Below are 109,907 nucleotides of genomic sequence, written 5' to 3'. Positions count from 1 at the left end.
ATTCATGGGGCAAATGCTTGTACGATATTTCTGCAGCCACGAGATAAGTTCTATTTGTTTTGCTGTCTCATGTGCGCTCTGATCCACCTCTGCTAGTGCTGCTTTTGCCATCCTGGTCCTATTTCAGATAACTGCACTTCTGATACCACAGAGAAGTTTCCTTCCCCACCAAATATTGAAATTCCCCCGCCCCCACAAGCACCCCCTATTCAGTGCAGGACCAGTGACTTTTAAAGGCTGATACGATAAAACCACCTGCTCTAGTCTTATGGAAAATGGGGCTTCCTGGGGGGGGGGGGCTGTGTTATTTGTAACTAGCAAAGCTCAATAGCAGACCTCACGTTCAAAACCATTCAGCCCACCTAAAATAGCTTCCCACATTGAGAAGTCTGTTTAAACATGTGTCCTCATGTTTCTGTATCTCCAGGACCTGTACATGTTATGGAGGGGATTTGACCTTTGGGGCAGAAGGAAATGAAAACTAGGAAGGACTAAAGTTTTTTAAAACTCAAAAATCCCCGTAACTTTTCTCTCTAATGTGACACAAACCAAATCCCTGCTGCTGTGAGGCAGGACAACGGGTTTATAGACGCCCTGTGAGGTGACTTGCATAATTCACAACTCACGGCTCGTGACTAATGTTGTCCCAAACTCCTGCCAATAAAACCTTTATTGCACCCTGTGCCATCGTGTAGGCTTTCCCTGTAAAACCCCCGGCTACTCACAGGCAGGAGACTGGGCTATTTGTTTGGCTCCACCTAAATATCTGTGATGATGGGATCTTTTCTATACGTGCTCAGGGAGGGGCTCTTGGACCAACAAGTCCTTTATCCTTGTGTCGCTCTCCCTGGGTACAGATTTCAAAGAACTTTATAGATGGCAGTGCATTTAGCCTCAGGGCTTCCCTCTGAGGTGAGGAATGTATTGTACCTATTTTACAGAAGGGGAAACTAAGGCGCACAAAGGCAAGGTAAGGCTATGGAAGAACCAGGAGTACAGCAAAGCTCTCCTGGTGCTTGGTTCTGTGCTGTTACTGTAGACTAGCCCAGGCTTCTGCTTAACCAGATTTAACCATATCAGTCTAGGGATAAAAAACCTACAGCCTAGATGGACCAGTTAAAACCAATTTTAACCAAAGGAAATTCACTGGAGAAGATGAGCTCTCTGTTCAGGAGCCAGCCAGCTACTCTGAGGCATGACCACCAGGGGTCATCCTAAGAGCTTTTAAGAAAAAACGTTCTTCAGCTAGTGTTCGCCACTTCTCAAAGAGGAGAGAACAAACTCTTCAGGGTGGCTGTGCCCTGAAAACCCCTGGAGAAGGGGCACTGTCAGCTTCCTGGGACACAGGACCAGGAGAGAGGAGTTTCCTTGGATGAAGGCCTTAGTTGGAGGGTTTTTGTTTTGTTTTGTTTTTTTCAAACTCCCAGACTTATGTAAGGCATTTGCTTTCATAATCAGAGCAATGGCGTCTGCTGTCTGGAGTCACCTGCTGTTCAGAGGCATATCTTTCTGATCTCCCTAGCTTGGAACCGAATGCAAGTCGAAACAAAAGCAAGCGGCACCAAGAATGATCATCCAAGCCAAGCAAGCGGATGAACCTGCCAGGGTTAAAGGCTGTACATCACTGTGTTAGCATGGGCCTGTCAGCACCCTTTCTGCTGTTTGGGGGAAGCTCCCTGTCCTCCCAAGAAAGCTTGACCCTCAGCAAACAAGGGGACAGGCAAAAGGAATTGGAATATTTTAAAATGCATTTCAGATCATCAAAACCTGCCAAATGATTTAATAAAGGTGGCTCCTGCTCCAAATTCCATGTGCTATTCCACCCCTGGTCATGAGGCCTGGATTGCCAATTAGCAGAGGATATCATCAATAGGAGATACGTACCTGCACCCACAGCAGCCTAGACCCCTTGGCTCAGCACTAGGATTCTCCACCTCCCTGCTCATGAGCAGTGCCAGCCTGTTTACCCCAGAGACTGGAAATTTCCCACGCTCAGTGCCTGGAAAAAGACCTAGCTGGGTGCTAGTGGGACTCCCTTCTAAGAGGGGGAGGGAATCCAGTCCCTGTGACCCATTTGATCCCTGACCTTTCATGCCAACCAGGGCAGTAGCTAATGGCAATGGTGATGTCTATGATATGGACATTTGTGCCACCTGGAAAAATATTTAAGAGCCACAGTCTCCATTCAGACCAGCCCCTTAACTGCTCCATCCAAGGGCAATGGCTTTGGGGAATTATCAGTCCAGTTAGATTAGAAGTAGTCCCCTAAACTCCTGATTCCTGTACTCCGCAGCTCAGGGAAGGCACGCTGTTGCTCTGGCAGGATGTGGGAATGAATGTCCATTGCTGGACAGAAGTGGGTGATAGCTTAAGCCATTGGCCATCCCCAGTTTGCTTAACAGATACATGTTTCTTCACATATGCGTAACAGTGAATATACCCCCCTGGCTTTCCATGAGCTGACTGGCAAAGAGAGCTATCCCAGCTAGTCATTTGGGGGTTAGAGGGAGATGGTGCTAAATGTCTGACAGTGACTTATTTCACAGGGCAAACACATTGTATAAGCAACTGGGCTGCATGGGAAATGCTATTGCAACCTCATCCGAGGATCTGGCTTTCTAAAACATGGGGTTTGGATGCAATACACCTTTAAAGGTCGCTCTTTTCTTCCCTGGCCCAGTGTGCTCTGATGATGCAAAGGGAGTGTTTGCTAGTGGTTAGCGCACAGAGGGTGGAGTCAGGAATCTTTGTATGATAGGAGCACTCTAAAGGCCCCATCACACAGAGCACAGCACAGCCACAGAAGGAGAGCCGGTCCCCGCCCCAAAGCTCTCACAGTCTAAATAGACCAGACAGACAAAGGAAGGAGTCACATAAAAATTATGTGACTTGCCAAAGGCCACACAGCAGTCCAGTGTCTGAGCCAGGGCTAGGATCCACATCTTCAAAAGACCATGCTGCCGACTATGGTCTATGGCAGCTTCTACCGGTGATTCGGTGACTGCCCTTAGGCAAGTCATGGCACTTTCTGCATCACTTTCTCCATCTGTAAAATGGGAAAGATAGCACCTGCTGCCTAGTGGTGGTTTGAGTCCTAACTCATTAATGCTGGCCAAGTGCTTTGAGGTCCCAGAATGGCAGGCGCGGGCATTGGTGTTATTTCTGATAACACATGCACAAAGTTGTGCGTTTATCTCACAATGTGTACTTGACACCAGTGCAGGCTCTGCAGGAGCGAGCAGACTTATCCCACGATCGTGTGGGTGGGATGGATAAGGTCTCAAGTGAGCTGATGCATATTTTGTTTTATGTTTATAGCTTAAGGTGCAGTGCCAGTTCTGCAGTAACATACGTTATCCGACAGTGCTTACTCATATCACATCATCTCACCCTAAAAGTACTGGTGATTAAACTAAATATTTCATAAGGTTGCTACTTGGTAGCTGCACTGCCTCAGAAATCATCCAGGGCATTTGTTCAAATGGCTTGCTGCAAAATGTGCTGAAGTTGGTTAGTCTTGCTAGGCGATGTGGTGCCAGGAGTTGCACTGATTCCAGCTCACCTCTAGGGGTAGCTCTCAGGTTAAGTGCCTCTCATCTGAACTCTTTTCAGTCCTCTCAAGCCCCATATGAACTTCGTCATTATGTAGCTTTGTTTGTTCTCTATATTTCTCTTAAATGGACACTGTGAATGATGGGAACAGTCCATGACTCACCCAAGTATTTGATGAGAGCTGGGACAGGATTCCTAATGGCAGAGAATCAATGTGGGGCTGAATCAGCTCATTGTTTTGTAGGAAAAGCCAAGTGACCATATAGTATTATATATGTGCCCCAACACCCCACTTCAGCCAGTTATTTTCACTGGTGATATGTCTAAACTTAGGCTGCAAAGGCCCTGTAGCAGAGACTGCATAAAGCACCACACACATGCATGGGGCTCTATAAATGGTGATACATGATCAAGGGGTAAACAGACCTGGCTGGGGATAAATTTCTGTCATCTCCACTAATTGACCAGTTTTTCAGGGATTGCTAATTTGGATGTCAATATTCACAAGTGAACAAGATTCCAGTTGACTTCAATGGGGCCAGGATTTCACCCTTGGTAAATGGTGGTCTGAGCAGAGGATGACACATTTTGTACTCATGTATCCAGTAATCCATTTGTACAGTGAATTTGGAACTGGTAGGATCAAAGTCCCAACTGGTTCAATGTATCACATTGTGCTCATTGCAGTTTTGTTTAATAGTGAACCCTTTGCTTATAGGGAAATTTTCCAATGCAAAAATGACTATAGGTCGGTTCTGTGTGTGTGTGCTCTTTGTGGCACACATGTGACTCTTTGTTGTGTAACTGAAATGTATACACCCACAGTTAGATTACACAGATATTGTAAATGATACTGTCCTATTGCTTTTGGCAGTTTGAACCAGTTATAAAATTAAGCATATTCAATTGTAATCTCATTCGGGCGAGCCCTGTGTTTCGATGTGTGTTTGTGCAGCACTCAGCACAATGGGGCCATAATCCTGATTGGGGTTTCTGGACTCCACAATAATATGAGTAATAAATAATAATCTCCAGCAACATTTGAAATCTGGCTGTTGCCTGTGGGGCAGCAAACTGTTTCTAAGGTTCGGTTTAAATGATGCACTTCAATAGCTGTTGGAAAATGCTCTAAATAAATTTGCAGTACTGATGGGCAGATGGGAAATCTTACAAGTCTTGCACGTTGTATTAGTTCTGTCTAACCTGCTCATAGTGACCTGGGATGTGGTGGAACTCCAGTTCAGCAAAGGACGTGCCTGGACAGTGCAGTAGGATGGAAGGGAAGGGAATGTGCAGCTTGCAATTCCAGTGATAGGGAAACTCCAGTCAGAGGGAGGTTGCACAGGGACAAAAGCATAAGAGGGTTCCCTGGTGCTTCCATATGCAGTGGCTTCTCAGAGGTGCCAGTGAGGGGCTGGACAAAGCCAGGTGAGCTGCTCACCTAGGCACAGCAGATGAGGAAGAGGTAACTCTGCATGTTCCTGCTTTGGCAGTCCTAACCTGGAAGAAAGGTGTGAATGAAATTATGTGTCCTGTCCCTTCATCTTGCATCTGTCTTGTCTAGTTAGACAATGCTGTCTCGTTGTTTCCTGGAACTCCCCATCTGGCTGTATCTCCTACTTAGATTGTAAGCTGGTTGGGGTGGGGACTGTCTTTTTGTTCTGTTTGTACAGCACCTAGCGCAGCGGGATCCTGGTCCATGACTGGAACTTGTAGGTGCTTGTGATAAAGCAAACTCTTAGATTGACCCTGATCACTGCAGCAAGGAACCAAGGGCCTCATCTTAGCCCTATCAAAGTCAATGGCAAAATTTCTCTTGGCTTCAATGGGAGCCGGCTTGGGTCCTGGTTATGAGGTGAGAACAAGCGAGGGAGAATTGAATACCCAGCAAAAGGGGGTTGGGGAGAGGAAGAACCCCTCATCTTAGAGAGCTGGGCCCTATAGTGGGAGACAATGGGTGGTGGGTTCCTACACTGAGGCAGACACACACAGTCTCACATACACACAAGCCCCAAAGCACCAACATACACTCACACTTTCAAAATGTATTGCACCTTCCTCTGAAGCAGCTGGTGCTGGCCACTGGCAGAGACAGGATCCTGTGCTGGACCCAGGGCCCATCCGTTCCGGCAATTCCTACCCTCCTACACCTCCATGCAGAGGAGAGCTGAGAGCCGCTCTGCTGCGACTCATTCTCCCAGGTGCCCAAAGGGATTTGTCACGAAACAAGTTCACCAGGACTATTTGGTAACAATGTGGTAGCTTTCTGCTTTTTTGTTTTGTTTTTCCCCCAGTGGAATCACAGCTTCCTCTTTGATGCTCCCAGCTTAGATCCCAGCCTCCCGCATTGTGCTGCGATCCTGTGGGCAAGCGAGTTAGCTGTGTTTACCACTAGCATTTTGCACAGTTGTGCCTCTTTCAGATGAATAAAGAATCAACATTAGAAGGACTAGATGGGCAAGGGGCTTTAAGAATGAACTGGAACATAACTGCAAAATACAGCGTGGCCAATCCAATTTTTCTTAGCAAATGAAACGAATCTGGTGGAAAATAAATACAGCCCCAAAGAACTTTCAGGGGCAGCATCCTTGAAAAGCATTTTTGGAAGGAGGGCGGGGAGAGGACTTGAAGAGCATCTACAGAGATCAGCTCTTTTCACCACTGCATATCCCTCCTCCCTCCCTTAAATGCCATCTTTAAGAGGAATAAATTAGAATAAATGATCAGCCTTTGCCTCCTAAAGACAGGTGGCAGAGTAATATTAAAAGAAAGGAATAAAAATTCACTTAATGAGCATTGTTAATTAAACCTGGAAATCAAAGAGGACTGAGTTGTGGGAATTCAGAGGGAAAATGAAAATGAAGGGAGCTGTAGCTCCGGGCGGGAAGAGTGGAATTAAATTAAATGTAATGTGGGATTCTGTTTGTTAATGTCTCTCACACATCACAGTGTATTACAGTTTAGGCTAAAGTGTTTCTTCTCTGCTCATGCACAAATTACACCCTGCCAGGAATGGAAACTTCCGCACAACAGTGGACAGTCTGGTCCTAGCAAAGACTTTGTTGCTGTTTATTATGCATATTACAGTCAGACCAAAGGAGATCAAAGCCCCATTGTGCCGGGTGCTGACCAAACACAGACCAGGAGACAGTCTGAAGCACTGACCATCTAAAAAGACAAAGGGTGGGAGAGGAAACTGAGGCACAGAGCAGGGAAGTGGCTTGCCCAAGGTCAGTGACAGAGCTGGGAATAGAACCCAGGTGTCCTGGGCCAGGGCTCTAACCACAGGCCTAGGGTGGCTTGGAGGGAAGGGAAATAAAAAGAGTCTTTAGTGTGGGGTGTGGGGAACAGGTTGCTCAGCTCCCAGACCGTTCAGCAGAGCAGGGGAAGGTTGACACCGAGCTGGAGGAGGGAGAGACCTGTACCTCCAACTGTCTGCCACTAAAGCCTTCCTCTGCTTCATCTTCCTCATTTCGGGGCGCAGGCTGGGCTCTGTAAGGCAGAAGGGAAATTGAAGACGGTGCTAACAAGCGAACAAATAGAAGACAGCGGGAGAAGGGGAAGGATTTGGTAAAGAAAGCGGCTGGGTGCGCCCCATCCACCCTGCTGCAGGGATGTCCACACGGGAAGGACCTCACACCTCTTTCTAGGGACTGGGTTGGTTTACATGATGCGCTGGCAGCATCTTAGAATTGAGTTCTCGCCTTACACCCCCCCCCCCCGACATACCCCAACACACACTCACGCCCCCGACATACCCCAACACACACTCACGCCCCCGACATACCCCAACACACACTCACGCCCCCTTCCCCCCAAAGAATGGAATGAAAGTTTTGTCAAACTAATTCTGCCCTCGCCTGGGTCCAGACCCGGTCGATTCCCGCTTCCCGAAGGCACCGGCCCATCCCAGGCGGGAGGGTCCCCTGCCTCCGCGGAGCGCGGATCTACCTGGCACACGAGTCAAGGCAGCAAGAAGCCCGAGAGGGGAGTATTCGCCTTTAGTTCGGTTCCTGACACGGCTCCTCCCGCTCCCTCAACCCGGGCGCGTCTCTGGAAAGTTTCAGAGGAACTCGGGATTCCGGATTCAATTATTCTAATGCGGAGCAGCGCGCCCTGCAGCGCAATATTCAAATCCACCCAACTGCGCCTGCCCCAGAATTGTGTTAGGGCTGGAAATTAAACGTGCGCCAGGCCAGGGGTCACGGGCTCCTCCGAGGGGCGGCGGGTTTCCTGGAACCTGCCCTTCGCTGGCCGGTTCCTAGAGCTTGGATCCCCCGGCCCCGAACGCGAGCCCAGCCGGCTGGGGTGGAAGGGGGGCCTCGGGAGAAGGGAGGGAGCCGGAGAAGAATTTGGCTCGTCCGATTTGATCGTTTGTTCCATCTCTTTACAAAGGCGCTTTTAGTTCCCTTCTGCCCCAAAATGCATTGGAAAGCCGAGAACGTGAAAGAAGAACATTTGTACCTGCAGGTAAGGAGCTGGGTGGGGTTGCTGGTGATTAGAATGATTATTGTCGGTGCTGGGGCTTGATGATGTATTAAGCTGATTTAAAACACAGCAGGATCCCCTTTGCTACAAGCTGGCCAGGCTCTGGTGTTCAAGCCTTTTTGCGCGATATCCTCGCAGCTGTAAAGGGTGGGGTGAAGCTCCTTTCTCCTCATTTTATTTCCTCTCTGGAAGGACGTGTGATTTGCCCCCGGTACAGGGAACCTGCTTTGGAAATGCCACATGGCTTTGTCCTAAGGCTGGGAAATGATTTATTGGACCGGTAGAATAAGGCTTTTTATTGTCGGACTAGCCCCAGCAGGGAGGGAGAAAGAACCCGAAATAGGCTGGTTTTCTGGATGTCCCTTCAAGTCTCTTGTGTAACAACAACACAGTCCTCATTCTTGTTCCTCCAAGGGGGAATAGTGTGTGTGTGTGGGTGGGTGGGTGGGTGTGTGTGAGAATCTCAGCATTTCAGAAGCGACTGGGGCGAGACATTTGCTAACGCGCAAACAGGAAAGTGAGGGATCAAACTTAGTTTAAAATCCGACTTTGCCCCCGGCTCTCTGCCCCTCTCTTGGGGGCGCACTGTGGTGGAGTGGGGCGCTGGGCCCTGCCTTTGGAGCACTCACAGAAAAGGGACGATCAGTCAGTCCGTTCCCTGCACTTAGTGGCTGTGAAGGGAGAAAAGTACCCGGCGCATCTGTATCTATAATCAATTCATTTCACCAGCAAGCTAAGGAACTTGATTTTCCCCTGCAGTGTTTAACTTTTTTTTTTTTTTAACAAATCCGTAATATCTTTATTGTCAGGGAAATACGTCGATTCCTTTAATATTATTATTTTCCACTCCGCAAGAAACAGCTTAATTCGCCACTTTCCGACTCGGTGCCTGAGGGACAATATTTGTACGTCTCCTGTGTGTTCTCTCGCCTGCTCGGACCAAGTCCCTGCATCTGCGATGTCCTGCAGGAGGTGGGAGAATTGCAAGTGTCGGCTTTGCTAAGGGAGCCCCGTAAAGCGGGTGACAGGGGAAGGGGGCCGGCTGTCTGGGGCTGGCTCAAGGGGGTTAAGCAAAGTTGATCCGGTTTCTCTAAACACAGTAAATTGGGAGCAATCTCCGCGGTGCCCAGTGTTGTGTTATTTCAGAGGGAGCACGCCCGGGTGTACCCCCAGATGTTTATTTCTCGGTGTTTGGTTGTGCACTCCCGGGAGATGTTTGTGTCTGTCTGTAGGTATTGATCGAGGCATGGCACTGTGTGTGTCTGTGATGCAGACAATATTTGCTTAGGGTAGCTATACAGCTAGCTGTGTGTGCGCAGCCAGTCATTGATAATGGCACATGGATCTAGATTTGTGTGTGTGTGATGCAGGTGTTAATACACGTCTGTGCATTGTTACAGTGGGTGTGTAATTATCTTTCGGTGGGTGGATAATTCTTAAGACAGAAGCGTACTTGTATGTCCGGCTACAGAGAGAGATTTGTGTGTCTATGGACAGTTAACGAGATCTTGGTGTGTGTCGCTATATAGACTTCTGAGTAGTTAAAAAGTCCGTGTGGAGCTATAGAGATCTATTTGTTCGTGTGTGTGACTGGTCATGTGTGTGCAGATCCGTTTGTGTGTGTGTGCAGATACTTTTGTGTGGTTTTGTACAGATACGTTTGTGCGTGTGTGTGCAGATCCGTTAGTGTGTTTGTGTGCAGATCCGTTTATGTGGTTTTGTACAGATACACGTGTGTGTGTATATCCGTGTGTGTGTGTGCAGATCCGTTTGTGTGTGTGTAGATACTTTTGTGTGTTTTTGTACAGATACGTTTGCGTGTGTGTGCAGATCCGTTAGTGTGTTTGTGTGCAGATCCGTTTTATGTGGTTTTGTACAGATATACGTGTGTGTGTAGATCCGTGTGTGTGTGTGCAGATCCGTTGGTGTGTTTTTGTACAGATGCGCTTGTGTGTGTGTGCGTGCATGCGGGTGCTGATACGTGTGTGTGCACATCGGTTGCTGTGGTTTTTGTTCAGATGCGCTTGTGGGGTGCCTGGGCTAAACTGGCACCTATCCGAGATTCAAACTCCAGTTCTCCTGGCTTTATCACTCAGGATTTGCTGACGGACTTTCGAGCGCAGGGGCCGCCAGCTCTGGGGGGGTGGGCTGGGGGGATCTCATCTTAGCGTTGGAGTTGCATCCGATGAAGTGAGCTGTAGCTCACGAAAGCTTATGCTCACATAAATTTGTTAGTCTCTAAGGTGCCACAAGTCCTCCTTTTCTTTTTGCATGTGTGTGTGTGTGGGGGGGGTTCCACACAGTTATTTCGTTGTTTTTAATTCACACAGACGCTCACCCCCGCCCCACCCCCACCTCCCCTCAGTCCCCTGAGGCTGGCCGGGGCTGCAAAAATACGGGCTCTGAACCACAAAACAAAACCTGCGGAACGGGCTGAGGGCAGGCGGCAGCGGGCCGGCCTCCACCCTCGCCCGGAGCCCCGGGCAGAGCCCCCGCTCACCTGGTGAAACCTGCCCCGGGCAGGCTCCTCCGCCTACCTGGACCCGGCCCGCCCGCTGGTCCATCCAGACGATCGGGATCCAGAGGGGCTGGGGGATTTACACACAAAAATGTATCGATGAGGCAGGAGATTACTGTCTAACATAATACCAGGGATTTGTTAGCGACCGGCGCCCCCCGGGCGGGGAGAGGCTGGGGGTGCTGGACAGTGGGCGGGTTTCAGCGGGGGGCGCAAGGAGCTGGAGTCTGGGGCTGCTGCTCTGAAGTTTCCTGCGTATTTTTATTCTTGCAATTTCGAGAGCGAATTCGTAAATTTCAGAAACCCCCCCCGCGGGTCCATGCTGGACGCAGAGGCAGCCGCTTTGCTCTGGGCGGGGGGTGGGGGTGGGGGGCAGAATAGATTGATTTCCGAGGCTGCTACTGGGAATTTCGCTTTTCTTACAAGAGAAAAATTAACACCTTGTTCAGGCTAATAAACTGAAACCTTAGAGCCACACAAACGTTTCCTTTAAACCGCGATCCACCTCCACGAGCATCTTCCCTCCCCCAGCCCCGCCAAGACTCAGCCATTTGAAATTGTTCTTTGCTCCAGCAACCGACCCCCCTCCCCCAGCGCCGACATCAGTGGACTCGAGGGACTGGGCGGGGGGGGGGGAGAACCGGAATTTCCAAAGATTTTTGCAGCCTGCTTGGAGGCTGCGATGGTTGGGATTTACCGGCTCCCGCCCAACGTGCCGGGGAGGGGGGGTGTTGGTGGAAGGGGAGGACTTTTCTTTTTAAATGAGTCCGTGCTCAACGCAAAAATGCAAGAATGAAACAAAAAAAAATGCAAGAAATGGACCCCCATGGAAAGCGGTGCACCCCCGGCAGAAAGGCGCAAACATCCAGCAAAGCAGAGCAGGACAAAACACAATTGTTCCAAATCCAGATTAGGCGAATAGTTAATGAGACCTCGCGAGTTAAAATTCCCTCTGAATTTTCCGTGGGAGCCGAATCAACCCCCCTCCCCTTTGATGCCTCATCCCTATTCAACGGAAAAGAGACAAATCTGGTCTTAAAAGAACCATTAAGAAAAATTCTAAGAACCAATTTGATTTTTGCTAAACGGTTTCTCTCTCTCTCAATATTTGTGTGGGTTTTTTTAAAAAATCCAGAGTCCTTTCAATGTAAACGGATTCACATGGATTTTTTTAAAAGATTCTTTCCCTGAATGTAGTGGTTGTTTAAAAAGAAAAAAAAAAGAAAAAGAAAGAAAAAGAACCCTCCCCAGAAAGAGACACAAACCTCCCCCCTGGCCATTAAATAATAATACAAAAAGGCGAGACTCAGGCTCTGTCTCTTTAACGCGCGCTCCCGGCGCTGCCTGCGCGCCCCCGGCTCTATAACTGGAGTGCATGGCGTTGGTTTGGGCTCAGAGGGAGGAGGAGTGGGAGATGGGAACCATCTGAAATACTTTGGAACTGAACTGTTTTGTAACTGAAGGGACAACGCCATCCGCGTAACTCCCCCCCACTGGATCTGGGATTTTTCCTGCATGGAGCTGCTGGGCCGTACCCGATTTTAAAGGATTGTTATTGGGGTTTCTTTTATTCCTCCACGTCTCTGCTTTGGCACCTTCCTCTAGGCCCTCCCCTCCTGCACAGATGCTAGTTCACACTTATTCAGCCATGGTAAGTTGGGGGGGGGAGACTCATAGGGGGTCACCCCAGAGATATTGAATAGAGGCAACCTCGTCCCTCCCAATGAGAAGGGATGTCAGCCCCTGATTCTGGCCAGATGTCAGAGCTCGGGGTGTCCCGAGAGGAGGCTTTGTTTTCTCCTGGGGAGGCCCGGGGGGATCCAAGCGGAGGAGGGAAGTGCAGATAGGAAGGTGTTTGCAGGCTGGAGCGGGGACCTGTCCCTGCAAAGGGGACGCGGAGCCAGGGGGCAAAGCGGATTCCTAGCCCCGTGGCGGGGGAGGTGGCCAGGCTGTGTCAGGCGCTGGAGCTGGGGGCTTTGCCCAGGGCTTGGTGACCTTCTCTGCACCGCTGGGAAGCCAGGTGGCCCTGGAGCCGGACGCCCGCAGGGGAGGCGAGGGAGCCGGGCCCCCAGCTCCGCCTGACCAGCGTCTTTCTTCTCTTCTCCCTGCAGGACCGTCCCGATGGGCTGAACGGGGCCTCGACCGGCGGCCGCCTCTCCCAGCTCTCCTCCCTGAACCAGGCGGCTTACTCCTCGGCTCCCCCGCTCTGCCACACGCCGGCCTCGGACTTCCAGCCCCCCTACTTCCCGCCGCCCTACCCGCAGCCCCCCATGCCCTACTCGCAGAGCCAGGAGGCCGGCTACCCGCACCTGGGGGATCCGTACAGCACCATCAACCCCATCCACCAGCACCAGCAGCCCGGCTGGCACTCGCAGCGGGCCCGGCAGGAGGAAGCTGGGCTGCTCTCACAGACCCACCGGGCGCTGAGCCTGGATCCCCGCCGGGAATATCCGGGGGTCCCCCGCTTGCTGCACGGGCTGGCCGATGCGGGCCACGGGCTTGGAGACGGGCCGCTGGGCCTCCATGGACTCGGACATCCCAGCCTCGAGGACATCCAGGTACATCCCGGGGCTGTGTAATGACCCAAGGCCCGCCAGGCGGGGGATGGAGGGGGCACCCCAAGAGTCCGGGCTGGCGGGGCGTGAGCAGCCTTTCTCCGGCCGAGGTGGCTCGGTTCCGCCGGAGCCCAGATCCCAGCTGGGTGCGCAAAGCCCGGAGCCCCTCGCCCGGTTTGCATTTCTGGAGGGATCCCCCGCGCTGCGTCCAGTCTTTTGGAACGGACTTTCCGGAGCAGCCTAAGGGGGAAAAGCGGGTGCAACAAAGCGATTCAAGGGGGAAGGGGGTTAATTTAAAGTGGGTGGGGGGGGAACTAAAGGGGGAGCCCCTTTGTTTGAGAGAAGCTGTTCAATGGGGTCAATTAATCATAACACGGCCCCTCGCTGCTCCATCAAATGCTCCATCCCGGGAGTGAAACCAAAAAGTGATCCCGAAAATGTCCGGCTGGTCTTTCCGAGCCGAAAAGACCCTCGGTTCTGCTGTAACAAGCAGGCTCTGCCCAGGCAGGGGGAGGTTTGGGACCTTCGCACTCAGGCTGTGGAGATGGCTCGTTTTCCAAAGGGAGGGTTCGCTTCTAAAAATGCCACTCTCCTTTTTCGCCTTCACCCCTGCGTTTTCGATGGTGCTTCGTAAAGGAAGAAAGAAAGAAAATGACCAGGAGCCGGGGGGGAAGGTTGCGCTTGAAACTGGTGTTTTGCTTTTGTTTGTTTTGGGGAGGCTCGAGGGGGACATTTCCATTTCAGAACGGTCCGGTAGATCTATTCGTTTTCTTGTTTTTACAATTTTATTGGTTGGATCTTTGCGGTAAATTCTGGATTTGCTGCAAATTCAAGACTCTCCTTCCCAATCGCTTTTCCCGAATTTGCGCCTCCGCTCAGATCCTTCCCTCTCTTGTCCAGTCAAGAAACTAGATTTCCTTTGCCATCCAAATCGCCCCGAATGCGAAATGTTTTATAACTTTCTAGCCACACGATGTCTCCTCTCCTGTTTTTATTTTATATCGTGATATTAGCCGCAGACGGACTCAGGGGAATGGCTGCGCCGAGATATTTACAAAACATCATTTCACTGTTTTAAAAGATGGAACAAAATACTATCCTCGTTCTAAAGGACAGAAATCGAGACGTTCCCTTTAGTTTGATTCAATTATTTTCCACCGATGCTTTTATCGGAGCCATCAAATACACAAACTGTTAACAAAGAGCCCAGGGAGAGAATTTGTGTCGGTGTTTTGTGCGCACTCCCAAGTGTATCGAAGTAATTTGAGTTCTATTTGTATTTTCGTATCATTTTATTTATTTACCACGTGAAGACAGTAGCTAGCAGAGGGGCAGGAGTTTTGTAGAGAACTTCAATTACTTTAACAAAACACGACACGGTTTGGTTTGGTTTTTTATATGCATGAGCTTTTTATTCCGGATTTGTCAACTCTCTAGCAAAGGAAATACGGAGAAAGAAACATTATGCGCAATAAATACAAAAGCACCCAGAACGATATTTAATCCCCAGCTCAGACTATCTTTTTTTTTTTTTTTTCCATTTTGAGGAAAAATCTATTCCATTAACAGAAGTTGGTCCAATAAAAAACATTTCCTCGCCTTTCTGGTCTCTCCCCATATCCTGGGACCAACGGCTAGAATCACACTGCGAACAACCTAGTCCTCTGTCCTCTCAAATCTCGGAATATTTTTGTTTGTCTGCCGCTTAGGGGCAATTGCAAACTATCTGCGTCCCCCCCTTAAACAGGAATTAGCTCCGGAGTTAACTGGAACGACTCGCCACTCAAGCGACTGAGGGTGTAAATTCGAACAGGGAAGTCTGAGCGTTGCTAACAAGAAAGAACAACTCTAGATTCTTGCTCCGTGTAAAAAATTAATCATAAAGTAGGTTTAAAAGTATCTGATGAAATAACCGGGGGTGACTGTTCTGAGGAGCAGCACGAATCCATTTGCAAGTCCAATATTTGTAGGGTCTAATTTATCTCATTCGATCTTTGAAGAAAAGCGCCGGGAAGCCTAGATCTCCGCTGTTCGCGTGTGTGTGTGTGTGTTGATGATGTGGCCCGTTTGAAAACGGAGAGATCTCCACTGCCCCCACCCCTCAGTTCTGCATTAGGAAAGCAGCACCCTAATATTTGTGCCTTGCGTGCTTTTCAGGCTGTGGATGATGCTGGGCTGAATTTACTGGATCAGTCGGTGATCAAGAAAGGTAAGGAGATCTCCTCTGAAAACCGGGGCTGCAAGGAAAGCCTTTCCCACTGGAAAGGGGGGAGAGCCCCCCAATCTCTGGCGCTGCCTAGGGTTTGAAGCGGCATGGTTTGCTCCGAACACCCGTTCTGGGTCCTTCTCCTCTTTATGGGGTCCGGCCCCCGCATTTCTTACTTTTAAATAATCCCTTAAACACATTTCACACCAGTTCAGAGACGAGCTGCCAATCCGGGCTGCCTGCTCCAATTTCCGGACTCAGGGCCTGATCCAATCTCCGGTTTCTCGCAGAGACCCTCGGTTTTTTCCCCTATTAAAAGTAATTACTTAGGGGCCTGCCCGGCGTTCAAATGCATCCTCCCTGCCTCTGGATATTTACTGCCTCATAAAGCACTAACAATGTCAGAGCTCAGAGGGGCCGGAGAAACACAGATGGGGGGGGGGCAAGGCACTGATTAACTGGAATCCCCCCCACCCCACCAAACCCATACGGCCCAAGGATGGACTCTACCGCTCAGACCTGGCGCTGGGGCTATTTCGCACCAGTCCGCAGCTGCTCCAGATCCGGAGGAAGCGGGTTAGCTGGGGCTTACATGTCGGGGGCGCCTGGGGACTACCTGGGTCTCTTGCTTCCTACGCAAGGGAGCTGGCGTGGGGTGGGGGGACTTCTCTATAGCCCTCTCCGAACAGGCCCCAAGCTAGAGGACACGGGGCCTGATCCAAAGTCGAAGGAAGCCAATGGAAAGACTTCCATGGATTTTAGTTGGCTTTGGATCGGCGCCTTCAGCAGTCTGGAACAGGAGTGGCACAATAAACCACTGTGGAGCAGGGATAGGTGGTGGTGGTGTTTTTTTAAACTATGCACCAATCCCAGCTCCTGGTAAGAGCAACCGCGATCCTGCAGAAAGCGGGAGAGTTCGGGGGTGATTATCTACTATTGATTATTTACTGTCCTGGCCGGCAGCTCCCGATCGATTGCAGTTCGCCCGATTGATTGGCTGAGTGAAATCGTTGCGAATTCCCGAAGCTGCGGGGGGGGGGGAGAGAAGGGGCGGGGTGTGTCTCTCCGGCCCCCTCCCCAGGAGAGTAAATATAATTAGGAAAATATTTTTAAAAATAGAATCTGACTTTGGTTGGGATCTCATCCGGGCTCGCTGCTCAGCATTGGAAAGTCCTTGGGTTCACGGCCGGGCTGGGGCTGGAACTCTTACAATCTGTGCTCATCGCAGACAAAATTACATTTTCCTTTTTGTTGTTTTTTTTTAAAGTCACCCATAGAATCAAAATGTCCCGTTTGAGTGAGTCAGTGAAATAACATTAGCAACGGTCAAATATAGTTTTTAAAAAACGAGACCTGCTGGCTTGAAATCGCCTGGGGAAAAAGGAGAGAGGAATAAGAAAGAAAGGCCCCCGCGGTTGTGTCGGATCTATTCCTCCAGCTCCATATGAGAACGGCCCGTGGGTCCTCTCGGCGGCTATAGCCAAGGCAGCCAGCTTACAGGGTGATACGCCTCGGTGCTGGTGCCCGGGAATGGTCCGGGAGCCAGAGCAGTAAAACTCCGGGGAGAGGCCGGCAAACCGCGCACAAACAGTCGGAGGAAGGAGAAACGCGTCTCCGGGGGCCAGAGGGCTTTGACCAGCGGCGTTATGTCCAATTGTCCGTCTCATGCCCCAAACCTTCTTCCACAATGCTGAATAACTCCCAGCGCGTGGCCAGCCCCACCCGCCACCCCCCCGGTGAATAGTGTCCCTGCCTTACAGGGGCCGATGGAAAGACTCGAGCTGCTGCCTCCAGTGCGCTGTGGGGCTTACCCTAAGCCAAGTAGCAGCTCATTGGCACAGCCAGGATGGGACCCAGACACCGGGGCAAGTCACTGAACCCCCGCCTCCCCCAGTAAATTACCCCCCCCCCACACAACTCCCCAGCTAACCCTCTGCAGAGGAATCTGGGCAGGCTGCGGCCCGTTGAAACTTGCCCGTTCAGACTTAGGGCAACACTCCCGGGCCAATCCCAGCCGGATACTGTGGATGGCAGGTCGGCTGCCGCTCGATCACGCTGGGGCTCAGGGATTCTGGGCAGGGTATGGCCCCATCCGAGTCGCCCACATGGGCTGAGGGCAGTACGGCCAATGTCACTACATCCCCCTCGCTGGGCTGGCTGGGGACGGAGGGGAAACCAGCCCTGAGCCTGGAATTCCAGCCCGGGGGTGGGTGGCGAAACCTCCTGGGTCTAAGAGACAGAAAATCAAAGCGGAGCCGTTTTGCAGGCCGGCTGGCTCTGCTATTGAACCTGCAGACCGGGGGCTCTCAATTAGACAATTTAAAACAAAGCCCGGCCTAGGAGAGCCTGCCTCAGGAGCAACCTGTGCAAAGGTGCTAGCCAATCCCGCCTTGCTCAGGCACCCCCGGGTTTGCGTGGCCAGGAAATGCAGGCTCAGGCCGGCCCGGTACAGACTTGCTCGCGTGGGTAAAGATATGCAGGAGGGGGCGCGTAGTTTGCAAACTCTTCCAGGAACTTGTCCCGTCTCTTGAGCCCCGACACGCGGCTGGAGCTGTCGAGAGCAGCCAAGCGGTGATCTCACAGGTTATTTATCCCTGGACTAGAATATCTCCGGAGCAGCATTTCTAAATAGGAGAGCTCGGAATGTTTGGAAACTGCATTTACCCAACGGACCGTAACAGCTCCCAGGGGTTATGGAGAAATGGGCAAGCCTGGTTAAGCACTTTTAAAAATAAAGTTCCGCGTCTACATCCCTCGCCCTCCTCCAAACAGCTACAATCTCCCCAAAAGTCACTGTGCAGTAATAGGCAGAAAATCGCTGGCTCCTTTCAGCAGCGACTTTGGGAACTTCAGGGGTTGGCTTCATAATCGCTGGGCAGGTTCCTAAAAAGTCCGTGCAAAGGTTCAACCCTTCACTGCGCGCTGATGGCGCTGCGCCGCCGGGGCGTCTCACAAAGTTTGCTGTTAAAAGTTACCGATTTCGAGACCACAGCATCTGGGTCACACTCCACAATCCGCCTCTCCCCCCGCGCCCCCCCCCATCAAGCCGATTAAAGTCCGGACAAAAGCGGGAGGAATTCCCGGGAAGCCATTTGAACACAAAACAAACAAACAAAGACCGGAGACAATTAATTACCGCGCCGTATTTTGGAACGAGACTTTCTCGACTAACGCAAAATAAAAGGCGTTTGCAACCGTGACTGCAAACTGCCCTGCTTTGAGTTCGGACTGCAGACTTCTTCGGTCGACGTCTAAAACTTGGATCCCTTCTGAACAAGCCAGTCCATTGGCTTTTCTTTTTTGTTTGTTGTTGTTGTAACCCTACTTTTTAAAAATCGGACCTAGGTATGCCAAGTCTCAGTCCGGACCAAAACAATGTTATGGGCGAGTTTATATTGATTTCGGACTAAAAAGAGGTTTAGACTAGAAAAGCGTCTGGGGTCGCATTAATGCGGAGAGAGAAAGTGGTCCCTGGCCCCGGAGAATGAATGTGTTACAGGAAGACCCGCATGGGTTTTTTTTTCAAGACTAGTTTCTCTTGTTCATGAAATGATCCAGGCATGTGCTTTGCACCAGATCAAGGCAACACAAAGAGAGGTTCTTTGGACTGTTTGCAGCAACATTGCTTTGGATAAGACTGGGTCATTCAAAAGAAAGAAAAAAGAAAGCGAGAGAAACTCAAACAGGTTAACAGGCGGAGAACACCACAGCAAAAAGGGCTCCTAGTGAAATGTGACGAATAGTGCTAATATCAGGGGGCAGAAAAGGGTGGGATTTCATCTCGGTGTGAAGGATCAGCCCTCCCAGCTGCGTTGGAGTCGCTTTCCGTCCTCCCTCTCGACGAGTCCCTGCAGATGGGGGGGGTGTAGAACCCGGGGAGTTCCCGCTAGTTCATCCCCTTGAACGCGAAGTGGGGGCGCAGCCCGTCGCAGGACTTGATCAGCCGTAAGCCAAGCCCGTGCCGTGGCCGGCGCAGGTCTCCCCGGGCCCGGGAGCCAAGCAGAGAAGATTTCCGAGGAAGTTCCCCGGGCGGGCAGGAGCCGCCGGTCCCACTCGGCCGGGCCGGCTGTTTTGAGGACTTCCCAGCCATTGCATGGTGCGCCTCCCACGGCTCAGGCCACGTTTCAAGTTGTGCTTCGCTTTGCTTTGCGGCCCCCCGCCCCCCACAACGTTCAGCAGAAGAAGATAGTGAGGAATAGACGTGTCGACTGGATGTTCTTCTCCCAGGGGGATGGGGAGGGGCGGGGCGGGGAGGGGAGGGATGCCCCCCGTAAAGGGCTCTAATAAAATGCAGCTTCGAGACTATTTTCTCATCTTGTTTTGCAAAACAACAAAGTCCAAGAGGCCGCGCAAGGCTGTGGTGCCTCTGGCCGGCCGGGGAAGAGCTCGCCAGGCAAGTTAAAACTCCCGAGAACAGTTCAAAGGAAAAACAAACCCGCCCTAATGGGGTGACTGGTGTCGTTTAGCTCATCTGCGAATTAACTGCACTTCTGTAAATCTAGCCAGACTGCCAGCTTTTCTGGAAAGAGAGAAGGCCCCGAAACGCGGTGGGGAAGGTTTCAAATAGAAACCCCACGGATCTTGATGGGCCCAGAGATATTTACCCATTGACACTCTTACGTTAGACTTGATTTTTAAACGATTTAAAGGCGCTTTGTAAACTCCGGGTTATTTCCAGAGCCTGGGATTAAAGATCAGGTCGGGGAAACTGAGTCTTGTAGGGGTGTCACTGCTGCTCCCCTCGGCGGGGACTCCTAGGCGCTTACAATCCATTCCCACTGCTTTATCGCAGGGGCTCTAGTTTCTGTTCTCAGCCATTTCGCATGGGTTGATTCGGATCCTGACCTCGTTTCCCCGCCATCGGTTCCCACTGATTCGAATGCTGCTTTCCCATGACAGAGCACATTTATTTCTAACCTTACAAAAGCCAAGGGCCAGATTCTGCCCTGATTTCAATTTTGTTTTGTTTTTAATTCGACAAAGGGTTGGGGATCTGACCCGACATCCGAATGAATACTAATCAGAGAAAACAAATGCAGAATTTGCCTCCCTGTCCCAGACTCCAGTCGTTCCCTGACCGTGTAAAACAAAATCCTTGTTGGGGAGAAATCGGAAAAGCGAAGGGAGCTGATGTCAGGGAAATGGAGTTGACTTCAGCTGAGCGCAGTTGATCCTAACGCCGGTTGAAGTTAATTTGGGAGCCCCACCTGAGCAGATTATTTTTAACCTTCCCAAATTAAATTCGACTCCAAATCAAACAGGCCGAGCATTCAGGGGGAGGTTAATAGCAGGCTGTTTCAAATGTTAAACAGTCACTTTGTGAAATGTGCCCCGAGACCCGGAGATAAAACAGCGTCTGAACGCTTTGGAGGTTTTGCTGAGAACTCAGTGTATTTACTGATCATGCCGGGGTCTCTTTCTCGCTCTCTCTGAAAACACTTTTTTCTGAAACAGTGGAAGTCGCCTTCATCTCATTCTGTGCAAAATATTTCTACTGCACCTATTTAGCCCGCTTCTACTCAAGATCCCTCTATTCCCCTAAACTTGTAAAGATAAGCCTTGACTACCTTCTCCCAGTTAAAGCAAAAAATCGAAACCAGCCTCCTACCTGAACCCCAAACGCTTCCTCCCTGTCCAAAAATACAACCAAACTGCGCTCTTCCTTGCACCAGTGAAAATCAAGGCCACTGATTTTCAACACTGTTTCACCAGCGTGAACCCTAATGACCGACAGCAGAATGTAACCCGCAGATTAATAACGCCTGCCATGTTAACGCTATATTTTTTCTTTAGGTTATTCCCTATTTTTGATGCTCAGGAAAACGGATTGCAATAATAAGAAAAGGAGGACTTGTGACACCTTAGAGACTAACAAATTTATTTGAGCCTAAGCTTTCGTGAGCCACTGAGCTACAGCTCACTTCATCGGATGCTGTAGCTGTGGCTCACGAAAGCTTAGGCTCAAATAAATGTGTTAGTCTCTAAGGTGCCACAAGTCCTCCTTTTCTTTTTGCGAATACTGACTAACACGGCTGCTACTCTGAAACCGGATTGCAATAATGACAGTCAAAGAAACTTGAGCCATAAATACAGCCCAGCACAAAGTGGACACGCACAGGTAGCTGACGGTCTCTGGTGTCACTGAGAGTGTCTTTCGTAATTTACGACTGATTCGCCTCTACCTGTTAAACGCCCCCATCTGCTTGAAAACAAAACCCCGTGGTTAAAATAGCTCAACTCTGTGAAATATTTTTCTAATAAAAACTTCATCGGAGTATTGTTGAGAGCGTTAAGACCATGATTGATTTATGCGGCTCCCTGGGATAATAACTTGTATGAAATAGTCAAACCCTGCTCTTGGCTTCCCTTAACATTTTGAAGAGAGCAAACATGTAGATAGAAAGCTCTGTTTAACCACTGATAAGTGTAGCCATTAAACACAAGCACGGGGACAAAACCACAGCCCTCTTTAAAGGTTTAGTGGTGACAGTTAATATGGGCAGTTTCAGGTTTCTAAAGTTCAGAGGGATGCAAAGGTTTCTGAGATAACTATATCTGATAACACCTGAGTGACACCTGAACTAGGTTAATAATGAGAGACCTGGTGCTGCTGTCTTCCTGCTCAAGCAAAACACCAGTAAAGTCAATGGGAGTTTTGCCTGAGTAAAGATTGCAGAATTGGTGCCTGCTTCACTATTGCCCTCCACTTTGTATAATCATTTGCACTAGTACAAAGTGGTTGTGTAAACCCTATGAAATCAGAGTGGTAGTATCTTACACTAACTTTGCACTGGTGTAAATGATTATGTTATACAAAGTATAGAGCAATTGAGAAATCAGGCCTCTCTATTATTTATACTGTGTTTTAAGAAAAAAGGGTGTGAGGGATGGGGGTAAACCTTTTGAACCCAACTTCTGATCTTAATTTCACCAGTTGGAACCTAGAGTAAATCACTGAGATTAGCAGAGATCAGAATCCTTTCTTACTGGGTCTAATCTTGCAAATCTTTATTCAGGCAAAGCTCCAATCAACATTAATGGTGCACTGATGGTAGTCATTACATAGTAAAAAAAAAAAGAAAAGAAAAAAACATAGTACATTACAGTACCCTTTACAGGAAAATTGTTATTCCAAGAATAAAATTTCATTACAGAAGGCATTTCAGTGAAGCATTAACAACCATAATTATTTTAGCTTTAATTAGAACATATAAGAGGCATTTCATTAAATACCATTGCATGAGAAATCGGTACAACAGGCTCCAGTGTGTGTTTGCGCTCTCATTACACATAAGTGTTTGCTGTACATGTGCTTTTTTGTATGTGCCAAAAGCATCAGAGATAACAGTTTTAAAATATGCTTCAATGCGAATACAAGTCTGGAAAGTTTGGGTGTAATTACAGTGTGTGAAGGGAGGGTGTTCCCCTCTTCCCTTGTCAAAATTTATGATTATTTAGAAAATCTCTGTCTCCCAAATTGGAATTAACATTATTGTTACAAAGCCAGGCTTGCATCCTGAAGATTTTGCAGTGTCTCAAGGGGAAAAAAAAAGTCTGAAAAGAAGAGGCAAGTAGATACTAGTCTTCTGCAACTTCAGTGCCCATAGACAATTTCCAATAAGGTTTCTCTTCGAGCAAACTGCTACATTTAGAATAAAGAGGTACCATATGTTTTGGAGAGTAATCAGATTTTTTTTTTGTTTTCCCCAGTATAGTGTCTTTAAAGCCTTGCACACAATTTCCAGATCTCTCCGTATGTGCACGCAGAAACTGATAGTGTTGGATAAACTTGTGAAGTTCGTAAATGAGAGTGCAGTGTGCAAACGAAACAGATAATCTCTAATCATGTATTCCAAAACATTTTGGTAACTCAGCAATAACACAGTCCGAATTTTTGTGTTATGATGCAAGGAGGCAGTTGGGGAAACTTTTACATGAGCAATAGCTGCAAATGTGTATCTGAAAAAGATCTACTTTGCAGAAACAAAAAACCAAAAGAATCCCCAGCTCTCTTCCATGTCCCTAATGTAATAGGGAGCTTTACTTCTGCCCAGGAACCATATATTTCTGCAGAGAAAGAAAGACAACCAGCCTTCTAAACCTGGGGCCCAATCCTGCCTTCCTTAGCAAAACAGAGTTCTGCCAGAATAATAGCCCCAGGATTGGGCCTATGGCATGTTTCATGGGCAAGTTTTTAAACTACAGAAAGGTGTCCCTCATTTTTAAGGTAGTGAGAGTGGAATTCCCTCTGGTGCAGATGGCCAGCAAGAGGCTAATGGGCCTTAAATGGTGCCCATGCACCCTGCTCTGGGGTGGAGGTGACTGTATGGGCCAGATCTTGAAAACCCTTACTATAGAGTGCAGTACTTTACCATGACTAGCCAGTGGGGTTTCTGACAGTCCTACACTTTATGCTCCCTAGTTAATGTTTGCAGGATCAGACCCTATACTTTTCTCTTGGTACTCAGTCCCTTTACATTTGGCAGTTTGGGCTCAGTAACTCCTAGTTGGTCACAGGAGGCCTGTGAGTCATATATACATAATGTCTGTTTCCCCTTTTTGATTAACAACTCCGCAACACCTACAAGAGTGGGCATATTTGGACTTGAAAAGAAACGGGGGCCTGATCCTTTTCTGACTGAAGTCAGTGGCCAAGATCTCATTCTCATCAGTGGGAGCCGATCAGGCCCTTAAAGTTGTCCAGAGTTTATATCTATAGCCATGGTTAATGGTATGTTAATCCTCAAATAACTGCCCATTCTGCTTTGCATGTTTGAAGGGAAGGTATGTTTTTGCATTGTAAGCCAGGAGTTGCTAGTCAATAGTAAATAAACAGTGGAGCCGTTAACTGGAAGTAGGCAGAATTAATTACCTTGCAGCTTTATTTATTTTGATGTGATATTGCATTGTTCTTTCTTCACTCACCTCTGCTTACTTCAGGGTCAAATCTGGAAGCCCTTGCTCCAGGTAACTGGGAATTGTTACCTACATAAACACTAAGGGAGAAGCGAATAAGGACCCTCAGGATTTGCTCCAGACTGGAGCTGCTATTTTTGTTCATTAGACACCAAAGCACATATTGTTGCATTTTCTCTGCGGGATCCACCCTTCCCTGCCCTGGCATCCCTGAAAGAATTAATTTCAATTTTTTTTTATTTTAAAAAACCTGCATAGACAAATTCTAAGCAATTTACAGTCAGGGAGTAAAAGTTATGAGATGAACACATTTATAGTGGGGATTTCTGAGAATATTTCTCTCTACTAGATGTTATGGGTAAATGTAAAGAGCACCCAGTATTGCAAGAATTGCACTTTAATCTTAATGCATCAGGCAAGTTTAATCCATAACTTCCTCACAATGTTGTCTCCCTGACACAAATCTAATATAAATCTTTGCAGGTGAAAAGGGGGAAAAACTCCTCTCTAAGTGCTGAGATATGGCTAACTCACTTGGTCAACAAAACTTCCATCATCCACTCCATAAACTTTAAACTGACCTTTTCCCATCTTTATCTGAAAGATTCTCATGTCCCAAGCTATGAAATCATTTTACAGAAAACTTGAGCTGAAAAATGGCAGCAAAATATTAAGAGACCTCTCTAACTTTCCCAACAAAGACCTCTGATGCCTGTAAACAGCAGCTCTGCCTGTATAGTCTGTCACCTTGGGAGTCCCTAGGGTGCATTATGCCTCGTCTCTTTAGTACAGCGACCATAATTATAGATCTGGCTGGAGCAGATCCATATTCCCTTTGCACAAATTGATACTAACCTTGAGTGACTGAGATTTAATGCAATCTGTTTGGCAATGGAGTAAAGCTACAGCAGAGGGCGGTTATTCAATATTGCAGACATCTCGTTCAGATACCTGCAACAGCAGGTAGGGTCACAACCGAGGAGATTTCATTTAGTCTGAGGGTTTATTGCCAAAATATTTGGTTGGGTTTTTTTAACGTCAGTAGTTTTGGTAGCTAGTGTCATCATAGACCATTTCTATGTAGCTTTAAGAGATGAAGTAAGTGGTTTGATATGGATCTGTTGTGTTTTTCCAGACTCGCAGAGCTAAACATGGCTCTTTCTGTCTAAGTTGCTTTTATTTAAGATTGAGAAAAGCAGCAAAGAATGAACAAATATTAAGTATCGGAGGGAATGTGAGCCTGAGTTCCAATAGCCCTGCACCTTGTGTAGTCATTTACCCCTGTGCATGGCAGGTATAAAACACTGCTGGTTGATTTGGTGGCATTTCCTACACCCAGTTGCACACACTTTGCACAGATTTAATGGATTGCACAGAGTGGAAGGTGGGGGGATCAGTCCAGAGCGTGTGACTCACTCCCAACGTTCTGCATCTGAAAGGAAACACAAAATGACAGCTGCCAAGCAGCAGACAGGGAGACTCCTTTACATTTAAAGGTGCAGTATGCATAAAGCATAACAACACTCTTTCTTTCAATGATATATCCATGTGCACCACAGTTTGTAGCACAGACAGTCAGGGCTAGAGAATTTAGGGCCAGATTTTGTTCTTATCTAGCTCCTTAAGCATGGCAGCAGGCTGGGGATTTGGGCCAGCAAGAAGGTTCCACTGTTTGTGGAGATATCACTGCAGAATGAACAATTTATTCAGTGAATGGAGGAGCCTCTTTGTTTTTCACAAATCATCTCTGAGCAAATTTACAATGTTCTCAGATTTATCCTTTATTTGTTATTATTTCCTGGGTAATTTCAATGGATAATTCTTGGTCTGTAGATCGTTCAAGAGCACTTTGTTGTTTTGACTATTCAGAAGTTGCTGTGTAGGTTAGTTTTGATGGGTCCTATAAGATCATGTAGGATTGCTTCTATTCCCTGATTGGATGTGCATACCTTTTAGCCAGATTTTGGTTGCAAATATGCATTCATAATTCATTTTTCACAAATATTCTTATAATTGCCTTACATTCACTGTTTCCATGAACATTTGTCCCAGTAAACACATTTGCTAGAATCTTTGTGGGATGGAGGACGAAGATAGGCTAACAAAACCCTGTGTTTTAGTCAAGTGAATATCCTCCGGAGAACATTGTGAGGCATTTGCTGAATCCTAATATAGGTGCTGGCATAGCCTGACTTCAATGGGCTTTAGCTCAGACACAGAGAGATTACAGGTACATCAACACTGCAGTCAAAGGTGTCATTACAGCATACCCACTCTAGTTTTAATCTAGTTAGCACGGGTAACAATATCAATGAGGATATAGCAGCACAGACCCCGATGTGGGCCCGCAACCTGGGTACGTACCCACAGTCCCCAGCAGGCTTGTACTGTGTTGGCTAGCCTGTGCCAAAGCTGCATCCACCACTGTTCCCTACCCCAGCTAGATTGAAGTATGTCAACCTGAGTTGCAGTCACACCTTGAGTTGCAGTGTAGACATAACCTAAGTGACTTGCCCAAGGTCACATATGGATCCTGTGATGGGAAGTAAAGCTGGGTCTTCTGAGTCGCAGGCTAGTGACCTAACCACTGGACCATCCATCCCCCTATTACTAACATGGTAAGTGATAAGAAATTTTTAGTTTCAGAAGAAAATATGTAAAATCTCAAATAGCTAAAGCAGGGGGATACAGATATTATGACTATCCCACATGTGCACACACCCACCCACCCACCACACAAACCTGTTTATTCATTCTCTTGTTGGACAGTGCTTTAGAACTGCCTCTTTTCCACAACCATTTTTCAGATCAAGCCTTAACTGAGAAGGGGAATATATTTTTCTCAACACCATAATTTACCAGAACAGTCAAACAATGCCTCTGAGCTCACAGTGCAAATTCAGTTTAGGGCTTGGCTGTCCTGATAGATTCAGCTAAATGGCATTTTCTGCTCTCTTTCACCTGGTGTCATCGTGTCTTTGAGGCGTGAGACAGCTGCTCACACTCTGACATTAAAAAGCATCTTCAGACAAACAGCTATATGGGAGGCACAACACATTTCCAAAAACAATCAGCTGGAGCTCAAAATGGGGTAGCTTAAAGAGTCCTCACTTTGCTGGCTTTTAGAAGGTGGAGAGAAATTTTCTTCTGTATGTCAAATTGAGCATGGTGTCATTGAGTTTTACATTGAACGGCCGCAGTTTGATCTAAGAAATAAGGAGGTTTATTTGGTTGTCGCATTCACGCCCTTTTTGGAATGTTTGAAACTTTCTGATAAAGCCTTTTTATTCAAAAGAAAACAAAAATCTCTTAGGTACCTTAGTGCCTTTAAGACACATATTCATTGTGAGAGCAGCAGAGGGCATGTCTGCCCAAAAAACTCCTGCATAGTCATGATGGTATGGCGATGGGTGCTTAGATGCAACAGTCAGGAGGATCAGATGAGTACCTAGAAAGAGAGTGATGGATTAGATGTCTACAATGAAGCCCTATAAATAAATAAATGGCTTCGGTGCTTCATAATTCTTAATGACAGGTTTCAGAGTAGCAGCCGTGTTAGTCTGTATTCGCAAAAAGAAAAGGAGTACTTGTGGCACCTTAGAGACTAACAAATTTATTAGAGCATAAGCTTTCGTGAGCTAGTGAGCTGTAGCTCACGAAAGCTTATGCTCTAATAAATTTGTTAGTCTCTAAGGTGCCACAAGTACTCCTTTTCTTTTTGCATAATTTTTAAGTATCAGCAAATAAAACATGCACCAAACGTAAATAGCTATTTGCATCCAATGCATTTGCAGGTTTAGGGCCCAATCCTGCTTGCCCTGAAGGAAGTGGCAAATCTTCCTTTGATTTCAGAGGCAGCAGTATCAGGCTTTTGCTGTCTTTATTCATGTATTTTGATTTGTCAGCTGAGGATATTTTGCTGTGGATAGTGGAAGTGTCATAGCTCCAATCAGGATCAGGACCCATTGCGCTGTGCAGACCCATAGTAACAAAGAGTTCCTACCCCAGAGAGTTTAGAGTCTAAATGTAACAAGTGATGTATCAAACTAATGGATGGAATGAAGGAGAGAGAATGAGAAATAGGTAGTTACACAGACTAGTCCTGCGCACAATTTTCAGGTTTCAAGATAAAAAATAATTCTACTTCAAAATTAAAAGCCCTGATTCACATGTAGACTTTTCAGGGGGAGCTTCCTGCATAGGACAGTGGTAGGATGGGCCTTGGTAGAGTTTGATGTTGGTGGTCGTAGGGGAGTGATTTTATTTTTTGTTAATTTCAGTATGTGTTGTAGAATTCAGATTAATTAATACAACATGAAATCTGATAAGGCAAGGGGAAAAAACAGTTAATGAATCAAGTATATTCATAAGAGATTAGTGTAACATCATATCCTGCAATGAAAAAGGGAAGATGTGGTGTCATTCTGAAAATACAAGGCCACAAAGATCTGTAGTTGTAAGACTGTATCCAGTATTTGGGTGAGCTGTTGTTTCCCTCCAGTGTATACATCCCCCCCCCATAATCACAGACAAAAAGATTAAAAGAAAGTTTTTTACTCTGACCCGTGCCTGCATAGACACCCCTTCATTAAAATGATATTTTTAATGTCTTATAACTGCAGCAGGATACAACAAGGTGTGTGTTAATGTGAGATAACATACGGCAGGCACGGTGGAAGGCCTTGTTTTTTGTCTCAGCCTTCAGAATGCCTCCCAGGCATGTGTTATCTCTGAGTTTCACGAACCTTGTCATGACTTACTGCTTAATTAGATGTTTTAAAATGAATTCTTTCCCCTTTGTTGGAAGTGGAAAAGCTTTTTTTAAAAGCCAGGTTCACAGAAGGTGGCTGGGCTGCTCCTAGGATGTGTTCTTTAAAAGTTACACTGACATAGCCTTTCCTTCGGGGAGATGTGAATTTGGAACGTGGATTGTTCCTCATGAGTTGATGCCTCGAGGGCGTGTGCGTGACCCACTGGCAGTGTATGTTAGATGTGCCCCCCTGAGCCCAACCTGCAGCCACAGCTTTTTAGTTTGAACTTTTTAGTTCAAGCTGTTGGGATTCATGCTTTTAGCTCTGGAAGTCTCCAGTTCTGTCTCTGGTATTGGCCAAGACAGCGGCCATCACACATGATCTCAGGATTAGAGTAGATCTGGCATCAGGTCCCCTCGGTTTTTGTTTCAGGTTCCGTCACTGTCTACTGCCTTGGTCAAGTCACTGAACTTTCTGGAGCTGTAACTCAAGCTACTACATAACAGATCACATACAAATGCTCTTTAAAGGAGAGGAGATGTGTGTGGGAGACTCTATAGGACAGGAGTGTGAAACAGGGCTTGAGAGGAGGATGGGAGGCTGTTTCAAGGATGACAGAAGGCACCAACCCAGGAACAGGATATGGAGAGAGGATAAAGTGGTAGATAAGATCAGGGGCAGGGGAGGTCAGGCCCAATTCATAGATTCTAAAGGAACCTCCAATTTCCCTTCTTTTGCTCTGAGTTGTCCCATTGCACACAGCTTAGCCAGAGCACTGGCTGCCAGAGCCCAGGGTGCCACTCTCCTGCATATCTTGATAGATGCCCTTTTTTTCTACACTGGTTTGTTGCAAAGCTGGGTGATTTGAGCTTTTGCATGGCCAAGCTGGCTGCTGCTGAATTCTATTGAATTATGCTGTTGCCCCAGTGTTCTGTTTGGGCATTTGTGATGTCGGATTGGAGTTATTCCTAGAGCTGGTCCAAAAAGACTAATTATGCTTTGCAAATATTTAAAAAAATTTCATTTTCTTGAAAATTCTTGTGACAATGTTCAGATTTTAACACCCCCGTCAACTCCGAAAACCTGAAAATGTTTGGATTTTGGTTTTCCTTCCTCCTCTTCTCCTTTTTATCATTTTGTCCCTGAAGAGGGATATGTGCGTGTGTGTGTGTGTGTGTGTGCGGGGGGGGGGGCAGGAGCGGAAGAGACTGGAAATTGAAGCAAAAGGAGGGACAACTGAAAACTCAAAAGTTTTCTGATTTAGTTTTTTCCATCCAAAAATTGGAAAATAATAATAATAAAAAAACCTAAACAATTTTTCGGGTTTTTTTTTAAACAAAGGCCATTTTTCATCAAAAACAATTTTTGACTTAAAGATTGCAGTTCTAGTTACATCAAGGGGCTCCCACAGCCCATGGAGCAGGGACTGTATATGTGCATGTGTATGAATAAATCTAAACAAATCAATAAAGCCACCAGGCAAGCTCAGTTCACAGCAGCAACATGAACCTGACACCAGCTTTTAAAAAAATTAATTAACATATTTATGCTGTTAATTGACTATTCTTACTAATGACAAACTCTTCTTTAAGTGCCTTGCATGGAGCTAACAAGCTTAGTGGGCAAAACTTCATTGCTTGTGGGGCACAGATCCTCCTTCTGAGTAACTGAGCTTGGTAAGGATAAGATAGGGTACAGAATGTATCTGATGCGGTCAGTGGGGGCTACTGCCCCTTATTCTTGCACTAGCTTCCAGTGCAGATGCACATCCCTTTGTCAAGGGAGAATGGTTGACAGATCTTTACAGCCAAGAGTCCACAACCTTTTCCTCTGACCACAAGATCCCCGCTATGGTCCCGCAGTGGTGGTTGGGAAGGTGCCCCAAGGAGCTGGGTTTGGTGGCATGCAGGAGCTGCCTGCCTCCCCCCAGTCCTGCCTCTGCTCCTGGTGCAGTTCAGCCAGACAAGTCCTACAGTGTCCAAGACCCTCTCTGGTCATGGAGGAGAGGGCAGGATTTAAAGTTAGTTTATTAGAGTTGCCTGAACATGCTGCCAGTCTGCACCCAGCCCATCTGTTGACTCCACTGTGAATTCTGCCTGTGAAGTGCTGGCAGCAGTGGGATCTGCTTAGACGGGTTTAAATTAAGTGCAGTTTTAGTAACAGACTCATTGATAAACCGCATCCCCCCTCCACAAATGTATCCACATGCCAATGGGACAAGGGCAAGAACAAAAACCTGAAATTACTTGAGTGGTGTCATGGGCAACTCCATGGAAACCTCTATGAACAGCACAGCAGCAGCCCCCAAAGCAAGCCAGATATTTTGATGCACAAGGAATGGGGTGGAGCATAGAGCCGCGAACATTTTGACACCTTTCTGGGACTCAGCTGGACGTTTTTACCTGGAGTCCAGGCCTGGTTGCTCCATCTCCAAAAAAGGATACAGCCAAAATAGAGGGGGGTGCAGAGATGGGTCGGGAAAATTATTAGAGACATGGAAAGACTCCCTTATGAGGAGAGAGTGAAAAGACTGGAACTGGTCAGAGAGAAGACAAATGAGAGCAGATGTGAGAGAAGTTTACAAAATAATTGATGGTATAGAGAACATAAATCAGGCTGTATTTACCCTTTCTCAAGAGGAACAATTAGTAAGCAAATTTTAAACCAGTTAAAAGCTTTTTTTTTTTAAACATAGCACACAATCAACCTGTGGTTTTCATTGCTATTAGATAGCTTTGATTCCAAGAGTTTATCAGGATTCAAAAAAGGAATAGATGCTTACATGGCTAATGAGAGCACCAGAGAGTTACATTAGACAGGATAGAAACAGGTTATAAATGCTCTTACACTTCAGGGCATAAACCAACTGTTACCTGCCTGGGTTTAGGAGGAAACTTCCCCTATAGGCAGTTTATTTTATTGTGAGGTGTCTTGCACTTTCTTCTGAAATAACCAGTTTTGGTCACTGCTGGAGACAGGATACTGGACTACCAAGAGCACTGATCTGATCCAGTCTGGCAATTCCTATATTCTTATTAATGAGTAAGACACACAAAATAAACATAAGCAGGGGACTCTCAAGTAGGAGCAAGGAGGTTATTTTCCCTCTATATTTAGCACTGGTGCAACCACTGCTGGAATCCTGTGTCCAGTTCTGGTGCCCACAATTCAAGAAGAATGCTGATAAATTGGATTCAGAGTAGCAGCCGTGTTAGTCTGTATTCGCAAAAAAGAAAAGGAGGACTTGTGGCACCTTAGAGACTAACAAATTTATTTGAGCATAAGCTTTCGTGAGCTGCATCCGACGAAGTGAGCTGTAGCTCACGAAAGCTTATGCTCAAATAAATTTGTTAGTCTTTAAGGTGCCACAAGTACTCCTTTTCTTTTTTGATAAATTGGAGACGGTTCAGAGAAGAGCCACAGAATGATTACAGGATTAGAAAATCTGCTTTATAGTGATAGACTTAAGGAGCTCAATCTATTTACCTTAATAAAGAGAAGGTTAAGGGATGATATGAGTACAATGTATATGTATCCACATGGAGAACAAATACAGTATTTAATAAAGGACTCTTCAGTTTAGCAGAGAAAGGCACAACAGGATCCAATGGCTGCAAGTTGAAGCTAGACAAATTCAGAGTGGAAATAAGGCCCACATTTTTAACAGAGAGAGTAATTACCAATTGGAACAATTTACCAAAGTTCCTGGTGGATTCTCCATCACTGACAATTTTTAAATCAATATTGGCTGTTTTTTCTAAAAGATCTGCTCTGGGAATTAATTTGGGAAGTTCTCTGGCCTGTGTGGTACAGGAGAGCTAACTAGATGATCACAGTGGTCCCTTGGAATCTATGAAAATACTTACGTACAGCCATTCAAACCCACACGCTCTGCAGAACCAACTTCTGCATTACAGTTTTCTGTATGTATGTCTCACCCTCCATACACGCCCAGAGGCTAAATGCAGGAGAGCTCCCCACGCTGCTGGCTTGGAAAGTACTTGGAGTGCCCATGAGCCCAGCCCAGCGCTTGCAGCCTGTTTCCAGCAGAGCTCAGACTCCATCAGCCGGGAACTGGCAGAGTGTGCTGAGTACTGAAATGCCGTTTAACAAACCCCAACATCCCATGTCGTGCCAGAATTTTGCTGCGTGGTGTTGCAGGCAGCAGGCTGGGTGCTCTCAGGTCAGGCATGTCCTCACTGCCAGGAGCACTTGTTTTACTTAGCAAACGCTCTCGTCACGGTATATTTCTGGTGTAATATCCCCTTGCTATGAAGCTGCCGCCCCAACTGGAACATAATGAGATTAGCTGCATATCGGCACAGTCATAAACCTGGGGAGTTCAGCAGCATCCTTGTGCTGTGAACCCAGGACGCTGGCACTCAGCTCAGAAATGATATTCATCCGGAAACACACATGCCTGGGAAACGTCCTCCGCTGCAACAGGCCGGATTTGCCTCCTCCAAGCGTCACCTTGCTCTGCATGCTTGGTTTTGATTCACAACGAGTCATTTAACCTCCCCAAACTGCCCAGCTCTACTGACATTAGCACTCAGAGCTGGGAAGCAAAAGGTTGCTCTTTGTTCTGCCTCAGCAGACAGGCAGCTACGTCTCACAGAGGGAGCCAGGAAATCCCGGGTTCTATTCCTGGCTCAGCTACTGACTCGCTTTCGATCTAGGTACTGAGCTGGCCCCCTTGCTGTAGTATCTGAGCACCTCACGATGTTTAATGTCTTTTCTTCATACTGCCCAGGTATTGCTGTTATCCTCATTGTACAGGTGGAGAACTGAGGCACAGTGAGGGTACGTGACTTACCTAAGGCCACACAGGACGTCTTTGGCAGAGCTGGGAATCAAACCCAGGTCTTCACAGCCCAAATCTCCCTAATTACTAGACCATCTTTCCTCCTTCATTGCTTGCTTGCTAAGTGATAATCCAAGATCCCTAGTCTCAGATGAAAATGTACAAAACCTTAATTACCTAAAGATCCCAGGTCTCTGAGTCACAGATTGTTCCCTAACCGCTGGCCCATCCCTCCTCTTCCACTGCGACCTTTGGCGGGTCACTTAGGCCCAGATCCTCAAAGGTATTTAGACTCCTAACTCCCACTGAAATCAATGGACATCAATGGAAGTTAGGAGCCTAAATGCCTTTGAGGACATGGGCCTTGATCTCTCTGTGCTTCAGGGGTTTTTTTCTCTTTAAAATAGGGATTAATTAGCCAAAGTGGGTAAAATGCTTTGGAGATGCTCTGTGCTAAATTCTACTCTAGTCAGATTATTTTACCACCCCAATCCCTGCGGCATCTGGTTACCATTGTTGGCTCAAATGGATCAAATAGAGGCTCTGAGTCACAGAGAGAGTTCCTGCTGGAAAAAGAATCCACATGCTTGAGTAGATTTGCAAAGGTTCTTTCCTCTCAGCATCCAGCTTCATGCCCTGCTGTGCAGAGCAGACCAAACCAATGCCCTGATGCCAGACACTCTTGATCTTTGGGGACAGGAAGCCGTCTCTAATACCTAATGATTTGAATAGGACCAGGTCTACATTTGCCCATAAGGTTCAGTTCAGTGAAACTCCAAAAAGTCAGGATACTCCTCTGCATTGCCAGGACCTGCACAGCTGGGCTGGAGGGCTCTTGAGAAAACATCTGGGCTCAGCTGGACATATTTTAAAGAGCCTCTCCCAGGCTTTTTGGGCTTTGCAGCCCCAAGACAAAACCAGCACATGTAGGCAGAGCTGACATTTGCAGGGTCCTGGACTCAGGCAGAGGCTTGGGAACCGGCAAAGCAAGGGAGAAGTTGGCAGCTGGGCAGGTTTAGGGGTGTGTGGGGAGAGGGATCAGTCACTGGAGGTCTGGGGTGGTTTGAGCCCTAGGTTCACTCTCCATGGTGGACGTATGAGGGGGTCACACATGCCCACTGGGAAGAGGCTTTGACCAAGCAGCTGCCAGTTGACATGTCCCAGTTGCTAGAGATGAATCCAAATGAAATCCCTGTAACTGACGGCAAGTCTAGAGCAGGATGTCGGAGTTCCTGAGGGGTCAGGTCTCTTGCTGGATGGCGGGGTGCCTGGGGAGTCAGCCCGGGAGCTAAACTCTGCAGCTTCAGTTCATTGCCAGACATATCCAACATCCAACATGCTTGAAATTTTGGCTTAGGTTGAATCCTCCCTGCTCTGTCTCAGCTATTTATCTAGCCTGAGTCACCAAAGTACTTCGGGGCTGGGTTGTGAAGGATCTGGTCAGTCCTTGTTCCATCTGGACAAGTCCTGAGCTGCATGAGCTCCATCTTTACATGGGAGATAACTAGATGGAGACACAACCTCCCAGGCAATTCTCATCTCTCTGGTGCTTCATGTTCCACAGTCTCCACTAGCTGTGATCAGACACTCCGACACAACTCAGATACATTTTCTCTTGGCTTGTTCTGGACCTCTTCAGTATTGGGCTGAATTGATTTCCTTTCTGAGCATTGACCAGAGGGATCTTTTCATGTCTGGCTAAAAATTCACACTGGCTTTATTTAGCACAATATCCTCTAAAAACAAAAGCAAAAATTGCTTATGATGAACTGCGTATAACTGAGAACAACACATGACAGCCAAAGATCTTGTCTCATCCAGTGAGCTCCATCAGGTTTGCAAAAGATCAGAAAGTCCCAACTTTACTGATGGGAAAACAAGGCACAGAGAGGACAGGTTAGGGACTAGCCTGGGACTTGGGAGACTGGGACTTGGGAGATGCGCATTTAATTCACAGCTCTGCCACCTATTTACTCTCTGACCTTGAGCAAGCCACTTAGGGCCAGATCTTCCAGGGCATTTAGGTCTCTAACTCCCACTGAAATCAAAGGAAACTAAGGGCCTAAATACCTTTGTGGATCCAGCCCCTAGTCTCTCTGTGCCTCAGTTTCCCATCTGTGCAATGGGAATAATAACACTTCCCGGCCTTAGAGGAGTGTTGTGAGGATAAATCCATTAAAGACTGGGAGGCTCTCAGATACTGTGTTGATGGGGCCACATAAGTAGCATAGATGGAGAGTAAAGTAACTGGTTAAGAGAATTGCTCAAAGCCGTTCAGTGAGCCAATGACAGCTGGCAACAGAACCCAGGCCTCCTGATATGCAGTCCCCTCCTCTAACCATGAGACATCATTGACTCCGTGCAGGCTCATTACAGATAGACAGTAATCAGATGCATAAAAATCCCTGCTAAACTTTCTGTGCTTGGCAGATACCAAGGGCAGAGATTTTGACAATGCTGCATGCAAAAGTGAGAGAAAGTGTAACTTTCTTTGTTTGATGTGGTATTAGCAGGAGACACTGCCCGTCTTTTCCCAAAAATATTCAGGATTGCTCTAAGCACACAACTTGTCGCCACAAACAGGAAGGGCCGTTCAAATCAAGAAGTGATCAGAACAATTATAAAAGTAACAAGAATGTATAGATACATTAACAGCTGCAATTAAAATAATTCTTTCATAATGATTACTCCCTGTTCCATGCAGATTATTGGACTCAATTTGACACTTATTATTAGAGCTGGTTGGGATTTTGTTTCTCCTGTAAAAAATGTTGATGAAAATGAATTTTTTCTATGAACATTCCTGTTTTGCTGAAAAGCCATTTTATATTGAAAAAACACGTGGATGAACATTTTTCAACCAGCTCTAATTGATTAATAATTTCCACCAAAAATACAAGGAGGAATCAATTTCTTGAGATTGGTTGTTTGGCAAAACAATTTATCTTAACTCATGTTGGTATTACACACAGATCTGCCAACTCCCCCCTTGTCTGGAGCAAGACCCCAGTCCAACAAGGACCCATGCGGGCAAATCTCCTGCATTTGTGCAGAGCCCCAGTGATGTTAACGGGGAGGTCTGCATGGGCGCACAAGTTCCAGAATTAGGATTTTATAAAGGATTCATCTTAAAGCAGTTTCTAAAGCATGGTGGGCCTGTGATGAAAGATTTTTGCAGTGTGTACATTTCCATGAGATGTCTAGAATCCCACCATGAAAATGGTGTCAGCTTCACAGCCCTGTAGAGAATGCTCCCATTGCTCTTTTAAGTAAGGTTTCAATTATACTGAAAAATGCCTGGCATCCCATGTGATTTTGCCCATGTGCAGGCTTTTGAACTAGAAAAAAAACAGGGCTCTTTCCTCTGTGACACTGGTGTCTGATGGAGATCAGTGGTACTGGTGTCTTTTCCCTAGAGCAATCTCCAAGCTACCCACCAACTCCAAAATGGCAGGTGGACTGTGGTTTGAAGCTCAAATTAAAGCCCTCCCCAAATGTTCTGTGGATTGGCAGCAAGTTCTACATGAAGAGAAGTCTTTCTTTTGTATTACTATTCCAGTCTAATCTTTGCTGAAGGGTCTTTCGCCCTTCTATAATCTAAATACATTTTAACAAATTGATAGCAACATTAACATGGCTTATATAGGATCCATAGCCATTTCTAAAAGACACTGCATTTTTGTTCTCCCCTTTTAGATTATGTAGATCCAAGCCACACAAATTCAGGCGCTTCTGTAGGAAATACAGTGAAAACCTCTCAAGCATATTACTGTAAAATGGATTATACTGTTTAAACACATAAAGATCCCATATACCCGTTGCCAAAAAGTAATGGGAGTTTGTGCTGCTAAATGAATAAACCTGTGATGCTTAATGCTACAGAGCAGAATGGTGGCGTGTGTGTGTGTGTGTGTGTGTGTGAGAGTTTGCTACTGTGTTACACATCTGAAACTGGGCTGATCTAGTTTGACATTAAGAAACTTTCTTTGTCATCAGCACCAAACTCCAGTTTCAAATTCCTTTCATTTAAACTTTAGAAAACTCTCAAACCTTCTTTTATCTTTTCATTCTTTTCCACTCTCCATTTTATTTTCCTTTGCACACCCTTCCAAATATCTATATATTTTTCTAAATTAATGTGAAGCAAAAACATTATTTATGAAAAGACGCAGTAGCTATTGAATTATAGCGAGCTGGTAATAATTGAATTAAGGATTTTATTATTGTTATACTTTATTTTATTTTTGCTAATATAGGCATGAAGAAGGGGTTCAGTTTCATGACTTAAAGGAAGTTTATATTTAATTAGGAAGGAAAAATTGAAGGAGCTAAATTGTAGTAAACCCTACCTTTTCAACAGAGATATAAAGGTGAAAATAAAAATTGAACCATTGTTCACTATAGACAGCAGACAGCATTGTGGAAAGCATCCGATGAAGTGAGCTGTAGCTCACGAAAGCTTATGCTCAAATAAATTTGTTAGTCTCTAAGGTGCCACAAGTCCTCCTTTTCTTTTTGCAAATACAGACTAACATGGCTGCTACTCTGAAACCTGTCATTACTTGGATAGTTATTTCTAGAGCTGAGTGAATGGTGGAAAAAATTATCGGAAATATTAATTGAAATTCGAAAGCACATTTCTAAGGGACTGTGTCTGTGACCCTTTTATATTCACTTTCTGTGATCATTTGAGTTTCAATAGCAAAGAGTGAATTTTAACCTTGAATATTTGCTAATTTTGAATTGCAAAATTTGCAATTCAGGCTGTTAACTAAGTCATCCAATCAGAGAACTGAAACAATTCCATGTGACTTATGAAACTAACCATGACTTTGCATACTGTGAATATTCACAATGAATTGTTTGTGAATTAGCTGCAGAAATGCATGAATGATTCTGAATAACAAATACATTTGAGCATTTTGTAATCCTTTTGTAGACAATTCATGAACATTAAAGAAGGCAAAATTAATTAAATACAATTATTAGTTGCAAATTACTTGCTCACCTCTATTTCCCAAACCTGAAGATGAAAGGACTTTATGCTCATGTGTTTGAATAGTTTTTGTTATCCGATTGATTGTCTGTTTCCTTAAGGAGATAATACAGTATTCAGGTTTCATCTTTAACTTAACTAGCACCTTTCAGTACAAAGAATACTCAGCTGCTCTCATAAATGTTACAAGCTGATCATGAAACCCACCACAGACATTCAGCTGCCTCTGGGATTAAACACAGGATATGTTTAACAGTGCACAGCAACAGTAAACAACAGTTTGAGCGGGAAGTAAAGAATCTGTATTCAACTGAAATCACAGGGGAAATTTAAGTAGGTTGAATGTAGAATTGCATAGAAATATAGGGCTGGCAGGGTCTTTGCAAGGTCATGTAGTCCAGCCCCCTGGGCTGAGGCAAGACTAAGTATACCTACACCATCTGTGACAGGTGTTGTCTAACCTGTTCTTAAAAACCTCCAGTGAGAGGGATTCCACAACTCCCTTCAAAGTACTCCAATATGACTTTGGTCAAATATATTTACCTGGTCAGCTTTGGGGGCATAATCTACTGTATTGATTTGCATTTGGAAAGAAAATGTTAGTATAAAGATCTTGCCTAAGCACAGGGTCTCTTCGTGTTAGCGATCTCGTGGGAACAGTTTGGAGGCTTCTGCCCTGTACTCCATTTTCCCTTTGAGATTCTAAGTTCCATTTACCGATCAGCACCCAGGAATCTTGAAAGCTGAAAGATAAAAAACAAGATTCTTTCGATCCTTCCATTTGAAAAGGCCTGCAAGCAGATTGCGGCATTTCCTAGAGAGGGTCTTTGACATGGGGACTTGGTTCAGGTCGTGCATTCAAGATAAAGAAAATACCTGTATAATCCCCTCTGGGAAGAAAGGATAATTACAGACTGCAGGTTTGAAATATAGCTGATGGCACTGACCTTCTTCTCAGGACCATCAATAAATACCTCCCTGCTGAAACACCAGGAAATTGAACAATCTGAACTCTGAAGTACCGTCTGATTGAAAATAAGAGCTTTCAAAGATACAATAGGAACCACTCTCATTCACACCCACACGCAGACACTTCTTGTATATCTGTGTATCTACAGTATATAATTTACAACTGGAGACATTCAAACTGAGGTTAGATTAGTCCTTCTTGATGGATGCTGATAATCCTTTACCCTTCTTAATGTTTACAAACATTAATTAACTAAAGCCTCTCAACCCTGTCTACATAAATACATCTTACCAGTGGGCAAAATGAGGTAGAGAGAGCTTAAGTGACATACACAACATCACACTTTGTGCCAAGGAATGGAATCCAGGAATCTTGATTCCCTGTCTGCTGCTCTAATCGCTAGGCATTGCTGTTTCTGATGCAAGGGGCTGGACTAGCTTACACAAAAGGTTCCTTTGTGCTAGCATCTAGAATTCTGTCACACACAGTGAAACTTGTCTTAAGCAACCTCTCAAAGGACTGATAAAAATAGATTACTCAGTGCAGGTGTCCTTTTAAAGGTTGAGCAGAACTTTACTCTCACGGTTGTAAATCTACAGTAACTCCATTAAACTCAGTGGAGTTGACACCAGTGTGTAACCAGTGAGAGGAGAAAGAACCAGGACCAATGTGTCTAAGGATATTTCTGGGGGCTGCGTCTAAAGACTAGAGGCTGTTTTGTAGGGTTGGTCTCCTATACAGGTTTCACTGAATACCTCTTTAAAACACCCATCCAAGAGTTAACATTCCGACTTTCTGAAGAGATGTGGCTATAACAGCTGCATTACACAGAGGTTTGATGTAGCTGGGGTCTAGGGTTTGATAGGCATGTGTCAGAGAGAAGGCTGGTAGGAAGGGTGATGTTTATTGATCTACTTACTCCCTGTAGAGTTGTTTCTTCTTCACCATGCCCAGTGACTGAGTTGGAAATCAAACTGAACAAGTAATTTGCAATAAACAATTTAGTTGTCAAATGTTGCCACTTTTTCTGCCCACAAATTGTTTTCAAGAAGGACAAACATTTCTCAAATGAAAAAGCACGTGCACATTTTTGTTGTAAAATATTTTCTCCTGTAAGAACAATTTGCTGTGAAGAGCCAATATCTGAACTTCAAACTGTGTCCATCCTGGTGTCTGAGTGGTTGGTGGCCAGCTACAGAAATCACGTGGTACTTTCCCTGTAATTTGATTGGATGCCATATGTACACTACCTGACCACTACTGTGCACACTGCTAATTTGTCAATTAAATAGAAGCTTCAAAATTTGCTTGTGGTGAATATTCCTGGTTAAAAATTGCTGTTTACAAGTCGCCTACTGAAGCTTGAGGGCTCAGATGTTTGTGGAAAGTAAATGTGAGCGTACTGCAAACACAGCAGAATTGAAACTCACTTTTGAATTCAAATGAAGATTTGCAGAAGGCTCTTTCCTGATTTACATCCAGCTCTTGTTTGAAACTTCTTCGAGCAAAATTCAGTGATTCTTAACCCCTCCTCATCAGGATGGCATGTCAGTGGGAATACAGCCAGCTATAGGGAACAAGATGAAAAATTTAAACCTAAGAAATACCAAAGCCAAGGCTGCAAGACTCCCTCCACCCAGTCCAATTTCCTTGTAAAGCTCTCTTTGCTACACACGGGTGTGTGCCAGGGGCTAAGAATGCAATTTTCTAATGAAAGAACAGGGAAGAGAGCCATTTTCAAATGTACATCAGGAATCAATTGACTAATCTCTAAGGACAGTATCTGGTCCAACAACAGAGTTTTGAGATCCCAGCACTGCGAGGAGTTTTTATACATTCACTAGCTCAGATATCCACTTGTTAGGAATCTTAAGCACGAGGTTTCTTGCACATTTGCTCCTGGTCCCACTTGTTGCAAAGACAGACAGCGCCATGGATGCCTGGAGGTGGAATGTCATTGCCACCAAAGCACCATGCACTCAGGACAAAGGATGGAGGGTATCTCCAGAGGCAACAACACCACAGGGTTACAGATCTGTCATTGCTGCAATCCTAACCCATCCCTGACAGATGAAAGCTTATTCTGCTTGATGTACAATGGGAGCTGGGGATAGAGAGATGTCTGCTTTCTAACAGACACTGAGGTTGGCGTGGGATGGGACAAACCAGACAGGGAAAATAGGAAACTTCCCAAGCCCTTTCTCACTTTTTGAGAGGAACCTCTTGGATACATTTCCCTTTCCCTTTCTGGTTTCTCTCTGCACCTGGAACCTGAATCCAAAACAAAGGCTTCTGTGCGTAGGGGACTCTTAACTGGGACCAGGAGCAAATGTGCAAGAAACCTCGTGCTTAAGATTCCTATTCTTGGAAGCTCTCCAGCCCAATTCTACAGAAACAAGCCTTACTCTGTTCTCCCTGGCACTGGTTTTACACCCATCTAGTTCCATTGGCTCAGTAGAGTGACTCCTGATTTACACTGGTGTCAATTGTCAGTGGGAACCAGTCCCAAGACATTCAGATAAATGACCAGGAGCTTGGATGCTTCCCCAAACCAGAACCAAACCCAAACTCCAAGCTTCCTTTCTTTCTGCTACATTTTGTAAACACCAATCTGTACATTTTACAAACCTTGGCTCTGCTCTCATGCACTCTGAACACATCAGAGGGGACTGCAGTGAAGCCCATGGAGTTCCCTGTATAAGCGAGATCAGAATCAGGGCCATTGTTAGCAGCCAACACATTATTCTTCCAATGGAGCAGAAGAGAAACCCTCCTTTAACCACGCTCCCGGTGCTGCAGGGAATGATCAGTTTACAGATTGTAAGGTGACAATTAAAGCTCTCAGTTGCAAGGAGTGTGATGTACCATTTATTGCGGGGTGCTGAGGCAGCTGCTTGGGGAAAGTCAAGGGCTGGGTCCAGATGCTTTGTAAGGAAGGATTCTGATACCGGAGTAAATGTGTAAAGATTTTTTTTCCCCCAGCAAACTGTAGGCAAAAGTTGATCTAGTGTAGCTCTCACTTCCCTCTGCTCTTGCTGGGGCTGTGTTTGTGATATGAGCCCTGTGTCCCTCGCATCCCCTGGCCCATCTTCACCCTGCAGTGGGCCCAGCCAGGCACAGGTCACAAAGAGACCCTCACCTGAGTCTCCATTACAAGCCACTCAGCAATAGAAGGGACTAGGTAGCAGGCAAAGATGGCCTTGGGTGAATGCCCTCAGAGCAGAGCTGGCAAAAGGACTCTGTGCAGCCCCTGGCACCACGGCATCCTGATGGGAGGAGGGGATGTGGCCAGGGAGCTCTGCACTCCAGTAATTCTGGGCTGTAGAATGGCCACAAGTTAGAACAGCCCCTCGGACCTAACTTCAACAGGGGGCTATGCAGACCCCCCTGAACCCAGAATCCAGGAGGTACAGAGATGGCTTAAAGCCACCTTTCTCCTCACCACCCTGTGCTATATCACCTGAGGTACAGCACAGAATCCAGGCTCCTGGCCTCCCATTACATTTTGAGAAAACTGCAGCATCCCACTGGAGATACCAGGTCCTTCACAGGTTGGTCTTTCAGCTCCTTTCTGTCTATCTACAAAGCATCAACCAGTCTCGTATCTTGGCACTGTATCTACTCCCCCGGCTACATCTACCATCCCAGCACTTTCACCGACGGGATCTTTCACCCAAGGATCTCAAAGCACTTGACAAGTTTTAATTAAACAGCACAACATTCCTCCAAGGTATCTTTATCCTCATTTTGCAGATGGTGAAACCCAGGCACATAGAGAAGAAATGACACAATGCATGTCCAGGGCAGAGCTGGAATAGCGCTCAGAGTCCTGACTTCCAGTCTCTCAGCTCTTACCACCAGGCCACCCTGCAGCATTTGTGGGTTTATAGCAGCTCCATGGCATGATCCAGCACGATGAACATGGGGTGATAAAACCCTGTTGAAAGCAGTGAGGGAAGGTACACAGGACGGCCACGTGGCTGTCTGTTCTTAGAAACTGGGCCACATTTCGAAATCTCTCTCTGCCCTTGTGTGAAAGGCCCTGTCTCAGATTAATTGAGTTCTGTCTCAGCGTATGAGTTTCACCATCTCAGACAGCTATGCCCAAGGTGTGTGCAGAGGACAAAAGAGATGCAAATCAGCGTGCACACACACACACGACATTTCTGGTTGGAAATCACAAGTTTCTCTCATTCAAAGGGAAGACAAAATGGCATGTACCCTCTAGAACCATGACTAGACGCTCACATAGGATTTTAGGTCACCATTTACACTGCTGTTCGGCACACACAAAATGTGTAACATGTAGCAACCAGTGCCTCCTCTGGGAGAGTAAACCAGACAGTGAGATCCTGAGCTCTGCCTGATGGAAACGCACCTGGCAACACGATATTGCAGAAACAAGAGACAAATTTCCTTCCAATATCTGCCCACTACTTGCACGTTTATTACTGACACTGCAGTATTTTTAATGGCTAAATTTATTATACAAGACTATGAGACTATGTGAGAAAATCCCCCCTGATATTTCAGGACAACGTCATTTAAAAGCAAGTTCAAAACCTTTCAAACCTTGGGCAAGTCTGTAGGTCTAGATTCACCTAACTCCCATTTATTTCAATAAGAGCTAGATGTCTAAGTACCTTTGTGAATCTGGGCCTCGGTTCTCCATCTATAAAATGGAAATGATAATACTCCTTGTCTATTTATGCTGTAAGTTTCTTGGGGCAGGGACTGCTTCTCGCTATGTGTCTGTTCAGCACTCAGTACTATGGGCCCCTTTTCTGAACCGGGGCCTTTTGGCACAACCAGAATACACTGGTTGTGCCAAATAAATGCTATTCATTAATGACATGCTGCCATTTATAGTCGTAAAGCCCCAGGTTTAACTTGGGATTTCCAAAGGGACACAGCTAAAGATAGGTGGCCCCAAAACACAATCTATCCATCTGCCTAAAACTGTCTGCAGACTCCATGAGTTTTCCCCCCAGAATGGGAACTTAATGTTTCTTGCTTAAAAATAAATCTGTGCTGGTCACCTAGCACACAAGCCACATCTTTTAAATCCCTCCTTAAACCCCACCTTTGCTTTGCAAAACACTGTCTTCTAGCACTGCCTGGGTTGTAGTCTCCCTGCAACTGCAGACCTCTGGGAACATGCCCCCAGCTCCATCTCTAATGCTACCAAGTCCTCTCTTGTATGAGCTCGTTATTCAGCTGTTGCATAGTCTGTAAGCTCTCTGGGGCAGGGGCTGTCTTTCGACATTGGAGCTAAATGGGGCACTAATCTGGGTAACTGTTTCTATAGAAATAATTAAATAATAATAATTGTTGTAATGAAGCAGAAAGCATCAGGAAAGAAAACAGGTTTCAAGTTTTCCAGGCAGTTACTAAAAATACACAATAAAAGTATCACTTTCAACATGACTGGGGAGGGACAGGTAAGTCAAGAGGACAAGAGCTTAAATCCATAGAAGCTAAACTATGCAGACAGTGCCACCTAGCCATATTTTATCAACTTTCCCATTCTCCCTATCCGATTGATTTCTGTAGCTTTGAAAGCTCTAGCAGGTAGAGGTGATGCTTACTAACTTAAATCAGATCCATTGCCAGTCCCCTAGCCCAGCTCAACACAGAGAGAGAGAGAGAAACCCACCACTGCTGCATCCCTTTGTCCTCCTGGAGTAATTCCCTCCAGCTGAGCCCTATCCAATTACCTCTCCTTCCCAGCCTGGCTGTCTGGCAATCCCTGCAGTGAGGAGAGAAACACCTGTGGTGAGTTCTGTGTCCAGGAGAGCATTTTAACTCCTTCATTGCCACCCAGTGGCTGGGTTTATGTTCACCCTGCACACAGATGAGCAGAGCCTTGGGCGTGTCCCTGTAACATTCATGGTGGAAATACAGGTGGCTCAGTTCACCAAAGTTCCTAACTTGGGTCCTATATTTCTAGGGTTATCCATCTGCAGTGGGGACAAATTCCTCCCTTGATATACACACCTATTTCTCATGGAGTCTAATGGAAGAATCAGCCTACTGATGGGAAGGCAATACCCTCAGTGTTCCAAGGTGGATCAAACCCGAGACAGGACATCTCAGGTGGTCTAAATCATGCAGATTTTAAAGGAGAAAGCCCAGTACAATGCAGCCTGCTTAATTTGTATATCACAGCCTTAAGGCTGGAGGCAAACACCCCTGAACACTGGGAATGTTCCGATTTAGATTTGTATCCAAACCATGCAACACAGTGCCACTTCTGCTTAGCACACAGAGTAGTAGAACCCTTCCTGGGGAGAACCATCCAATGGCCTGAAGCCTAGCTATTTTGCCATGAAAACCTTGTCCCCGTAATGTAATTTTAAATCTTGCTACAGTGGTTCCTCCTGCTGCACTGTGGCCCAGGTCTAGATCTCAGAAATGTTCTTTGCTTAGACCAACACAGCACTTCCCAGAGGGTCAGTCATCTGGAAGCACCAACATGGTTTGGAAAGTGAGATTCTGCTCTTTCAAACTGCATCAGAAACAAAGCAAACCCAGAGCTAGCACAGGCAGGGTTTCGTGTTGCCTGCTGAGTATTGGGCAAACCTCCGATAGTCTTGTGCTTCCTTCTTGTCTGCAGGCTGACTCAGGTGTTCTGATCACCTGAGTCTTGAGGCAACAGGAAAGCAGCTTTCTGCAGATCAGGGGGACATTTTGGTTTGCTTGTGACAAGAGCCAGTTTTGGTTCCAAAAAGGCCAAGGAAACCAAACTCCCAGTCTCTGATGGTAGTTTTGTCTCTCATCTGCAGCAGGTTTATTGGTAAAAAAAGCTGCAGATCGGACCAGGCAAACAGAAAGTGACACCAAAACAAAAATAGTTCATGTAGTTACGTTTGATTGTCTGATTGGATTAAGGAAGCCTGGTCTAGTGGATAGGGTAGTGATCTTGTAGTCAGGAGATTTGGAGCCTATTCCCAGCGCTACCTACTTTGTGACCTTGGACAAGTTACTTCCCCTCTTTTTGCCTCTGTTTCCCCTTCCACCTTTTTGTCTGTCTTGTCTATTTAGAGTGCAAACACTTTGGGACAGGACTCTCTCCTTCTGTGTATGTACAGTACCTAGCACAATGGGGCCTTGGTCTCAGTTGGGGTTTCTAGGCACTGCTGAAATACAGATCATTATTCAAATTAATTGTCTGCTATGGGTTCTTCTTGTCATAGCGCCTATAACATTCAGAAAGTCATTGCATGTAACAGAGACTGCCTAACTGGTTCTGGACTGTGGCTCTGGGAGTGGCAGGGACTAGTTTAGTCTTCTCTAGGTGGATTGGTTTTCTGCAGTGTGCATATTCCTAAGAAAAAGTCAGCACGTTTTAAAACTGTCATAGTTACACACCATTTGTCAGTGCCTCATCATGCCCCGTTCATCCGCCCATCACCGTGCTGCCATGGACCGTAGCGCCTGGCCTTGCTGCCCAGCACTCTGTCACGGCATGGAATGCCTTCCAAACACATGTCTGCATTTTACCTTTTTGCTCTGCAAGGTGAGCTTTCCAATAGCTTCCAGCATTATACCGCACCAAATCCAAATGGATTCGCTCTCTCATCCAGGACCAGGGAAAACAAATGCTGTGACATGTGGATGAGTGGTGTTGCATGGTTGTTCCGTCCTGCATGGATATGTAGTCAGACACACAGATACGTAGGTGCCCAGTGGCGCACGGAAGCATGAATACACATTGATGCATGAATCAACAGGGATGAAGTATGAACCTACAAGTAATGCACAACTCTTCACTGACACATGAATGCATGGAAACACATGGATACACTGTGATGCACAAAACACATGAAATCACAAGACATACACAGCTCTCCAGGGATGCATGGAGCTGCATGGATGCACGTTGATGCATGTTGATGCATGTCTCAATGAAGTCCAAAAACTTAGGAATGCATGGACCTGCAGTGAGACACATCTTTGCAGTGATACGTGGACATTTTTAAAACATGCTCTGGCTTTTTATTTTAGGAATGTGCCAAGGGATAAATATTAACCATCCGGGGAATGTGAAAGAAAGCCCTGACGTCGCTGCTGTCTGGAAGCAGCTCTGCTTTCCTAGCCCATACGGTGATGTTCTTGAATCTTTTAGCCTCTGTTCTTCCCTTAGAACCTCTCAATCAGCCACAATCCCAAGTGTCACAACTGTCAGAACTTTACCCATTGCTAGTCAGTTCCGAAGGGAAACCCATGCAACCTGTCCTTCAGTCCCCCGACGTTGTCAGAGTTTCACACTGAGAGGGAACTTAATAGACCTTAGCTTATTTCCATTCATCTTTTAGCCCTAAAACATTAGCCATTTTTATGTAACATGTGCTGCTCTTTTATTGCCATGCTAACAAGTTGTTGAGCTGTATTTACAATATGCTGATTGTAAGGCCCCCTTAATGGGCTCAGTATACTTGCCCTTTCCGATTAAATTTCAGGTTTGCTGTTTCATTTTGGGCATGTGTATTTCCTTTATAAAACCTGGATCTCACCCTGTTATTTGTTGCTCTAAGTATTAGGCATGTGTACAGTTTGAATGTACATCATGGAGTGACCATTACTCAGTAACCACAAAGAATGCCAGGGTTTCAACAATCTGGAGTGATTGCATTTGCAGTTAGCTATGGCGTCTTTGAAAACTGTGGATTCAGAGTTAAATTGGGTGTTAATTTCAAAATATAAAACCCAAAGTCACTTGGCACAAGCTTCTGCCATGGCTCTAACCAAGAAACCTTTATTGTGTCTAAAGAGGTTTCATACTGTAGTGATGTCTGGGGAAAATAGGCCAGTTTCACTCTCAGTGTAAGGCCATGGGCCCTGTGTGGTGCCTGCTGTTCACCATCATCCGTCTGCCTTTCTGCTTTTAATTGGCATTTTCCCCATTAAGTATAAGGCAGTTTGTTCTGGGTTGTTTGGTGAACTGATCTTTTCAGTTAACTTTAGACCAGGGTGACCCAAGTGTGGGGCTCCAGCTTGCTGTATGCCTGATCCAAAGCCAGATGAAGTCAATATGAGTCTTCCCATATCCACACACATAGCCCTTAGCTCCCCTGGGGTTTGCTGAGTCTCAGAAAACGGAGGCGCTAGAGACAGAGTCCAGGTCTGTTGTTCCTCCCTAATGGTGCTGTGTGAACATGGGCCCCAATGAAAATCCCAAATCCAAAACCCCTCCAAAAATCAGAAGTGCTGGAAATCTTGAAACAGGATCCAGATCTGAGTTTTGCAAATGGCCCCTTTCTCTGTGACAGACCAAACCAAAATCTTGGATCCTAAGCACCCCTAAGGCAGACAGGGGAAGGCAGGATTGGGGATCTGGTCAAAATTATGCACCTGGTCCTTTCCTAAAGGCCAAACAAGAACTCCGGATCCTAGCACCCCTGAATTTGGAGGGATAAGTTACAGATCTGCATTTTGCCTGGTTTTCAAACCCTCCCCTCAGGCAGTTTCTCTTTCTCCATTAAGAAACATACAAGACCAAGGAAAACACCATGGTCATGTCTGTTTACTTCTTACGATGGAAATGCCTGTACATTGAGCTCCTGGAATGCTGCCAGAGTGGCCCCAAGCATCACCAAGTTTGTGTTTCCTCTGCTTTAGAACTTTTCCAGTGACATTCTTTCTCTCTTGCTGCTTTTCCTTCCAGTGCCCATCCCCTCGAAGGCAAACGGCACTACCATCTCTGCCCTGTCGATGAACAAAGACAGTTTGATTGGAGGGGTGACAAATCCCAACGAGGTCTTCTGCTCCGTGCCTGGCCGGCTCTCCCTTCTCAGTTCCACCTCTAAGTACAAGGTGACTGTCGGGGAGGTGCAGAGAAGGCTCTCCCCACCAGAGTGTCTCAATGCCTCTCTTCTCGGGGGAGTCCTAAGGAGGTAAGTACCACACCTTACTTATCTTCCTCTCATTTTGTCTCTCCTCTGCTTCCTTCAGGTCAAAGCGTCTGAGCTATTTCCAGTGATGAACCCTTGCCGGTCATTTTTAATTATTTGCATTGCAGTAGAGCCTAGGAGCCCCAGTCAAACACAGAATAAAAAGATAAACCCTGCCCCAAAGAGCTTACAGTCTAGGGAATGCCCTTGAGACTGTCCCACTGACTTCAGATGGCATCTGCGAGTCCTTCCGATTTGGTGTGATGTACAGGTCTGGTTACAATTTCAAACCCCGAGATCTGAATCTGGGAAAGTTCACATTCTGATCCAAATTGTGCAGCTGCCCCCTAGGTCTATAACAGGCCAAGCCAAAGCCCCATCCCAAACACCTTGCCAAACTTCAGGGGTGTTCAATATCTGAATCCAAGTACGAATTTTGCAGCTTGTGCCCTAGTTCTGGGATCCATTGCAAGTGCTTTGTTCAGCTCTACCACGTGGTTATTCTTATACCTTGCCATCGGATAGAGAAGTCCCAGTCCAGGGCTCTTTTCATCTCAGAACAGCAAAGGCTGTAGAGATGTTGAATTAAATTATTCCAGTAACAGGCCACATGTTTTGCTGCTGCTTTGGGTGATAGTCAATTTTATTGCCTTTTGCAGAGATGCAGCCCCAAACCTGCAATGAGCTCACTGGTTGGCTGTTGCTGTTGTCATGCCAGTAAGACCCACCTTTTGGAACAACATTAAAGCCCAGCAGGTCTCTGTGCACTTCTAGGCACATGGGTATTTTTGCAATACAGCGCATCGCCTTGCAAGTTCCTACAAGTTTGCAGCCCAAATGCTTCTTTGTTAATGAATCTGTGAGTCTCCTGCACAAACTTAGATGAGCTGCTGTTTGTTGGAACAAAGGCATCACTGAGGATTGCTATTGTTGAGAATTTGAACCAATAAAACTAGTGAATGGATGAAGGTTCTTTTTATTCTCATATCTGTTTCATTCTCTCCATGGCTATAAAAGAATCCAGGACTACCTTGCCATTTGGAATATAGAAATTGATTTTAACAAACTTTATATTCTGTTATCAGTAGTTCTTACAATTGAGATTCATGAAGCTTATTGTATATTTTATGCCAGATCAAGAGACTACTCAGTTACAACAGGCTGGGAAACAGCAATTTGTGTGTTGCTTTTTCTTGCCTTTCAACTAAAATCTTTTCCCTCCTTGTTTCCCTCTTGCAGGGCAAAATCAAAAAATGGTGGAAGGTGTTTAAGGGAAAGATTAGAGAAAATAGGCTTAAATCTACCTGCAGGAAGGCGTAAAGCTGCCAATGTCACTTTGCTGACATCGTTGGTGGAAGGTAAGAGTCATTCTGTGGTTTAACATCAGACTGGGGTGCCCAACCTTTGCCCATTCTAAGTCCTCCATTTGCAATTTGCCAGAAGGCCTATAACAGAACAGATTATGCAGCAGCCATCATTAAGCCATAGTGGTGTCTGCATGTAATTCTCCATCTTGACCCAAGCACGTCTTCTGAACTAACAGATTTCTGCTGGGCTAACAAGAGCACAGTTTGGAGAAAGCACTCACAATCGGAACGAGGTAGGACTCTGCAGACCTGTCAGGGCAAATGTTGCAGCGCTTACATGTGGCAACCAATGCTTTTTGGGGTCCTTTAAAACATCATGGGATCTAGAATTTAGAACCACTGAAATCTGAAACCCAACCTGTTGCTTAGCTATGACTGGTTCACATAAGTCACATATTATTCTTTCTGTTCCCTCATTGCATGAGCTTAACTCTTCAAATCAAATTTTCAGCACGAGTTTGAAATGTGCTATCAATGACTATTGGAGCTTAAAATTCACTTTTGTGAATTACTACAAGTAAAACTCAGTCGCCTGAAGAGTCACAGAAAGCAAACACAAAAGGAGCAGGAATGCGGCCAAAGCAAACTCATTAAGAAATTATCACGAATATTCACCAACCTATTCACAAATATGCCCTCACTTCTATTGCGAAGTTACTGCACTACTGAAAATGTTGTGTCCTTGGCCCAAACAGACCTGTTTGTTGGGACTCAGACTTGTGTAGATCTTCACATGTTCCCTTGTCTTGCCTTTGAAATAGGTCAAATGCACTTCCAATCCTAGCTGCCCCCATGTCTGGATTCATGATACACTACTGCTCCACACACTCCTTAAAAATATGCTTGAGGTTGGCTCAATGGCACTACTGTGTGAGACAGCAGGGTTCAATTCCCAAAAGAGAAACAGTGGGGGAACCACAGCCTTCTTGGGTGAGTAGAGGGAGATAGTCTGTAGTGGCTGATCTGTGAGCACGGGGTGGGTGCTGAGTGAGGCTACGGGAAACACGCTATGTAGGGCCTCCATAGTCAACATATAACTTGCCCTTTAAACATGAAGTCCCCTTGCTTAAAGCTGCATGTTTAGTAGTTCTCCTCCCAGCCTTCACACTATGGAAATGATGATGTTGCTACCGCATCTATGGACCAAAGGACACAGGAAGGAGACAAATGAAATGGTAGCTCCAACTCCCTTCCAGCTTCGGAATCCATTGTATTTGTGCCCAGCGTGTTGGAGGCAGCTGCCTGCAGTTTTTGAATAGAAAATTGTCTCCATTGTTGCCAGCAAATTAAATGACCCGCTTCATTAGGCGGAGGTTGTTACCAAGGGCAATCGGTGCATGCTGAATGACAGGCTGATTTCCATTAAAAGAAAAGAAAGAAAAGAACGGAAAGAAAGGAAGAAATATACATTTTGATTTCATGAGGCTGCTGACTTTTTGGTTACTGCTTAACAGCTCATAGTAAATAAAAGAGTGGCGCCATGTGTGCTTGATGGATATGATTTCCTCTTGCAACTCAGTGTTATGGTATTGGAAGATGGTTCACCCAGGGGAAGGTGCTAATGCTTTGCCATTTTTCAGCAGACAGAAACTAGGTTGCCCTGCTATGCCCCAGGCTCCTTTCTTCTGGGACATTTGTTCTCTTATTTTCATCTGTTTGCTCCCCTCTGCCTCTTCAACCTCTGTACTTTTTATTTATTCATTTTTTATTTATTACTGGGTGTTTCTGAGCATTAATTATATTTTTATATCGATGCAGAGCTGTTCATAAATATAGATGGAGGGAGAATTGGTGGTCATGGGTAAATGAGACAGGGGAATAAAAATCATCACCTAAAATAGCAAAAGAAGAACATTAGACACATAAGGCTGTACTAGCGGGATGTGCTTAGTGGACAGTTTGCTAGCTTCCAGAGCTTTGCTTCAAGTAGAACTCACACGCTGTTTCTCCTGTGCTAAGGTTCAGCCAGTTTGGAGTCTAAGATTTGTCTCTTTTGATTCTCATGTGCCAATCTCATCATCTTATAAAAAGGAAGCAAGGCATGCTAGAACCAGGGGGAAGGAAAGAGCAGAAGTCACCGTGATGTCCTCCATGAATGTACTATGCAAATCTCAAGGACAGTATTTAGCACTTAGATACTGCAATGCTAGACACGTTAGAAATATCTAAGAGAGCCACATGTACAAATCAGTAGAAATAGAAATGTGTGTTTGGAATTTTTCATGGGATTTTTGGTGGTCTGCTCTCTGGCATTTTGGGTGTAGGTTTCACTGGAGTTACACCAGGGATGAATTTGGCCTTAATTCTACACAAGATACCAGGTTACATTCCAACTTTCAAAACACTCTCAAACACTCCAGAAAAGAGTATGAAAAGAACGTGGCTAACGTAGGCATCTGGCCCGAAAACTTTACTGGGACAGCTCAGGCACTGAAAGAAACACGTGGGATGAAATGTTGGCTGAATTAGGGCATTACCTGTGTAAAATCACTTGACAACTCTCCTTCATGGCCATCTCTGCCATGTGCCCTCCTGCGCCACACTGGCCTGAAGGTGCCCCAATCTATTTCATTACAGCAGGTAAGGAAGCCCCTGTTCTACCAGGCCCTGATTCAGCAAAGCACTTTAAGAACATGTACTGACCTTCGGATCAAGCCCCTTTACAGTGTCTCAAGTTGGGCTCCCAAATCATTAGTCACCTTCAAAACACTTAGCTTTAGCCACTAGCACATGCTTCCACCAAGCACCAAGGACAGAGCCAAGAAGTCCCAACTTCCAGTGCTTTGCTTTAACCACTCTTCTATAGCTTCTGTTCCACAGAAGTGACTGTATTTTCAGACATATTGTGCACACGCACATGTGCCCACACACACAAAATTGCCCCAACTCTAATTTTCTAGTATTTCATTATATAGTTATGGCTGAGGGAGTGAGGAGGGAAAGGAAATTGAGACGCTTCAGACGGGAAGCCCAAACACTCTGCCCAAACTAGGCTTCACACACAATTCTCAGAGCTGGGGTGGCAGCGATGGGAACTAGGTTAATGCTCTTAGGATGGATGGCCTAATACGTGTGAGCAGCAGGGGGCAAGTCAAATTAGCTCTGTCCGCCTAACCGGGAGTTTGGGCATGATCAATTGCCATCAGCTCTGATTATTTCCATGGGGATGCCTGAAGATGGATCAATTTCATCAATGAGAGGGCAGTTCCATGGAATGATGGATACCCAGGCTGAGCACTCTCCCCTTAGGCCTTTCTGTTCAGTGAGGAAGGATACAAACAAGAACCTATCTTCCTTCTATTCCTCTTGTGTTTCCCCCCTTCCCCTCTTCTTGAGTAATCACAATATTAGGGTGTCCCCCCCACAAAAAGGAGTCCCCTTTGATAGTCCGGGTTTGTGGTAAGGCAGCATGGTTGCCTAATGCAAAGGGATCATACTCTGATTCTGAAATAGGAGGGCCAGTAGGAAAAGATAGAAGGAGAAAACAGGTGAGAGAAAGAGAGAGATGATGCGGGAGGTGGGAGGGACAGAGATGTCTCTGTTACGCTACCTCCTGCAAGATAACAGCACAATGGGCCAAATTCCACCCAAATGTAACTTCAGCCACATTGACTTTGGTGTGTTATTTTATCAGCCAGCAAAGGAGGGAGGGAGGGATTTTGTTTTTAGAGCCAGCGACTGTCAATCAGGACTCCAGGGGCATGATTCTCCCACAGCAAGGTACAAGAAACTCCCATTGCCTTCGGTGGGAGCTTGACATAGTGCAGCACCTCCAGAAGGGCCCCCCTGTGGCAGGTACAACATGACAGGCCTGTCTGCCTCAGTTTCCCTCCTGGAGCATCTCCAGAAAGAGTCCAAAGCATCTTCCCAAGTATAAATATAGCCCTTGTGGGTTCCATTTATTACAGAAGTCCCATGCATGTAAACTTTAACAAAGTGCCACAACCTTAGTCTAGATCTTCCCCAGCATAATCCAAAACAATATGCACAGCATACCATCCTAAGATCCCTCCTCATGCCCCAGCTATCCAGCCCAGTCCTCTCCTGTCCTTGTACCAAGGCAGCCAGCCAGCCCTTCCACATCCAGAGAACAGCTCCACTCTTCCCAGAAGGAACCCCACAGCCTCTCTGCTGGGAGATCATAGAATATCAGGGTTGAAAGGGATCTCAGAAGGTCATCAAGTCCAACCCCCTGCTAAAAGCAGGACCGGTCCCCAATTTTTGCCCCAGATCCCTAAATGGCCCCCTCAAGGATTGAACTCACAACCCTGGGTTTAGCAGGCCAATGCTCAAACCACAGAGCTATCCCTTTACCAGGGGAGCATCCTTCACTCTACTCCCTGTCTCTGATCCTCCCTGGTTCTTTATAGCCTCCAGTGGTGCCCTGCCCTCTTAATTGGCCAAATGGGAGTACTTGTCCTGGCACAGGAGAGCTGGACCTACTTCTTCACAGGGGCTAGCCACCCTGTGACTCAGCTAGTCCCAGAATGCTAGAGCCAATCATGGAGAGTCCAGAGTTTTTCTCCCCTTGGCTAGAGATCTGAGAAAAAGGGCATCCAGCCCCAACAGAAATGAGCAAGGCATCCCAATAAGATATGTGGAGACTTCTGCAGAAAATGCTCCCTCGTTGTTACACAAGTACAGACCCAGCTCATTAATTTGTCCTTCTTTTAGGCGAAGCGGTTCACCTTGCCCGGGATTTTGGATACGTGTGTGAAACAGAGTTCCCAGCGAAGGCAGCCGCGGAATACCTATGCCGTCAGCACTCCGATCCCAGCGAACTCCATACCCGGAAAAACATGCTCCTGGCTACCAAGTGAGTATGCATCCCCAGCAGCATCAAGGCCCCCTTGTGCTAGGCATTATATATACATATCACGGAAAGACAGTCCTTGCCCCAAGGAGGACACATTCACGGGAATGGGCTGCACACACTCATATCCAACGGATACACAACACAGTGAAATGCATCATGCACTCACATCGGAAGGACGAACATGAACATTCAAAGGACATGCTCATTGACACTGCAGGCATTTGGCTTATGTTTGCCTTTCATGACATCTCCCCTGGGGATAACACATCACTTCACCAAACACTTTCCTCTTATTTTTTGTTGTTGGATTGTTTTAAGCTAACTGTTTTCAAGTGGTGTTCTGCTCCGAACTGTGACTCATTACAAATAGCTTCATGGGGTTCCTTGCTTTTTGGGCCTCAGAGATTTTCAAATCATTTCACTTAGTTTACAAGTAAAAGAGGGTTTTATTTAACTGCCAGTCCTGCAAACTCATCCTGGGACCTGAACTTCAAGCCAGGTTCTTTCCTTCTCGGATATCTTCACCAATCATAAAGATTCTGCAAGCTAAATCATGCCCTAAGTAATACCTGTGCAACCCCACTGCCTTCAAATCATGCCCTCAGTGACAACTGTGCAAACATGATTCTTACGGGGCTTCATAATGATGCACAGGGAATCGAATTGGAGACCCATTAAACTCATCTCGTCCAGGCTAGCAAACAGGTAGCCAATGGAAATGACCTTCAATCCCTACCAGCTCAGGGCTGAATTCAGACCAGTGTCCTGGAAGGGAGACACTTGGAGTCTCTTGGCTCAACCAGTCCCCCCAGTGATAACAGATTAAATGAATTACAGAAACAGAGCACAAACAGAAATTTAGGACCATAGATTTCCAGCCTCTTTAAAAACGTAATGGCTTCTTTTCTCTTGTAGGCAAATTTGTAAAGAGTTTGCAGACTTGATGGCCCAGGATCGTTCTCCGCTTGGGAACAGCCGCCCGTCTCTCATCTTAGAGCCAGGTGTCCAAAGCTGCTTGACTCACTTCAGCCTGATAACCCACGGCTTCGGGGGCCCAGCTATCTGTGCAGCACTCACAGCTTTCCAGAACTACCTGGTGGAGTCCCTCAAGGGTTTGGATAAAATGTTCATGAACAGCACAGGGAATGGGCATGCAGCTGGAGACTCTAAAGCATCAGAGAAAGAAGTGAAACATCGGAAATAACATGCTGTCTCCCTCCCCCTCCCCACTGCGGGGAGCTCTTCCCAGCTCATGATAGGAGGTCTGATCTTATTGGTGTTAGAAAAAAGATATGTTTTCCGAACTACGATGTTTGAACTTGAGACACAACTCTTAAAGCAAACAAATAAACAAGACGATTTAAAGAATTTAAGAAGAAAAGAAGAAGAAGAAAAGAACCTTAATGGACATCACTGAGATCGAGAGAATAAGACAGGTTGATGGCTTTTGTTTATTTTAATTGTGGATGCAGGAAGCCAAGTCATGTGCAATTTTATTTTGTTTTGTTTTTTAACCCACAACGAAATACTGAAGTGCCCCAGGAGTCTGTTCAAACTGAAACACCGAAAAATCAATAGAGAGGAAAGGCCTCAGCCACTCAAGATGCTTTTGAAACTGAGACAGAAATAAGTCAGGTGGGATTTTTTTGTACTGCAGGCAGATCTGGATGTATAACCTCCTACAACAGGCAGACAGGGAATTTTCCAATGATGCCACCTACACAATCGTCCTATGCCCAAGACAAGAGGAAAATCACCAGCGTTGCTGCCTTGATTTTCAAGTGGTTTTAAGACTTTGTTTACAGTTTGCAACAAACTGACACTCACTACAGATTTTCTCCAGGGCCTATGGAACTCTGAGCCATTCAGGAGAACAATCTTACACTCAGACTTCTTTCCAAGATGGGAATTGATCAACGAGAACCTTCTGGAATGTTACATGCAAGCCAATGGGATCAAGCAGGTTAAGTTACACCTGGGACTAAATAAAACTCCACAATCTACAAATAACAGCACACAGGTTTCTAAAATGATAATAATAATAATAATTAATAAAGCACAAGGAGCAGAACTTGAACCAGGCCAAATTGAACTGAACTGTTCTAAATCTGTACATATTTATTTATGTGTAATTAAATCTGAAAGTTTTAAAATGTCCAGTGCAAGTTATTTATATCTAATTGAGTTGGGATTTTTTTTTTTTGGAAAGAGGAAAGTCTTTGGATTTTCTGCCATTAGAAATGGGAATGAAGTTTTGGAGTCACAAAACTGTAGCATGGACAGCAGGCTGTGATGATAATGGCTATAGAAGTTCTGCAGGGTTTTGTACTTGCTGTTGTTTCTCTGAAAGCTGCAATCGATGTACAACACACCACAGTGTCATTCTCATTATCTTAATAAACCTCTTTTTATTTGAAGAAAACACCTTCATGTTCTCTGTGACACTTGGTTTCTTCTGTTTCTGTGGCTGCCAGAAGGAAAAGTTTTACAAATCCAAGGGAGGGGAAGTCTCCCACCCCCTTTTGTTTTGTTTGTGTAGCTGACATTTGACTGAAATAAACTATGGATTAATAGAAATGAGCTGAGAGTTACTGGAGCTAGGATTTACACCCTGATCCTGCAAATAGCTGTACTTTGGGCAGGCCCCCTGCAAGAGCACAGAGCCAGTGGCAGGATTGAAGTCTTTGATTTTACTGAAGACAATAGAGCAGAGATGGGTTTACAAAATGAGGATCTGGATCCCCTCAAAGTTCTGGGGTGTTTGGAGCCATGTTTTGGATTCAGGAGACAAAGACCATTGTGAAATTCAGACTGGAATTGGGGTTCAGATTTTATGCACACAATTGCCAAGTTCTAGGGTGTTCAGATCTGGAGTTTTGGCTCAGGTGTCTTGGTCCCAGGCCTTTGTCTGCTTTGTAGATATAGTTTTCCCTTAGGAATATAGCAGAAGCTGATGGAAAGTGTAGAGAAACCCTCAAATGATCACAACATAAACATCCTTTAAAGAGAGATGTTTGGCAATTTAAAAGGAAATGTGATTTTTTTTATATTGAAATCCTCTAGAGATGGGCCCAAACTGGAGGCATTTTTCCAAATCATCATCCCTCCAAAACATTCAGCATTCACATCAAATGGAAACCGGTGGAGAAACAGCACTGAGTCTGTAGTTTGCAAAACTAATCCCTAAACGACAATGCTCTGCAAAACCAAAAGAATCCTGACTTTGCCCCATTGTTGGCATTGTCTTGCGTACGTTAAGACAGAGACTTCAGAACAGGAAATATACAAGAACTGGTTGGGGGTATGGGAGGCACATCTGCTACATGGCATCAGAACAATATGACATGGATGCTGATATATAATTATAATCTATAAACATGCAAAGGTGAGTATAGGGGGAGTGAGAAGTCATTTCACAGTCATAGTCATACAGGTGTTGCTTGCGTGAATAGGCCACTCTGCATATACCAACTAATTCTGGTGAGTGTTCTTGAAATGCAACAGAGAGAGACATTAGACAGCATGAACATCAGGTTATAATGTACGGTAATTATTCAATTTGTCAGGGAGAAAAACTACCTCCCCTACTGTTTTCCCCTTTGGGCTGCTGCTAAGTCCCTTGAAAGTTTCATGAGCCAAAGCCAAAGTAATAATGTCTCGGGTGGGAACTGCTTCTTTGTAAAGTGGGTGGGAGATTGTGGGCTCTGCCCCAGACTTCCTGGCTGCTTTTGCGTAAATCATATAAAGTCTGGTTTTCAGAAGCACCCAGACCTACATTTTCAAAAGGGACTAGTGATTTTGGGTGCCCAGCTTGACACCTAAAAAGAGCCTAGTTTATATAAGGCAGGTGTAGGCACAGTCTTCAAATTGGGCCCCTAAGATGGCCTCAAGTTGGGAACCCAGAAATGGAGGCACCTAAAATCAGTAACCACTTGTGAAAAGTCAGGCCTGAGTCCCACAACTGCAGCAGAAATCAATGGGAGAGGCGGGTGCTCAACGCCTCTGAAAAATCCAATTTCTAATATTTCTGTGCTTCAGTGGCACATCAGGAAACTGCGTGTAATAATACCTCTCAGACTCTTTGGGGGTGAAGATAAGCCCATAAATACTTGGTGATGGGGCCATATAAATATCTAGATATACAGAAAATACTGTTTTAACTCATTGATCTCCACAGAACAGAGAAAGATTTAGTCACATGCCTCTCCCTTATGCTATTAAACCTTGCTAACAAAATCAACGTGTTCACCCCAAAACATGTGATAGTTAGGTGCTTATTGTTGGCTTCTCTCTTTTTGCTTCACACCATCTGCATGTCTTTCCCAGCCAAGTGCAGCAAATCAGAGCAATCCAAAAGATAAGTGTTTGTCAGGAGGATGCTTTTTATTCAGAATCTCATTAGTGCTAGAATTTACCTGCCAGGATCCATGTCCTGTAGGGACCCCCAGTTATTTTCTCCACCTTCCCATCCTCAGAAGCCATGAGCGTCCTTTCCACAATCCAGGACCTCCCCTTGTATAAATTCCCACACTGACTACATATATCATCGTGAGAAAACATGTGACATTACTGTTGGCAAAGTGTATTTCAAAACAGATTGTCTCATGATTTCTAACCGTTATGGGACACTTTGGAATTTCAATCTAAAATGTTGTTTGAATTAATTTTGTACAAACAACAAATCTAGGAAACCACAAGACAGTCCCTGACATGAAACGTGAAAGTGACGTGTAGCTTAAGACTCTAAATTCTCTAATACTGAGATATCTCATGGGTTAACTATGGTTAATATTGAACTGCAACTATGTATTTTATCATTAACATAAAGAAGAGGCTGTAGTTATGTGTTGCTATTCTGCATGGCTTTGAATAGAATGAATAATTCACCTTAATAGGATACCTTAAAAATGACAGGATGGTAATCTCTCTCTGTAGTACACCAACACAATAAATAGACTTTTGCAAGTTGCTGACTTGTGCCTGGTGTGTCCTTTCATTTATGACAGTCTTTAAAGTTCCAATTTAACAGATAGAGCATAAAGGAGTCAGACAGTCAATAATCGATGAGAGTATTTCTGTTGACTTTAATGGGATTTGAATCAGACGAGGGGGAGGGGAAGGGAATCCATGTAGTGAAATTGCAGGACCAAAATCTCCTTCCAGTGGTAATAAAATAATCAAATATAACCAATATGCTCAGGGGAAAAGTAATTGGAGGAAGTGGCCTAAACAGCATAATGTCCTAGACAGAGTCCCACCCCAATTTTATTTGTTCCTGACCCAGACTTTCGGAGAACCACACTTGAAGAATTCAGCCTTTACTACACAGGATCAGAACTCTTTGCAGGAATTTAGTTAGATTTAATAGATTTTAAGGCCAGGACATACCATTATGATCATCTAGTTTGACTTCCTACATAACACAAACATTATCACTTGGGCCACCAGGGACTCTTGGTGCTGTAAGTGAGAATATCTTTAAACCAACCCTTAGACTTTATCCCTCACTACTAGGACATCCCCCACATTTGAACCGACAATCTCTGGCACTGAAAGAGCCAGTGAGCCACTTAGTGGTACATAGTCATCCAACCAGAGTGGAGGTGTTCAATGAAGCTAATAGCTCCTACCGTAAACTGAGTCTAAGCATATTTATTCTGATGCCCTCCAGGATATGTTTCTGCTGATCTTTCCTAGCAAGCAGGAGTCTGAAGACATATCCTGGAATACAGAAGTGTTCCCTTAAAAATGACATTCAGTTTAGCAGCATAGGGCATAGCAGATATCATATAAAAAGGCCTGTTTGAATGCAGATAACTATCCAATCCCTTTTGATGGTAGGGCTGAGGTCAGATGAGATCAAAGTATTGCTCCAAATCAAACACTGGAGTGTGCCAAGATGTGTTTTGATCTTATGTCCCTCTTACTAGAACCCCATAGGATGGATCTATGTAGATGGGATTTTCTTGGGTATCTAGTTCTATTTTGTTAGCATACCGTCTATCGCACAGTCTGAAACTGACTTGGGAATCTTCAAGAGGCAAAGTTTTCTTGTCATAACTCAGTGGTCTAGTGACCCATATTCTGCAAACTAATAGAATGGCTTCTCTGCCAATTTTGTCCATGTCCAAAATTCCAGCTGTTGTGTGTGCTCCTGCTCATTATTCCATGCATGTTAGATTAGACCAGCCAATTCTATTGCAGCACCTCAACTTAATTTAAAACTTCCCCTTCTCAAATTTATGCCTTAAAGGGTGAATCACCCCCACTGCTAACAGCCTGCCAATGACCAAATTCCTCACCTAAGTCCCATGTTATGGACATCATTAAGGTTCAGTGACGCATTATGCCTTCTGCTGGTTCTCTGCATAGGGGTGAATTTCAGCCTAACTCAGGAAGAAGCATTTCTAAAAAGTTGCAGTGGACTTTCATCATGTTGAGAAGTAGTCAGCTTTAGTTTCTTTATGGGTTGCTTTGTGCCAAGTGTCTCAAGCAACATTGATAGATGTCAATACAGCTATGCTGATTTACACCATGTGAGAAAATGGCCCACTGTATCTTCATGTTTTCTTGACCAAAATGCAAAAATCATGCATGGATCTCCATAGGGTCAGGAAGCAAAAGTTTCCACAAGATTCATTAATATTTTTAAATGGCTTTTGTAGGAGATTACACTCAGAGAAGACTGTCAGGTGAAAACTGATGGCTTCCAGTACTTAACTCTCTCTTGGAGGTGTCCAGATAAAATAGTCTTGGTTTCTATGAGGATGCTTTCTCTATTCCAGCTGGTGCTGGAAACTGAATCTGGGCTCTGAAAAATCCTGTTATCCCATCTATCTCCATCCTCTGAGGCAAAGAAAATTCTGCAGCCAGAACTCAGCTCGCAACTTGATGATGGACAAGAAGGACCAAGATCCAGCTCATGCTCAAGTAGTCACGTGAATGTTTCCAGGGCTAGCAATACTACTACTAGGCCAGTCTGAGCTAGAGGCACAGGGAGCAGATTCTGTACGTTGAATAAGAAAATGTCTATTATGGCCATATCAGCCCTTCAAAATGCTTAGTGGTGGTGGTGCAGGAGCAGACTAGCCATGGTATAAGCCACACCCTGCTATCCCCTTTAAATAGAAGTTTTATGTGAGGTATTCCACAAACACTTTTTTGAGATGCCTACGACATTTTTGGCTGTACTTTCTTGTTTTTGCATGGTGGAAGGTGCCAGGCTGCTTAACAGAAAGAGCTGCCACTAGAAATCTTGGAGGCCTTATTAATTCTGAAAGCTAAGTGGAACTGCAAACAGAAGCCATTGCTGTATTTCCTGGGCAGATTATATCATCCTCAGATGACTTCTCTCTTTTTATTTATTTGGCTATGTTTACATCTGAGCATGCAGAAAATATCTAATATAGATACATAAAACACACAAAAGGAGCATTTCCTTTTTGCATTTGGAATATTTTCAGCTAAGCTATCAATATTGTCAATTTCTCTGCAGAGCTACTTATTTTTTAGTGATTATTTATTCATATTCCAGTAGTACCTAGAGGTTTCAGCTGAGATTGGGGCCCCATTGTGTTAGGTGCTGTACAAGTACACAATAAGAGATAGTCCCTCCCTGAAAACTCGTAGTCTAAATAGACAACACAAAGGAAGGATTATTATCTACATATTACAGCTGGAAGCTCTAGTTCCTGTTAAGATAGAATGTTTCAATTCATTGCTGATCCCTAATCATCAAAGACATATTTATGCTTTTAAAACATCTCATTCTGATAATCTGTACATGGGCAAATGACGAGTCTGATGAGTTGGCTGACAGCAGAGGCTATTTCAGGAGAATGAGTTACACCCCTGTGTAACTGAACTTGGAACCTTTGTGTTCCAATAAAATACTTGCTAACAGATATTATTTATTCACAGGAAATATTTTAATTTCGGCTGATTTTCACCTTCACTGTCAGTATAAAACTCAAAAACAAATGTGATAAATGTGACAAATAACAATGTAGATCAGAGATTCTCAAACTGTGATGCACAGATCACTAGTGAAACAGGCTTCAAGCAGGTGATAAATAGTATCAAAATAATAAGAATAGTATCAAAATAAGAATCTGTTGTAATGAAACTGACTCAAATTATGAAGGTGATACACTCAGTCCTTCTGAGCTGCAGGTGTAGTATGGTAGGCCTTAAATATGAGAAACACTTAAATATGATTCAAGTGGAAGGGATAGTTACACATCTCATTTAATTTTCTTGGCTTTTTTTGTATTTTGGACAATGAACACAGACTGGGCACTTTTATTTCCCATTTCTGATCAGTATCATTGTTTTGGTTCTCCCAGGGCTGCTGCTGTGTTGGAGTTTCCAGCAGCACAAGGGAATGTTTTAATTCAAGCCTACCCCTCCAGCCAGGTTTCCATTTCATTCCCCCTCCACACCTCCCAAAAAAACACCCCCATAACAAACACATACCTCACTGCTTCTTGCGAACTCTTCCATCATAGGTTGCCTTTAGCAGGACATAGGAATTGCCAGACTGGATCAAACCAGCCATCCATCTAGCTTAGTATCCTCTCTCTGACCAATGCTACCCGAGTTTCTTAAGCCAGAAGCCCATCTGAGATTTACAGTACCCTCCCTGACTCCAGGGCAGCATCTGGACAGTGGGGCTAGCCCCATTATGTTTGTAGTTCGAACCCTTTTGTGAGAGTAGGGTGGGTATGTTCCAAATCACAGAATAAGCAGCCAGCTTCCCTTGCAGGTACGTGGGGTGGGGGTGGCGGTGGGGGAAGAGGAGGCATTGAAAGGGGAAAATGTCACAAGAATTGCAATCCATCTGCTACCCCCACAGCTGGAATCCCATGTATATTACTCCTGATAGATCTTCTATAATGCATTGGGGATGAAGAAAAAAAAAAAGAAAAATGTTTCCTGTGCGGGCATGGAGATGTCCATTTTTATTTAAGAGAAGTCACCAATCACACCCTCTTTGAATCTGCTGAACTACAGAAGCATTTGAGCTTCGGATCAGCAAGAAAAATAGTGCAGTTCAGTTTTGTCCAATTTTTCCCCCTATTAACACCATGCACCTTGTTTAATAAGTGAGTACTGCTCTGGGATAGAAGAAAGCCATCTTTTTCACAATTTTTGAACATAAAGGCCCTTTTGGTTTTGCTCTCTGAAGTGTTTAGAACCAACCTAGAAACCAAAAAAGAAAACCTTACAGCTTTATAGTTCCTAAATACATGAGCAGAGGTTAAACTCAAGTCTTTAGCCAGCTTACATAAACATTTCAGAGCTGAAGCCAACCTGACCCTTGACAGCATTCTCACAGCCAGCTTTCTTGGTGTTCCATTGATGTGTGGACAACAAATACAAAGGTAAATACTAACAGAAAAATGTAAGTATCAGATGCACTCAGACCAAAACTCTAAGTGAGATGGTTTGGATAAACTTATTTATGTTTTTCTTGCATGGATAGTGTAAAACACATGTGATTTACAAAGAAAACAATTGTAACTGGATTTTTAAAGGGGCAAAATCAGATTTTTTCTTTTTTAAAAAGGATGAATTGTAAAGCAAAATTTAAGAAAATAGATTTTGAACTTTATTAATTCTTTGAGGAACAAATAAATGGATCAGACTCCTGGTCCAACTTGTCCGGTATCCTAACTTTGACTGTGCTCACTACCAGAAGCTTCAGAAAATGGTGCAAGAAACCCCACCATTGACAAGTGTGGAATTATTTGCCATATGGGAAGTTTCTTCCTAACATCCAGGAGTTAGAGGTTCATTTATGCCCCAGAGCAGGAGAGTTTATAGCCCTTCCAAATTTGGTTTCTTAAAAACGCTATGTAAGCTAACCGGGGATAGTCTCATTACACATATAAATGTCCAATCCTTTTTTTGACAAAACTTTGTTATAATGATTTTTTCTCAAAAGGACCTTCATAGAGGTGCTAGATCTTCTTAATGAAGCCATTGCAAAACATTTGTTAATATTAGCAAGACACTGTTTTTCCTAACCAGGTTCTCAGAAAGAGCCGAACCATTTTAGCTGAAAGTTTCCGCCCCCATCTCCCACCTTCCTCCCCCCAAAATTTAGCCTGAGGCAGATACCCAGGATGGAAAATTTCAGCCCAAACCCTTAAAGCCCGGCAAAGTTGCAAGCAACTGAAAACAAGGTTTTAGAACAAAAAGCAGGGGATAGCACTGCCTAGCATTATGGTTACCAGCTCCACCTATAATTACGGTCCTACCAAATTCACGGTCCATTTTGGTCAATTTCACAGTCATAGCATTTTAAAAATCATAAATTTCATGATTTCAGCTCTTTAAATCTGAAATTTCACGGTGTTGTAATTGTCGCTTCCTGACACAAAAAAGAGTTGTGGGGCGGGGGGGGGGTGAGTGTGTCCACAAGCTTATTGTAGGAGGGTTGGAGTACTGCTACCCTTACTTCTGTGCTGCTGCTAGCGGGACACGGCCTTCAGCGCTGCGCACCCGCCCAACCCAGCTCTTAAGGCATCGCAGAAGAACGGCAATACCACAACCCTCCTAAAATAACCCTGCGACCCCCCCTGCAACTGCCTTTTGGGTCCTCCAATTTGAGAAACGCTGGTCTCCCCCATGAAGTCTGTATTATATAGGGTAAAAGCACACCAGAGACCAGCTTTCACAGGGGGAGACCAGATTTCACGGTCAGTGACATGTTTTTCACAGCCGTGAATTTGGTAGGGCCCTATCTCTAATCATCACCAACTTGGCTCAGTAATTTTTCACTGTGGCTGAGCTAGCTGGCACAGAAGCTGCCACTGAGTACATGAGACACATCATGATGGAATTCTTGATTCAGAAATCCTTTTACCATTCATCTTTGCCAGAGTGGTTACATTTGATGCCTGCCAATGCCACCCAGCCTTCTCTGAGATCGTTAAGGTTGGCTCCATTTCTATTGCTTTGCTGCCAACGTTTGTATATTAATTTTGAATTTTCCAATTAGGTCACTAATTCTTCAACAGTTCCTGGGGTTTCTTGCCATACGCTGCTGCTCACTTACCTCCTGTTCAGCACATGGGCCCTGCAACCCTCTCCCTGAAATCCATAGCAAGGGAGTGATTATTGCAGCAACTGACCCAGGCCACAGGGCTACAGACCAACTCTAGAATCTCTATCCTAGACAGATCCATAGAACGACGTCAGCATTCCCCCATGGCCTTGTCCCTTTGTTTGCAACGTGGAGTACATCCTTAAAAAACAAACTCTTCTCCTTTCTGTCTTCATCTCAAACCTTAATGCTGTCATTTCTGAGATGCTTCCAGATACACTGTGTAAAACTGTACGAGCAGCCTTACCTGGAATAACATAAATCACCATGTTCCACACTTTCCGTAGCACCAAAAACTCCACCCGCTTGTTTTACATCCACAAGACAAAAAGAAAAGGCGTACTTGTGGCACCTTAGAGACTAACAAATTTATTTGAGCATAAGCTTTTGTGAGCTACAGCTCACTTCATCGGATGCATGCAGTGGAAAATACAGTAGGGGTATTTTATATACACAGAGAACATGAAACAATGGATGTTAGCATACACACTGTAATGAAAGCACTATCACACATTCACATAGGAGTTCTCTGCTTGGTCAAATGAAGGCTTTAATTTGGTTATGAAACAGAGCTGAGGTCCAGTTTACAGCACAAACTGTAGCTATGGTCCTGCTCCTGCAATGGGACTCCATAAGGTTCTGCTTATGTGGATCCACCAGCATTTGTAACCAAGTTGCAATCAGGTTCCCTGATATGGTTGAATTTGCTGTGTAGGCAGGGCTACATCAAAGGTTCAGTTCCAGAAGTGACCAAGTTCTAGACGTCTTCCTTTCCTCATGCCTCTTTCAACTGCCACAATTTAGGGACAATGTAAACCCCCCCATCCGCAACTCTATTACGCACAAAATCTGTAGGTTTGGCATCATCTGAGATATTTTAGGATTAAGGCCATTCTTCACTGCTGTTTGGCCATTACTTCTATATAATAGCCTGATGCTGTTCAGAGGTTCCGTTCCAGTAGCTTTATGGCACTGTAACAGGGTGGGGCATGGATCCTCAATCTCTTCTGTTTGGAATACAAGAGATCTGTTCGTAATCGTGACATTGTACTTAAGATAATTCTACTAGCTGTTCCTGCTTTCAGAGGCTTGGGTTAGGGGCTTTGTTTTGAGCCAGTTGCATCTGTGTAATGAGATGACCATTTTGGTCCAGTGGTCTAAGAACAGGCCTGGTAGCCAGGAACTCCTGATCCCAGCTCTGAAAATGACTCCCTTTGTTGAGTCACTTAGGGAAACTGAGGCTGAGAAACTCTCTGTAAAATGGGGATAATTCTTACCCACCTCACGGGCCAACTTCATATTTGCAAAAAATCAAGAGAATTACTTGAGAATTACTCACGAGAAAAAACATTAATTCCCAATTATTATTTGGCAATGGATTACTACAGACCTTGGATTATTACAGGGCCTTGGATGTCAGACTGAATTCCTGTGAACCACAGATCATCTGTGCAAGCTCTTCTATAGATAGAGTGGCAAGTGCAAGTGTAATAGGCTAGGTGGGGCATGTGTTCGATATCACCACCCCCCGTGGAACACAACAGGCTTGCTTGCACACAGGTTCTTCCTGCAGGCTGAGCTAGTGAAGCCAAAGTCAAAAGCTCTTACAGAATGGAAGTGGCATATGTTAAATTTCAAGTGAAACACCTTTAGCAACAGGAGACCAAAGCATCAGTCAAGCCCACCAGTGCTTAATGCTGCTGTGATATCATACTGTCAATATCCCTGTTAAAACCCTAATAAGAGATGGCAGATGACAAACTTGATAGGGCAGAATTTTTTTTTAAATTTAACTTGTTATAGAAATAATATCCAGATATCTTATATACATGAGACCATTACATAGTTACAACTGATATTCAACTTGTATGTTAATCATGGACAGCTGATTTTACTTCTATTTGAAAGTCTCTGCTCTATTTGTCAATCAGAATAGCAAAGTGCACACTGTAAGAATCCTGATTGTGATCTTCCTTGCACTTGTTTTACAACAGTGTAATGCTACTGCCTGCAACAAGTTACTCCTGTTAGATACCAGAGGGACAGCAGAATCAGGACTTAAATTCCGTAACATAAATCAGATCTCACATTTTATTTCTATTTAATAAAGTGCACCAGCTACAGAGGAAGGTTCTTTGCTCAATATTTACTACCATTGAGGCTGCTTTGGGAAGGCTGCTACAGGATCGCCAATCAGCAATCTAAAAGGTTTTATCTCGTTTCACTGACCTTTCTAGAAAGCATCTCTGCATCCTCCCCCAAAACATCATTTTATTACTGTACTTTTTGCAGCAGTAATCCAGTGATTCATAGGGAATATCCGACTACCTCCCACAGCAAACACGCAGTAGGAGAGGAGCTGTTTTTCTTCTCAGACCACCGCTGTCACAAAAGTCTACGCTACATCAAGATGCCACCCCTCCCACAACTGATTACTCGCTGGAGACCTCAAGACCAGCACAGAACTAATGCTTCCCCCAAGTGACTCTCCCTGCCTCCCCTAGCAAGAGTCTGGAGATGCCACCTCTGCCATCGGACTCAAGCCTGCCACATGGCAGCCTGTTCTGTGCTCCGGTTCAGGGAGAAATCTGACTGAAAAAAATAACGCAAAGAAAATTTTCAAAGTACAAAACTGCATTTTTCTATTTAAATTAAAATTTAAAACCAATTAACAGGCAAACCTGAATCACTTCCATTTGTAACTTTTCATTTTCCATTCCAATAGGATAGTGTCTGTGCTTTCTCCAGGAATCCATGCTGCCTATGCCTTTCCTTCTTTATCAAAGTGTCCAATCCTGCAAAATGCTATGAATCCCTAACACTGGCTGGGTACTCATCAGAATCAAACCCTAACCTATTCCTAACCATTTAATTATGCACCCATCATTATGGTGTCCATGTGCCAGATTTATAATACAAAACTACATCTGATCAAAGGGAACATTAGGACAGCAGCAGTTTGGCAATGGCCAAATGAGGTCTTTAAACTACAGATTTTTGCTGATATGAGTTGTTTAGTTGGGCTGCAAAATGGAAGAGGAGGAAGATACAGGACCCAAACAAATGAACCTACAACAGCCTTCATCCAGATAATAAGAGGAGTTTTTTCCAGACCACCTCATAGATGGACCCAAGTTGTAATGTTCAGTATGTCTGGATCATCCCATTATAGTTAAGAATCAGCCCAATCTTCCACCATGTTTAGGGGTGCTCAAACTCAGGGTGTATTTTAGTTGCACCGCTATGCAGAAATAGATTTAGCACAGTGTGTTTTTTTAAACTGATGCTAATCTTTAATGGTATAATACTTTACTGAAGCAAAAGTACCTACTAATAATTCCAAAACAGATCCTTCTAAAACACTCCTTTCCCCTCACCCTTCTTAAACAGAAAAGGGTTTTCTATGCTACTTCCACAGCTGTCTTGAGTTAGACTACATGAATAAGCTTATTGGATAACTACCTAATGGCACATTAGCACGGAACCAAAACCCTTAAAATGTCACTTTACATTTTCAAGATGACTAACTGTTTTAATTGTTAACACAGTCCACAGAGGGTCATTGGGATGCAGTGGTTCAAACCCAAACTAGTCAGAGAACAGAGCAGAAAGAGGAATAGGATTTTTTTTATTTCATCATTCATATTTCTGTTAAAAAAAAAAAGTCTGCTGAAGTGACTAAAGCCTCAGTTTAGTTTGACTGGTGCTCATATGTGAATTTCCTGAGCTTAGTTACTGTTGATTGCATTGACTGATAAGGAAACATGGAACCTAAGTATATGGTTAAACCCTTGTAGAAAGGGGGAATTAAGGATGACATTTTGAAAGATTAAACTTATTTTTAATGACTAGATTGAAATGTACTCCCCAGCCACACACCAGACATCACATGTGTAATAATACAACTGTACTGAAGTAGCATTTTTCACTCCCTACATCTCAAAACATTTTACAAAGGGGAGATTTATCTAGGGAAACTGATGCACAGAGAGCTGGAGCAAGTCACAAGTCACAAAGTCTGTGGCAAAACAAGCAGCAGAACACACCTGCCCTAGCTCCAGATCCTACCTAAAAGCATATTACACTGCCTTCTGTTAGCACTTTACCGAAAGTAGTCTTCATTTTGATTTCAAGAAACTGAAGTGACCGAACAAACCTAGCTGTGTGCATTTGAGAGATGCTATTGCCGTTCTTTACCCGTTTTCTACACCTTTGAAGCTAATTGCTGATGGTTCCATTGTGTACCAGACATTTTGGGATCTCTCAGTATACATCCAGTGTTTTACTAGGGACAGAAGTTGGACAGTAATTACCAGGATCACTCTTTTTCTTTCATGAGGACTGGCACCAAAATCACTTTATTACAATACCTCCCAAATTCTCTTTGACTTTGATCAGATTGTTCCAGATTCCCTTATACAGGCCAGCTGATTTGTATACAATAAACCTCAGAGTTACTAACAGAATTACAAGCTGACCGGTCAACTACACACCTCATCTGGAACTGGAAGTACACAATCAGGCAGCAGCAGAGACAAAAAAAGCAAATACAGTACAGTGCTGTGTTAAATGTAAACTACTAAAAAATAAAGGGAAAGTTTAAAAAAGAAAATGTGACAAGATAAGGAAACTGTTTGTGTACTTGTTTCATTTAAAATTACGATGGTTAAAAGCAGCATTTTTCTTCTGCATAGTGAAGTTTCAAAGCTGTATTAAGTCAATGTTCAGTTGTAAACTTTAAAAAAAAAAGTTTAGTTCAGAGTTCTGAACATTTCAGAGTTGCAAACAACCTCCATTCCTGAGGTGTTCGGAACTCTGAGGTTCTATTGTATATGCTGCTGTTGACAGTGGATCCTTGTCTACTCTTAATGTGCAGCTAAAAAGCATGTTCTCACTACCTGCAGGCACAGGTGTTTGAACTGTGAACCCACCGTATTTAACAAGCTAGACAGAGTAAACACTTGGATAGGACAGGCTGACAGAAAACTTGCATGAAGTGCCTTGGTGATGCCTTTAGTGGTACTCTCGCCTCAGCATCAGTAATCAGCTTGATGGCTGTGCACAGAAAACCGAGCAGCTATATTATTTTCAGTGATAATGTACAACTAGCTCTATTATTTACCCAAGTTTCGCTTAGGTAAGAATCTTCATTGCACGTCCTAAGCTGTTGTGTGTTCACTGGGCACTGAGCAACTGCTATACCCCATTCCAGGTTCTAGGGCATTCCACATGCACAAATCTATTACCCAAGAAGGGCTCCGAATGATTTTCCAGCCAGTAAAATGGTCCTAAGGCCATGTCGACACTACAAACTTCCACTACATGGGTCAGGGTGTAATCTCTGACTCACATAACTGTGCTAGAAGCAGCTCCTAGAGTGGATACAGTTTACAGTGGCAAAGCTACACTTTTGCAAGTACATCTTATTCCCATCCCCTTGAAATAAACTATATGATCAAAAGCAGATTTGGTAGTATAATCTGTATCCACACTAGGAACGCTCTGCTGGAATAGCATATCTGTATACATATCCCAAGCACTCAGTGTAGACATGGCCTAAGGCATAGATTCAGTTCCCTTGAAAACTGATCTTAAGGCAAACTCTAGCCCCACAAAGAGATGAGCTGGTGCACTGATCTGTTACATGCACACAGTCCTCAGGAAAAGACCATCTTTAAACAGGAAATCTAAAATGAGAAGAGTGCCTTGTTAACTCTTTAGGCCCTGAGGCTTTGGTAATAAAACATATGGTCAGGATTATTAGCCAAAGCAAAGCAAACAGCTCAATGTAGATGTTGCAATAACTTAGAAATACTTTAACCTGGGTCACAGCATTATAATTTCTCTTTATATCAAGCTTTTTTTTTTTTTAAATGGAAACCATTTTATTCTGCAATAGTTTAATTCCTTCAAAGAATATATCTGATGAAAATTAGACCTGTGATGTTAGATTTAGATCTCTCAGCAGGATTTCTGAAGTTTAGGATCGAGGATATTTTTTATAAATGAAGTTTCATGGGCTTTGGAGTAAAGTTGACAATATTTATATGTAAAAGTCCCCACCCCCCTTTTCAGCACACAACTGGGGTGGGAAATCTTTGTCTTCCATCTACTCTGACCAATTTGCAACTTGAAATTTGCTAAGACCATCAAGAGATTTACAGCTGCAGCATTCATATAAATCTAAAAACAACCCAACAAATCTTTAAAAAGACCTTTGGACACATTTTAATGAAAGAAATTTCAATTTGCTTTAGAAATCAAGTCATACATATGGAAACTGGAAATAAGTGTATGAAAAATCAGCTGCTTAAATTTACGTGGTGCAATTCTCCTTGGGACATGGAACACAGGGCTTGTTCAATGAGAGGTTTATTATAATAGGACTTGATTATCACTTGGTTCTAGGAGATTAAATATTAGGGCTGGCCTTCAGTTAGGTGGCAATCACTTGTTAAATGCTACATAACTGTATGAAAAATATCCAGCAAAAAGTATGACTCTCCCTCTCCTTCAAAGTACGAGTCCTTATAAAATGTAAAACTAAGATCCCCCAAGAAGGACGAAGTGCTTCATTACAGAGTCGAAGAAGCATTTTAAAAATATTTGAAGATTCTTTGTTCAATTGCTTTGTGGGTAATGGAAGTCCGTATTTATTCCTGGAGGTTGCTGCTCTGTTGGCTCTTGATGCAACTCCTTGTATCCCTCAGTCAGTGGGGATTCAAAGCTTGGTCCCTGCCCTCAGGCGAAACATATGTTCCACTCTAACCTGACTCCACCAAGGCTGTTTGGAATGGAATAACTGTTTTATGTTTATCACCTGCATGCAGATGGGTGCCAGTAATAAAATAAATAAATAAATAAATAAACAAACAAACAAACAAACCCCCAACAAAACCCAAGGCAGATCCTTTGCTAGGACATAACTGGGCTTTAATGGCACAACCACCACACACATTTTGGTGTCTGTTAAAATAGTGAGCCTCCTATCAGGGGATAGTTAAACACTTTTTCTATTTGGTATGCAGCGAAGAAAACATCATACCAGCTCAGCCAATATGTAATGATGTCTTCTAAAACAAACAGGAAACATGCAAAAACATTCAAGATTGGTGGTAAAATAAATTAGAGATGCTGCTTACTAAAAGCTAAAAAAGACATTAATGCAACACAGTAAGGGTGAGATTTCAATCACCAAAAAGTCAGGACATTCCAAGTTAAGGTTCCTCCTATCATGTTAAATGTGACCTGCCAAGAGAAAATAATTTTGTTCAAATCTTGTTTCTTTACAACATACAAAGTCTGAAAAGTTTTTTAAAAATCCGAGTTAAGTTCAGCCCAAGGTTGTCTCAGAAAGGTTTAAAAATAAAAGCTGCTGTTGCCACAACTATAATAAAAACAGCTGATAAATAAATGCAGACTAGCAAAGCCTGATGGTAACAGAGGTCAAAATTAGATACAACTAAGGATGGCCTAGAAAGAAAGAATTGTTTCCTAGTTCAGGCACTGAACTGGGAACCACGCTCTGCAAGAGACTTCCTGTATACCTTGGGCAAGTATCTCTTTTTGTAAGATGGGGATTTAATGCTCTTTGTTATTTATTTAGACTGAACTCTTTGAATCCTCACCCCAATGTGAAATCTTAGCCCCACTGAAGTCAACGGGAGTTTTGCCACTGACTTCAATAGAGTCAGAATTTCACCCAAAGCGTATGTGGAGCACCCACAATGAGGCCCCCGTCTCAGGTAGGACCTCTGGGTCATAATGGAAATACAAATATGTTCATAAAAGGACGTTTGTGTAGGGGATCAAGAATGCTTTGGAAGTTAAGGTTGCCAAGTCTAAGCCACTCATCTTCCTATCTGTCAGAAGGATCAAATATCTGTACTTTGGAATTAGACCATGATGGGTACAGTACTGAAAATACTATCCACTGTAAATAGTTTTTCACATGTCCACCTTTACTTCTGAACAAAAAAACACGTCACATGTACCATCTGAATATTTTAATCAAATGTTTAATTATCCAAGCACAAAACAAGCATCTGAACAGAACATTTGAAATAGTTGAAAACCGCTTCAGCCGCAGATTCAGGTAACTCACATTTCTGTGTGAAGTTTGAGCCTTTATAAATGTTCAATTCTAGGCCAAGATTAAACAAATGTCAGCCACTATATGGCAATTATTTGAGGAAGTTACATAACAGGTAATAGAATGGATAATTTAGAATGGAAGCACCATCTTAACCCTGGACAGGTTAGTGACTGTTCTCATGGAATGAAAAAGGCTCTTTATTTAGCGTGGAATAGTTCACAGAAGATTCATGAGAGGCACAAGTAACATTTAAAAGTTTCCTACTGTGCATATTATATTTAAGCCCAATTCAAAACAAGTGTTAAAAATGGATGCAGCTTAGCACACATTTTTTTGGACATGCTGACTTGTGGTGCTTTCCTAATTCACATGATTCATACTAAAATAATTATACTGTTAAATTTAGGGTGGCTAAGATCCAACTGGCAAGCAAAACATTACTTTTCAGAAACTGGATTTCTTCCCCAACCACTAAGCCATAAAGGGTACTAGTTTCTCCGGACACTCATTTTCTACCCCTACATATACTCTTTCCCAGAAAAACCTCTTCCCTCAACTTCAAGTTGGTCTAAATAACAAAAACTAAGAGACCAAGAGAACTCTATTAAGATGTTCTGATAGTTGACCCCTTTACTATAAAATAAAATTGGATAAATTCTTGCAATTATTCTCCAGATCAAGTTAAGCTGTTTAAGACAAGTGGAACGTTATACCAGCTGCTTGCTGGACTGCAGCACATACTGAGAGGATGGATGATGGATACTTAACTGCTAAAAGGGAAAATTAATATTTGAACAAGAATTTAAGAGGGAAGACATTTGGAGCAGCAAAACTGGAACAAGCTGAGAAAGTAGAGAGACCCACTGATAAGAGCGCAGAACAGCAAGGAAGGAAGTTGCTATCTGCACAGTCAAGGATTGGCAATCCCAGAACCCATCTGCAGAGCGATGATGATTTAATTTACTTTGGGAGAAAAGGGTTAATGGAATAAAGTGATAAGATTGATATAGCCAATGTTAATCTTTATTTGAAGTCCCCAAGTGCAGTACATTAATTGTGTAGTACATCAAACAAGTAGAAAAAAAAACCCAAAAATGAACTGAAAGACTGCTCAGGAAAGATCCCCTGGGTTAGGATGACACTTTCGGAAAGGGTATGTTGTCCACTTCGTGGATGCCGTCTTTGTCAATGAACCGGACGCTGAAAGAAGGCAGGTTCAGGATGAAGCGTTTCTGAAGCTGTTTAATAGACAGAGAAAGGGGAAAAAGATTTGTTCAAGGCTTAAATAAAAAACATTTATTTGAGAGACACACTGTTGCATGTCCTAAAAGCATTAGTTTCTCTCCTCCAATTTCTGTCCTGCTTCCACTTTGTTTCTGCAACATCTCTGGACACCAAAACTGAGAAGCTGCCTTTCATATTCAGAAATCCTGGAGAGCTAGAATTGACTGTGATCTCTGTGGAAGTCAGTTTGGAAATTAAATAGAAATCGGAGGGTTTGCATAGTCACCTTAAAGAATTACAGGGATTTTACAAGTGGAAAAAAGCCACAAGCAGCAACATTTTAAGCCTACAAACTTGCATAAGCAAATAAATATATTTTAATTCTGCTCTAATGAGTTTTTAGTATTTACCATTTACCTAAAATTCCTTTTGAACAAATCTGAAGCAGGAGTTGAGATCCGAATAAGGAGCTTGCACACCCAGTGATGTAATATGTTAGACTTGATGAGAATAAATTTGTCATGCCCAAATTTATCTTGATGTACATCTTAAAGAATGCCTCAAACTAGTACCTAACAAGAGAACAACTCTGTTGAAAAAATTCACTTGACTGTGTGCCAGGGCTAAGTATTTAACAGGTCCCCACTGTACACACTGCTTGGGATATAAACTTCAGTCAATCGTGCATGAGACGTTAGCAGCATGAGCTCCCTCTCCCACATGCCTGTTATTTCAGCATGAATTATCTCAGTTCTCTAACAAGATTTTTCATTCAAGTGAAAGTAGAGAAGATTACAATAATTTTCTACCATTACACTTAGATACAAACAGGCAAACATTTTAGAGAGGCCCTAGCTCCTCTGCTTGTGATGTATTTACATTTTTAAACTTCCCCACTCAATAACCAACACATACGAGTTAAGGTCAAACCCTTTCTTAGGCAAATGCTGAAGTCACCTTTAGGGTAAGACACTTAATAAATGGTCAGTTTGATATATGGAGGATAACGCCACTTCTTGCCTTGCTTGAGAGCAGGATGCCTTGATTATATAAAATACAATGTGGTATTGTTTATTCCTTTATTAGGATAAACTGCATTGAGTAAAGAGGTTCTGCTGTCACATTATTTTCTTTTGTAGCTTATTTGTATGTTTTGAATTTTTGGGTTAGGGTGCATTGATTACTGAGGGTGCACCAATATAGTGAGCATTTGTGACATTCTTGGTTTTAATTTTTTTTAGCAGTAGTGATAATTGGGGGTACCACGGTAAGCACAGATACGAACTAGACTGCTGAGGCAAGACATGGAGGGCAAAATGTCAGCAGGTCCTGCTGCATGTAGCACTGTATGGTAATATACTAGCCTTCTTTTAAGATGATTCTTCACATGCCCCAAGTGTGTTCTTGGTTTACATATAGTTACCTAGTAGGCCAACTTCTAGAAGAACTGGTCCTGCAGTTCTTGAGGCATATTCAAGGTAGGATCCCTAGATTTATGCACATTTCTAAAGTACATTTACAATGGCATCCAAAGTTAAGCAAAATTAGTTGAACTTGGTAGTTTTTGCTGTGTCCCAGAAACCGTGAGCTCAGCAGCATACGACAATAGCAAAGCTATCATGTATTTATCTAGGTACTGAGTTACCATGCAAGACTATCCTTTCAACTCACTAGCTGTAAGACATGTAATGGTCAGAGAACTATACAACACAACTTCTTTCAGGATAGGGTTGGGCAGCACACACTAAAGTAATTTGTAAAGTACTTTGCTAACTATCAGACACCGTCATTGACAGGAAAGCTAATCTACTAAAAACCTTACACATCACCAAAATGCTTGTAAGGCCCTTTGCAGCAGACTTCTTCCCAGTAACACCAGTTCACCTCTTTAACCTCCAAGAGGTGATGACACCGAGTACTGCTCTTATAAAGATTTATGGTGTGAAAAGATATTTTTGCTAAAGCTGCTGAGCAACTGCTTCAGTGCCTGAGGTCAAGTCATTATTGGAGTTAGATTTGGTTATTCAACATATGAACTAAGGGGAGAAAGCAGTTTAAAAATGTCTAGTAGAAAAATAAAAACTTACCACAAGCACAGGGAGGATAAGTATCAAAAGGATAAAAACATTTTAGGCAGAAACAACATAAAAAGACAAAGTCAAGGGCTGTCTACATCAATATTATGTTAAGTATGGAAGGACCAGAAGTAAAGAAAAGCAATTAATCTTAAAGTTTACATTCTGGAGGACATGAACCATGCTAAGACAACGTAAGTACCCACAAATCCTTTTCCTCAGTAGCTGGTTCCACATCTGGCCAATGTATATTTATTACCCCTTCTAGCAAAGCCAGGGAAAAAATGTGACAGAGGAACAGGAAAAATATCAGCAAATGAAGGCAAACAAACATTCCTTTCTCAAGATCACACAGGCCCAAGTCTTTGGTGACTCACCTCCTCTAGACATTTCTTTAGGAGCTCCATTGCCTCCTCGCGTGTGATACCTGAAGGAGAAAACACCCACAGATTGCTTTAGTTATAGGCCATCTCTCTCAAGTCAATCTTTTTATTAAATTTAAACAACTTTTCAGCTGAGCACCAAAAAAAAAACCCTCCTTCCCAGTTCACAGAAAACACATTCCATATGTACTGAGGATGCCCTGCACTGAAGCACTCGCACTGCAACAAGCCATTGAGAATCGATTTGTTATACCAATGGGAAGCATGACGGAATTTTGCCTCCCATGGCCAGGGACTGGGCTTCGGAAAAGTCCAGCCGTCTCTCTCTCCTTGAGTTTATTACAGTTTTAAATCAGCTCCATCTGTCCACAGCCGGCTGCAAGTAAGTGAACGTGGGCGGGGATTGGTTTTAGTGCTACATTCCCTGCTGGGTATGAGCTTTAATAATGAGAAAGGCACGTGTGTGATGCCCCTGCTAGTCTCACACATTAGGATAAAAAAAAAAAAAAAAATCAGCATTCAGTGGGGATGGCCAACTGTGACAACATATTGTACTTAATTTTTTTCCTTTTGGAAGGGGGGGGGGAGAAGAGAAGAAAGGCAGCATCGCTTCCAAGAGACACAAGTAATGAAAAAATTACAGAGATGCATGCTTAGCATGCAGCCTACTTGGTTCAAGAGCTTTTGTTCCCATTCACACCTGCTGCTCAGGTGGAATAAGCTCCAATTAGAAGAGAACTGCCAGATTCCTGCTGTACTGGTTGCAGGAGGCAGATAGAAATACTGCTAAAGGAAGGTCTCTGCTATGAGTCAGTAAATTAAACTTTGCCATAAAATATTGTGGTCAATGGGTAAGGTGCTTTTGTGGCTAAAATACAAGGGAGTCAGAAAAAGCTTAACTCTATTCCCAGCTCTGAAGATTTCCAATGTGGACAAGTCATTTCAGTTGTGTTTCAAGTTTCCTCATCTGTAAAATGGGGATAATGCTGCCCTGTCTCCTGGCAATCAGAGAGGTGAAGTTTGAATGCTTTAAAAACATTGAGAGCTACAGATGTGCAAAGAATTATTCTGATGTAAACACTAAACAGTAGGAAAAGGTTGCAAAGCAGCCAAAACAAAGCATCCCCATGCACCAGATCTGCAAAAGGATGAGATAAACATATTAGAAAAGAGTGCAGTTTTATTTGTTTTTTTAATATGCTATGAATTGAGCTGATGCAGTTATGGACAAATAGGAAATTAGACTGCACTCTGAAGCGGGACACTTCGGGAGATAATTGTATGCACATCATAGCCAGCAAACTAGGTAACATACAGCAGCAGCAGCGGTATTTAAACTATAGCTTGTAGAGGCAGATGCTAGCTGAAGACATCTTCCCGCCTCACTGTTTACTTTTGGTTTCAGAGTAGCAGCCGTGTTAGTCTGTATTCGCAAAAAGAAAAGGAGTACTTGTGGCACCTTAGAGACTAACAAATTTATTAGAGCATAAGCTTTCGTGAGCTACAGCTCACTTCATCGGATGCATTTGGTGGAAAAAACAGAGGAGAGATTTATATACACACACAGAGAACATGAAACAATGGGTTTATCATACACACTGTAAGGAGAGTGATCACTTAAGATAAGCCATCACCAACAGCGGGGGGGGGGGGGGGGGGGGGGGAGGAGGAAAACCTTTCATGGTGACAAGCAGGTAGGCTAATTCCAGCAGTTAACAAGAATATCAGAGGAACAGTGGGGGGTGGGGTGGGAGGGAGAAATACCATGGGGAAATAGTTTTTCTTTGTGTAATGACTCATCCATTCCCAGTCTCTATTCAAGCCTAGTTAATTGTATCCAGTTTGCAAATTAATTCCAATTCAGCAGTCTCTCGTTGGAGTCTGTTTTTGAAGCTTTTTTGTTGAAGGATAGCCACTCTTAGGTCTGTGATCGAGTGACCAGAGAGATTGAAGTGTTCTCCAACTGGTTTTGAATGTTATAATTCTTGACGTCTGATTTGTGTCCATTCATTCTTTTACGTAGAGACTGTCCAGTTTGGCCAATGTACATGGCAGAGGGGCATTGCTGGCACATGATGGCATCTATCACATTGGTAGATGCGCAGGTGAACGAGCCTCTGATAGTGTGGCTGATGTGATTAGGCCCTATGATGGTATCCCCTGAATAGATATGTGGACAGAGTTGGCAACGGGCTTTGTTGCAAGGATAGGTTCCTGGGTTAGTGGTTCTGTTGTGTGGTGTGTGGTTGCTGGTGAGTATTTGCTTCAGATTGGGGGGCTGTCTGTAAGCAAGGACTGGTCTGTCTCCCAAGATCTGAGAGAGCGATGGCTCGTCCTTCAGGATAGGTTGTAGATCCTTGATGATGCGTTGGAGGGGTTTTAGTTGGGGGCTGAAGGTGATGGCTAGTGGCGTTCTGTTATTTTCTTTGTTGGGCCTGTCCTGTAGTAGGTGACTTCTGGGTACTCTTCTGGCTCTGTCAATCTGTTCTCACTTCAGCAGGTGGGTACTGTAGTTGTGGAATGCATGATAGAGATCTTGTAGGTGTTTGTCTCTGTCTGAGGGGTTGGAGCAAATGCGGTTATATCGTAGCGCTTGGCTGTAGACAATGGATCGAGTGGTATGATCTGGATGAAAGCTAGAGGCATGTAGGTAGGAATAAGCGGTCAGTAGGTTTCCGATATAGGGTGGTGTTTATGTGACCATCGCTTATTAGTACCGTAGTGTCCAGGAAGTGGATCTCTTGTGTGGACTGGTCCAGGCTGAGGTTGATGGTGGGATGGAAATTGTTGAAATCATGGGGGAATTCCTCAAGAGCTTCTTTTCCATGGGTCCAGATGATGAAGATGTCATCAATGTAGCGCAAGTAGAGTAGGGGCATTAGGGAACGAGAGCTGAGGAAGCGTTGTTCTATGTCAGCCATAAAAATGTTGGCATACTGTGGGGCCATGCGGGTACCCATCGCAGTGCCGCTGATTTGAAGGTATACATTGTCACCAAAATGTGAAATAGTTATGGGTCAGGACAAAGTCACAAAGTTCGCCACCAGGTTAGCCGTGACAGTATCGGGGATACTGTTCCTGACGGCTTGTAGTCCATCTTTGTGTGGAATGTTGGTGTAGAGGGCTTCTACATCCATAGTGGCTAGGATGGTGTTTTTAGGAAGATACTTCAACAAAAAAGCTTCAAAAACAGACTCCAACGAGAGACTGCTGAATTGGAATTAATTTGCAAACTGGATACAATTAACTTAGGCTTGAATAGAGACTGGGAATGGATGAGTCATTACACAAAGTAAAACTATTTCCCCATGGTATTCCTCCCTCCCACCCCACCCCCCACTGTTCCGCTGATATTCTTGTTAACTGCTGGAATTAGCCTACCTGCTTGTCACCATGAAAGGTTTTCCTCCTTCCCCCCCCGCTGTTGGTGATGGCTTATCTTAAGTGATCACTCTCCGTACAGTGTGTATGATAAACCCATTGTTTCATGTTCTCTGTGTGTGTGTGTGTATATAAATCTCTCCTCTGTTTTTTCCACCAAATGCATCCGATGAAGTGAGCTGTAGCTCACGAAAGCTTATGCTCTAATAAATTTGTTAGTCTCTAAGGTGCCACAAGTACTCCTTTTCTTTTTGTTTACTTTTGGACACCATGATTTAACTACCATTTGTTAGTCTCTTGGTACAGGATGATAGAAATGCTAAGTAGTAAATGATCAGTGCAACACCTGGGGCAAAGAGTCAGTAGTACCCAAAATACTACAGTAAAGCCATCAACACACTATTTATGAGATGAAGATGGCCAGGAGCTAACAGGTCAGTAATTCAGTTAAAAAAAAAAAAAAATCTACCTTCCTAACTTGAAAACAGGAACAGCAAGCACTTGGAAAAAGTCTAGTTTCACTGCAGCCTCCATTTCTGCTGAAAAGCTAGTCTATAGATTTTTAGATATTTACTCCTCAATGAATATCTAATCTCTGTGCCTACTACAGCAACAGAACCAGATAGAGTGACTCAACAGGATTCACAAGTGCGAGATCCCACTTTATTAAGCCTTTGATTTATTAGTCAGTAGAAAGAGAATTGTTTCTTTGCCACAGGCTTCATACTTACTTGGCTTGTAATAGCGGTCAAGAATGCTCAGGGTTAGGAACGCACCATACCCATGTGCTGCAAAGGGAGCTTTAGCCAGGGCTGCAAGGTAATCCATATAATATAGAGCAGGGCCTTCGTGTTCATCGTAGCCGGCCAAAAGAAGATTGACATGGTAAGGGGTCTGCAAGCAGAAACATAGAATTTTGATTAATGCAGCAATACTAACCAGCCTCCCCTCTACTGTCCCCCATAACATGTAGAGACTGGTAATCCAGCCCGTTTCAACATGCGCCTTTGGACACAAAGTGTCTCTAGCAACTGTGCAAATTGCTTCTGAGGAACACAATTGAATTCAAAACCCCAGAGTGGCTGAAATTTTTTTGTTGTTGGGAAGCAAACTTCTTTGCCCACTGCATTCCTTTAAACCATGTAAGACTTTTACTTTCCCTTCAATCTGCTAGTTAGGACCCTTTCAATCTTATGGGGACAAATCATAATTAAAATACTTTCACACCACTGTCCATCAAGAAAATGTTTAGATTTTTGACTGTCAGCATGCAAGCAAAATGTGGATTTTTTTGGGCAGTACAAAGTTTGTTAATTTAATATGCTGTTTATTTAGTTACGCTGAGTTAACCACACAGCATTTTAAACCAGTATAAAAACAGAACACAGTGTGAACAGTTTTATATATAATGTTGCATTGTAACATTAATTGCCAATTAGATTAAATCTGGTAGATGGAATAAAAGTCTAAAAAAAAAAAATCACTAAATTTACCTGAATAAATTTGCTTCCATACAAGACTGCAGACTCTGGCCCATTTTCTCGTTATCATAAAATTAAGATAATACAAGTCCCCCCCACATCACAAACATTTAAGAAGTAAATATTTTCACGTGTGTCTTAAATTTCAGAAATGGTTTGACAGATGTAGAGAATTAAGTGTTAGTCTGCTCCAGTTTAATTCTTTCCTCCCTATTCTTGTTTAAGATTTTAAATGCAACCCATTAAATAGAGATGTTTTCATGTTTATTCTTTAGCCAAGACAGACCACCATTTCCACTAATACAACCATGCCTTTTACTGGGTTATAAATACAGATTTAGTAATTCTGCAAAGCCCCAGGAGTTTGCATTGTGTTTTATATGGGTTATCATTTGCTTTAAAAACCCATGTATTCTTATTGCATTTTCCACAGTGGGAAAGTGGTTCTGTAAGCACATAGCTTTAGATATTCCAAACATATGTGAACACATTATATGTGATTCTATACTACACCACACACACACGATTACCAATTTGTGAAGCATAGGCTCATATAAGGAGTACATGGAATCACCATATGCCTGCTCAACACTCTTAGTAGTTCCATACTGATTTTAGTACTTGGGATTAATAAGAAACGGTCATTGAAAACTGTGTGTTCATTAGATTTTCAGAAAATGTAGATCAACAAACCAGCCAGCCAGAGTAGGGAAGAATGACACCAACTACTAGTGCCAGAGCAGAGGGCAAACTCATTTTGAAAATCTGGAATATGTGCAATTGGTCGGAGCTTGTTTCTTATATACTTGAGAATGTAAGGAAGTGATTAAATCCTTAGGAGCAAAACTGATTCCTTCCTTCCCAGAGTGCTATCTGTAGTTATTCTGACACTGATTCCTTCAATGAGAAGTTATTAAAATCTTTAACAAAATAATAGATTGGTATTACATGGTTGGGATAACATTAAGTTGAGACCACAAAACCATGACAGTAAAGGACATCATTGGATACAAGTGTTACAAAGAACCTTGAGTTGAAATAGTTTTTAAAATGAAATTACAGTGCTATAGTTTGAATGCCCTTCTCACAAAAGGAACTGAACAGGTTGCTGATCTTTCCCACTTCATGAATCAACATATCCTTATAAAACAGGTTAGCAAATTAATTCACACAATGGTTTTGGATATTCTATTTCACTACACTGCTTTTATTATATACATTTTAAGGGTTCATCAAACTTTTAAGAAGTGTTATTGAAAGATATTCCATGAAAGGTTGTTTCAGTCATTCCAGAATCAAGTTGCTACACAAATGTATTAGTTTAATTAGTCTGTGTATCATCATTTATTTATGCTTAAACATCTCACATGCACACCAAAGTTGTCATTTAAAAGCCATGACGCGCACAGAAGACAACTCACAAATTATTGTGCTACTTCGAATTACCAACTTTTGTATGTGTGAGAAGCTTAAGCATAAATAAGTGGTGTCACAGACTAATTAAATCAATACAGCTGGGTAACAACTTGCAGTTTCTGAAATTCTTCTGCAGAAGCTCCATGAAACATCTTTTGTTTGTGCTTTTTAAAAAATTTCAAATGTAAATAAATTATCTTACACTATTTTACTACTAGAGGAAGGCGGGACTCAACCACTAGATAATTATTTTCACATTTTATTTACTATTTCTACATCTTTTCTAACTGATTAACACCGTTTGGGATGCACATAGATCCTGATCTGTTTCAGAGTCTATGCTTACAAAGAAATGCAGTATTAAAAGGGCATTTTCATACATCATTTTGGAGAGCAAAATTCATGTCTTCCATGGAAGAATTCTCTTTTCAACGTACATGTTTTCTTGATATCTAAAGTCATCTTCGCTTCCTGCTGCAGCGTCCACAACACTTACCTACTGCTAGAATTTTAAAGTATGCCAAGATTTGTTTCAAATCTAGCAGTTCAGGACTTGAACCCAAGGTCCCAGCAAGGCTACATTTTGGAATGTGGCACTCTAATGGGGAATTGTTTTGGGTTTACCATGCCAAAAATGCCAAAACATTTTACTGGTTTTAAAAAAATATGTATTTTCATATGTGAAAGTTAAAATGGTTTAACTTGATTAACCTTAAAACATTTAAACTGCAATGGTATTTGGAGCAAAAGATAAAACACTAACCCAAGTGTTGTGTCCTTAATGCCAGGTGCTGCAATTTTTCCTGTTGTGAGGCTTAAGGAACCAACTTCTAAAAAACACTGGACCACAAGGAAATATCAAACTCCACATTTGTTGAATTATGTGCTCCTGACCCATCAACCCCACAATACTAAAATCAAAATTTGTCCTACTTTGCTTTTTTCAGTTTTGCTGCAAATATCATGCAAAATATGAGCCTTCCAGTATCCAATGATCTGACACTCCCATTTACCAGACACACCAGCCAAACAAACAAAATCAAATCTTGCAAATGAACCACCTCAAATAATTTTTACACCCAAAAGGGAGGAGGATCCAGAGGCTCCAAAAGTCCACTAGGAACTTTGCACTTTCTACGTAAAAATTAAGACCACAGATACCATGGTGATGGGCAGCATTACAAAATCCAAAGAAAACCTTCATATGAGCATTAATGTTACACTTTTTAAAGTGCCTGGTTCTAATCTTTCATAGCATGGGTAGGCATGGTGGAAGTTTCCCCTACAACAGATCACTGCACCTTAACATGGACCGGCAAGAACCCTGCTAGTCTAGTACCGGGGTCCTCTTGCACCCTCAATTTTTCTATGCCTAGTCTTCCAACTCTGAGGTTTTGAGCAGAAAAGCACCAAGTCAGACATTTGTTAAATACCCTCTCTCTCTACGCTGAACTTTAGTTTAGTAGCAGGATGTTTATCCATTTCAAACTAGGCATGGAATTTTGTTGCTAATTAATATGAGCAAGAGCTTTGAACTTTTTAGAATGTTACTGTGATTACAAAGGTGTAACATGAGAGATGATGGGCTAACACTTTGGGACTGAGTCAAAACAATGCATTTTTCGTCTCTCAAGAAATGCAAGCTTTCCCTTCAGTTAAAGGAAATATTTTCCATCCCCATCTAGCTTTGCACTCTATGCCATTGGATTTAAAATAACTGCAGTGATTAAGAAGAGCGTGAAATTCTTCAGAATTTACAGCTGAAGAGAACAGTTGTGAGAAATACATTGAAACAACAAGATCAGCGATGGGAGGCTGGGCGGCGACAAGCAGCGGTGTGACATCTGGCGGAAGCCAAAGTCACAGCAAGGGGGAGAGAGGTGGGCGTGAGGAAGCATCCTGCCAAGCGTGGACAGCAAGGGAGGAATTGACAGTCTTCCTTTGGACTCCGTCCAGACCCTGTCACCTATAATTAAACATAACATCACAAGAAGAAGCTGCTCTTTAGAATTTGGGTTTTTTTTATTTAAACAATGTGCTGCAACTTAGTAAATACACCAATCTTGGCACTGGCATTCCCAGCAGGTAAGTCATCTGGAAGGTTGGGGAAGGCAGTAGGTTGAGAAAGGAAACGGCAATATTTTCTGCACCATTAAAAAATGGTACCAGAGAAGTATGCATGTAGATTTGTGCTGCAGCAGCCAAATAGGAACTGACAAAAGGTCTTTTCAGAGACACACACACACACACACTGATTATGGCAAAGTGTGTCCTCATCTGCGAGGGTGTATACCCAGTATGAGGAGCACAGCACATCAGAAGTGATCAATCAGAATTAAACACTTCCTTAATCAGTACAGTGTCGACAGTTTGACCTTGGAGACATTTACAATAAAGCTCTCTGACTCCTCCCTGGGAGTGTAAAGGGGCCTTCAAGTGAGTGAACACTGCCAGAGTAGTGTGAAGAGCCCTTCCTGTAAATAAGAATCAGGTTCTATGTTCCCAAAGGAAAGTGTGACTTCTACTCTGAGCTTAGTCAGGGTTCCACCAGAAATAAATCATGGACCCCCTCCTGTAAGATAAGAGTATGTCTACACGGAGGGGGGCGGAGGGCGGCAGGGGGAGAAGCTATACAGTTCAACTTGAGTTAGTAACCTGACTTGCTATGTCTTCACTGCTATACTAACCTGAGTTAAGAATACATTCTCTTTTTTTGCAGTGTAGATATACTATATTTGGCTTCATTTTCACAACCCATACAGAAAACTAAGGCCTTGTCAAGACAGTTTTACACTATTTAGTTAAACTGGTGTAAACCCAGGTGGAGGTTATTTTGGTTTAAAAATGGCTTACTTTAATTCAGCTGTTTCTAACAGAATTAAGCTAAACCAAAAGAAGCCTGGTTTAAAAACAAAATAAGAGCATCTACACAGCATTAACTCAATTGAAACTGGTTTAAAAAAAAAAAAAATCACACGTGAAACTAAAACAGCACAAATGCACATGTAGACAAGCCCCAAGTCCAAATGCCAATGAATTAAGCGTCAGGGTGTAAAGTTTAAAGAGTTGGAAAGCTACCAGTTATAGCTATTGATGTGCATCTTCAGGACTGCAGGACTGCAGTGAAACACTACAAACTTGACTTAAATTAATATTAGCTATTGTCCATCAGCAAAGAGATGGGCCATTTCCTTGTTGCTACACATGATATTATACTCCGGCAGCAGCTCCAAATGTGCGTGCTTTCTTGTTAAAGGTGCAGCCATATTGTAATTAGAGGGGTTTCAAAATTTAATGACTTAAAATGCAACATGGCACAGATGCCTTATTATACCAGCTAGTTAACACAGTATTTGTTTTCTCCATTCATTTCACTTGCTAATCCAAAATGCTGTCTCTACCCAACAAATAAAGCTCACAGATAAAATCACTGACTGTCCAATGGCAAAATGTAACCCCTGTGTTTGTTAATCAGTAGTGTTTTTAAGGGGAATTCAGGCAAAATTCAATATTTTGGAGCAGACTCCACATGCTGAAGCAGAATTACATGCTGCAAGGTAAATGTAGCAAGTTATGAATGCTAAACATTCAGCAAGTGCTAGAAATATGAATAACTATGATTGCAAAGCATTACATTAATGCTAGTTCACCCATAGAGATAGACAAATTAATTCAAACTAGCTGAAGTGGTGAGGGATACAGATGGTGGTTAATAGTGTAGAACATGCCTCAGTTTGGGTTGGGCTGTAACACTAATACCCTGCAGAATATTGTTTCAATATAACACACAGAGACTCAAAATAATCTATTTCAGTTGGTTAAATTTCACTGAAGTAGACCCAGTGCAAAAACACCAAGGCCCCTGTGTTGCCTTCACTGCCTAATGTGGACAGCCATAAAACCAGGAAAAAGCTACGAAGGGAAAAGATTATATAATGTCCCCTCTCTCCTCCGCATCTGGCACTTTTGTAAAAACACAGTCAGCAAAAAAAGGGGAGGGGCCAATAAGGAGGACAACTACCCAACCAGCAAGCTCCATCCCCTCCGCACACTAAAGGACACAAAAACAAAGACTGCTTCATGCAGCTTCTCTGGGATCTGCAATCCCCATCGAAGAGGTCAGAGCACAAAAGCTGCCCAATACCAATTGCCATGGGGGAGCGAGTTGGGAACAACAACAACTGAATGGAGCACACAGGAAGAGTTCCTATGGCCAGGGCACCTTGGGACTGAGGCAGTCCACAGGTGAATGACCTTCTGGAAATTTTCTTGTATTGCAAGCAGGTATAAAACAACACTTATGGGTCCCTCAAATTAGGGAGTGGGAGAGTACAGCCCAGCCACATATCTAGTCCCATGGGATTATTCTGTCCCTGAGTTTTACCCCCCCCCCATCTCCTTTACTTTTCACGTGAAGGAATGTCAATTATTAATTATAACAGGAAATTGGGAGTTGGATCTCTGGTTGTATTTCTGACTGACCTTGGGCAAGTTGCTTCACCTTGCTGTGCCTCAGTTTGCCCATTTGTAAAATGGAGATATTATTTATTCACCTTCCTAAAGTGATCTGAAACTCCTGAGTGGATGCAAAGCATTGGCATAAAGTTAGACCAAGATGTCAATAACGAAGCAGCACCAAGTGAGTACAATGCTCAATCTCAGATTATAGTAAACTCTTCTAGATTTTGTAACCCATTAAAATGATTTAAAGACTACAGCATATTAATGACCAAATGCCCAAAAGTCCTGCTCATACTCAACTTGCTTCCTGTTCAGACTTGTACCTTGTAACATGGTTAGCTAGAACAAACCCAATAATTGGAGGTATCCCGGATACATGTGAATGGGGCCCAAGCACCTTTTGGCATGGAGCCATTTCACAACCTATTTGGAAAGAAGAGGGTAGTGTTGAGAAATGTTCTGGATTTAAGTCACCAATTCCAAATCATAACTATTAAGACAAACAGTTTCCATTACCAGATTCTCAATAGCTGAAACAAACTGTTTATTCTGAAGATAATTTTTCTAATCAGTTTATCTATTGGTTTTAGAGTTAAAAGTTATAGATTTAAGACAGTTGTGTGGGATTAGTGTGCAACTCCTTAACGAGTAAGGATTCAGAAAAAGTAGGGTTGGAGTAGACCTACAGAGTCTTTTTACAAAGCCAAAATCTTTGATATAATATCACTATATTTCCAATGGGACTATTTAGCACAGAAACAGGGATTTCTGATCTCAGCAGGCACCTAACTGGGTAGCACACACACTCTAGGAGTGAGAAAGCAACACCTTCTCACATTCAATCCTCCTGAGAGAGGGGATTTACACCTGAAAACTCATAACTGTATCAGCACTATGATGGGCAAAACAGCAAGTTAAAAAAAAAATCTAGTTAATTTAAACCAGAATAGCTCAGAGTATAACCTCCAACAGCATTACTGAGACAGTGATTCTATAGCCCGGCTCTTCCTAAAGCCCAGCCCAACATAAAAGGTAGGACTTTTGAGGGTACAAGTGAAGGAAAAGGCAGAAGGGATCATGGATGAACTACACCCAAAAACTAGAGAAAGATAACAAAATACAAATTAGGGGATGTTTTCTAACTTGCCTGCTCTCCTGCCCCCAAAATTAGGGGAATAATCAGAGTTTGGTAGGGTCATCATCTTTTATAAAACTCCAGTATCAGGTATTCAACCCACTAATTTGACATTAAGTAACATTTCCCATTGCCAGACCTAGACAATCCCTGCCAATACATGATCCTGGGTTTAAAATGTTCACTTGTGTCAGTACAGAGCAGAAGCCACATGCAACTCAGGTTCAGTCATAAGTGACTCTCCAAAATATTAAGAAATAAATCAGGTTTGGGCAAGGCAAATTGTTTTACATATTCCATTCTTGGCTACCTTAAAAAACATTTTCATATTGACTTGGCCAAGAATTAGCTGCTATTAGCCAAGAGTCTAGGCTCAACTCAGCTTGCAGGGAACTTTCCACACCTTGCTATGCATCAAGATGAAAATATATATTTAAACCTGTAGGTAAACAACCTAGTTCCCTCCTCTTCCCTTCCCCACAAAGTATAATTTAGCTTGGCATGTATATTATGTTTTATGGCTATAACCAACAGTATTAGATTAATAAATCATTCACATAGGACTCTGGAAGTCTCTTTGTACAAAGCACTATTGGCTATATTTTTATTGATTCTAACTGGGTCACAACAGGTACAGAAATAAACATCTGACAAGTTATTGAGCAAAGAATACAACTTTCTGATGCCAATGTTTGTAACTTCGTGTTGAAAGCTCTGCACTTTCATACAAGCACTAAGTGCGAAGTTTCAAAAGATGATAGTGTTCTCCCTACAGTACAGAGATCCCTGTAGTGCGATAGTGGTGTCAAAGTGCGCCATTTGCTCAGGGGCATTGCCATCTGCAGCAGCACAACATTTTGTCTCCGGTAAATAAACACATCTGCCTTTGCCAGTGTCCTCCCCACTGTGTCGCCCATCTGGAGCAGGTGAGCTGGAAGGCAAGCCTGGGCACAGGGAGGAAGGGGGATGCAGAGAAGATCAGGCCTCAAGGGACATGGCGCATAGAGGAAGAAGACAGTGCCACATCATGTCACATCCTGCTAACCACATTTGCCAAAAAGCATGTTAAATTATTACTCTCGTTAGTGATATTTTTATCATATATAACAAATGGCTTTCTGTGCTTTAGTAGGCAGGACATTCAAAGACAATTTCACCTATGCCATTTGCTCTGAGGGTCCTGTGACCTTGAGACAAGTAATCAGCCTCTTATGCAACTGATAGACAAGTCTGTGTATGCACAACAGAGGGAGGAGAATTACAATATTGCTTCTAATGTCACTCACTGAAACTGAGAACAGCTCCATGCAAACATACAAGCCTTTCAAAATGTGAACATTTGAATGAAAGTTAAAATAAATATAATTTTTATAGGACTAACATCTACAGTACAATTTGTATCCATTTAATTTGCAGGAGTATATTACACTCATTTCTAAACAGAATGAGGTGTGGTTTAAACAGAGGACTAGGAGTCAGGACTCCCATATTTTATTCCCAGCTCTGTATGAACTTGGGCTAGTCAGAGCCTCAGGTCTCCCCTTCTTCCTCCCCTCTTTTGTCTTGTTCATTTAGACTGAAAGCTCTTCAGGGTAGTCTCTATGTACATACAAGGCCCAACAATAGGGCACTGATCTGGGTTGGGACCCATAGGTACTACCCTACTACAAATAATGAAGACTGACAGCAAGCCTGAAAAAGGTTCCCTGGGAAATTTCTATAAAATGTCCTAGCAATAAACAAATCTCATCCCTGTTCCTCACCATACTAACATATTTGCTCAACTTAATTCACATCATCATCAAGTCTCTTGTTTTCCCCGCTCTTCTTTTGTGTGGAGAATATACATGTGCCAGGCAAAGGACTGTTGAAATCTCTAAACTTGTATATTTAGATATCACTTTGCCTTTCTGCAACAACTTCCAGAGAAGAACTTTATAGCACTTTACAAGCAGTGAATTAAGCCTCCTCTCCCTGTGAGGTACCCAAGGATTACGTATTTATATCCAATACCCATTTCACAACTGGGGGAATGTGAGGCACAGAAGTGGATATTTGACCTTGAACATGTCACATGGCAAGCCAACAGCAAGTGTAGAACCCAGAAGTCCCGACTTCCTCACTATAATTGCCAAGCATCAAAGGGCACTTATATAAGGCATCTGAATAATGAATGAGGAGACAGCATTTATTAGCAATGCTTTGAACTATTACCTTAAGTTAGTCAGTCATTACACTCTGCTAATTCGAAAAAAACAGCTTCAACTTGGTTTTGATATTTACTGAAAGCTTCATGTCTGTTTACAAAAGGCGCTTGTTTTGCTAAGTACATCAAACAGCTTTGCTCTATTAAATCATTTTGAGAGAAGATTAAATGGATTCAATGCATTTGCATGAGAAGCGTTGGCCTTATCTCGATTTTAAAGGGGCTTAATTCACTTAGCTGTCTGGTATTTATGGCAAAATATTTACTGGGCCCAAAGCTGGAATCTTAACACAGTAGTTGTATTAGTTTCTGATAAGTGAGGTGATAAGCACTAACGAGAAAACAAACAAAAAAACAAACAAACCATAGCTTACAATTTCCATAAAACAGACCATTTTGATGATGAAAAACCATAGGTAAAGAAAGAAGAGACCTCTTGATCAGAGTTCATCCATCTGCAAGCGAAAGTTATTCCCTAGTAACTCATAGTGGATAGTGAGCGGACATTTGGTCTTCGCCAAGACCCTGGATTCTGGGCCATATCCCAACTCCTATGCCACACTTCGAAGATAATTAATCAGATCATGATCAAAACAAAATCTGAAGTTTTTCACAGGTTGAAAACTTCCCCCCTCTTATATTGCTTCTATCCATTTTCCATTTGGAAATAAACAGATATAGATAATTTAAATGAACAGTAGTAGGGCGAGCAGAGTAGCCATTTGGGGAAAGATATTAAATGATACTTCAAGTTTTTAGTGTCCTTAACATGAAAACACAAGCAAGCCTATTACAAAAATTGGTAAAATTCCTTTCACAGATAACATTTTACAGAAAATAGAATAGTTGTCAATGTCATCTCCTTAAAGCTGAACAAAATGTTATTGTAGCTATTTTTTAAACTAGTAATACAGGAGAACCTTAATTTGCCAAATGTCTCCAAGGTCCCCAAACCAATAGGGGTTTGTTAAAAAGAGAACATGAAACAACTAACACAAACAGACAAAGATGGACAACAAGAGGCCCTACTGTTGTACAGCAATTCTTTATTCATACCACTGAAATTATTTAGGGCATAATATAGCATGGTAGTATAATTAAGATACAGGAACCAAAAGGGTGGATCTTAACACATGTATCTCATAATGGCAGCAGTTTTTATGGTAGTTTGTGAGGTTTATATTTTTCAAATAAGGCATTTCAAGAAATGTGGGTTTAGGAAAAAATCAGGTTTGACTGTACACAAGTTACATCAAACAACTGTGAAGTAAAAATCTAGTTATGCTACATGAGAAATTGCTAAAATTATCTGTACCACGCATAAAAGAGAGCATGGAATTACAAAGTGAACTATATAAAACTGACACAAAAGGGAAATGTCTTCTCCATCCCTTTTGTAGCAACAAAACTTGATTGCTCTCAAGAGTCTCAGTTCCACGCTACTCACTGTGGGGAGCCTATGGCTTCACTAACTCAGACCATACTCAAATCATTTGCTTGTTTCAGAAGAATAGAGATAAACTTGGCCAGTCACATGTTATTTTCATTTTTATTTTGTGTTTTCTGCCCTGGAGCATTCAGTCATGTGTAAGCACATGTTTAAATTGTGAGCTCGAGGGAAAACAAATGAAACAAAAATATTGCTGAGGAAAAAAAAGCTGTTGCAGCAGGAAGGGATGTAGGGAGGGAAAAGGGCAAACATATTGTTTGATTTTTGCGAGAAGCCCTTAGTAACTTCAGTCATTGCTGGTATGCCTCAGTTATTACTTACCCGACTGCGCAGGTAGTCAGCCAAGTTTCTGCGTGTAAAGTTTGCTGCTGCAGTAGGAGACAATTCATACCCTAATATAAGAAACAAATACATTGATGAGGAAACTGGAGTGCAAATGCATCGTTCTTACTGCTTTGCTTTCACTATTTGTTTCATAATAAAACAGAAAGGCAACATGATCGAGGGCAATTCCAAGTTCCTATTCTGACTCTGACAACTCATTTATTATGTTCCCTTTACCTCTGTCTACATTTTCCCTTTGTTAACTGAGAATAATTATACTGACCTATATCAACAGGGTGCTAAGGATTCAAATTACTCATATCTATACAGGGATTCAAAATACAAAGCCCTAGAAAAGTGCAGAATATTACACATCTGTATTCAGAATATTTTTTCATATAAACTGTATCCCAAAAAATGGTGTGGCGTTAAATAGGAGAGACACGAAGAGAAATAGAGAAAATGTTTTTCACCCAGGATTTGAAGACAGATGGAAAGTTCCTATATTTCTCTAAATCACAGGGTATGCCTACATAACAATAAAACACTCACAGTTGACCCAGGTCAGCTGACTCGGACTGTGGAGCTATAAAATTGTTGTGTAGATGTTTGAGCTTGAGCTGAAGCCTGAGTTCTGGGATCTCTCAATTTTTAGCCCCGCAGTCCAAGCCCTGCGAGCCCAAGTCAGCTGACCCAGGCCAGCCACAGGTCTTTTATTCCAGTGGAGATATACCTTCAAAGGCCTGGAAGAGAAGACTGTTGCCCCACTGGCAAGATTGTGGACAGGAGAGAATTCTGAAACTAATGTTGAATCTTTTTTTTTTATTTTTTGGTAAAAACCAATCCTTTAGACATGTAATTCCATTTTAGTTAGTGTACAGGAAAGAGACTCAGTAAAAAAGCATGTGAAATGTTCTACCACCTGTGACAATGAATAAAGAAACAAAAGACTTCCATAAATAATACAAGACACTTGATCAAAAGCCTAATGCTAAGGAGAGCAGAGGAAGTTATTACATGATATCCTACTGTCATTAGAACCTTTACCCTGCCCTAAAGTTTTTTCTAGTAATCTTTGCATTTTTTTTTTTTAAGCGATGACATAAGGTGCTCAATCTATTGCTTCATAGAGATATAAACAGTGGATTTCACCAAAATACACAACACAAATACTTTTACAATTCAGTAACGACTCATCTATATACTGAGTTTACGTGAACCAAAGATTATTTAGTTAAGAGTTCAAACATTTGCAGTCACTCTAGAAATTCAGAAAGCTGGAAGTCCATAAGGCCAAACTGTCTGCTCTTTTCGACTAGGTCAGTACAAGTCAGTAAAAATCCGATTAGAGATTTGAACACACCACAGGAGGTGATCAGTGCTTGCAAAAGCAGGAGGAAAGATTTTACAATGAATTGTATATAGCATATTTCACTAGGTGATCTCAGAAGTGCTCTGCAAACTAACTGAAGTACTCTCATGAGTGAAGTATTTTCTTCTCCTTTTGCAGATGGAGACACTGAGGCAGAGGGGTCAGATGACTTGCTCAAAAATCAACCCACATCAGAACTAGCAATAGATACAAGAGTCCTTATTTCCTGTCTTCCCCTTTTTAACAACTAGGCTATCTTCCCTGTTTTGTACAGACCCAAGTGTACCAATTCTAATGTGTAGTTATACTGGGGAATATTGTTGATAGGGAAGGGAAAAAACTCTCTTTTAAAACTGATTTAAGAAATGAATTATTGAAATCAAAATGGAGACATTATTTATATATGTAATTACATACATACAGCAGGAATTAACTTTTAATGAATATATAAACTTGGGTGGATTCAATGACAAGTATTCAAGCCCCTAACTACCTATCCTGCCCTCATCACCATATTTACTTCATCCCCTAAAAGGCAGAAATCCACAAACTAGACAGACTTTAAAAAAAGGAAGTGTAACCCCCCCCACAACACCAACCTGAAATAATCCAATAGTCATCTTTAAAGGAACAACAACTTTATTAAGAATCACCCCTTGTGTCTGAATGTTTTTGGACTGCTTGTTAGAAATAATTCCTAAAATTACAAAAACTAAAAAATTAGTACATTTCACAGTACTTTTTATATAACAAGTTTTACTGTTTCCCTTGTAGCGAATCTGTTTATTAGTTTTTTCTGTTTGTGCCAGTTCTTCACACAGCAACAGGAAAGGTCTTTTTAAAAAGGTTAGCAGTAAACGGTAAACCCACAAAAACTGGCATGGTAACTAAGGGCCACTGTAATACTCACAAATTATTTTATTTAAAAAAAAAAACAACAAAAAACCTAAATACTAGATTTCTAGCTGTCCTTTAAACTCTCAGTAGCTCTAACAACATGCAGGCATATTAACTCTCATTCATATAATTATAAAACGACCTCCTGTTCTGGTATTGTACTTACCATTTCTCATTTTATAGAGTTGAACATTCTTCTGGATGTACTCTGCAAACTGCACAGTGTCTCCAGCTTCCCCCACACACAACAGCAAGATCTTCTCACTCATTTTAAACATCTTATCATGGTCTAGGCAATGAGACAAGAAAAAACACTACAGTCATGCTATTTTGCCAATATCATAGCAGTTTCACAATTTATTTAATAAGTACCAAATTAAAGGATTTTAATCACTCAATTATGCTAATCAAAGCATCCCAACTATATTACAATATTCAGCTTCTCTCAGTCTCCCAACTTAATCTGTTGCATAGTGTTCCTATGTGCCGTTAAAAGCTGTCACACTTCAGAGAGGTGACTGCATTTCAGTGATTAACGTAGCACCCTACATCTACTCTGTGAATCAGTGTATGATCCCAGTTGTGCAACTGGATCCATGCTGACAGCCCCTGCACTTGCAGGGAGCACTCATGGAGACAATGGAGCTCAACACAAGGGTCCACATGTGCAGATCCAAGAGCAGAATCTGGAACTGAATTTTGAAGTGCATTGATATTCTTCAGGAGGGAAGATGCTACAGAAATGCAAGCTGTTACTCATGTACCAACGTTGGTTAAAACTGCATAAATACAGAACAATACATTTTAAAAAATTAAGTATTCGCTCTTTCATTCTATTATTTACTCACCAATAAAATATTCAAGAATTTTGCTTGATAAGCTGTTAGGTTTTGCTTTATATAAATACATGATATTTTAGGGCAAGTGTAATTCTGGGTAAAATTGAAACATGTGAACACATTAAGCAAAGAGAAATTATGAAAAATGTAGGATCAAAGTGTACGTCAAAGAGACTTCGTTTCCTAGGATATCCAAATCCACTAGCAGCTGTTTCAGAAGGGAGTAATTTGGATAGACAACGCTTGACAAGCAAAACCACTTATTTTAAAATACAGGGGGTAGTCAATGTCATGACTGAACTCTATTAGAAAGTTCTACTGGCAATAGGAAAAAATAATAAATATTGATTACAAATTGCAAAAATAACCCATTGAAAAGCAACAAAATCATTAAACTCTAAAACAGAATTCTTCCCTTGAAATCAAAAACTTTAAAACTGTAATTTTCTGAGGTATTTTTCAAATCTCAGCTATGACAACAAAACTATAGGAACACAATTTTGTACTACTCCTAATACTGTAATCTTATCTGACCACCAGTCTGCTTTAACTAGATAAGATAGATAAATACTCAAGCAGCTGTTAGTGCCTAAGGAAAACTGCTTCTCCATATTCAGGCTAGGTCTACAGAACACCAGTCTAAATCTCCATATCTGAATCTCACTTTCACTTTCAATTTACTAAATACTGCTGAATAATCTTCCCTGGAAGACATTTTTGAAAGCTTCTGAAATGTCAATCCTTTAATAGGATTTGGAGAGTATTACGCAGTTGTTAAATACTTTAAAAGTTGCTTTTGAGTGTTTAGGGATTGCTATTCAGGATTGATCAGTCTCTGCAATCTGTTTACAATTTGAAGGAAAAAATTACCAAATACCAATATGACTACTACCTATAGCTTACTGTTTTTCAAACTAAGATTAATAAATCCCACATCACTATGTTTCCCTGAATAGATTAAATAAATTTCAACAGGAATTAACCACCATTAGTTTAGAAAACAAACTTTTTAAAAAAGTTGACTGTATTTGGTAATATTTAGAGTAAAAACTGCAATTTATTACAGAGATTTCTCCCTAACTTGGTGTCCTGCTTATGAAACAAGAACATCACCTCTGTTCATTTCTGTAGCCATGAAGTAAGATATAGTGGTCAGATTCATCTAGCAGCATAGCCAACTTTTGCAATTTTATTGAAATACTCCCAATATTTGGGGGGAAGGCATGGTGTTTAGTTTGCTTTATTTTTGAAGTCCCAACTGCTGCATTCATGTGATTATGTGAGAATATATATTTTAAAGAAGTTTAACCCTCCGTGTTGAAGAAAACAAAGGCTCAAGTGTGAACATGAAGGCTGAAAGCCAAAGTCAAATTAAAAACTTTTTTTTTTTTTTTTTTTTTTAATATAATGGTTTTGGGGGCCTGACTCATGATTTCTCCATGCTTGTGGCTGACAACACAGAGCTAGTACAACTTTTTAAGAGGAAAAAATTATATGTGGAGCTTGAACAGCTGACTGCAGTTGTTTTACTTTGCTAAGATAGAACTCAGTCCCACAAACATATGTGTAGCTTTGCGCGTGCAAGCAGTTCCACTGACTACATGTAAGTGCTTGCAGGATCAGGCCCTGAAACTTGATGTGCAGTGGGGAAATTTTAAAGTGTCTCCACCACCAGCTCTAACACCAGTTCAACTGAACCACAGTGAAAGCTGGTAGGAACCCTAATGTTGATAAGACTTTTGTGTCTGGACCCATGTTTTCTACCCTTTCAATTAGGCTTACATTTAAATAGGGTTAACTAAAACAGGTCCAGCCATGGAAGCCTTGGGTCCCACTAGTTCAAATGAAACCGTGTTAAAATTGCTAGGGGAAATATTTTATAAATTTTTCAAGTGAAGACATAGTCAATTTCCTTTGGATAATGGCTCAGAAAGGATGTAAAACCTGGGAACATGTAGTATCTGTACTAATCTCCAACACTTGAGTAGATAAAAGATACACATGTTCAGGTAACTGTTATTGTTCAGATGGCTCAGCATTCTAGCAACAGTTTTTAAATAATGAAAAAAGTTAGAAGTGAAAAAAAAACAAATAATGGGTGCTTTATAAATCCCAAAGATCAGCAACAGCTCCCCATAATATCTTTTCATCTTCAGTTGTTACATGTGCACAATCTGAGACACAAAGTTACCTCTTTTTGTCTTGCTCAGCTCTCTCATGTGAGCAGTTATGGATATTTTTCTATTTGAAGTAACTTAGAAATGGGTGGAAATTTGCCTCTTACATCTTCCAAGAGACGACACCGAACGCTTTACAAATATTCATTTGATTAATTTTTGCTGAACAACCCTCAAATACCTTTTCACTTCTATGCTGCTTCTCATGTAAGGGAGAAGAGCCAATAAAAGTCAGAAAAAAACACTACACTGTCAGCCATGAAATCTCTCCTTAAAACTCACTTTTGCTGTGATGTCTATGCAATGCTCAACAATGGCTAAACAGGGGTGTACTGTGACTACTGCTTATTATACCAACCATGATCATTTCACTGATGCCTTGACCTCCCTGCTGCTTCTTTTTCTCCACCAGTTGCCTCTCATCTTATATTTAAGTACACTACGGGGCTGGGATAGAGTTTTCTTTTATAAAGGTGTGCAGTACCAAGCACAAGGGAAACCTAACCTGGGTCTCTAAACTCTACTGCAAGAGACTGAGGTGACAAATACATGAATTCACTGTAGAACCAATACAGAATAAATAAAAATATCTAAAGTGACAGCAGAGAGACTAAGATCAATTGCTTTTTGAAAACTTTTCCCCTCTGCCAAATTTGCTACACTGTGAAAATACCTTTCCACTGGGAAGTTAGCAGCTACACAATACACTCTTTGGGGCAGAGGCCAGGCCTTCCTAGGAGGCTGCATTGCATGCAGCGTAATGGAACCCGGATTCTCATCAGGGCTCCGGGGTGGGGTCACAACCTGCCACCACACATCTTGATGAATACCTTGGTTTTTTGTTTGTTTGTTTTTTTTAATAAAAAAAGCAAGTTCCTTTGGGGTCTTCAAGGTAACCTGTTTCCCAGTGCAAAGATGCATAAATAGTAAATGGTGACACAGCAGCAGGTGCACCAGGAAATCCGTAATCAAGGAATCAAGGATATCCCCGAGGGCTGCAGACGTGTACCAGTCCCCTGGGCTCTGCAGCAAGGGGGAGGGTAAAGAGAGATCTTCCCCCCCCGCCGCCGCCCTCCCCCTCCCCCTCCCCGAGCAGCTTCCCCCCCCGCCGCCGCCCTCCCCCTCCCCCTCCCCGAGCAGCTTCCCCCCCCCGCCGCCGCCCTCCCCCTCCCCCTCCCCGAGCAGCTTCCCCCCCCCGCCGCCGCCCTCCCCCTCCCCCTCCCCGAGCAGCTTCCCCCCCCCGCCGCCGCCCTCCCCCTCCCCCTCCCCGAGCAGCTTCCCCCCCCGCCGCCGCCCTCCCCCTCCCCCTCCCCGAGCAGCTTCCCCCCCCCGCCGCCCCCTCCCCCTCCCCGAGCAGCTTCCCCCCCCCGCCGCCGCCCTCCCCCTCCCCCTCCCCGAGCAGCTTCCCCCCCCGCCGCCGCCCTCCCCCTCCCCCTCCCCGAGCAGCTTCCCCCCCCGCCGCCGCCCTCCCCCTCCCCCTCCCCGAGCAGCTTCCCCCCCCGCCGCCGCCCTCCCCCTCCCCCTCCCCGAGCAGCTTCCCCCCCCGCCGCCGCCCTCCCCCTCCCCCTCCCCGAGCAGCTTCCCCCCCCGCCGCCGCCCTCCCCCTCCCCCTCCCCGAGCAGCTTCCCCCCCCCGCCGCCGCCCTCCCCCTCCCCGAGCAGCTTCCCCCCCCCGCCGCCGCCCTCCCCCTCCCCCTCCCCGAGCAGCTTCCCCCCCCGCCGCCGCCCTCCCCCTCCCCCTCCCCGAGCAGCTTCCCCCCCCGCCGCCGCCCTCCCCCTCCCCCTCCCCGAGCAGCTTCCCCCCCCGCCGCCGCCCTCCCCCTCCCCCTCCCCGAGCAGCTTCCCCCCCCGCCGCCGCCCTCCCCCTCCCCCTCCCCGAGCAGCTTCCCCCCCCGCCGCCGCCCTCCCCCTCCCCCTCCCCGAGCAGCTTCCCCCCCCCCCGCCCCCCTCCCCCTCCCCCCCCCCGAGCAGCTTACCCCCCCGCCGCCGCCCTCCCCCTCCCCCTCCCCGAGCAGCTTCCCCCCCCCGCCGCCGCCCTCCCCCTCCCCCTCCCCGAGCAGCTTCCCCCCCCCGCCGCCGCCCTCCCCCTCCCCCTCCCCGAGCAGCTTCCCCCCCCGCCGCCGCCCTCCCCCTCCCCCTCCCCGAGCAGCTTCCCCCCCGCCGCGAGCAGCTTCCCCCCCCGCCGCCGCCCTCCCCCTCCCCGAGCAGCTTCCCCCCCCGCCGCCCCGAGCAGCTTCCCCCCCCGCCGCCCCCCATCCCCCTCCCCGAGCAGCTTCCCCCCCCGCCGCCCCCCATCCCCGAGCAGCTCCCCCCCCTCCCTGAGCCACTGTCCCGCGACTTTCGTATCCCCCCGGGCCCCACCGCCGCCTCTCACCGTGCTTCATCTGGACGATGCTGGAGGCCGCCACCGTGTCGGACGCCACCAGGATGTAGTCGGGGCCCTGGATGCCGATCAGGTACTCCATGGCGGGGGCGGGGGCGGGGGCGCGCGCGGTTCTTCCTCAGGCCCGGGCCGGCGGCAGCTTCCCCCCCCCCCTCCGCGGCGCGACGTGACACAGCGAGGCCGCACGGCGCGCGCAGGGGGGATGACGCAGTCGCCCGCTCTCGCGAGAGCCCCGCCCACCACGTGACCCGGTGCGAACCAGACAGCGACCTCTGACCTCTGACCCCCCCGCCCCTTCCCCCGGGTCTGGGGCTCCGCCCTTCTTCCGCCCCCCTCCCCCCCCGCCGCGGCCTGGCCTTTTCGGTTGCCTCCGTGAGGCTGCGCCCGCCCCTTCCCCCCGCGGGGGAGACTGAGGGGTCCGGGTCCCCCGAAGCCCGGGGTTTTCTGTCGTGCCCCCCGCGGTGTCTGAGCAGCTGGCCCCGGTGCGGGCTGGCTGCGGAGCGGGAGCCGTCCGGTTCGCCTTCGCTCCCAGCGGCCTCCAGGCCGTGCCTTGGCAAGGGGCCCTCGGGGGTTCCTGGCAGGCCGGGGGGGGAGGACGCCCCCAATGGGTGTCCGTCGGGCAGCCAGGGGCATCGCCAGGCTGAGCACCTCACTGCCTCACGTGTCGCCGCACCCCCCCATCACACCCCTTCGCTTCCTCATCCACCCTACTGAGCCGGTCATATCATCGCCCTCTTTTACATTCAGCACCCTCCTCAGCCGCTAGACCAAACCGTTGTTGCTCTGGCAGTAAGAACAGGCGAATGGGTCAGACCAATGGTCCGTCTCGCCCCGTATCCTCTCTTCCGACGGCGGCCAGTGCCAGGTTTTTCATAAGGAATGTACAGAAGAGGGAATTTATTACATGATCCATCCCCTGTTGTCCAGTTCCATTTTCTGTAAGTTAGAGGTTTAGAGCACCCAGAGCCTGTGGTTGTGTCCTTGACCATCTTGACTAATAGCCATTGATGGACCTATGCTCCATGAACTTATTCGAACAATACGCTTCCTGCAGTGGTTGTATGCCAGGCAGGAGTACTCTGTGCAGGCCAGGAAAGTATTCAGCAATCACAGCCTGAAGGGAGAAATAGCCACTCTATAATCTTTTTCTACATCAAACTAATCTGGTGAGTGTGACACCCTGGCACCCCAATATTCACCGGTGTCATGTAATTAGGATATGTTTTGTACCAAGTATGCCTTGTGAGTTACTGTTCTAAAAGTCTTGATCTGCTAGACATTAATATGTCGTTGGATTGTATGTGCTATCATCATATGTGAAGTTATGAAGTTTAGCTATATATATATATATGTTACTACAAGAAGTTAGGTTGAAAACACCCACAAGCAGCCTTTCAGGTACAACAGTAAAAAGGCCAAACAGCGTTCATGGTTTATTGAGGAAATGCACACAAGCACAAGGATTACCCCAGAAATTGTGTACAATAGAAATCTCAGAGATAGCACTACACGATGGGAACAGTTTGATCCAGGTCACAGCAAAAGAGCTTTCCAGCAAGTGGGAAGAAGATATATTAAAGGGGGACAATGACATCATGATGATACCTCACTCCCCCTACAACAACACACCTGGAAACACCTGAGGAACAAAGATGGAACTGAGGGAAGTGATGGTCCCAGGATAGAGGGATTTCTAGCCTGCGTATGAAAACCTGGGAAACCCAAGCTTGAAAAGCCAAGGCAGCTTATGCCTTAAGAATCTGCCAGCCTGTTGATCACTCAGGGTGAGAATTTGCTAATCCATATCCTACCTATCTAGTGTGTTAAACTCAGTTTGTAGTTTTGTTTATTTACTAAGGTAATCTGCTTTGATCTATTTGCTATTGCTTATAATCACTTAACTTCTATCTTTTGTAGTTAATAAACTTGTTTTTGTTTTGTCTAAAACCAGTGTGTGCAAATCCTAACTGGGGACAGAAAGCTGTTGCATATCCTCCTCCACATTGAGGTAGGGGGTGAATTTCATGGTCTTACGCTGTACAGTTCCCTGTGCAGTGCAAGATGGTATAATTTTGGGTTTACCCTTCAAAGAAGGGTGTGCACTTGAGTAAGTGGGCAGTTCCTTAGCTGAGCCTTCCCATGCAGAGCTGATATCAGGATCTGTGTGAAGCTGCAGCTGGGTGTCCCCCTAACTGTATGTGTGCTGAAAGGGGCTTGAGAGCCTGTCACAGCAGGACAGTGAAAAAGTAGCCAAGGTTGTTGGGTTAGGCGGGCTTAGTGGTATTCCAGTTCCAGGTGGCACCCCAAAGGGGTGAGGGGTCCATAACAGTGAGGACACTAAATAAAGTTAGACACAACTTCCAAGCGATCCTAAACGCTGTTATGTATGCAGGTATGCAACTGTCTTTTCATGCCATCATTAAGTGCTAATCTCTGATGTGGCAAAATCTATGTCACACTGAGGTGCAGTTATACTCCAAAAGGTATAAAATCACACTGTGAGGCTCCCTGTTGATTCCCTTGGTGATTCCAGATCAAATGTGCAATGGTTACAGATCAAAAGGTTTTTCCCTCTGGGAAAAAAAAACAGCAAAAAAAACCTGGGATCTGAGTCGGTCTTTAGTTTGTCTCCTACATCATCCCGAGAAATGAAGACTGCAATTAAAATTTAGCAGACAATTTTTGTGATGATGTGTGAGACAGGATACCCCCAGCTTGTTTTTTGGTCTCTGTCAGCTGTCAGCTCAGTAGGATTTGCAGGCAGGAGATAGAATTACTTTGTCAAAAATCAAGATAATCCTGGAAAAAAAATTAGCAGTGGTGACTCCAATTATAGAAGAGCCCGGGTCAGGGAAGCATTCTCCACAATAATGACGCAAATCTTAACTTTAATAAAATATCTTATTTACACAACACTTAGAACTGGTTGGGGGAAAAAGTGATTTCCCCCACACACACACCATTTTTCATGGAAATTTCATTTTTATTACCTTTTTTATCACTTCTGTTATTATTTGTATCAATGTAGCAGCTCGAGACCACACCATGCTAGGTACTGTACGTATACATAGTGAGAGACAGCCCCTGTTTCAAAGAGTTTACAATCTAGAAAGACAAGTTAGACAAAGGGAGTAGAATTATACCTCTTTTACAGATGGGGAACAGACACAGAGAATAAGCGACCAAGGTGTCTGTGGCAGAACCAAGAACCGAGCCCAGATCTCTTGAATCCCAGTCTAAAGCCACAAGACTGTCATTCCTCACTATTTACACTTTTCACCCCAAAGGCCTGGGATGGGAGGATGGCAACTAATAGGTGCACAGTTTGCTGTAGGGCAAAGAGATTTTGTCCAAGGACCACTTTGGTGGATGTGTTGATCAACATGTGGATTGTGTGATATGTTGACGAGTGTGCCTAAATGCCTGAATAGTAAATTTGCCTCAATATCTCCCTGATCTCTTTTCCTGTCTTTGAGTTCAGGCCCCCAGGCACACTGAAATTCTAAGATGTTCAAAGGTTTTCTGAGGGTGGTATAGTGTAGAAGGAAATGTTTTTGCGTCAGGAGCAGAACTGTGTGAACGAAATAGAAAACTGGTTAATTCCCCTAGCTTCTGGTTTTGCTGTGGACCTGAAACTTGGTCCAGGATAATTTATATATTCCCTGAAGTTGATGCACCTTTCAGGCAAACCTGTGCTTAGTACCAGGAGAACCCCAAGGATTTAATGACAGGTGTAAATCTTGTTGCTTTGGCACCAAGCGTTTTGCGGTATAAATGTACAAACCTCAAAACAAATTCAGAAGGAGAAGGAAGGTGATTGAATTTGTGCTGTCTAAACATCACCGCTCCCTAAGAATGTAGAGTTGCCAGCCCTTCTAGCAACATAAAACTGAAGAGGTTTGGTCAGCTCTACCAGAAACAATTAACGAGAGTGATTAACCTACTTTCTAGTGAAGCTTTTTGACTCTCCAAGTAGAAAGGAAAATTATGAACCCTGTTTATAAGGTAAAAGTTCTTTGGGCATGAATTCTTTCTGAAAGAAATGACTGTTGCTTCCACAGCCTCCAGTCTTTGTAGTCAAAAGGAACTGAACTGTGAAGAGAGCCAGTGAAATCATTCCAGGAGTGAGGGAGTAATTTATCTATTGCCCAACTTTGTGTCTGAAATAGCCAGCAATGCCAGCTGCACGCAGGAGCTGAACTAGAGGTGTCTGCACATGTCTCTTAGTGACTCTCAGCATACTGAGTAGTGAGAGTGCTGAATGTGCTAGAGCAAGCAATTGAAAATGTGTATTCAGACATTCAGCTACTGTCCCCGTCTGACCCCAGTAACATGCCTTCCCCCCGCCCCCCTCCCCAAGTCTTTCAGAGCAGCCCATATTATACACTTCATATAATAATGGTCTGATCCTGCTCTCATTTAAGTCAATGGTAACATTCCCTTTGGATTGAATGGAGCAGGCCCTAAATTTTGACCCATCTGGTTGTTCATCAAAACTTTGTTTTCCTGCAGAATTAGTCTGTCAGAATCAGAACCAGACATCAGGGAAAAGCTCCTGAACTCGAGATGTCAAAAGTGGCTGGTCTTCTACTTGAACAGTTTACTGATAGAGCCAGGGACATTTCTTACTATAACAGTTATTTGTTGATTCACTCCATTGGCTTGAGCTTGAGTTTCCGTAAGTAAACACACAGCTGATGTTCAGCAAGTGGCAATTTCCATTGTACCCCACATAATATTTCCAGCATTTTTCCCAATCTTCATCTATTTAAATTGTAAACTCTTCAGGCCAAAAATAATGACAGGTTTCAGAGTAGCAGCCGTGTTAGTCTGTATTCGCAAAAAGAAAAGGAGTACTTGTGGCACCTTAGAGACTAACAAATTTATTTGAGCATAAGCTTTCGTGAGCTACAGCTCACTCGGAATGCATCCGATGAAGTGAGCTGTAGCTCACGAAAGCTTATGCTCAAATAAATTTGTTAGTCTCTAAGGTGCCACAAGTACTCCTTTTCTTTTTCAGGCCAAAAATTGTCTCTTATTATGTGGATGTACAACACCCAGCACGTGGGAGGCTCCAGGTGTTACTGTAATATAAATAATAATAATAATAACAACAACAACCAATGTTCTAACTGTCTGGCCACTGAAAAGCAGTCACTGACTTGAGGTGCAGAATAACCCCAACTGGCACTTAGTTTATTGATTACACTCCACCATAGGTTGGGACCTATTGTCTATTATGTTTACTGAGGCTATGGCTACACTACAAGGCTTTAAGTGACACGGCTGTGCCGCAAAAAGGCATGCAGTGTAGCTGCTGTTTGTCGGCAGGAGAGAGCAGTCCTGCCAACAAAAAACTTCCACCCCTCACAAGCGGCAGTGGTTTTGTCGTCAGGAGAGCGCTTTTTGTCTGGCGCTTTTCGTCTGTAAATCTTTTGTCGTTTGGGGGGGTGTTTTTTTAATACCCCTGAACGACAAAAGTTTTGTCGAAGAAGTGCCAGTGTAGACAAAGCCTAAGAATGGTTCCATAAAGATTTAGCAGTCCATTAGTGAAAGGGCCCATTGAAACTTTACAAACCCCATCACTAGTCACCATACCAGTCACCATAAGAAAAACTGTCCCAGGAAATAATATACTGGACGCTGTGCTGCATGACATATACCCGACTGCAGCTAGGCCGACACATTCATCATTCAGTGGTGAGAAGTGGACATTGTATTTGTGGGTTAAAAAAATTCCAACCATGCCAAAAAGCTACAGCAAATTGTCTTTAGGAAACAGTTTCAATGAAAGCAAGCAGCAAATTCACCATTTTGACTGTTTTCCAATTGCCCATAGCTACACTTGTTAAATTGAGTGCTGCATGCATAAATCAAAACAGGATGTTTTCTTTTACCTAACAATGGCAAAGCTCTGTGCCAGTTTTTAAGTATGTTTTCCTGTGTGGATCCAATTTGAAGTTTTAAACACATTTTTCCCTATAGGTCTCTGTACATATTGCACATATACACACAGTCAGCCGGTATAACTTAGCAGGTTTGGGGTTTTTTTAAGAGAAGCTTAACGAAAAATCAACAACTACCATCCTTGTTGATTTTTATTGTGCCCTTGGGTGCAATTAAATGTTGAGATTGTTATTGAATTTTTTTGACAGATTGAATTTTCCTGTTTAGAAAGCACATACATACACTACATACCTACATCCCTTTCTGGGGCTAAGGCATTTCAGAAACAATTGTACTGTTGTGATAAAGACAATGGTGCATCTGTGCCAAGGAATACTCAGGAAATGGAGACATCCAATAATTAAATGGACACTATCAGGGCCGCTGTGTGTTTTAAGATTTGAATGGCTGGAATTTTTTCCTTATACTTGTTTGCAAATGTTATTTATTTCTAGCCAAATATTTTAGGATTTTTTGGGTTTTTAATTTTATTTTAGGAAGTGTTGTAAATAGCCCAAAATTTATATGCAACAATTTATGTAGATATCTTAGGTACTTATATGGCTTCCCACTTCTGTAGAATCTGAGCATTTCACATTCTTTTAATGTATTTCGCCTCCCACTATCCCTGTGAGGTAGGGAATAGCTATTATCTCCATGGTAGAGATGGGGAACTGAGACACAAAAAGATTAAGTGACTTACCCTATGTCACACAGGGAGTCTGTGGCAGAGGAGGGAATTTAACCTTGTGTCTCCCAGGTCCAGGCTAGCACCAATAATAAGCACTGCATGTGGTGCTGCTCTTATAAGGAATCCAACAATTAAAAAAAGAAAAGGAGTACTTGTGGCACCTTAGAGACTAACAAATTTATTTGAGCATAAGCTTTCATGAGCTACACTTAAGTGAGCTGTAGCTCATGAAAGCTTATGCTCAAATAAATTTGTTAGTCTCTAAGGTGCCACAAGTACTCCTTTTCTTTTTGCGAATACAGACTAACACGGCTGCTACTCTGAAACCAACAATTAAAAAAACCCTGTGTGGGTGTGACTGACTTAGCGAACATGAATGACTCAGCAAACCTGTGTGTGTATCTGGCCCTCACAAGTAATTGCATGATAACAAATCAGCTTGGTTTTATGATCTATCCTGCAATTACAAACCAAGCCCATCCCTCCAGGGCAACCCTACAATAACATTGACAAGGAACTTTACAATAATAAATCAGTGTAATGTGTGAAATGTGAGTAGAAAGATAGGCTAGGATGAAAAACTGTAGTGTCTTCTACACCAAGGTGGATAGGATATTTGACAATACTGAAAAAGCTATAAACCAGTAAATGTCAGTAAAAAGAACAGGTAACACAGGTCCACAGTCTCTCCTTTTTATATGAGGAGGGGTCCCGCAGAACAATGCTGATTTACACCAGCTGAGGATCTGGCCCAGAGAGTGCCCTTTTGGCCTCTTCCACTGACATGGGCAAAAACCCGTATTTACTAATTTAAGATGGCATTTGCAGGGGAAAGGGGAGGAATAAAAATCTGTTTACTAGGTGCTGATTGCCCCAGCCAAGAGCCAAAAGCGAACAAGCCATTCCACCAACAATTGGAAAAAGATAGTGTCCATGGAGTCATACGCTGTTTTTTCAAATCTTTCAGCAGCTCTTTTTTTATCCCTTCACAAGTTGTCCACCCAATATTACAGTTATTATTGTTATGCTT

General features: G+C 43.8%; 2 protein-coding genes and 1 long non-coding RNA gene across 4 annotated transcripts; 1 reads left to right on the top strand and 2 right to left on the bottom strand.

Annotated features, from left to right (window-relative positions):
- Positions 1-11,314: 11,314 nt before the first annotated feature.
- TFAP2E (transcription factor AP-2 epsilon) lies at positions 11,315-59,350 on the top strand. 2 transcript variants are annotated; one of them, XM_038377277.2, is made up of 8 exons: positions 11,315-12,209; positions 12,670-13,116; positions 15,271-15,322; positions 47,764-47,862; positions 49,424-49,652; positions 50,889-51,007; positions 55,691-55,832; positions 56,748-59,350. In XM_038377277.2, the coding sequence occupies exons 1-8, from the start codon at positions 12,183-12,185 to the stop codon at positions 57,034-57,036; spliced, it is 1,404 nt and encodes a 467-aa protein (XP_038233205.1). In that variant the 5' UTR covers positions 11,315-12,182; the 3' UTR covers positions 57,037-59,350. The 2 variants fall into 2 exon arrangements, with proteins under 2 accessions (XP_038233205.1, XP_038233206.1); XM_038377278.2 differs by lacking the exon at positions 47,764-47,862 and having other exon boundaries at positions 56,748-59,349.
- Positions 59,351-76,038: 16,688 nt separating this feature from the next.
- Positions 76,039-102,533, bottom strand: PSMB2 (proteasome 20S subunit beta 2). Its single transcript, XM_038377565.2, has 6 exons — positions 102,232-102,533; positions 97,009-97,131; positions 94,571-94,641; positions 82,832-82,994; positions 78,714-78,763; positions 76,039-76,275 (listed from the first exon to the last, which is right to left on the bottom strand). Exons 1-6 carry the CDS (start codon positions 102,320-102,322, stop codon positions 76,168-76,170), a joined length of 606 nt encoding a protein of 201 aa, XP_038233493.1. The 5' UTR covers positions 102,323-102,533; the 3' UTR covers positions 76,039-76,167.
- Positions 79,898-82,825, bottom strand: LOC122458255. The gene is made up of 2 exons (XR_006278181.1): positions 82,360-82,825; positions 79,898-80,111 (listed from the first exon to the last, which is right to left on the bottom strand). It is a non-coding gene; the product is annotated as an uncharacterized LOC122458255 (long non-coding RNA).
- Positions 102,534-109,907: the final 7,374 nt, after the last annotated feature.

The sequence above is a fragment of the Dermochelys coriacea genome, chromosome 19 (genome assembly GCF_009764565.3).
Source record: "Dermochelys coriacea isolate rDerCor1 chromosome 19, rDerCor1.pri.v4, whole genome shotgun sequence".
Lineage (NCBI taxonomy): Eukaryota > Metazoa > Chordata > Testudines > Dermochelyidae > Dermochelys > Dermochelys coriacea.
This window is presented reverse-complemented; position numbering and strand designations above follow the sequence as displayed.

Coding starts and splice junctions, on each gene's coding strand:
- PSMB2 (XM_038377565.2), bottom strand. CDS start 102,322: ATGGAGTACCTGATCGGCATCCAGGGCCCCGACTACATCCTGGTGGCG. Junction 97,132..102,231: donor CATCGTCCAGATGAAGCACG/GTGAGAGGCGGC, acceptor CTCATTGCCTAG/ACCATGATAAGATGTTTAAA. Junction 82,995..94,570: donor CTGACTACCTGCGCAGTCGG/GTAAGTAATAAC, acceptor TTCTGCTTGCAG/ACCCCTTACCATGTCAATCT.
- TFAP2E (XM_038377277.2), top strand. CDS start 12,183: ATGCTAGTTCACACTTATTCAGCCATG. Junction 15,323..47,763: donor TCAGTCGGTGATCAAGAAAG/GTAAGGAGATCT, acceptor TTTTTATTTTAG/GAATGTGCCAAGGGATAAAT. Junction 49,653..50,888: donor CTCGGGGGAGTCCTAAGGAG/GTAAGTACCACA, acceptor TCCCTCTTGCAG/GGCAAAATCAAAAAATGGTG.